The following is a 126,777-nucleotide window of genomic DNA, read 5'->3' on the forward strand; positions in this document are numbered from 1 at the left end:
TGCTCCCTCTGTCCAAAGGGCCTGGGCAGGCCTTGGGATGGCCAGGTAGGGAGCTTACTGGGGGTGGCATTCAGCCCCTCTCCCAGCTGCTGGTCACTGGCCCGTGGTGTCCAGCCTGCCCAGTCCCTCTGGTCCACACTCCACCAGACCTCAAGTCTTCAACCTGCAGGGTCTCAGGTCTCCCAAGCTTTGCTACCACTGTCCCCTCCCAGGCTGCTGGACACAGGTGGGGTTGTCCAAGCTTCCTGATCCCTGGGGGCCTTGGTACATCCTCACTGGGACCTGGGCAAGAGGGCACTCACAGGGCGGTAACCACCTCCCAAGCCGCCCTGCAGGACAGGCCTTCCCTTCTGCCTGCCCCTTGCCTTGGCGCCTGCCTAGTCTGCACTCATTACTCCAGAGCTGATCTGAGCCTCACATCCCTCACCAAGGCTCCCACTCACCTCGGGCGCTGGACACAGGGCATCTCTACCTCCCAGTCCATAGAGTGGTCTGGAAGGCTGCAAGGCCTGGCTAGAGCAGCGCATGCCCGTCCCTGACAGCCCATGAGCCCTGGTGGTCCCCATCCCTGCGTTGCCTGGATGCAGCCCAAGGGCTCCTCCTGCCCTCCAGCCCAGCTGTCTCCCTCTCGGGCACAGTGCTTCTCTTTTAGAGACGTGGTTCTCACCTCGCTGCCCAGGCTGGCCTTGAACTTGTGACCCTGGCCCATCTTGGGCTTCCTACTAACAGGAAGTTACCATGTAAGGCTCCAGAGCACTTCAAGCTGGCCACAACAGTCCCTGTGCCCCTTCTCCCTGACCTGCAGATCCTGCAGGAAGGTTCTCAAGGGTACAGCTGGGTGTAGAGGGAATGTCGGGGGCAAGGCTCCCCCATGTGGCCCCCTCCTGCCCCAGGGCCCTCAGCTGTGGCTGCAGCAGCTCAGAGAGCGGGGGTCCCAGCCAGCGGCAGGAGCCAGGAAGGCTGGGACGGGGTCTAGAAACTCCTGCCCAACCCACAGCTCCCAGCTGGCTGGCTTCAGGGTCAGAGAGCGGGCAGGAATGCAGACCTGCCCAGGTGAGCCATGTTCCCCTGTGAGGTGGGGGTGTCTGCAGCCCCCACTCTGAGGGCTTCTGGAAGGAAGCACACAGGGCCAGCTCATGGGGGTCACACAGTGGGTGGCCAGGGAAGAGCAGACCCTGACCAGCGGTAGAGCCATCAGACAGGGCCAGTCATCCACCTCTGGCAGCCAGCACCTGCCCCAGAGTAGCCAGGGGCTCTCTAGAGGGCCCTACCATCAGCTCGGACTTGACAAAGGCCAGAGCCTTGTCCCTGACCTCTGACCCCGCCTCCAGGCCGAGCCCAGACCTCTGACCTCAGCTCACACAGAGCCTCACATTCCACTGGTCCCTCAAGCTGCCCCCAGGCCATGGGAGGGCTTGTCAGCCCATCCCCGCCAAGGGCCTGGCCCAGGGCCCACCTCCGCTCTCTCCCTTGAGGTGGTCACCAACCTCCACCACCAGTCCCTGGTGACCTTGGGCACCTGTTGGCCCCCTGGCTGTGGGTGCTGGGGTGCAGGCCCTCCCGGCCATCGGGGCCACACCCACGCAGCCTGGGAGCCCTTCCAGAGAGTGTCCACAGCTGCCGTTGCCAAGTACATTAAGGTTAATGTCGCCATCTTGCTAATGGCCCACTGTGTTATAATGTGTACTATAAACTTAAAAATTAATTGTCTCACCTTCCAAAGCATCTTTAACTGCTTCTGGAAGGAATATGGCTAATAACCATAATTTTAACGTCAATTCTTGTTAGGAGGTTGTGTTTGACCAAATTTCTTTTGTTAGTTCATGATTTCACATTTTCTTCTCCTCTGAAAAAAATCTCTTTATGTATGTTTTAGTCATAATTTTAAAAATGCCCACAGGAATGTAAATCAGTCCTTCGCTCACCCTGTGTTACTATGTCTGCACGTGCCAAACGTGGTCGCAGGGGTGACCTTGGACCACCCTGTGTCATGGGGGTTTTCTGGGCCCAGCTGAGTTCCAAGGTGGCCCCACAACCTCAGGACCCTGTGAGTGGCAGGTGGGCAGCACTGTCCCTGGTCCCAGGTGCAGAAGCTGGGTGCCCTCTTCCCAACGTTGGTACTGTCGAACAGACGTGCTCCTACTGTTTGGGTCTCCCTTGGAGCCTTTGGGGATAGCGAGGTATGACCATGGGTGAACTCTGCAGCCATCAGTCCTCTCCCTTGGCCCACGACTGAAGAGGCAGCTGCCTGCCCACTTGCTCACCTGTCCTCTGGTCTGCAGGCCAGGTAGAGCACAGGGCCTTGGCCGCAGACAGGTGGTGTCCCTTGTCCTCTAAGATCTGGAGCCTCAGGGGCTGCTCCCTGTGGACCCGGCTCAGACTGGGCATCCTAAGAGGCCATGCCATGGGATGCTTGCCGGGAGTGGGCAGGGCCACAGGATTGGAGAGGCAGCTCTGGCCTGGAGGCTGGCCTGGAGGCTGGGAATGCCACAGGTCCAGTGGGTAGGCTGGGGACAGGCTGCCCATTCCAGCACCAGCTCCGTGGACCCTTGCTCTTCGGATGTGCAGAAGGCATGGGGTCCTTGAGAAACTGAGGCACGAGAGGGAAGAGTAGGGACCAGGCCCAGAGACCCAGCCCTGGAGAGCAGCAGCTCTGGGTCTTAATGAGCTGTGCCCAGGTGTTCCTCTGTGTGTGTGCGTGTGTGTGTGTGTGTGTGTGTGTGCATGCCTGTAGGGGACAAGGGGGGCACAGCACCCTCAGATCTATCCACATTCTCCCGTGAGCCTCTGGGTCCAAGGCAGCCTGCCATTCTGCTGGACAAGAGCCCTGGGGCCAGGCCTTCTGCAGCTCTCCCCTCCCCTGCTTTTCTGGCAGCCCCCAAATGCAACAAGAAAGTCCTGGGGCCACCTACAAGTCGCCAGGTGTTGGGCAGGGAGCTGGGCGGGGAGCTGACAGTGCTGCAGAGGGGCTGCCCACTTCCCCATGGTCCCAGCCGCCGGCAGCCCCCGCTGTGGGCAGGTTGATTCTGTTGCCCAGAGGACAACAAATCTTTCTGACAGCAACAGGGATGAAGAGACGCTTCATTACGAGGCCACGAGACAGCACGGCCATCAATCTTGAATGCTGCGACCCGACCCGGTCCTGAAGGCTGTGCTGAAGGCTGTGCTGAAGGCTGTGCTTGGCGGCATCCTGGGGCTCGGGCGGGGATGGGGATCTGGCAGGAGAGTGCTGGCCACGCTCAGAGACCGGGCTTGGGGGAGCACTGAGGCCGAGGCTCTGAGGGCTCCAGACACCAGGACTGGGGGTTTCTGGAGGCCCCAGGGGGACCTGCCAGTGGGCGGCAGGGAAGCAGGGGGGGCGGGGCCCTGGTGCCCCCAGAGGCTGTCTGCTACAGGGCTGACCAGAGGTGTGACTAGGCCAGCCCCTCCCGTGCATGAGAGGGGGTCAGTCGGAACCCACTGGAAGGAGTCCCAGCCGTGCCAAGATCTTTCCAGATGGGCCCTCCCAGCCCATCCCCCATGAGAGGCAGCCCTGGGGAGCTCAGCCTGAGAAGGTCCCAGCCTGTGGCCACTCCTCTGCCAAGAACAGGTGTGGTGTCAGTGTCTGCTGGGCAAGGAGGGGACATTCCAGGGGAGTTCCCTGTGGCCCTGGCTGCAGGAGCAGTGGCGGGGACCCCAGGGCAGTCAGGGGATCCACAGGGCAGACTCCAAGCCCTTCAGCTTTTGCCCGGCTGCTCACCAGGTGCTGGGCTCTACTGGTCTGCACTCCAGGGGAGGCCTGTCCTCAGGCTCTGGGGTTCTCATATTCCCTCCAGGGTCCTCAGCTTGTCCAGATTCGCCACCTCCCAGAGGTCCCCAGGGCCTCCCTCCCTAGACCCCCCAGAGGTATCTGTGAGTCCAGGGGCCGGTCTCCTCCTACGTTTTAAGGGGACCCAGGGGCTGCAGAGGTGGCTAGGGGGACACAGCTCTTGACAGAACGGGACATGTGGGGACAGGAGCCCTGGGGAGGTTGCCAGCTCTGAGGGGGCCGGCGGCGGCCGGGTGCCAGGCCAGGCAGCTTGTGTGAACCGCCTGCCAGGCAAGCTGGCGCTGTCGGCGCTTGGCAGGCGGCGGCGGGAGGGTGTTTGCAGACTGCCGCCGACAGCTTCGCAGCCGAAACCGCCCCGGTTAAACACAGCAGTGCGCCGTGCCCACGGCGGCCGCGGAGGGCGGGAGGCAGGGAGCCATGTTAGGGGGTGACTGGGCCCTCCGGGTCTCCCATGTCCAGTGGGCATCCTGCCTCCCGCCTCTGGGCTCTGGGCCTCACCACCCTCAGCTGCGGTGAGACTGGAGAGGGGTTTTGGGGACAGGGCTGGGATCCCTGGACGGGCAGACCCTCTGAGCCTGTCATGCCCTGGGGGCTGCCAGGGCTGGGGGAGGGCCCCGTGGTCTGCTTTGGGTCCTTTAGGGTAGACTCTCGTCCCGCCTGCACATCTCTACCTGGTACCCTCTAAGGAAGCCCCAGCCTTCATCACAAGGTGGGTGGGTGCCACCCTGAGAAGGGGGGCCCTGGGACCTCAACCCCACATGGGGAGCTGATGCGTGCACCCACTTTGCTGCCCCCAGCTGTGGAGCGCTCGGCTGCCCCCGGCTCACAGGGCCAGGGAGCCAGGCCTGGGCAGAGCTCTGCGGAACTGGGGCAGTCACAGGCAGCACCCTGTGGAGGGCCATGTCGAAGGCAGGGTGGGTGGCTCTGCTGTGGGTGGGGCAGAGAGGCCAGGAGGACAGGAAGGGAGGGGTCCTGGGCCCTGTCCTGGCCTTAGGCTCTGCAAGCACCCGCAGGGAGGTCCCTCTCCAGGGACCCTCGGTCCCCACCCCGTGAGCGGCTGCCTGTTGCTCTCAACTCCAAAGGCCCAGTTCCACCTGGGGGCCGAGGCAGGTGGCCTGTGCAGGTGTCTGGCAGCTCTTCGCGGGGCAGGTCCCTCCACCTGGACTCTCCAGGCCCCTTCTCGACCTCCCCTGTGGCTCTGGGCCTGCACTGGCCCCTGAGGAGAGAGGCAAAGGTAGCCTCTGCGGCTGAGCCCAGCGCTGGCCTCGCTGGCTAGCGCTGTCCTCCCCTGACAAACAAAGAAACTTGGGCTCAGAGAGGCTGGCGGTGTCCGATCCTGGTTGTGGTACACAGGGGACCTCAGGAGGAGCTCTGTGCCCAGCCCTGGAGACGACAGGGGTGGGTGAGCTCATGAGCTTGGAACAGGTGCAAAAGACCAAGGAGAAAGTCCAAGTTCCGTCCAGTCTGGATGCCAGTGTGAGGATGTGCCCTGCCTGGCCAGCCAGACAGTCCTCCCCGGGGACAGCTGCGACTTGCCTGCAGGCTGCCTGGGGCAGCCAGAGCAAAAGGAAGGTGTTCCTGGCAGAGGGACCAGCTCAGGCCAAGGTCCTGAGGCAGGGACGGAGAGGAGGCCAGAGGGGAGGGGGGCACCAGAGGAGAAGTTCCACACCCAGTTAAGCTTGAGTTTCAAATAAGCATTTTTTTCCCCCTGGATATGGGGTCTCACTGTGCTTCCCAGGCTGGCCTCAAATTCTGCTCGGAAGAGATCCTTCCCCCAGCCTCCCAAGTAGCTGGACAGTAGGCATGCCCAGCTAGTAAAAAAAAAAAAATTAATCTGAAGTATATCCCCAAATTGCATGGGCCATACTTACACTCTGAAAATCAAATGTGTATTATGTATTGTGATCGGCAGTTCCTTTGCTAGGTCTCGCAGCCTGTGCTGGGGATACATGTTTGAGGACATCCCCCTGGCTGCAGGCTGGACCCTGTCCATACCTACTGCTGCCCTGGTGGTCAGGGCACTCTCACCAAGGTAGTTCTTCTGGCTTTCCAGCCTTTGTCCCGTGTCCTTTATGGGGATGACAAAGAGGAGCGGATAGGAGCTGAGCCAGCCCTGGGCAGAGGCTTTCTGTGGAGCATGGAGCCGAGGCCCCTCCTCCGTCGGCCTGACTCCCACGTACAGGTGGCCTGTCCTGCCGTGTCTCCCAGGTCACCACACACCCAGGCCAGGGCGGGGCTCCCTGCTGCACCTGCTGGCCATGCACAGAGACCATCCAGTCTGGGGCTCCAGGCAGTGCAGATCTGCCCTGCTGCGGCCTGCCTGTGAGGCCACTCAGCTCCCCCAGAAGCAGGTGATAAGTGTCCCCCACACAGATGGACGAAGAAGAACACAACTGCTGGTTACAGGAACCGGAGCGGTTGCTGGCCCTCTGCGGGGGCTGCAGTTTGGTGCAGTCTGCAGACCGGAGGCCCCTCCTTTTTCTGGAGGGACAACATGATCAGATTTACGGCTGGCACAAGAGATCATCAGTGCACTTAGCAGCTCCCGGCCTGGTATGAGGGGAAGTGGGCGGCGGTGGGGGCTGAGGTGGGCTGGCCTGCGGGAGAGCTGCAGGGGCTCCCGGAATCCTTCCCTTCCCCCACAGCGGGCAGCGGGAGGGAAGAGGCCGGGAAGTGCCCTCCCCCTGTCCCTGCTCAGCCGAGCTTCTCTCCTGGGCGGGCACTCACAGGGCCACAGATTGTCTCTGAGGCTCCCCGGTCCGCCCCGGGCCTTGCCACCAGGCTTCCTTCCCAGGCTGGCCGCTCCCTGCTGATGGGCGTCCTCTCTTGCAGTCCAAGTCCCTCCGACTGGGCTCCCCACTGAGCCCCACCACACTCAGGCCAAGGGCCTTCTTATCTCTGAGCCTCAGTTTTCTTTCCTGCAAATTAGGCCAGGAAGGAACTGCGTCTGGGGGACTCCTGCACCCAGCAGGCACCCTGTCCCCGGGGCCCAGCCCAGGGCGGCTGCTCTGGGCCCTTCTCATCCTGCCTGGGCCCTGAGTGCGCCACGGGGTGGAGGAGGGGCGGGGGCACCCTGAGGACAGCTGGAGGCGCACCTCCGCTCCTGCCGACCCCGAACCTGCGCTGCTGATGCGGAGGCACGGGGCTTGGTGCTGCTGGACCTCGGTATTCAGGAATAATCGATGGGCCCTTGGTTTCCATACAGTAACTGTCTTATTAAATCTAAATTTAATGTGCATTTGGAATCCTTAATTTAAAGTGCTCCTGCACCCACCATCTGCTCAGCAGCTCTGCTCTCTAAATACAAAGGCAGCGCGTGAGTGCCACTCGGAGCAGCTCCTCGAGCCAGGGTGCCCAGATCGGCATGCCAAGGTCACTCCTGACCTGGGGCTGCTGGCAGTGCCCCAGATGCCTGGGAGGCGGCAGGAGAGGGGCGCCTGCCGCGCCTGGTGTTCGCGTTTGAGGCAGCAGAGCCGCCCAGCCCTGTCCAGGAACCTCTGGGTGAGGCTACTTGTGCCCCACCTTGGTTCTGCGTCCTCTGCCAGTCCTGCCCGCATCTCCCTCTGCCCCCACAGCCCTCAGGGCCTGTCTGGAAGGCCCAGGGGAAGCTGACCCTGGACATGGCCCTCTGATGTCTCCCTGTTTGGACGCATGTCAGGGTGACCCCAGAAGTCCCTTCCTCATGAGCTCATATTGGGCACCTATGGGTCCAGCTGCCTCAGCTGGCGTCACCTGGCCCTGCCCTGGTCAGGCATTGGCTTCTGAGCACCTGTGTGTCCTGGGCCAGCTCATCTTCCCTCCCTGGGAAGGGGACAAGATACCTCTGGGGCGGGAAGGGCAGGAGGGGTCCACAGAGTGCCCTCATTTCCCAGCTTGGGAGGGGTGCTGAGCCGGGTGGCGGCGGGTACCTGCTGCTCATGCCCCTTCCTCCTGCCCTCCACCTCTGTGGCCTTGCCCCTCCCCTGGATTTCCAGAATGGCCCTGGGAGGCCCCTCATGGCTGAAATGGTGGGAGTGAGTGGGTGGCCCCCTCAGCTCCTCATTGTGAGCCTGGATGCTGTCTGCCGCCCAGGGCCGTCCCTTAAACAGGCCCATTACCACGTGGAGGCCCCGGCAGGGAAGGGCTAATGTGGCCAGCTCAGAGCTGCAGCCCGTCTCTGCGTGGGGAGGCCAGGATCCCAGTGTGCAGCGCAGAGCAGCCAGCCCTGGGGAGGGGCCAGCCTGCAGGTGCCCAGCATTGCCCCCCTGGATCGTGCTGGGTGGGCAGACTCAGTTCTTATCACAGCCCCACCACTCACTAGCCATGAAGTGCCTCGGTTTCTGTTATCTGTGTGAGTGTGTGTGTGTGTGTAATTGTTGCAGTAAAATACTCAAAACATAATATTTACCATTTTAGCCAGTGTCAGGTACACTCAGTGACCTCAAGCACATTCCCAAGGACGGTGAGAAACTCACACCTCTACCTCGTCCCAGAACTTTCTCCCACAGTCACGCAGCAGCCACCCACCCTTCTCTCCTCCAGCCCCGGGCAGCTGCCCCTCCTGGGATTCCCTGTAGATGGACGCGAGCCCCGTGTCTGGCTTCTTCTCTGCCGAGGCCCCCAGGGTGCGTGGTGCTGACTGTGTGGTGCTTCTTCCTGCTCACTGGGGCTCATGTCCACGTGTGGCTGTGGCCAGCACGTCCCCCCTCCACTGATGGACACTAGGCACTCGTGGACAGAGCTGCTGTGAACACTGGTGCACGGGCATCCATCGGCTGTCACTGCTCACCCCGGGTGACTCCACACCTCCAAGATGACCAGGCCGATTTCCAAGCCTAGCCGGATTCCCTTCTGACCGGCCTGGAGATTCTGAGCAAGGCTCATGAAGTTTTGTTTTCCCATCAGCTAAATGGGAATGACTTCCTGTCTGTTACAGAGCCCCCTGGCAGGTGGGAAATGTGAGGGAGGAGCCAGGAGGGGTGGTGCCCACATGCAGAGGGCACCTGCACCTGGCCATGGGACTGCAGAGACCGTGAGACTGGGGTGAGCAGAGGCCAAGCCCATTCCTAGGTCTGAGCATGCCAGGAAGGTGGCTGTGGAACTGGTAGGGAAGGGGGTTCCCGCTGGGCCAGGAGGGCTGGCTGAGGTGCCCTGGAGCCACCAGAGGTGTAGACAGCCCTGGGCAGGACCTCTGAGAGCTGTATGCCAGCCTCAGGCCTGGGCTCTGGCCCTGAGCCTCACCATTCCTGCAGCACCCTCTGGTCTGATGCTCCTGGTGACTCGTTCTTTGGGGCCAAGCTCCTGCCTGGGGCACCACAGCAGGTGGTCAGCAAATGCTAAATGGACATCTGATTTCTAATGTCCGTGACACCTGGCAAGGTAGCATCTGTTTACCTCTCATTCACAAAATCTCAGATAGCTTAGGTGACCCCAAAAGTCCCCCAAGTCAGAAGATGGAGTTGGGACCCCAACACAGGCCATTTGGCTTCCGAGTGCAAGGCTGCAGTGCACGTGTGCAGGATGCTCACTGCTCAAGCCAAGCTTAAGAGCAGAAAAGGAGAAACATCCAGCACCTGTTCTCACTGTGCCCCACCATCCTGTGCCCACCTCTGGCTGTGCCTAGGGGCACCTTGTTGTGACCCCTATAGAGGCCATAAATGGGCTGGTAAGGCCCACACTTTGCCAGGCCCACCCGGGAGCTGTGGGGCTGTCACCAACACGCGCAGCTGTAACGAGGGCACCACTTGTCTTTGTGGCTGACGAGGGTGGAGTCTGGGGAGGGGCCGGCAGCCCTGACCAGGCCGTGGGGACGCACAGTCCACGATGGTGTCAGCCCTGGAGAGTGAGGGCTGACTGTCCAGATGCCCTCCATCCCCACTGTTGGCATAGGAGGGACTGAAGGGAAGCCCCGGGACCAGTCCATGGCGGTGTCCCTCCCCCGGGCACCTGTGTGATTGCTCCACAGAGGAGGAGACTGGGGTCAGGGTGGCCAGGCCCCCATGCACGGCTCTAAGCCCAGGATCCCTCCCCTCCGTCTGCCTTTCAGGCATCTCAGCCATCACTTGCCTCTGGCACGGAATCACCCCGAAGTCCCCGGGGCCCTGGGCACCTGGGTTGGGGTAGCTGAAATTCAGCCTGGGACTTTACTGAGTGCACGTGGTAAACTTCCACTCAGAGCCCAGACCTGTGGGGCAGGCATCACGCGGTCCCATTTGGCAGAGAAGAGCGGCCAAGGCCAAGTAGGGACAGTGGCTGGTCCCCTGCATGCCTCCTGATGAGGCAGGGCCTTGAGTTAGGGCTGGGGACAATCTGGCCACAGGCCTGACGCCCTCACCCAGGCCCCTGTGGGGTCAGCACTTCTTCAGAAAGTCTCACATATTTGGCGGAGTTGGTTTTCTGCCCAGATCACAGCCACGGTCTTGGCGGTAATTGCCTGCTCTCTAATCAAATCGGTCTTCATTCCGACGAGTCCTGCTGTCCGCCTCTGTTCCAGGAAGGGTATTTCGAGAAGTCAGTGCTCAGTACAGACGTATAATCAAACGGCAAAATGCAGAGGGCACCGTGGGCCTCTGCCAATCAAATAAAAGCTAAATGGCCTGAGCTTTTAGGCTGAATACTTTATGTATTCCCCCGGGGAGGGCCATGCACCGGCTCCCTGCCATCTGAGGGGAGGGCCCTGCACCTTCTGCAGAGGGGCAAGGGGATATAACTTCCTGCCCAGCCAGGCTGTCCTCTCCTGGCCCTGTCCTGCAAGGCCATCTGCCTGTTGCTACCTTCCACACCCGTGTCCAGGTGTCCCCTCTTCTGTGGCCTAGCCCATCTGTCCCATGCTCCCCCATGCCGCCAGGCCTGGGACCCTCCTAGAGTCCCTACTCAGGCAAGCCCTAAGCCTGGGCCCTGGCCGGGCTTGTCCTGAGTCTGTCTAATCCACTGGTCCTGAGACTCAAGTGATAGTCCTGGGGCTGATCACCCAGCACCCGAGCCCCTGGAGCATGCAGAGAGCAAGGTCCCCCGACACCTTTGCTCAGGACTAGCACCCCTTTGGCCACTTCACAAGCCCAAGGGCCCTCCTTGGTCTCCCCAGGTTCCTCCAGGAGGGGTCCTGCATTATTCTTTGCTACTGCCCCCTGGTCTAGCTCCCTGGCCTGGGCCCACCAGGGCTGAAGCTGACGGGGGCTTGCCACTCACCACTGCTCTAGGTGGGAAGGGGGGGCCCCGCCAGGCAATCCTGCACTCACCCCAGCCCTGGACCCTGCCTGCAGCACTCCTGGGGCCAGAGCTGGGCTCAGCAGGAGAGCGGGAAGTCCTCAGGATACCGGGCAGAGCTCTGTGGGACTGGACAGGGGTGGTCCTTGGGGCGTCCCTCCAGCTCCAGGAGCCTGTGCCCCCCAGTCAGAGCCAGCAGGTACTCTGATCAGGGACACTGCCATTGGGCCTCTGCCCCACAGGCACAGCCTGGGCTGCCTGGTGGCTGTGGAAACCACTCCAGGGGGTAGGGAGAGCCTTCCCCCAGGAGCTCCTAGGAGCCCAGCAGAAAGAACTAAGCAGAGATGGGTGGTCACACGAGTGGAAGCCCAGGGCTCAGGAGCCAACAGTGTGGACATGATGGCAGGTGGCCAGAAACAGACGGCTCACAGAGGGGCTGGCACCGGTGCCCAGGAACCTGCGAACATGCGCTTTGTGTGGGATGCTATCCACAGCCTACACTTTGCAAGGAAAAAGACAGGCCCAGCCACCAGGGGATGTGGGTCATCCTCTCTGGGACAGAGGGACAGCCCTTACAGTGGTGTGCAAAGTGTGACCCCCCAGGCCAGCTCTGTGTCCTCTGGCACCCACTTCAGAGACAAGTCCTTTGCCACATCTAGAACCAGACCTGCATTTTAGCAAGATGGGCAGGAGCCTGTCAACAGTAGGGGTGCAGATGAAGGGTACTGTCCATAGTAGGGGTGCAGTAGAGGGGTACTGTCCACAGTAGGGGTATAGATAAGGGGTACTATCCACAGTAGGGGTACAGATGAGGGGTACTGTCCACAGTAGGGGTGCAGATGAGGGATACTGTCCACGACTTGGACACAGTAGGGTGGAGATGAGGGGTACTGTCCACAACTTGCTGAACTTGGGGAGAATGGGGCATGGAGATGCACGCTCTGGTGTTGGGTCATGCCCCCACTGCACTGGACTTCTTGGTGAGCAAAGCCTGAGGGAGGGGGCACCTGTGAAACCCCATGGGGGAGGGGCAGGATGCCAAGGGTGTCAGCCAGACAGGACAGCAGGAGACAGGACATGGGCCTGCACTGGGGGGGATGTGGGGCTCACCGCCCAGGGGCATAAGGTCAGTGTGCTCCATGCCCAGGCTGCTTGGGGGTGCCCACAACACACAGGCCTCCGGGCAGGGGCTCCGGAGGCCTGGTCATCTGCCCCTTGCTCCCCAGCAGGGAGCTCCTTCTACTTCCTAACTGGCATTCCGGGCCAATGGACCAGGCCAACTTGGACGGACACTCCCTGCCCTGGTGTGGGGTGGCCTGGGCTGTTGAGTCCTTCTTTGTGCAGACCCTGGGTGAAGCCAGAGGACTGCTGGGAAGCACAGAACATGCTGGGGGAGCCCCTCTCTGAGGCCAGAGGAGCTTGGCTCACTCCCAGGACAGACCTCGAGGCTGGAGGCTGGACGCTGGCCCACGGCACCTGGGGCCTGAGGCCTGGCCCACTCCAGCAGCAGGTCTGCGTTGGTGTCCACCCTCTCCCCGTCTTTACAGGTGTGTCCACGTGGTCATGCTGCAGTCACATCTTAGCCCACATGCCTGTGCCCTGTGGCCCCATGAGATGGCACCACCTGGTGACGGGGAGGTCGCCTGGGCTGAGTGCACTCTGGAGCTCCCACCAGGCAGAACCAGCCAGCGATGCGTTCTCAGAACACACCCCATCTTTCAGCAACTCGTGGCTGCGTGTTTTTGCTCAAATATTCACGGCATAACGTGTTCAGTTTTAACCATCTTCAAGTTCAGCAGCATTAGGTGCTCTCATCCCCACAACTGAAACTCTGTCCCCATAAACTGACTGCCAGCCCCTCCCCAGCCCCGGCACCCTCCATTCCACTTCCTGTCTCTGTGGCCTGGTGGATCTCTCGGTACCTGTCCTCTGTGATGATGTCCTCGAGGCCCAGCCACCCTGCAGCAGGTGCTCGAGGCCAATCCCATGGTGGCTGGGCCACACACTGCTTATCCGCCATCCCTGGTCACAGGGGCTGGGCCACCCTTGGCCGTTGTCATTCTGGCTCTTCTGGGCCACACCTGAGCTGCTTTCAAGGGATCCTGATCCTGCAAAACTCCACCTGCCTGGTCAGAGCCAGTTTGTCTGAAGAGCCCTGGCAAGGACCCTCCCTGCCGGCACCTGGCCACCTCGTGCGGGGGCTGCTCAGGGAGCAGACTTGTGGGGGCTGGTTGTCTGCTCCTGCTCTAGATGCCTGGGACAGCTGCCTTCCGGGTACCCGTCTTCTGGGTGTCCGAGGTTGGACTGACTGATGCACTGGCTCATGTCACCGCCACTGCCCCCATTCTCCAAGAGCCTCTTCTGTGTGCCCTGTTTCCCCAAGGACATTTGTTCTTCCTGTCTTGCGGGAGGACGGGGGAAGTCCCATGTAGTGAGGGTGGGGTGTGGCCTTTCACATGCTGGTTTGGCCAGTAAGAGGAATGGATGTGAAGCCCCTGAAGTGTTGGGTATTGCCAGAGGGACACACCAATCCCAGGCTGGGGTCCCAGTCCCTGAGCCACCCTGGGCCAGGAATCATGTGGAGAGACGCCTGTCCCTCTCACCAGCTCATAGGCACCAAGTCAGACTTGAACTCAAGGGAGGTCCAGCCCCTCAGCCCCGTCAGTGGGAGTCACAGGGGCCTCCAGGGGAGGGCCTGATCTACTGATGAAAAATGAGACCATCAAGGCACAGGGATCCCAGTCTGCGGAGAAAGCTGCATACGCAGCTGAGCCTCTGTCACTCAGGTCTCCAAGGTGGAGGAAGGGAGGGAGGCCTCAGGTCAGAGGCCCAGAGACAGGGCCTCTTGGCCATGCCTTGCAACCTCCCTTCCCAGTTGGGGTCTGTGGCTGCTTCCTAGAGAGGGGCTTACGAGCACTGCTTGCACTGCAGGAGGCAGGCTGAGGGAGGTGGGGGGGATGCGGGCTGGACGAAAGTGTGGTCAGTGTGGGTGCCAGGGCGGAGCAGCCTGGAGCTCCCAGGGCCAGGCCTGCTGCTGAGGGGGACACATTTGGGAACCTTCCGATCACAAGGAAACCACATGGAAACATGGCTGGCTCATCCCCAGGTGGGTTCTGTCCTTACCTGGCAGACAGGATAGAGCCACACACCTGAGTGGCCCTGGGCCACCGGTCAAGCTCTGCCTCCCAGCACAGCATGCATTTGCTCCACCCAGCTGGCAGGCTAGCCACCGCTGCACCTGCCAGGGAAGCAGCTGCCTTTCCTGGAAATCCGAGGAGCTGCACGAGGTGGTCAGCACAGTCCCAGGCACTCTTTGCTCACCCTTGCACAGGGCTCCTCTCCCCCCATGGGCTCCTGACCATTTGTGCTGGAGCACAAAGGGCTGGGGACAAAGCCAGTGTGTCCTGCTGACGTGGCACTCCTCTCCCTGTAGGCAGGACAAAGGGTTCGGGAGGGCAGCTGGGGCTCAACCCCAGGAGCTGCTGCTGTGAAATGGAGCCTCCCAATGCTCAGCCAGTTTCTGTCAGAGGCTCCCAGGGCACAGGCCAGGAGCAGGGTGGAGGCTGGGGGCAGAAGCCTAGCAGCAACTGCCCAGCAGCTGCCCAGCTACCCACTTCTCTTGGTACCAGGGATTGAACCCAAGGGTGCTTAACCACTGAGCCACATCCCCAGCCCTTTTTGCATTTAATTTAGAAACAAGGTCGCATTGAGTTGCTTAGAGCCCCGCTAAGTTGCTGAGGCTGGCTTTGAACTTGGGATCCTTCTGCCTCAGCCTCTGGAGCTGCTGGGATTATAGGTGTGACTACCATGCCAGGTAGCTCCCTCCTTCTTAGAAACCCAGGGAAGACCAGCACCTGGAAGGAGCCAGGCTGGGCTGGGCAGCCATCCCAGAGCCACAGGACGCCTGGTTCTAGCCAAGACCTGCCTCACAATCCTCCCTGGGCCTCAGCTGTACTGGCTGCTGGGGAGCTTGGAAGCCACTGGGGACATGGCCACAGAGCAAATCTACATGCCCTCACTGAGCCCCAGTAGGTAGCTGAGCAAACAAACCCACCTCCCTCCAGCAAAGCAGGTGCTAGGAAGCACCTCTCAGGTGGCAGAGCGGCCCCTGAGAAGACCTTTGAAGGGCTGCAGGACACACAGACTCTGCACAGGTACTGGGGAAGAAGGGTCATCAAGTGCAGGAAGCCGTGTTCCAGGGCCTGAGGTGAGACTCAAGCAGCGGCTCCAGGATCTGCTTCCGAGGGACATTTGAGCAAATTGCCCGGCCTGGCCTGATCCAGCCCAGGAAACCACTTGTGTGGTAGAACGGATCAGCCCAGGCCCAGCGGCTCCCAGGCAGATCTGGGAGGAGGTCTGTCCACTGCAGTGGCCCATCTGTCCACCTGGGGGCAGCCCTGGATGAAGCAGAGGGGCAGGAGGGAACCATACACAGGTTGGGTGGCAGGTGAGCCCCACTTTGCTGACAGCAGAACCAGGACCCAGCAAAGGCCCTCCCTCCTGTCATGGTAGGCTCCGAGTAGGGCCCCACAGAAACCCCCAGGACACCCAACCCCTCCTGCTCCCCTCACTTATAAGACATTGGTAAGGTCAAGCGGCCCTGAACCCCAGCAGGATCCCTGCTCGCCTGGGGATGGCCCTCTCCTGTCCTCTCTAGGGGCTCCAGCAGCCTCGGATCCTGAAACCAGGACCTTCTTGGAGGGTTGGCCGCCTGGTCCCAACAGCCTGCTCCCTCCCTGACTTCTCAAAGTCCCCTCAAACCCCACAAGTTAAGCAAAGCCCAAGATACATGGGTTTGAACTGACTTTATTATTCTGTAAATGTGAATTTTACAAAGCGCTTTACAGTTAACGATGACATCGTTTTGTCGTGGACTTCTGCCGTGTGACACGGCTCTGAGCACGCTCGCTCGAAGCCCTCGGGGTTCCCTGGTCGCTTGCGCACATTGCTGTCGGTTTAGTTATTGATACAATGTTGTCAGCCATGGCTACAAAGTAACAGTCTGGTCGCTAGGGAGAACAGCAGGGAAGGGCTGAGGAAGGCAGGAAGGACACAGCAGGCTCTCCCGGCCAAGACTCTGGCTCTGTGGAGCCCTGGACAGCACAACGAGTGACCTCAGTGTCTTAGTTAACAGTCGTGAGTTACAGTACTACTTTAACCCCCAGACAGATCCTTTCAAACAACGGTCTCCTCTTCAAGTCTTTCCTCCAAACATTCTGTCGAAAGGATGAATGTTCTCTTTGCACCCGGTGCCATCCAAACGTTCAAGTCAAAAATATTTATACATTTTATACTTAGTTCTTTTTTTTTTTTTTGTCTGCTAAAAATAGTATTGCAAGTTTTGGCTTCTTTTGACATAAAAATCACAATCGTGTGCAAAACCCTAACAACGGAGGCAACTGATCAGAACACAAGCAGGTCATCCAATCTGAATGCTTTAGATTCTGCATGATCTTCCTTCTTTTTTAAAACAACAAAACAAACAAACAAAAGCAAAACACCTTTGCCATTTTAGAAACATCTTGTAGCGAGCCCTGCGCGCTCACGCGGTGGCCGCACGGAGCTGGCTGGCTGACAGGAACAGGCAGCATCATTCTCAAACAGTAGTTAAAGCTGAGAGGCTTCTACGTGCCCCCTTCCCAGTAGGACTGGCTGCTGACAGAGGCAAACAGGTTTCTCCCACTCGGGCAAAGACACTTCCATAAGAAGAGCCCCTGGGGGGCCCAAGCAGGACCCAACGGGGAGGCTGGGCCAAAAGACCAGCTGTTGAACAGGACCAGGCTTGCCCCAGTACAGCAGCTGGCCACCAGCCCCTCCTAGGTCCTTCCTTAGCCCTCCTCTGGCTCTGAACAGATACTGGGAAGCCAGGAAGGATGGCTTTCAGTGGGGGGAGAATGAGACCACACAGCCGGTTCCCCTCTACCTGCCCAACAGTCATGCATTGCAGGGTCCCCGGAGGGTCCCTCCCTGCTGGCCTCTCACACAGCTGCGTCCACAATCAGGGCAAAAGTAAGACACCAAATCAGATGCAAACTGAAGCGACCACAGAGAACTCGGTGAGCAGACCTGGTGCAGAAAACAAGACAGAATTCAAGTACCAAGGCGCCGGCCAGGCGGACCGCCCCTCCCAGCTCACAGTATCTGTCCTGTCTCTGGCCCCTTCCTCTGGACCTTTTGCACTTGTCCCAGCTGCCTCCAGGGTTGTCCCCTCTGGAAGGGCAGGGGAGGGCGGAGCGGTGGCTGGACCCCCAGGCTGGCCACCTGCCTCAGCAGCTCCAATGCGGTCCAGTCCCGACTGTCCTCCTGGAAAAGGCGCCAATATAACTTAGCTCTATAATAGACTCTATATAGTATATGCGTATTGCTAGTAGTCAAGCTTGGGAATAAAGGTGCAGACATCTCATAAATACTGAGTGGCTCGTCTCTGGTCTACAGGGTCTGGATGAGTCAGGGTCACGCGCGCAGGACAAGACAGCCCCCGATTCTGGAATTAGTCATCTTGTAAACAAAGGAGGGGGGAGGGTCCGGTTTTCTTAATTGGTTTTCCTTGGGAAAAATGATCAAAAGATGCTAAGGCACTCTGGAAGGCCCCTCCGAGCCCAGGCCCACTGCCCGCCCGCCTGCCCCGCGGTACATTCAGGATGCGGAGGGAGCGCCCCCGGCAGGTACAGTCATCGGCCACGCACGTCTGCAAACGCTCCCGACCATGTCCCCTGTGGACACATTAGTGCAAAACGCTCGGCCTGGCCCGCCTGGGGCACAGGGAGAGCTCAGAACCCATTCACATTTAATTATTATTATTTAAGTTTTACCTATAGCTCTTGCCTTCCTTACCTAGAACAAAACAGACGGCGATTATAAACAATTAAGGGACAGAGGTCACAGGACATTGTGCTAGCCCGAGCAGTGGTCAGGCATTCTGTGCGGCCACCACCTCCTCTAGTGGCCAGTGGCACCCTCCCTGGGCTGGCCCAGGGTGGGGGACCGTGCCCACTTTGGAGTGGAAGGGAGAGAGAGAGAGAGCCCTTCTGTCAACAGCCAGGACAAGTGGGTCCACCTCCCAAAGGTCCCCAGGGATGGTCAAATTAAAGTGCAAATCGGGGGGTGGGGGCGGCAGATGAAGGAAAAACTCAGAGAAACCAGGGCGAAGCTCAACCTCACCCAACATCCCCTCTACTGCCCCCTGGCCTCCTCCCAGTGCCAAGAAGGCTTGGTCCAGGTTCTCAGAGGACACCCTGGGGACTCCAACCCACAAGAGCCCAAGTGGGAGGAGACAGGCAGAGGGAGCCCACCTCTATGCCTGAAGGTTCTAGGTGCTGGTAGGAGTGGTCCTGCAGCCACCCAGCACCCCAGGAATGCAGGGTTTGGGTCTCCCTGGGACTCAGGCCCCAAGGGGCAGGTAGAGGGGCCAAGGCCAGATCCCGTGGTGCCCAACCCTGGTCCTCCTGCTCCCTTTCCAAAGTCACTGGATCTCCATGGAGGGCAGAGGCATGCTGGGCCAGTGTATGAGGGGCCCCCTGTGAGGTCTCCCCAACGCCTCTCCACATGGAAACAAGGGGCCTGGTAGGAGGAGCCCCAGCTCCCCATGTGGGACCCAGTGCCCAGTACTGCAGCTTGGGAGAGCCTGCCCACGAGTGCATACAGGAGGGGGCAGCTGAGTTCAGGATGGACGGAGGGAGCAACAGACCCTTTAAGTCTGGGCTTGGGAGTCCCTGGCCACACTGGGAGTGGCCTGAGTCTGCAGGCAGTTCCTGGACAAGGCAGAGGAAGAGACTCCTGGGCAAATGGCTCTGTGAGCCCCACCACACAGAGAACAGCACTTCAAGGTCAAATCGAGCACTCTAGCCTCCAGCAGGCCAGCTAGCCTCCATGGCCCTCTCCACTGCCCCCATCTGCCCCTGTGGTCTCTTGACCCTCCAGTCCACCTGGAATCCACACCTGCAACCTGCCCTAGCTCAGGCCCGAGCTTGCTGCCCACCCAGGAGCCTTGGACACCCAGAGTCGCCCAGGGCATGAGTGAGGGGCAAAGCAGGGGCCATTCCACCCTGGCCCTGCCCAGGTGGCTGTGCCTGCTCAGCAGAGCCCCCAGGACCCCTGAGTTTGGTCTCACACATTCTGGCTGCACTTACCTGGGGCCCCATCTCCAACAGGAGGTGACAGGACCCTGGCCCGGGCTGGGGGAACATGGCATGGACTCATCCCCAGTGAGCAGTAGGCTGGGGCTAGCGACACCATCCCTCCCCAATTTTTTGCTCTTTTGGGTCTGAAAATTTCCAATATATGAAACAGATCTGAACTAAACAGAAACACTAAACAAGTAAAAATCCCAGAGTGGCTGGGGAGTCAGGGTAGCGAGGGCAAGACCAGCCGCGTGTGTCCCATGGTGGGCACAGGGTGGCAGCCCTACCCCATGGGATGGCAGGTAGCCAGGCTGAAGCCAGTGGTGCCCTGGGGTCAGCAGGCCAGTCCCTGGGGCTTTAGGTGAACCAAGGAGCCACAGGGCCAAGGGTGGGCAGAGGGAGGACATGGTGGTGGTGGTAGTGGTGGGAATTAGGGCTCTTCCCCCACCCCAGGTGACTAAAAGCCACCTCTGCACCACCGCCGCTGGTCCCTGCACACACACACACTCACACACGCACGCACACACATGCACACACCCATACAGGCGGTGTCTTAGGAAGAAGGAAAAAAGGGATTTTGGCCCCTGGGGGCCCAGTGCTGCCCCAGAGCCCTGGTGGGGTCCCCATGATAAGAAACGGAGTGTCGTGTACCCACCTGTCACAGGCACCTACTGCCCAACTTCCCCTTCTGGGGCAGGAGGAGCAGGAAGGTGGGCGAGGCAGGGGCAGGGCTGGGCATGGGGGCCTGGGCCTCTGGCCCCCTCCCCAAGAAGCGGGAGGGGAAAGCTACAATAGGAGACTGACCTGGCGGGTATCAGAGGAGCCCTGGGCCCTTCTCCCAGAGCGTGGCCAGCGGCCTAGCTGTTTACAGTATAACGATGCGTTTGTTTCCTTCATCCATTTTAAATACAGGCAGAATAAAAATCACATTTTTGTCAGGCAGCAGTAGCAGTTCAGTAGGTAAGTGGCTTGATCACATTTGTCTGTATTAGTAACGCATGCAAGCAGCTCTAGTACTCGGTCCCTTGTGAGTGGCCACGCGGGCCCTTACAAAGTCCCTGCATAGGTGCCCTCCGGCCTTCTTGTGGCTGCGGCTGCTGGCGTCTGGGGCCTGCTGGAGCTGGTGCTGCCCTGCTCAAAGGGCTGTGGGGGGCTCTGGCCATCGGGGGGCAGCGGCTCAGGGGCGGCCACCTCCTGGATGACGGAGCCAGCCCCATCAGCCTCCTCGCTGGCTTCGAAGGCAGGGTTGGCGGCGGCGCTCAGATCCACATTCACAGCATCAGTTCTCAGAGCCACGATGGTGGCTGCGTCGCTCCGCCGCTCAGCATAGATGCGCTGTTCGAACACCTGTGCAGCGCCGGGCGGGAACTCGGGGTCCAGGGGCAGGCTGGCAGCCGAGGCGCCCATGACGGTGCGATACATCTCCACGCCCTCCGGCAGCATGGACTTGATCTTGGGCAGCCAGCGCTTGCGGACGCGGCGAGCGTTGGTGCACATGTCCGCCGCGATCACATTCATCTCGCTCTCCTTGAAGCTGGGCGCGAAGTTCTGACAGTACACTGTAGGGGCAGGGGCGGGAGGGGCATAAGACACTCTGCACGGGCCAGCGGCCAATCCCATGGCAGGGACTTGTAGGGACCATCCCCTGACTCAGTCCCTGCTGGCTGGGGACCAAGTGGCCCCAGAGACTCTCTTGATCTCAGCCATGGAAGCAGTGGTCTATTTTCTCCCTGGTCGGTCCAGGAGGCCCATGGGATCCTTGGGGACAGTCTCTGCCTGGTGGGGTGGGACAGCCCCCACTGCCCACCCAGATTGGACTCCTTCAAGCTCTCCAGGTCTCCCCACCTGCAAATTGGGACCTGTTGCAGGGCCCTCCTCACAGGGCTAGCGGAGTGAGAAGTCAGTGCACCGAGAGCCTTCCCTGTCCCCATCCTCAGGAGCCTTGGACAGCGGCTGTCGCCACCAGTTTGGAAAGACTCTCCTTGCTCCACCAGGAGCCTCACACCAAGGCCAGGCTCAGGTCCCCCAAACAGCAGCAAGCTCAGGGCAGGTCCTTCTGACAAGCTCTGCTGGGAGCATCAGACACACCCCGACCCCACAAATTCCTGGGGCCCGGCTGTCACCCTGTGCTTTTTTGGGGGGGGACTATAACCACTGGCTGCCAAGGTTCCTGCTACACAGGGCCTTCTGCTAAACAGAATTAGCCTCAGAAGGATTTTTTTTTGGAGAAAGTGAGATGTTTCCTGGGCCACTGGCTGTGGAAGGCTGTGCCCTGGGCCAGTCTGCCTGCGCTGGTGCAGTGGCTCCTTCCCCATCTGGGGCACGGAGCTGGGTGGTGTCTGCCACAGAGAAGGACCGGGCTCCGCCCCGCCACCCAGGAGCGGGAGGCAGAAGCCGGCCGAACAGATGGCAAAGGCTCAAAATAACCTCAACATGTAAATAAGGGGTTTTGTTCAAAAAGGAAAATTAGATCTATTTCACATATTAAAATAGTTCCGCAGCTGAATTCATCATGCTTGGAAACCTCCCAAGGACGCTCACACCTCGAGCCGGCTCTCGTGCTGCTCTTTTCCTTCTCTCCGAAGTGCGCTCAGGGAGAGCCGGGTGCGGTGGAGGACCCGCTGCCCACCCAGCCTTCTGGGGCTGGGATCTGAACCCAAGGGAGCTTCCAAGCTCCCAAGAGACCCTCCCAGAAACCCCAGGGTCCACTCACACTTCACAGCATTCAGGACCCGGCTGTCCAGTGGCTTGCGGCTCGGGTCACTGGTGGACGAGCGGATACCTGTGCCGCAGCTGTTGGCCAGAGTGTTCCTGCAGAAGGGTGGGGAAGGGACGGGTTACAGCGGGCCAGAGGGGACTTGAGGAGGAGCCCCCTCACCCCTCGCTGTGGCCCCCTGGGACTGGGGTGCCTGTCACAGGAGTCGGGTCCATGTGGAGTGCAGGCCCAGCCTCCCTCTAAGGGAGAGGGAGAGCAAAGACCCCAGGACTCAGTGAGTGACTGATCAACTGGGCCAGGAAGCTGATGCGCTGGCCCTGACCTCGTCTGCAGGGACCCCGGGGTCACCTGAGCAAGCTGCCTAGGCACGGGGGCAGGAGCTCTCCTAGCCCATAGGGTCATGGGTACAGTGCTTCACACTTCATTGGGGAGGCCACAAGTCATTTGGGAAACACTGGCCCCTCCCTAGACCAAGCCCTGGTCCAAAGCGACTGGTCACCCTCCTGGAGCCTCCCCTGTCCTCGCACTAACAGGCTCTGTTGAGAAGTCAGGAATGCACAGAACCTCTACTGCTGAAACCCACGACAACCAGACAGATCACAGCCACAGGAGACTCTAGAACCTTCTGAAGCTCTCCCTGGTGCATCCCACTTACCTGTCAAAGAAGGTTGCCAGGAGTCTCCGTAGCAAGACCTTGTGCTTCACCCCTGCACAGAGGTGGCAGTTCATGAGCTGGCCACGTGTAATATAGACCCCGGAGCCTGTGGTCAGCAGACATCAACATGTTAGACCCATGGCCTTATGATGCAAAACCCAAGGCTCATGACCTTCAAGAGCCAGAAGAGGTGAGCAGGGCCGCAGGGCCCCAGGGCCCCAGGACCCCAGGACTTCTGCTTTGCTAGGAGCCATCTCAGCTCCCACCCACTGGTCCCTAAGATATGCTCCATGGAGGCCACCTGCCACCATGTACAACTGGGACCCAGCAGGTCTTGAGAAAGTCACGGTGTCCACACCACTTGATGACACACCCTAGCTCCCAGCTCTCCCTGGTGGGCTGAGGCCTGAAGGCAGGACGCAGCCACCACAGCCCTGACCACCTCCCTGGGTATGTGCTCTGAGGGGCTGGCTCTGTCCCTGTGTTTGCTTTCTGCCCTGTCCCTTCCCAGGCAGCAAATGGGGAGATAGACAGCACTTCACCTGGGCCAGCTAATGTCCCCCAGGTGCATCAAGGAGAATCCAGCCAGGGCATAAGAGTGACCAGGGAGGCCCATGCTGTAACACCCCAGGATCTCCCCAAGGCCTGGTGAGCAAAGGACCTCCAGAGAACTGAACCTGCCTGGCCAGTGCACACTGGACACTGCCATGTGTGAGGGCAGCTTACCCAAATCACTTGGCCACCCCACTGTGTGCAGGAAAAAGCAGGGTGAAATCACTGAAGGGCACACCAGCCCTTGCCGGTCCCGTGGCTCTGTCAGTGTCCTCTTATTTGGGTCTCCACTATCTGATCTGCAATGGGGCACTGAGGACCAGACTGAGTGCCCCAGGGGAAGGAGCCAAGGCCGTCCAGTTCTGGCCCAGGAGGAACCTGCTTTCACCTGGGGAACCTCGCTTGGTGCCCTCAGCACCAACTCTGGCCCTGGAAAAGGTGCCAGCACAGTTGGGGGAACCCTCCCCAGCTCCCCAGGGATCTGTTCTGGGGACAGCAGTCTCAACAACTGTGAAGGCTCCACTCCCTGAAGTCCACATGCCCAATACCCAGGAGCCCCGAATTCTTCCCCCAATCCCGCCACAGACCCTCCTGTCAGAACCTGGGCTGGCCCAACTCGGAGGTTACTCCATCCTGAGCATCTCTCCGGCCCCAGCACCCCACACCTTAAACAGAGGCTGCCTGGAGGGCGGAGGGCGGAGGGCGGAGGGCGGAGGGTGGAAGGCACCTCTTCCTGGGACCACACCAGGCCAGAAGCCTCCTGGGATCCTGTCCAGTGCTCATGATCCATCCAGCCTGACACCCACTCTCCCTGGAGCAGCTGTGGCTATTAGAGACAGCAGGGCAGGGAGTGGTGTGCCCCAGCCACCAGAGCAGCCCTTGCCCACCACACACTAGCCAGGAAGTAGTGCTCTGGTAAGGCCAGGAGTCCCTGTGAGCTGAAAGGCAAGGCCAGCCCAGCTGTTAGCTGCCCACCTGCAGCCCAGTGGTGAGGTCTGCCTCAGGCAGCAGTTCCCAGACAAGGGACCACTGGGCAGAACCCGGAGCACAGGCAGTGACTGGGTGCCAGACAGAGGCAGACCAGGACACTGGGGGAGGGGGACAGCTTGGTGCTGGGGCTGGGGGAGGGCACCCTCGGGACCCCATCCAGCCTGCATTTGGGACTTCATGGGCAAACCAAGAAAAGAAATGACCAGAAAATGGCTGAAGGGCCCGAGGTACTGACAGTGCCATGACTTTATCCCTTTGCTGAGTAGCCCTAAAATCCTACAAGGGGCTGGGAGGCCAGAGGAATCCCAGCGCTGGAAAGTCCAGGCTCTGGCGAGGCCTGCAGCCCACATGGGCTTTCAACTCCACTGCGTTCCCTGTTCCTGCAGAATTCCAGCCTGGACTGAGAGCTGCCTCCCGGAACCTCTGGTCACCACCCTCTCAGGCTGGCAGTGGGCACTCACATGAGAAGGACAGTGATAACTATGGGACTTGGTTCAATCTGTGACCTACATTAACACCACGAATGCAGCCCTGCCAATCAGCAAGGCGGCCAGCCCAGGGGATTCAATTAAAATGCTAAATTAATTCAATTGAATAACTCCTCTTAATGACACATTCTTCTAAAAGGAAATTAGAGGAAATTTAAGATGTTCTTTTTTTTTCCTTTGACTGATTGGTGATGAGTACATTGTTCATAGTTCTGAAAAAAATAAAGGGAGAGAGGACATTTGCATACAATAGACAGGGTGGAGCATCCTCACCTGCCACCAGCTCCAGCTTCTCCCCAGGGTCGCCCTCCGAGTAGAGCTTGGGGTGGCAGCGGTACCCAATCTGGCTGATGAGGCTGGCGGGCAGCGCCACAAGGTCACGGCGGATGAGGACGCAGGAGCGGCTCTCCAGTGGCACCGGCTCTGGCTTCTCTTGCACTGCAGCACAGAAATCACCTGCTCAGGTGGGTGTCTGCTGGCCAGGCTAGGCTAGGCTGCCCTGCGCCCGCCCACCACGTCCCCTGATGCTGGGATTGGACCTGCTCTGTGCCAGCCGGTGCCAAGCCAGACCCACTCCAGCCGTCCTCCAGGCTGCTGATTGCAGCAGGTTCTGCTGGCTCAGCCCTGCCCTGCAGGAAGCCTGAGCGAATGAGCAGAGTCAGGGAGGGACACCCACCAGGACCAGGACACTGAGGGCTGGAGGCAGCTCCCAAGGGGTGTCCCCCTGCAGGGGCTGCAGGCCAGGGGAAATGAGGGCTTGTGCTAAGCAGGAGGCCAGAGAGGAGCCTGAGCCGGGAGAGGAGGCAGGACAGCTCCTCCAGAGGCACCATGGCTAGAGATGGGGCAGCAGCGGGGCCTACGCCTCTGAGCCAGGGGGAGTGCCCAGCTCTGCCTGAGGAACGCTGGCGGAGGGAGGGGCTGGAGCTGCAACCAGGTGTCAAGCAGCGGCAGACCCCAGGATCTCCCCAGCCAGCTCCCTGGAAGAGGCAGCGGGGCACAAGCAGCCCTGTTTCATGGGTGAGGGGACCAGGGGACTTGGCGAACATGAGGAGGACATGGCTTCTCAAACCATGTCAGCGTAAGGGGCTGGTCAGGCAGATGCGGTGTCACCGCAGGCAACTGCAGTCTCCTGCTGCCTGGGAACGTTCCTAACAGGGCCACTGCCGGAACGGGCAGCCAGGGCCCCGGGGCCACCTAGGGCCTACAGCTCTGCAGTGTGCGCCCACTGCACTGCCCAGAGGAGGACATTTGGGACTTCATGGGCAAACTGAGGAGGTTACTGTATTCTGAACACCTCTCCATCCCCACCTCCTTCAGGGTCTGGAATCACCCAAGGCTGCTCCCAGGTACCCCAGGGTCCCTTGAATGTGCCTACACCATCCCCAGAAAGCAGGATGCCAGCCAAAAGCATCAGCTCTGCCCTGAGCACAGGCGTCCAGGCCCTCCCCAGGCCTCCTGACCAGCTTGGCCTGCCAGGTTCTCCTGCAGGACACCACAACTGGGGCGCAGGGTCCCCTCGAGGGTTCACAGTGGGCTGGACCAAGACCCTGCATCTACCTACCGTTTGCTGGGTACTCCGAGTGCTGTAAGCCAAGGGTGCAGCCTCACCCACCCCAAAATCCTGCCCAGTGCTGCCAACACACCCCTGAATGTCCCTGCTGCCCCTCGTCCCATGGAGCCTTGCCACGGCCCCTGCTCTGACCCCCAGGGTCAGTAGCAGGTCAGCAGGGCTCCAGTAGAGCTAGCCTGTGTTCCCACAGGCCACCATGGCCACCAGGCTTGTGTTCCTGACTCAGAGACCTGGCAGGCCACACACACAGCGACCTGCTCACACAGGACGCCACCTCACTCATCCCAATGTCCCCAGCACACAAGGTGGTCCTGAGAGAGCCACCTGACCCTGGTCAGAGGTCCTGTTCTGGGCAGGCTCCTCACGCCTGGCTGGGCAGCAAGGCCCAGGTGAAGGCCCAGGCCCATCCCTCCCAGACCCATGGAGGTCCGTGGGTAGGCAAAGGCCCTGCCACTGAGACAGTCCTTGCTCAGCGAGGGTGGCAGTTCCCTTGTCACCCTCAGTGGAGCCGGAAGCCCCCGTGGAGGAGGGGCTTGTAGGATCTGGTACTTAGACACCCAGAACCCGCTGGCCCTGAGAGTCCTGGGGGCGAAGGCAGGTGGCTCAGACTTGGACCCGCCCTGAGGCTGCTCCAACAATCAGAGCAGGTCACTCCAGCAGAGCCAGCACGCATCCCCGCATCACAACCGCCTTAAGGGCCCAGGACAACACCTCAGCAGGGCAGCTGTGGAGGGCTCAACGAGGGTGCGTAGCGGGGGACCCCAGTAGGAATTAGCTGTAAGTCATCGTCCCATCAAGCTTCTGAGGGGGAGGAGTCAGGGCTACCCAGTCTCTGAGGGCCAACACCTGGGTAACAGGGTGACACCATCCACCCCAAAACCACAGGGAACAGCTGCAGGAGACTGCAGATTGGGCTCTAGTCCCGAGGGTCTGGCGGGAGTGGGTGGGGTGTCAAGACCACCTGCAGCTTAGCGTCCACCTCCAGGGTCTGGAATCACCCAATGCTACTCCCAGGTCCCCGGGGCCTCCACCTGTTCCTGCATGGCTTCAGACCCCTCTGGAGTGGCTACCACCCAAGCTCAGAATGAGCATGCTGAGACCTTAAGTCTGACTGTGGCTGAATTCCAGGGAGAAGGGGAGATCTCCCAAAGGTGAACGACACCCCAAGTAAGCACAGAAGCCAGGAAGGTGGCCGGCTGCAGGGGTAGACCCAGAGTCCCTCCTGCCGCTGCAGGGTCAGCAGGGTCAGATGGCACTTTCCACCCAGTGGAGCATCGGAAAATCCTTACAGCCTGGAACCCCCTGGGGGCTCAGGGAATACAGAAAACAATCTGGGTGATATTTTAAAACATAATTACCCGCCCCCCGCCCCCCTCAGCCCGCAGTGATTACACATGCAGAGGAGCCGGCCAAGCTGCGCGGTGGCATTTACATAGAGCGCTCCCATCCACAACTCCCCTGCCTCGAGATGTTTTTCTCAACAGCAGAAGTTGTTTGTGCTCAGCTCGCATGCCCCTCCCCAGCCCCAGCCCAGCTCCCCAAGAGCCAGAGCCTGTCAGCACCAGAACACCCGAAAAACCGCTTCTATTTCTGCTTTGCCGAGTGTCGGATGCTGCCGTGGCTAAAAATACCCTGAACTGAGTTGCAGCTCATCTGCAAAGGTGTCTGAACTTCTTCTGCACCCCACCCCTTCCCCAGGCCTCCGATCACCAACCTGAGGGGCTGCAGTCACCACCTGGAGCGTGGAGAGCTGAACTGCTCGCAGGGTGTTAAAGGAGCACTGAAGATGTGTTCAGAGGGGAGCCGGGCAGCTTGTCCCTGCAACCCCACAGGAGGACCTGGGTGGGCCATGAGCAGGGCAGGGACCCTACAGGTCACACCAGGACAGGTCCCATGGCCTCCTGTTGCCCCAGGACTAGTGGGGTCCCCAAGAGGAGCTGCTGCCTTCACCATCAAGGGCCTGTGGACCAAACTGTGGTCTCCAGGACTGCACTGCAAGGAGGGGCCACCAGCTGTGTGTACAGAGAGGCAGGCGATCAAGTGCCCTCCACACAGTGGTCACAAGGGAGAGACCTGGAGCAGCAGCTCATCTGGGCAGACGGGGCGCCAGCCGGGAGGGTGGGCGAACCCTCCCTCTGGGTCTGTGGCTGCACCAACACATGGGGGCTCCTCTGGGCTCCTGACTCGGGATCAAGGGGCCCCATCGAGCCTCCAAGGCCCCACAGCTCCCAGCCTGAGTGACTGGCACCACAGGGACCCAACATATGGAGAAGGAAAGGAACCCTGGGGATCTGGAGCTGAGGGACATCAGCTGACACCAAAGGACAAAGCCTATGGGACTGCACCTGTGTGGGTCCCAGAGTCACCTGACTCCTGGAGACAGGTGGGTGTGGGGGCAGGGTGGGGGTCTGTGCAATGGGGACGGATGTGCTATGGACTGAGGGGCCATGGCTGCACAGCCCTGAGGACGTGCTCGATGCCGCAGTGCACGTAAGACGACTGTCACAGTCCGCCTGACAGTCTGCACATCTTAGCACAACAGAAACACTTTAAAAAGGAGGAAAAGAGGGGCCTGGGTGTTGCTCTGTGGTAGAGCATGTGCTTAGCCCACGTGAGGCTCCAGGTTCAATCTCCAGCACCAGAAAAAAGGACGAATGGAAGAATGAGGGATGCAGGTGGACGGGAGCCCTGGCCCCCCACAGGCCCTCTGCAGCCCAGCGTGCCAGGCCAATGCATGGACCCTGCCCAGCAGGAGGCCCCAGACTGGTCCAGTTCCAGCCTCCCATGCATGAGACATCCTTGGGGACTGACCCAGAGGACCCAACGACAGGCAGCATGGGCAGCCCCACCCCAGGAGCCCCCTGGGGTGCAGAAATCCTAGCCGCTGTCCTGGCTGCCATCGGTGCCGGCCACCCTGGTAAAGGTCCTGAGAACCCCGGGGCAGGGGAGGGAGGAGGAAGGAAGCCTGGCCCCACAGAGTATATACCATCCCTGAAGATGCAGAATAGGAAAATGAAGCCCTAGTTCTTAATTATAGAGAAATAGACAACATAAACCCAAATTGATGGGAAAGCGCTGACTCACACTCTGGTTTTAAGACTCCCTGTGCAGCGATAGTAATCAAGGCCACGCGGTGCTGGTGCAAGGACAGACACGCGGCTCCACGGCACAGAACAGAGGCCCTCAAGTAGACCCCATGGGGTGCTTAGCTGGGTTTCCACCCAGGGGCACAAGTCACTCAGTTGTGGTAGTGACAGACCCCTCAACAATTGGTGCTGAGCAACTGGCCAACCACGTGCAAACCAAACCAAAGCTGCCCTCCATTGGACCTCGCACCAGCACAGAAGGCACAAAAGTGGATCTCACACCCAACACCAAACAAGAACCTTTCAGAAGAATCATTCTTGGGATAACAGAAGTAACTGATACCGTGGACCCCACCAAAGCGGAACACCTCCATTCTAAAAAGAAGGTAAGACAACATAACCACAGGCTGGGGGAGAATGTCAGCAGAGCCCACATCTGACGAGGATGTGCATCCAAAACTGTAAAGAGCCCCCAACACGGAACAGAAGAAAACAGCCCAGATTCATGAGAGGGACAGAGTCACAGACGGAGCTCGGCACTGAACAGATGCTCCGTGTTGTCGGCCAGGCGGGAATACAAGTTGACCCCCGAGAGCAGCCACCCACGGCCGCCAGAATGGCTGGACCAAGTACATCAGCATTGCCAAGGGCCAGGGAGGAAAGGACACAGGCACAGCCCTGCATGGCTGGTAAGAACGTGGGACGGCTGAGCCGCTCTGCAGGAGGCCTGGCCGGTTCTGTAAAGTCACAAACACTCCACATCTGACCCCGCAGCTGACCCACAACTGCGCCTCAGCTTCACCCAGGAGGAGTGAGAGGCGGAAACTGCTGCAGAGAAGGCCGAGTGGGGCGGGAGCCCGCCCTGCAGAAAGGCCTTAGCGAATGGGCACGTCATGGCCACCCCCAAAAGTGGCTGTGGTCAGCAGTGAGGAAGAACAGACTGTGGGTACACAACTCGGATGAGTGCGAGATTCTTCCCGCTGGGCAGAGGGTGCCAGGCTCAAACAGCCACGTGCTCATCACCGTGTGGCGTTCTCCAAGACAGACTCCAGGCTCAGAGTGCAGACCAGCGGCTGCCAGGGCTTGGGGTGGTGTGTGCACGGCCCTCTAGGAGCAGCCTGGAGGGGTCGGGGAATGCCAGGTCACCTGGCCCAGGGTGACCTCCCAGCTCTGGGACACAGTGGCCTCAACTCACACAAACACACACGTGGTGCACAGTCGAGCACCCATAGCCCACCTGGGCAGCTGCCAGCCTGGCCTGAGCCAGACTCTGGTGATCTGCAAAGGCCACACCCCTGACCGGCATCCAGTGGTGCCTGGGTCTTAGGAACAGGGGTTCAGGGACACACAGGGCGGGGTGGGGCAGGAGCCATCCCTGGGGAGAGGCCTCAGAACGCTGGCTATGACCAGAAGGGGGCGTGGGGACTCTCCAGGAGAGCCCCATGCTGAGACAAGGGGAGCCCCTCTGTGCCCCTGTGTGCCACACAGGACTGTGCCCCACCATCTGTGCACAGCCCCTGAGCCTCATGGTCCAGTGGGCACTGCTCTGGGAAGCCTTTCTCCTGGCACAGGGTCCCAGCTGGCCAGGTCAGTCTGTCCCAGGACCTGGCATTTTCTGTTATACAGAGGCATCCAGTAAGCACTTAGTATGTGCAGGCCTTGGTAGTACCCATAGTTTCTAAAGTGGTACTTCCTCATGCACAGGCTCCTAGAGCCCTGCCTTGCTCCAGAAAGGGGCATCAGGCTGCACCCAGTGGAGCAGAGGTGCCACTGCTTATAAGACGCCCCTCTTCTATGTGCCAGGGGACAGAAATGCCACCAGCATAACCACGCCCCCCACAATCACTGGCATCCAGTCCTGGGCCTGGCTGTTGCTGAGAGTCCTGGTGTCATCCTGGGCACCCAGAACCCCCGCTGGTGCCTCCATTCACAGGTGTAGAACACGAAGGCCGAGATGGGCACGTCGGGTGCAGACGAGCACAGGCTGAGCACAACAGCCAGGGGGAGGAAGGACGGGCAGAGACGGAGCTGCCACACATCCTGCTCTGCCTGCCCTGGAGCAGGACAGCAGGCACACAGGCTGCAGCCACCTGCCACACACCGGAGTGAGAACAGCTGCAGCGAAGGCAAGGGCTGCAGGGCCCGTCCTCCACACACCCCACGCCGGCTCGGCCCTCCGGCTCTATTCTTGGCACCTGGGGCTCCCATGACTGACCCAGGCCAGCTGACATGTCCCTGCCGCCTGATGCTCACAGCCCGGCCAACACCCCCCAGGAGCGGGGTCTCTAAGCCCAGCAGCCATGGCTGCTTTAGCCCAGGCACATCTCTGCCGCCTACTCCCAGGTGCCCAATCCAACCTGGAGGCTCCCCATGGTCCCTCGTGGTCTCCGGACCCTCAGGCGGCCATCCTGGAAATCCTTCTCATTGCCCGTCCAGCTGCATGCCTTCTCTTGCTCTCCCCACAAATTTCTATACCTGTCCAATGACATCCTTGAACTACCTTCACAGCCTCCTTGTCCAGCCAGGGGATAGTCTGACCAGGGGCACTGGTCAGTGTGGAGGCACAAGCAGGGTTCTGGGTGCCCGGGATGACACCAGGACTCTCAGCAAATAGCCAGGCACTGGACTGGGCACACACACATGGGGTATGGATAGGACCGGGGCATGGCGTGCTGTGAGTGCCTCCAGGAGACAGGCAGCGCTGTGACCAGGTGCTCCCAGGGAGACCTGTGTACTGTCCTCAGACTCGCTGGCACCAGCTACGCAAGACCAGATACAGCTGCCCGTAAAACACCCCAGAGACTCCTGGTGGGGTGGGCTGGAGTGGCCAGTTTTAGACTAACCCCTTCACTGGACAATGGTGAGAGCCTCTTTTAAAAAGGGCCCCCAGGTGGCCAGGATTGAGGGGCTGAGACCCTCAGGAGAGGGAGCTACGGCTGGAAGCAGGTGCCCAGGGACCTGGACGGGCATTCTGGTGCAAGTCCACGGCTTCCCCCAGGGCAGCTGCAGAAGCTGAGTGGCACACACGTGTGCAGGACAATGCCGAGGAAGTAGCCACCTGGACACCAGGAACCAAGTCCAGGACTTAGTGCCTCCTGTATCGAGGAGGACCTGCCAGGGAGCACCAGGCTCCCAGCTGGAGACCCAGAACAGGTCTGGGACGGGGCTGGGGGGCTGAAGAGACTGCAGGTGGCCTTGACCCGTGGGGGTAGTCCCCCAGGCTGCAGCCCCTCCAGGGGCAGTTCCCAGGCTCCCCCGGAGCATCCTGGTAACCCCTTCTAAACTGTGCCTGGTAATCAGTAAAGCAATGTCAGGAAACAGCACCAAATTAGGGGGGCAGGGGGGGCAATCTACAAAGAGACACTAGATACAGACCAAATGATGCAAAACCAATTTGCAAAAAAGACATTAGATAAGACAATTAACAGACGCCGACTTTAAAACAACTGCTCTGAATATGAGCAGGAAACGTAGGTAACAAGATGGAGACTCTCACAGGAAACCAGAATCAATAAGAAAGACCAGAGCCCAGAATTAAACAAAAACACAGTAACTGAAATTACGAGTTCAGAAGAATGGTGAAGAGAGAAATTAAACAGAGCAGATGGGGAGATTTGTGAACTGGAAAATAATTCAACATAAAATATCCACATAGAAGAAGAAAAACCTAGAGGCCAAGACACAGGAGAGAGATGCCAAGAGAAAAGGGACACGGGCGGCCTCGCGGCGTGCACCTGGGCCCCGAGAACCCGGGGGAAGGAAAGTCTCCAGACAGAAGGGGCGAGGCCGTAGGGGTGAGGGTGCAGGAGAGGCCCGCAGCCCGATGGCCAGGAGGCTCCTGGGATGGAGCACAGAGGCGCGGCCGTGGGCTGGAGGGCGGCGCAGGAGCTGACGTGAGGACGGCGAGGCAGCTGCATGCTGAGGGGGCCACCCCTGAAGGAGCAGATGGAAACTCACGACGTCTCACGAGAAAAAACAGAATTGGACACAACCTGGATCAGGGGACACAACCTGGATCAGGGGACACAACCTGGATCAGGGGACACAACCTGGATCAGGGGACACAACCTGGATCAGGGGACACAACCTGGATCAGGGGACCATGGGAAACAACCAGCACGATGGTGCCTTGAGGCCAGAGCACAGTGAGATAAGAGCACAGCTCCCAAGGTAAGAGCTGCCGGGGGGGCGTGGGGAGTCCCTGGCAGGAGGTCAGAGGCTGGAGCCATGGGCCCCTGGCCAGCCTGGGCAGCGCAGTGAGACCCTGTCAAGAAATAACAGAAAGGATAAAGAAACGTTGAAAGCCAAGAAAGCACGGAAACCATTCAGGTAAACGTCACCCGCGGAGCCGGCAGCCCAGCGCAGCCCCCGGGGTGTGAAGGCAGGAGTACTGCAGGGCAGCAGGGACCCTCCCCGACACATCCATTCAACAGCCAGAAGAAACCAGCTTGCGGTCAACACACGTCCAGCATGGCCAGCAGGAGCTGGGCAGGCCACGCTGTGAGTGGTGCACACCATCTCTGTTCAAGCCAAGAGGACAGGGACCACCTGAGGGTGCTCGGCTCTGCCTCAATCTGTGGTGCAGCATGCTGGGGGCCAGGGGAACAGCACCATTTCTCTGCAGTGCGTCTGGGAGCAAGTCCCCACCAGGGCCAGAGCCAGGAGTGGTCTGACAGGGGATTCAGAAACTGCTTCTGAATCGCTGCAGAACTCCAGGGTCAAGGGGAAGATATTTTCATCTGGATAACAATGAAGAAAATATAACATTTCAAAATCTGTTGAGACTGGGGGGCATAGTGCAGAGGCTGATCATGTGTGCATCATGCATGAGGCCCTGGGTTCCATCCCCAGCACCAAAAACAAGAAAAAGCAAAAAAGAAGTAAGAAAGGCTGAGCAGGAAACATGGGGCTCCAGAGCATGTCTCAGAAGGTGGAGGCGCTGAGGGGCTAACAGGGAACCTAGTGATGGGGAGAGCAACAGGACAGACTACCCAAGCACACCAGCACCAGTGTGCTGCAGGGGGGTCATGGTCCCAGGAAGGGCCTCACAGGACAGGTTCTCTGCTGCTGGGCCACGTGTGTCTCTGGCTTTTGCTTTGGCTTGCCTGGTTTTAGAAAATGATTCTTGCTGGGTGCAGTGGTACACACCTGTAATCCCAGCAGCTCAGGAGGCTGAGGCCCTAAGCAACTCAGTGAGACCCTGTCTCTAAGTAAAATACAAAATAGGACTGGGATGTGGCTCGGTGGTCAAGCACCCCTGAGTTCAATCCCTGGTACCCGTCCCCACCCCACCCCCAAAAGAAAGTGATTCTTTAAAAAATCTGTTCTCCATCCCTAACTCGTGGGCTGTGCAGGCCCCAGGACAGATCAGTGCCCATTCCTGTGAGACAGTGCATCACAGAACAACTGCCTCCTAATGGAGGAAGCATGAGCTGAAGCCCACGAGCGTCTGGAAGACACAACTTGCCAAAACAAACACACAAAGAAATGGAAATTCTGAGCCTGTCCCAGCACAAGTGAAGGAACAAGCTAAATAATCATCTCCCTGCACAAAATCCAGACAGCATTACACAGACTCTTCCAGATCATTAATAAAGGAAAGCAGCCAGGTACAGTGACCACACCTGCAATCCCAGCTACCAGGGAGACCCAGGCATGGAGATCAACTTGTCTTCTGAGGGCAGATAACCATGATATCAAAACAAGACATGTCCCTCAAGGAAATGAGAGGGCAACGGTGGGAAAGCAGGCCTGGCCTGCAGTGGGGGGCTGTCACGTAGAGCCAGGGCCTACCTGACGGGGGGGGGGGGGGGGAGGAGGAACATGCAGAAACCTGGTTTCCCAACACTCAGGCCAGGACCATCCTCAGCAACACCTCTGGGGCTGGGGGCTCAGGTCTGGCCAGGGAGAGGTGACCTCCCTTGAGTTAGCAACCCCTGGATACCTGGCACCCCACTGGTGGCTTCTGCCCAAGGCCCTCTTCTAACAGATTAACACGGGGGCAGGAGTACAGAAGGACACTCTATCAAAACTGGGTTGATATTTACTAAAGGAATACAAAGTTGCTCCAATATTTGAAAAAGCAACCAATGTAACTAAGCACATTAACAGTACAGGAGGAAATCCGCCCACATAAAGATAGCCCCATCCAGGTGGTCCCAAGATGGCACCTTCACTGTGTGCAGACGCACCCTGATGGTCCCACATGTACCCCTATGTGAGCACTGCCTGACTGCGTTTAGGGAAAAAACTTGAGTGGAATTTCAACTTACTTGTCGGGGGAGCCTCCTAACCTAGCAAGAGAATGACGCTCCCTTAATGTGATAGAATGTATCGCCTCAAGGCCCTGAAGGGACATCCCACCCAGATCTAACATCCCGCAGCCAGGACTGTGCTCTGCGCCCAGCACTCCTAGCCCAGGGCCTGAGTCCATCCCTGGGCTGCAAGAAAGAAAGTATCAAAAGCTTTTCCTGAATGTGGAAAGGAGACAAGGGTGTACAAGAAGTTCCCCGAGTCCATGAGGCAAGAAAGCAGAGCAAAGGTTAAGGTTGGGATTAAAGCTGTCCTTGCTAGCCCACAGGTGGTTACATCGACAGAAAATCCAAAGGCATCTGCAGGCGAAAGATTAGAGCAAACAAGTACATTTGGCAAGGTGACCACATGTGTGAAGTGATTCTTTTTCTGTATTTTAGAAACATTATTTAAAAGGGAAACTTAAATATCATGTAATTAGAACCAAAAAATGAATTTCTAAGAATAAATCTTGGAAAGGATGTGCAGAGAACTAGCACATATCCCCCCCAAAACTTGAAAAAGAGTAAACGGAGGGATACACCACATCCAGGGCCTGGAGGACCCAATTCTGTGAAGATGTCAGATTGCCCTGGACTGACCTGCAGAGTGGACACAACCCCCAACTCCAGCTGGCCAGTGTGGCAGGGCAAGACCCCGAGAGCCACAAGACAGGGACGCCTGGGCCTCACAGGGGGCGCCAGGGGCAGGACTGGGGTCAGGGGCAAGCTCCCAGCACAGATATCTGGAACACCACAAAGGGGCGCTGTCCTGCCAGGCAGAAGATGCCCTTCCTGTGACAATTGGCAGGTGACAGATGGTGACAAGGGTGGAAGGGGGCTGGAGCCCTGTGTGGCGCCCCTCCCGTGGGTTCCAGGCAAATGCAGGAGAGCCCAAACCCGACCATCAGAGGACAGCACACACGTGCAGGGAGCTGGCCGGCTTTGGACACCCCAGCTTGAACTCATGCTTCTGAGCGCTGGGTTTTGAGGTGGGGTCTCAGTATGTTGCCCAGGCTGGTCTTGAACTCCTGAGATGGAGCTATTCTCCTGCCACTGCCTCCCAAGGCGCTGGGGCTGCAGGTGAGCACCACCATCCAGATGTGAACTCGTGATCTGTGTGTGTATGTGCTGCGGCGGAACCCACGGCCTCTGACATGCCAGGCAAGTGCTCTACCACTAAGCTGCATCCGGCCCTCACGATTTTTAAATACGTAGACCTCAAGCTCCAGTTGCTAAAAGATCATAAAAACAGACACCTCCACAGCAATGCACGAGCCCAGCACCCAGGGCTGGGTTTGTTCTGTGGTGCTGGGGATTGATCCCAGAACCTCACACGCGCCAGGCGGGTGCTTAGCACTGAGCTGCACCCCAGCCCCAGGTCCTGGGTTTTAAAAGCCACTAGGCTGGGTGTGGCTTGGTGGTAGAGCACTTGCCAGGAGTACAGGAGGCCCCAGCGCTGCAGAAATGAACGAGTAGATGAATAAATACACTTCCCACTGAAAGGGAAGGAACCGATTCCAGGGATGGGAAGGGAAAGTGTAAAAGGAGCCAGGGAGATTTTGCTGAGCAAGGCAGTAAGAAAACGCTTAAAAAAAACTACACTGATGGTAAATAAATCATCACAACAGACGAAGGAATAAAATAAATCAGCAGGCGCTAGCGGTGGGAAGCTCTCTGCTACAAAAGACTGCGACCAACCGGCACAGCCGCATGGGGCTGGAAGTCACCTTCCTCACAGCCTCAGAATGGACTCGGGGAGGACCCCAACGCCAGGACCGAGGAGGTGACTGACGCACAGGGCAGCGACCAGCCCCTGATGCCAAGGGGGAAGCAGAGGCTACCCCACCAAATCCCAAGGTGACACCACCATATTGACCCAAGCTGTATGGCAGTCCCCAGGGACGTGCAAATCTGTGGACCGGCAGCCGTGCAGCACCCAACGCCTTCCTGGGACGAGAGCCCAAAAGAGGTGGTCTTTCTGACAGGGCTCTGGAAGAAAGTGTCAGGAAAGACCCAGCCGAGGGATCAGCCTGGAGAAGGGGCGGCAACGACCACCCCGACCCAACCCAGGCCACGCCGGACCCCGTGTGGAGAGGTGCTGCTGCCCGGGACAGCACTGGGGGCTGCACAGGTGGACCAGAGCTGGCACCTGAGCCAAGGCTGGGCTGTGCCCGCGTAACAGGCCGTCAGGTTAGAAGAGGCTCTGCGTTAGGAGACGGGCAGAGGGCGGTGAGATGGGGGTGCTCACCCTTCGGAGACCCCAGGGCAAGGGTGTCCACAGCACATCTCTAAACTGTTCTTGAAAATTTTTTTCAAGTTTAAAATGAATTTGAACAACTTTTTTCTTACAAATGGAGATTATATATTGATCTCAAGGTGAGAAAAAGTTTCATGAAATAGGATGTAAAAGCTGCTATAGATTCAACAATTTAATAAACTTTACATCAGAGTTCTATTACGAGGGGCCGGGGGCGTAGCTCAGTGGCAGAGCACACGCTTAGCAGGCACAGGGCCCTTCGTTCCATCCCTAGCGCCCAAATAATAATAATAATAACAACAACAACAGCAGCAATAGGGATAAAGTTATAGTGATAACATGAAAAATCGCCGTGGAAACGACGCCCGCAGCAGGTGTGCCCGGCACAGGACACCGAGAACACATGGCACATACATTTTGGAAAAAGGACAGAAAGGTTACTTTGCAAAACTGGGGCAAAGCATTTAAACAGGAGCTTCACAAAGGAGAGCATCCAAATGGCCAGTAAACCCTCGATGGCGCCTGGAACCCCACACACCCGAGCTCCGGTTCAGTGCCACTGTGGGGCTCGAGACAAGAGACCACAGACACTCGGCCACCTCACGTGCTCCAGCTCTAGCATCAAGCTAGACACTAACAGACTGAAGACCACAGAAGTGATCCTGGGGCGGGGACACCACTCGGCACACCACAGGGAGACCAAGTGGTGGCACAGCAGACAGGGCATCACGCTGGCTCTTCCAACAGGACCGAGCAGCAAGGACAGCAGAACAGGAGCTCGAGGGGGCAGAAGGAGAACGTGACACGGGGACAAGGTGTGGCTTCAGAACAGCTTCTCCCGAGAACACAAGAAACACAGGCCAGCACCCGCGTCCCGGCCCAGAGGAGAATGCCCGAGAGCGGACGGACGGCGGAGAGACTGGCACAGGTCTACCTGGAGCCCGGAGGCAGTGCCCCAGGACGACCTCTCAGGTCAGAAACCCGGGACAAGCCAGAGGCGTCTACAGCACACAACAGGGTGACGGCCAACCCACGATCCACGTCCAGCCACAGCATCCTTCAGAAACGGGCGTCCACATGTGGCCTTGACGGCCATCAGGCAGATTTTTAAGAGAGGTGCTGTAAGGGTGGCTGTGGCTGGGTGGCAGAGCGCTTGCCAAGCATGTGGGAGGCACTGGGTTCGATCCTCAGTGCCACATTGACAACTGAAAAAATATTTAAAAAGCTTTGTTTAAAAAAAAAAAAAGTGCTATAAAGACATTTTCAAGCTCTTCAGAACCCATCACTAGTGAGACCCAGGACATGAGAAAGACAGGGCAATTCCAGGGGAAGGGGACCACACAGCAAGACCGCCCACCAGCACGGGCTCCGCGGGGGCAGAGGAGCCGCAGGCACCTGTGTGCGTGTTCGGAGGGGCTTTCCCACGAAGCGACCCTTCTTGACGTGGTCCAAACGGGCCACAGACCTAGACATGAGACCCCGAGTCAAGGTCGGGCAGAGACACACGTGAAAGACACTCAACGTGGTGAGCACTTAGAGAGATGCAGGTTGAACCGCCATGGAGTAGAACAGACCCCCTACAACGGCTTAAAGAAAGGGAACCCCGAGAGCCGAGAAGAAGGTGCAGGGCCTGGACCCCCCCACGGTGGGATCATGAATGTTGGAAAACAGCTGGCGGCTCCTGGATGCTGACGCACACTTGCTACGCAAGCCCCAAGGCCAGCCCACCACCACCCGCTTCACTTACCCTCCAGAAAAGAAAACGAAAGTGCGTTTGGAAACCGGCTCGCGGACGTTCACGGCAGCTCAGGTGACCCCATCAGGAGCCTGCAGCCCTCTAACAGCGGTGGACACATATGCCGAGGCCCCACCCACGGCGCAGGACAAGCCCAGCCATGAAAAGAATGAAACCCTAAAGCACACGCATGAACGGCTCTCGGATGCCAAGACTCAGTTCTAAAGGCACAGGCTGCGTGTGACTCCATCTACGGGACCAAGACAGAGCTGTTGCTGCCAAGAGTAGGGAGAAGACATGGTGACTGTGGGGCGGGGCCCGTGGGAGTGGAGGGACTGTCGTGTCATAGCCGGGGCGGTCACCAGCTCCTTGCACTTGTTTTAACTCAGAGAACTGAGTCTGACGGCATATAAGTTCTTACAACGACAAAAGGTAGAAAAAAAGAGAACTAACAGCTAGAAATGACGACCTTATAAGACTTCCTGAACATGAAGAAGTAAAATGGGACACCAGGGTACAAAGGACCAGAGGAGGCAAAAGAAGACACTGCTTTAGGAGTCAAGTCCAACAAGAGGGTTTAGATAAGACCGAGATGCAAACGTCGACTCTAGAGCAATCCCAAACTGCAGGAATAACTAAGTCAACCGTGGAGTTTAAGAAAATGCCATAAGGTACCCAGTGAAGGGCAGTGGAGGACGGTGCCAGAGACGGGGGAAGACAGCAAGAGCAAGTAAAGTCAGACGGCAGGCTGGACCTGAGGCATGGGAATCACATCTGCACCCGGGCGTATGGACTCCAGATACAAGGTGATGGCCAGCGTCCAGCCCCTGTTTGTCTACAAGAGGTGGACTCAGGATGCAGCCAAGTGAGAAGCAGAAGCCTTGGAAGAGCCAACAACAAGCAGACACTAAACCCAAGAAAGCTGAGGCCGGGGCTCGGCTCTAAGTGCCTGCGAAGTGTGTGCAGCCAGGTTCAACCCCAGAAGGAAGGGGGGCGGGAGGGGGAAAGGAAGACAGTGAGACAGCAAGCTGGACCAGCTGGACAGATACGGAAGTACACTGCCCAGATGAACAGATCCCGTGGGAGACCAGACAACCACAGCTGGAACAAGGCAAAAGAAGGAATCTGAACAGCTCTGTCTAGTGGGACGTGGGGACTAGGTGGACTGCAGTCAGCGGTGACACTGGTGGCTGAAATAAATGGGAAACTTAGAACTTCCCCACAGGTCACAGACTCCAGGCCAAATGCCTTCCCTGTGAACTGCTTCTCCCAAACACCAGGAAGAAGCAACATCACACTTGCACAAATTCCCCCAAAGCAAACACAAGGACTCGAGGGCTGGCATCACCTGGTGCCCAGACCAGACAGACGCCGAGAAGCTGCAGACGAGGAGCCCAGGAACACGCTGGCACACCTCCTGGAGAGAAGATCAGCACCCATGAAAGCAGGCCTGCTGCAGGGACGCAGGGCTGGGGGCTGGGGGACACGCGGATGCTCCTGGGACAACGGCACGCCAGCCACAGCGCAGACCCACAGTCGCCTCGAGGAGGGAGGAGCCCATGGGCTGGTGAACAGCGCCATGCCAGACCCAGCAGCCCCCGCACCAAGGAGGAGCAACAGGCTACCCCGCTCCCGAGACCGAGGCCACAGGGCGGCCCCTGCACTCCCTGCTCCCACCCAACCTGGAGTGGGGGTCCCCATGGAGACGGCCACGCTGCAGACGGAGCAGTAATGGCACAGATGCACAGCTCCAGGGACCCCGCAGGGGGCCCGAGGCCTGCCCGCCACGAGGACCCTGGACAGGGCGCAAAGTCCACGCAGATCCAGGTCATCCCCACGGACACCTAGAAGTGAGACAATTAGCAACCTGATTCACAAAAGCACCAACTTAAGCAGAATCTGAGAAAGAGACCCACGTAGCCCCAGCAATCCCGCTCCTGCTGCACGGCCTGACCCAGGGTCCCAGTCAGTCTGCAGAGACCTGGACGTCTGGCTCGCAGCACACGGACCCCGGCGGTCAGGAAGCAGGAACACGAGTCGCCCATGAGTAAGGAACTGGCGGATGGAAAGCAGCACGTCTATCCAGTGGAACGCCACCCAGCAGGAAAGAGATGCAGAATCACCTGTTCTCCAGCACCTGTGACCTGGAGGTCCAGCACAGAAGCCAGGGGCAGAAGTCCGTACTCCAGGTGACAACCTTGATCCGCCCAGATGGGCCATCGACGGAGACAGTGACTAGTGACTACCTGGCTGAGGGCAGAGAGGGTGAGTGGGGGTGTCCACCACCTGGTACAGGCTTCTTTGGGGGAGACGGAGTGCAGTGATGGCTTCGGGACTCCAAGTGCTCTGGAGGGGACTGGTAGGGACTGGTGGGGACTGTGGGTTCCACCTCCATAAAGCTGCCATTCGAATGACAAGTGGAGAAATGGAAGGAAGCACAGCAGACCGCAGTGACAGGCGCTGTCGTGGCCCCCACGCTCTAGGTTGAACCCACACCAACTGAGCGTCCGCAGACATTCCCAAGAAACCACAGCAGGAGGAGCCACGCAGCGGGCAACGCAGGCAGCTGAATGCCGCCTGGGAAGAACAGAGCCGTCTGCGCATCTGGTGGCTCCTATGGAGACAGACCACGGAGCAGAGCAGAGCACGCATGAGCTCCGCACACCGGGCTGACGAAGGCCTCTTCAACAGGCTGCAAAAAACACTGTCCAGAAAATAAAACAAAGCAACTGGTCTTCATCCAACTTCTTCTGGTCTTCGAAACACACCAATAAGATGATAAAAAGTCAGGTCAGACGAGGAAAAATATTTGCAATATACATTGACAAAGAAACTCTTAAGACACTTAAGAAAAGCAAAAACGTGGAGTCCCGGGCCCCAGTGGACGTCACAGAGTGAACACCTAACAGGAGAAAATTCTCACAGCAGGACCCACTGCAGGGGTGTGAGTGGAGCAACGAGGGGGTCCTGCCGACCACCCCCCTGGGGTGGAAGAAGCTGAGCCAGTTAACAGGTGGCACCCGCGCTGGCCAGAGTACGGCCACCTGAGCTCTCCAGTCTCCTGGGAGGACCACGTGGCAGACAAAAGCCAACACACCCAGCACCTGAGCCAGCTGTTCCACAGAAGCAGACATGGGTCCACACAGACCTGCCCAGGGACATACACTCTGCGCTGGTGGCCCCGCCACACCATGGAAGAACACGCAGCTGCGACAAAGCAGGAAGCAGGTACATCCGCCACATGGGATCCCAAACACGGCAAGGAGAGCAGATGGAGTCTCCGTGCTGGGTGGTCCCACTCAGGCAGATTCTAGGAAGGCAAGTGACAGTGACAGAAAGCAGGTGGCAAACCTGGGACACGGCAGAGTGGGAGGACCACAGGGAAGCACTGGGGGGTCCAACTGCCCTGTGTGGTGACCATGAGGGCGCTCGACCTGAACACTTGACCTTGCACCTGCACGTAATGCCTCAGTAAGGAAAGACCCAAAACGCAAAGGGAGGAGGAAGCAGCCTTGCAGGCCTGGCGCTGGACGCTGGCGAAGGCCCTGCTCCTCGCGCAGGCCCGCCCCGCCCCACCCCAAAGCTCTGACAGCCAGGCTTGCCCAGGCACAGGATGAACACCTGTGGCCACCGGACAGCGGAGGGGAAATGGCTGCGGAGGACGGAGAGCCTCGGGGGACAGGAAGGCTCTCTCGGGTGGTGATGGTGCCCCTGGAGACTCGCGTGGGTGTTCTGCCGCAGGTGAATCATTGCTCACCCAAACTGGCTCAAGTAGAAATCTCTGGGTGTTCAGGGGCTTGGAGAGTAGACAGGAATCTGCGTGGACATGCTCAGCCCTGGACCTCCCCCAGCAGAAGCCAAGGACAGGGTGGACAGGGCAATTCTGGGAGGCCACCAGTGGGGGCTCCCAGTGAAGACCACAGGACAGTGCTTGGGGTGTCCAGGGACCCATAGGACAGCCACTTTATGCTTGGTAGGACAGACACACAGGGACTGGCACCTCCCCTGCCTGGCCAGAGCTGCCCACTCGGTGGTCATTTAAAAGGAAGATGCACTTAAAAGCTGCCCATCTGTGCCAAGGGTTCTTGGCCTCACCCCAGCCATGCAGGATCCAAAGCACCCTGCTCCCTGGGACAGGGAGATGCCAAGGGACTACAGGTCTCACTGAAAAGGGACAGGCAGAGCGGGAATCTGAGCTGCTTCCCTCCAGAGCCAGGGGCCCTGTGATGTCACACTGGGCAGGCAGGTGTACCACCACGTGTGTTCAGAGCCTGGACAGTGGCTCAGGCTTCGTGCAGGGCTGATACAGGCCCTGAGTGGTTCTAATTTGCCCTGGGTTCAGGCAGCCCTCACAGGCTGGCCCATGAGGCTGGACACTGGGCTCAGCCATGGACACCAATTTGCTGTCCCACAGAATGGTATGGAGGGGACCGTGTGGAACCCCGCAAGCAGCAGCCCAGGGTGGGGGACCAACAAGCCGCAGCCCCCTTGGGAAGGGGCTGACACCGACGTGTGTGGCTGGCATAAGTACCGAGGCAGGCCTTTGCCTCTGACATCAGAGAGTGACAGCTGCCAGCCACAATTAAACATCTGCCGCCCGGGAGGGCTGGCCCACGTGTGGGCCTGCTGAAGGGCAGAGACGGGGAGGCTGTGAGGGCCCCGAGGCACCCAGGAGGTGGAGAGAGGCTGGGTGGCCAGCCCCAACTCTAGCTAAGGCCAGGATAAGGAGGGCAGGCTGGTGCGGTCGGGCGCGCCCTCCGTGGGCTCCTCCCCATGCCCGGCCTGCGCCTGCTCCTGGCCTCACGGGCCAGGGTGACAACAGCCCCAGCCACGCTCGGTGGCTGCTCAGGGATCTGCATGCTGTCCGTCTTCTCAATGGCAAGGCAGAGGCAAGGCAGCAGCGTGACCTTCTGGCCACCACACTGGCCTGGGAGACCAGGTGGGCCCAAGGAACCTGGGGACAGTTGGAGTCCTCCATCCCCAGCATCCCAAGCTGACCCAGGAGCACAGCCTGGTGGGGACAGCCAGCGCTCCTGGGTTAGCCATGGGATAGGCGACACCTACCTGGCCAGAAGCCCTGGAGAGTTCAGGTGACCCTGGCCCTGTGCCCCACCCTCTAGGGAAGGGCGGGTGAGGAGTGGGGTGGCTGTGTGGGCCAGGACCAGGCTCTGCCTGGGCGCTGGGGCTCTAGAGAAGTCGGTCCTGACGTGCTTCACGTCGGACGTCGGGATGGGCGCAGGCAGACTGCGTCTCTAGAAGGGGACCCCGTGTGTGTGTGTGTGTGTGTGTGTGTGCACCCAGGTGTGCTGCACTCTGATTGCTCCCAGCAGCCCAGGGAGCTGTGCTGGGCATAGACACTCCAGCCCTGCGACACGTCCCCCTGCCTGGGGGCTCTGGCCCCTCTGCGCCTTGCTCCTGAATGCCCTGGCCACAGGCTGGAGTGGCAGGTAGACCACAGGGCCAGAGGCGAGTTGCCCTGCCCACTTAGTGATGGCAATCTCCCAGGGGGGTGGAGGGGGATGCTGGCGGGGGGCAGTGGAGAGGGGCCTGGCCAGCACCCGCAGGTGGGGACCCAGCCAGCAAGCATCACGCGTATGGGGGCTCCGGTGTACCCCCCAGCTTCCCAGTGGCATCATTAGTGACATAAATTGAAAAAAACTAATGTCCTTTGAGGACACTAGGTAAATCAAGGGTGTGACTCTACCTGGTGGAGGACAGTATGGGACATGAGAGATGAAGAAGGCAGACACGGGTGCGGCCAGATGCACAGCTGGGCTGGGGTCCCAAGGCAACTGGCTGGCTGTCCCCTCATGACTGTTCATTGCACAGGGCTGCCCGTGCTCTCAGTGGCGGGGATGTGGGCCTCCACAGAATTTCAGGCACACAATGGGCACTGGACCAGAGATACCTGAGGTTACCCTGACCAACCTCTCCCTGGACAGTGGGAAACTGAGGACAGGGAGAAGGGAAACCTTACGGGGACACTGGGAGCACTCCACGTTCCACCAGCTCAGTGACGGGAGTGCTGCCCAGCCCTCGGGGGGCCCAGGCAAGGGGCAGCAGACTGCTGGCCCCGCAAGCTGTCCCCAGAGGAGGCTGGGCCCAGTGCTGGAAGCCCAGGGCACGGGGCCCGGCTCCCCTGGGGCAGCCCTCCTCTCCTGCCTCCCTATGGCCTCCCTCCCCCAGCACACCCTGATGCCAGCAACGTCACTGCCAATAACCTAGATTTTAACCAAGAAATCTCACACCCCCTTCCTCTGCCCCACTTATGGACCTGCTGAAGAGAAAGCCACAAGAAAACCCAGACTGTGGCTCAGTGAGCCACGCGGGACAGGGCCCACAGCCCCAAGCACACGGCCCCACTGCCAACACCGCCCAGGTCGGGCAGGGCCAGCCAGGCTCCCTCCCCCACCTGTCACCAGCCCCTGCAGGGGTCCCCTGGCCCCAGGGCTCTATGTTCTAACGGAGCACTGGGGGAGCTGGAGAGAGGCCTGGCCTGGGCAGCGGGCCGCTCAGAGCAGCGTGACATCCTGACCCCCACGCTGCACATGCCAGCTCTGGAAGCCTCTTCATGGCCACGTCCCCCGGCTCCTCAGAAAACCCCTGGAGGCAGGGGGGTTGTCCCTGTCCCTGTCCAGTGAGGGTTCTGGCGACCAGGCATAAGGGACAGGGGACTGCACAGGCTGTAGGACCACACCGTGCTCCCAGTCATCCTCACACATACCCATTTCCCACCATCCCAACAAGCCATAGCTAAGGTCACTGCAGGAGGCAAGACTGTGAGGGGACAGGAGAAGACCAGAGACGTGTCCCCAGCTCTGTGGTTCACCACCGGAGAACACCAGTGAGGCCCCCTGCCACCAGGCCCCGGCACCAATGCTCCCCTAACCCATCCACAGGGCTGTGTCCAGCCACCAGCGTGGTGAGTTCTCAGGACCATAGGACACGCCGGTTGGCCGGGATCTACTCTGGGAGTGGATCAGAGTGACAGCCCCATCCTGTGAAAACCCCCAGCCTTGCGGGCCCGGGAGGGGGATCTGGGCCCTTCTGTTCCTTGCGCGGGGGCAGTCAGCGGGCAAAAGAGCACACTGCACACGGGGCAGATTCCCTGAAGTCAGAGGCTGAGCGGGTGCCTGAGTGTGAGGCCCGCACATCCAGGCCAACTCGGGCACTGCTGCGCTTCTTGATTTCAGGAAAAAAAAATCCACCTTGACCCTGCCACAAGAAGAAAACGCATCCGGCCCCGGCCTCAGCAGCCTGAAAGCCACTGTTCTGAAGGACGTGCGCAGGACGACACTTTCACACAGAGACGATGCCACAGGGTCTGGGGCCAGGGCAATGGCTTCCCCTGCAGGCTCCGAGAAGGAGTGGGGTGGCCCCAGCAGAAGCTGAGACCTTGCCACCCAGTCTGCAGCCACAGCTGCTCCAGAGGCAGCTGGCCGTCCCAAGAGCCCGGGCTGGGCACTGCTCCTGACTGCCCCAGCACTGATGGACCCCTCAGGCATGAGACAAGTGGCAAACAGGGTGGAGAGAGTCCCCGTGCTGCCCCCTGGCCCATCCTCCCACTGCAGCACCATGTGCTTGGGTCCAGGCCACCACACCTGGCCCTGCATGCAAATCAGCAAAAGCAGAGACCCAGGCACACTACAGGTTTTCAGGGGACGACCCAGCCTGGGCCCCCATGGCTGGTCCCTCTGCCTAGCGAGCCCTGTGGTCTCCAGGATGTTCTCCACAAGGCCTGCATCTCAAATTAGGGCATCCTGGGCTTACTGGTCCCAAAAGAGGGAGCATCCCCCCTTAGCAGAAAGAATGAGAAGGCACTCACGCAGCTCTCAGAACTTTCTGGTCTGTCCGCTGGGGCGGGGCCCAGGGAGGTGGGCAATAGATAGGAACCTCGGGATCAGAGGAAGTAAAACCTCACAGAGGACAAAGACACTGAGGTGGAAGGGGAGGGAGGCAGGACTTGTGGGGTACCACACTGGTGCCGGGCACTTCACAGACAGGGACACCAAGGCCTTGAGCTGGCAGCAACTGTTGTGTGAGCCCTCAGGAGGTCACTGGGCCATTGAGACCCTTGGTTTCCTCATCTGTCCAGTGTCAGGACCCTTCCTGCATGTGCCACTGCAGCTCTGGCAGAGGCTTGTGACCTGCCATCTCATCAGCATCGAGCCTGAGCTCCTTGGTGGCAGGGACCCTGTCCACCCACCACTCGGGCCAGCTGCCCTCATCTCCTCCAACCTCTCTCCCCGTGCCTGCAGGCCTGCCGTTACCTGCGTAGCTGCCCGTGGCCTTGATGTACATCTGGCCATACTGCTCCTCCACCATGGTGTCGTAGGCCTCGTCGTCCTCCTCCTCCTCCTCGTTGTGGTAGGAGGTGGGGCTGTCGGTGGTGGGTAGGCTGCTGGCCCCCGGACTGGTCCGCTCCCCCTGGGGGTAGGGCACCTGCTGGATGCTGGGGATGAGGGTGGCCAGGCTGGGCACCCCATAGTAGGAGACTCGGGGCAGCTTGAGAGGGGCCGCGCCAGCCGCCACCGCCACACCGTCCCGGGGCCCCGTCTCCAGCGGGCGCTTGGGAGCTAGGCCTGGGCCTGCAGCTGGCGGCAGCTCCATGGCTTCATGCTTTACACGGGTCAGCAGCGGGATGGGCACAGAGGGGGACACGACGTAGGGGGTGGCGGAGGTGGCAGCAGCCGGCTGCAGCTGGTTGCAGGGACTCTGGGGTTCGGAGCTGGCGTCCTCAATCATGGTGGTCTGCGAGTCGCAGTGGGGCGAGCTCACCTTGAACATGAGGTCTGTGCCGCGCTCCACGATGTGCTGGATCTGCAGGAAGCCGGCTGTGTACATGACCACTAGCTGCTCGCTGGCCGCCATGGTAAGCTTGCCTGTGTAGCAGAAGGATAGGATCTGCTGGAAGCAGGCAGGTGGCACCGTGCCTGGCAGCTCGAACGCACTCTTGCTGTTGCCACTAAACAGGTCGCGGAAGTAGAGGCTGCTGGCGGCCAGCACGGCCCGGTGGGCCTTGAAGGCCTGGCCCTTGACCACGATGGACACATCGCAGTAGAGGCCCAGCAGACGTTGCTCGTTGAGGCAGCCAAGCACAGTGTTCCCGAAGTTGGGGATCTCGATGTGTAGCATCTGAGACATGGTGGACGGTGTGTGGATGGGCCTCAGATTCAGCGCGGGGTGGCCCGAGTGGGGCACATCTGTGGGGGGACAGCATGGTCAGTTCCCTGTCCTCACAAGTGCTCCCTGTCCTGCCTGCCAAGCACCCACCTGTGTCCCTGACCCCTACAAAGGGCAAAGTACAAATGTGCCCTCCTGGCTGGAGGAACCCCAGAGAAAGGCTCTGGGGGTCTTATGGTCAGGACCCTGGCTGAGGGACAGGGCAATATGATCCACCAGAGCATGGTACACAGGGGCAGCTGCTTACCCACGGGCAATGCTGCCCATGGCACCCCCGGACTGCTCCATGAGACCCCCCAGGGCAGAGCTTCAGATGCCAGTCTTTGCAGAAAACACAGGGCAGAGGCTGAACCCAGGGAGAGCACAGGACAGGACTGGGCTGGTTGGGACAGGCCAGTCACCCTTGGAGGGCTGGGGGAGGGGAGAGGGCCAGTCTGTGAGAGTTGCAGCAACTAGCAACTAGCGGTTTCAGGGAAAAAGTTCCCTGCTGACAAGGAGCCCCTCCCTGCGACCTGGGGAGGGGCCCATCTCAGAGCCCAGGTCTTTCCAGGCGTCAGTTTCCTGTGGGCCTTTCCCTTTCCCCTCAGAGTAGCCCTGCGCGAACCTTGGGGGAACTGGGTTGGGCAGCTGTCCCCTCTCGGGTTCCTGCCCAGCCCCAAGCCTCCCTGGGATGGTGGGGAGGCGCAGGGGGCGCCCCGGGAAGTGAGCTGAGTTCAGCCAGCTGCACCCCCACTCCTCCCCCACGGAGGGGCCTCTGTCCGAGCAGAAGGACTCTGGTGTGCCCGTCCTCCCGGGCAGCCCCCAGCAGGCGCGGACCCTGACCCAGGTCCCCAAGCGCAGCGGCGGGCGGTCTGGAACGCGCAGCCGGGAGCTGGAGTTGGAGCTGCCGCAGCCCGCTCACCGGCGCCCTCCCTCCCGGCCCGCTTCCAGCGCTGGCCAATCCCTGCTGGCTGGTCCCAGCCCAGGTAACCGGAGGGGTCTCGAGGGTGAGGGGGCTGGGCAGGCGGGGGCCACAGCCACTGTTTACCGGGCGCCTCCGCGAGGGGGGCGGGGGTGGCCGGAGAAGGCGCCGGCCCAACTCCAGGGCCACACAAAGGGCCGCTGTGTCCCGCGGAGGAAAGTGCAGCGGCCGCAGAGGCGCCGGGCGCCGGGAGGAGGGCGGAGCCACCCGCGCCAGGAGTTGGGCAGGTGGGCGCCGCCGGAGGCCCGCAGTGCCCCCGCTGCGGAGAAGTTGCCGGCGCGGCCCGGGGCACCCGCGGCGGGGACCTACCTTCAGCCGCTGCGGCCGCGGCCGACGCTGCCCGCTCAGCCCCGCAGGGCAGGCTCCCCGCTCGCCCGCCCGCCCGCCCGCTGCTCCGAGAATGCAGCAAACGGAGCCGGAGCCCCGGGTGGGGAGGGCGGGAGCCGGGAGGGGGGGCCGGCCGGGCGCGGGGCTCGGCGGCCGCAGCTCAGCTGCACCCAGGCCGGCCCTCCCGGGCAGCGCGCAGCATCTCAATGAAGCGGCCGGATGCAGACGAACATTCAGGCAGCTCTCAGGAATGAATAGCCGCCTTTGATTTGGGAGCTGAAGTAAATGCCAGCTCCCAGCCCCGGCTTTAAAAACAGTGGCGCGTTGGTGCCAGAGGAATGCACGGCTCCGGGTGTTGGTGCAAGACAGACTTTTGATGACTCACTGCAATGCAAACAAAGATGGCAGAAATACTGTACTGTACGTGGAGAAATGCTTGGTGGTGCCACGGCAACTGAGACAGCCTGGAAATTTATAGTGCAGTTTTGCATATGAATTACCCAGTAAACTGCCTCCCTGCCATCCAGTACAGCCCCAGTGTCAAAGCATTTAAACTATTCCAAACAGTCTGCAGGGCTGGCACAGCCGCAGCTTAACTCTTCCAGGGCAGGCTGGTGGCTGGGTGGGGGGCTGGGCAGGGGCTGGGGGCTGGATGGGCTAGGGGACAGCTGGGTGAGGAAGGGGAGCAAGCTTGGAGGGAGGAGGGAGGAGGGGAAAAAAGCAGTGGCCCGGGAGAGACACAGACCAGGGCCCTTGGCTCCACCTCCTCCCCCTCTCCTTGGGGCCTCATAACCATGTCCCCTGTGTGGCCAATGGGTCCCAAAGCAGCAGACCCAGCCAGTCCTGTCCCAGAACCCTCTCACCCCACTCTTCTCATCCCTTCCCGGACCTTTAAGAACAACTTTGTGGCCAGGCGGCTCTGCTCCTGCCCACAGTGGCAGTGGGCACCTGCTCCTCTGTACACCCGGTGGTGGCTACAGGGTCTCCCTGCACACCCAGTAGTGAAGTCTAACTGTGCAGTGCCGGGGGGTCCTCAGCTGTGCATCCCTGGGGGGACTTTCTGGGGATGGGCAGCTGTGCAGTGCTAGTGCAAAAGGAGGCACCTCCTTCCTGGCTCACAACACCTGCTAAACCTTGAGGACCCTGGGGCACACCATTCGAGAGCCACCTAGGTTACCCGCCTGTCACCAACAGTGTTCCCCAGCAAGAACATATTCTACCAGCAAGAAGACAGACTGGAGTGGGAGGTGGTGAGGTCTGTGGCACTCCAGCCGAGATTCTGCCACCTGCCACTGGCACCCTTGAAACCACAGCAAGAAGTAGGCCTGGTGGAGGCGGCCACACCACCCAGCCCCTCAGCCCAGCATACCCTCCAAGCCATCCCAAGATGAAAGGAGGAGACACCTGCATCTCCCTGTCTACACACTGTGGGCTCCACTTCCAAACACCAGACGAAAAGCCGGCACAGGGGAAGAGGAAATGCAGTGGGGAAGTCACCCGCGGGCCATGCAGAGGGCCTCTGGGGTGGATTTGTGCCTGGTCTTCTTTGCCTTCTACAGAGATTAGAGATTAATGACAACTCTTAGGGTGACTGTGAGAGGCACTGGGATGGTTGCAGGATGGCTCAGCTGCACGAAGAGCTGGGCTCCTGAGGCAAGGAGGCCTAGGGCTCAGTCCTGTCTCCCAAGAGGCCACACCTCTGCCCTCGGGTTGCAGCTGTCGCTGCTTCCTCCAGGAAATCCATCAGGTACCTGCCTCAGAAGGCCCACAAGGGCAGGGCCAGGTGTGCCCAGGGCCTGGTGGGTAGTGAACTGGTTGCTTACTGCTGGATGGAGACTCTGCTGCCCAGCAACCCACAGCATGAAGGGAAGGGCCCCACAGGCTCCCTTCACAGAGGCCTGGGCACCCCTCACCAGGGCCTCCCGGTCAGCCTCTGCTTCTGTGCAGACAACCTCAGCCAAGGGCAGTGAGGCAGGGCCACCTGAGCCAGCAGGGCTCTCCTGCCAGGAGAGGTGGCCTAGCCTGGCCACAGGTAGGCAGAGGCCAGCACCTTGTACACTGGCTCCAGAGGGTCCTGATGCAGCCAGGTGCAACACAGCAGGGAGCAGAGCGTGCTCCTGGGCCTGTCCCTTCCAACAGATCAGGCCCTGGCCTTTCAGCCAGGTTGAAAGCCCAGGTCCTGCTGGCACCAGGCCCAGTGTCCTTCCCATGACACTGCAGTCTCAGGTGCCAATTGTGAACCCAGGGTCAGGGTGGACCCTGGGACAGCCACTGAGGACAGAAAGAGGCCACCTTCGTAAAGCCTTCAGCTTGAGCACAAGGCATGCTGGCAATACCCATGACTCGCCGTGACCTGGGCAGGTGGGCACCTGCATCCACGCCTCAGGGCCTAAGCCAGAGAAGGGGCCATTACACCCCCAGAAAATGATCCCTGGGGACTGAGGACAACTGGCGCTTGTGCTTCCCTGTCCTCAGGCCACCTGTCCTGGCAAGGCTTCTGCCCACACCTGGCCCGCGAGAACCGGATAGAAGCTGGTTTTAGGTTGCTTTCTTAGAAGCCTTGCCTGGGGCAAGAACAAAGCTGAACTTTAGGAGGAAAGAATAAAATAAAGGCTTGGTGGACACTCTCGGGGACTGAAAGCAGGACAAGCCAAGGGCTGCCCCTCAAGCTGTAGCTGGAGAGGAAAGGGCCTCTGTCTAAACAGGCCATGGGCTGCAGCACAGCTGCCCAGGGGAGGGACCGGGCCTGGGTCTCGGAACACAAGGGCCACCTCACCACTCCCCACACAGCAGTGGTCAGTATGCTCTGTGACCTCTCCCTCTGTGACTCAGTTTCCCCATCCCTTTGCTGCCCAGGCAAGGCTACCGAGCCTGTTTCCCCTGCGTGCCCTTTGCTCACAGAAACTTCTCAAGAGTTGAGCAGAAAGTGCACCAGCCACCTCCCCAGCAGGGTGCCTTTCAGAATGGAAACCGCTTGGGAAACCCATGAAAATAACCTAAAGCCCAGGTCCAGGCCCCACTACGGAGCCTGCCTGTGCCCTCACCCCACATGGACACATACAGAAGGCTCCTCTGGGCCCACAGACCCCTCCCAGAGGGAGAGAAGATGGTTGGGACGAGGGGAGGGGGGTCTTCCCTGCAGGCACTTCTCCAGATGAGGTGGGATCAGGCAGCCCCCAAAGGCAGTGTGACCACAGAAGGACCACAGAAGAAGGGTGGGTACAGGAGCAAGAGGTGGACACACACAGGAGCTGGCCGGTGTCTGACAGAAAGGACACCCCTGCCAGAGTCTGGTCCCAGGAGGGATTCAAATAAGGACACCAAGTCCCAGGAGGGGGCCAAGCCAAGGCTGGCCACATGGGACTCCAGGTGCGACTGGGGACAGGTGCTCCAGCAGACACAAGACCACCCAAGAGCATCTCCCAGGCCAGGGTGTAGGGACAGGGACAGAACGGCCGACCTGGAGGGCCACCTTCTTGGAGGGACGTGCACTTGGCTTCTGCAGGATCACTACCAGCAGGGAAAGCAAGGCGAGATGATCAATTAAATTACATTACTTTGCAGGATTTAATTTTACCAACTAGTAAGAGGTCCTGGCCTCAGCAGACACGCAGCCCTCTGCAGTCGAGGAAGGAGGGGCGGGAGGCACTGTGAGTGCCTGTGGAGAAGAGGGAGCCCTGCCCCATCTATTCCAGTTAGAAACCCCTCCCCAGGAAACCCTGTCCACCCTGTCAGAGGCCCCTCCCCAGGGGCTGTCCCTGCTGCTGTGTGGCCCCAAGCCCCACCACCACGGAGAAGACAGCCCAGCAGTAAATAGCAATAGCTCCTGAAAGGCCAGTCCAGGCGCTCCAGGTGTGAGGCAGCCATCCCAGGGCAGCCACTGTGGTGATGCCCCAGCCAGCAGGAACACAAGACGCAGGGGACAGCCTGTCGGGGCTCCCCAGGGACGGTGCCTGCACAGGCTCTGGGGATGGGTCTCTTCTGTCCCATCCCCACTTCACTAGGGGACAACAGGGACAAGCATGGCCCCAGGTCCATCCTTCCTGCTGGCTGGGGTGTGCCCAGGTCCCACAGGCACCTGGGCGGGGGCACCAGATTTGGCCCGAGGTTTGCATTAAACTTTTAAGATACCGCGAGATACAGCCGGGCCGCCCAGGTCTCGCTGCTAATGGAACTGCCAGCCGCCAACGACTCAGGCAAGCAGAAGCAAGGGATGTGGGGCGGGCACAGCTTCCCCAACCCCCTCCCCACCGTGCCCAGACAGCCCACCAACTGCACATGCTATTTATCTGTCCCACCATGTGGTAGAAAACAAGGAAATCAAGGCCCAGAAAGGACAGGCCCCTGCCAGGAGCCACTGGGGTAGGGTAAGTCCTGGTCCCCATCACCACCCTCCTGGCCTCCTGTTTCTACACACAGTGTCCCGGGGTCTTCAGTCACCAAATGACAAGAGCAAGAGGGCATGCCTGCCCTGCTCAGCACACCTTCCTGCACAAGTGAGACCACGGTCGCCTGAGGTCCCCAGGACTCCACTGCAGAGAGTCCACCTCGGACTCTGCACTGGGAAAAGAAAAGCAGGTACCGAGGTCTCCCCAGCTACAGGTCCTGGGAGACAGGGGGCCGGCCTCCAAGCCCTGGACGGGGCTGTCCAGCCTGGGAGGGGCTGCGCTGCCGGTAAGGAGCCAGGAGGCAGGGCAGCAGCATCTCCCTCGGCGGGCGGCCCCTGGGCAGCCTCCACCCGACCACAGGCCTGGACCAGCTCGACCGTAAAAGCCGGTTCTAACTGCACCAACAAATGTCTGCCTGGAAAGCTTTTTTTTTTTCTTTTCTTTTTTCTTTTTTCCAGAAGGAGAAGGGCAGCCTGCCAGAAGCTGCAAATTCAAAAATGTGCCTATCAATCTTCCCCCTGGGTCTGCACTGGTCTTCAGAGAGAAGGGACACAACTGGCCAGGAGGGGACATGGGCATGTGGGTGTTTTAGCTGCCCCAGCACAGGGCCTCTGGACAGTACCATCACCGGCCCCTGCTGGGTGTCCAGAGCACAGGTCCCAACAGCCCCAGGACAACAGGGCTGGGAGCAGGCTGGGCCGAGACCCATGGATGGCAGCATCTTAAATTCAACAGCACTTGATCTCAGGGGTCAGACCTGTTGAGAGTCCAGTCTGGCGTGTGTGTGGCCCAGACAAACCCCATGCCCATGGAGAACAAGGCAAGCAGGTGGCACCTCTAGGCAGCCACGCCTCGCCCAAGGCACACCCCCTGCCAGGACACCTGCCTGCACCCCTCACAGGACTCTGGCTTTCACACGGGTGGGTGGGTGGGAAATAAGGCCCAGTGGGACCCACAGCAGGAGGGCAGTGGGCTGGGGGCGGCCACAGGAGCCCCTGGCCCCCCTGCCACGACCCCCAGCCCTGCTGGCCCAGCCCTGTGGACCTCAGAGTCCGCATGCCATCAGGAATCCCCCGAGCCACAGAACCGCTCAGAAGGTTTCCAAAGAATTAAGCAGTGTTTTGAGAAGAGCCGACATCTCCCTCACCCGTATTTGTAATTTAAATAACATAAGCTTGAAGAGTGTCTCCCTTGGGCACAGTTTAATAACTTAAAAAGCCAGCACCAGCCCCACGTGCACACAGCCCTGCCGCCCTCACCTGCTGAAGCAGGTCTCCAGCTCCAGCGGGCACTGGGCAGAAGGGCAGGGGTGGTCCAGGCCGAGGAGGCCCAGGAGCTCGCCCTGCTCTCCCCATCTCTCGTGGGTTGCAGGAGTCCCAGAGCAGCTTGTGACCTTGACCCTCCCCGTGTGGGGCCAGGAGCCAGGTCCCAGGTGCTGCAGGAGGTGGGCACAGGGAGGTGTCCGGCCAGTGTTGGCCCTGGGTCACCACTCGTTCCCCGCGGCTTCCCAGCACACCCCTGTTTAATATTCATGGCTCTCCCCATCTGCATATCGTGCCATAAATAGTCAGAGGCGAGGTAAGACACAAAGATCCCTGCATTTCTAATTATGCTTAAAAATCTAATGTAAATCAGACCAACACAGGAGCACTAAATCAGCCACTGGTGGCGGTGGAGGGGGATTATGCGGAGACAAGGCGACCACTCAGGAGCCGTCCCCACCCCTGAGCCCCTAGCAAGGTGGCTGCTGCTGACAGTGGCCCAGATGAACCAGGCCCCAACCCCTGGGTACACCAACCTCACCCTTGTTTCGCTCCTGAAGCAGGAGCCTGCTGGAGAGCAGAGCAACGTGAATGTACCTGAAGGCCACCCGCCCTCACCACCCCTCCTGCCCTCACCACCCCTCCTGCCCTCACCACCCCTCCTGCCCTCACCCCGGGGCTCCTGGCATCAGGCCTGTGAGGAGCACCTCCCCCATGTAGGTGCCAGGTGCTGGCTCAGGTGGGAGCGGCAGGCAGCTGCCCCAGGACGTGTCCACCAGGACCCAGGCTCCTCCCCTCCAGGACTTGACGCACAGGCAGCAGAGACTTGGAATGCCACTTCTAGGCATTTCCCGGCTCCGGGTGAGGAGCCAGGCAGCACTTCTGGGCATAGCACCAAGCCACCGAAGGCAACAGGGGATGTGGCAGGTCAGTCACCTACCCTGCCCCACCCCAAAGAGGGCACTGCCCTGCAGGGTGGGAGCCCTGCTTGGGCAGGAGGCCTGGTGCCCTGGCTCTGGCCCTTCCCTCCTGCCTTCAAGGAGACATGATGAGCACCTTCAGGATGGAAGGCTCCAGGACAGGGACGGGCCAGTCGGCATGCCCCCAACATGTGCACGGCATGTGGCACCAACCGTGGGTGGCACTGGGTGTCCTGGGACCATGGACACATCTGAACTCTCAGGCCAGAGTAGCCCAGGGGGCCGGCAGAGCCGAGGCCAGGAACCTGACGAGCTCAGTGTCCACACACCCACCCAGGCCCAGTGCAGGCAGGGCCCCGAGGGGCCAGGCCAGCAGCTCACAAGAGCAGGGAATTCGGGGCTGTGCACGAGAGGCCACGCCCACTCCGGAAGCTGGGAAGAGTTGGGGGGCCCAGGGAGGACAGCCTGCAGGTGTGGGGGGACCTTTCATTGGGGGAGTGGCTCAGAGACCTTAGGGGAGGGGCTTGTTGGAGTCTGTGCACATTAAAAACCGGCCATGTCTCTTCTCCAGCAAAGGCCCAGGGGTCTGTGCCCCAGGAACACACTTGTCACACCATGGCCAGGGTCTTCAGCTGGCCACAGGGACAGCTCCAGAAAGAGGTCTAGCTCCTCTCCACGTGTGTCCAGGCCTCCCCAGCCCTCTGCTCAGCCCCATCCTGTCATAGTCCCATGGGGACTGGGCCCCACCCTTACCCTCTCCCACAGACCCTGACCCGCCCAGCCCTGCTGCCCACCTTCAGGGCACTCCACACACTCCTCATGTCCCACACTGTCCCAGTCCCTGGGCTGCAGCCAAGACCCAACCTGACTTCCTGTCCAGGAGTGGGGAGTTGCACCTGCCCCCTGGGGTGTACGGGCGGGCCACCTCCGGGGACTTGCAGGAGGCATGAGTGACACGGGGGTTACCCCACTCGCCACTGGAGAGGGAAGCGCAGAGATGCCTGCTGCCCGCATCTGCCCTGGCAACATGCCCAGAACTATTTTTAAGCCCATTTACTAGAAATCCCACAAATTAAAGGAAATACGGATAATGCAGCAAGAATCCTAGGGGCCAAATAAAAGCTGCACATAATCGTTCTCGTGCTCGGGCGTGGGAGTCTCAACCACAAACCCCAAGTCTCCCCAAGTGCTCTCACAACAACCAGGACTGCAGGGGAAAGGGCCAGGGTCCGCACTTGGCTCTGGGATCCCGGGGAGCACCTGGGGCGCCCCGGCTACTTTAAACAGGGGACGTAAAGGCTAGTTACTGACATGAAAAATAAAGTCCATAAATACAGGTGCGCGGCTTTCACGGCCTGGTAGTCCTAGCAGCGGACAGTTCACTCATGGTCCTCTCCCACGGGGTCAGGCCCAGGGCTCAGAAGACCCTCCCTGGCCTAAGCCTGGCCCAGCCCTGCTGCAGAAGGACCATCGCATCCCCACTGCCTCAGCCTCGGGAAGGGGGAGGGCTGAGCCCCAGCCCCCACTCCATGTGGTGCTCACAGGCGGGCAGCAGGGCCGTCACACCCAGGTCCCCAGAAAAGGTGCAAGAAATGACTCTTGGCAGGGATAAGCAGGCCACCAGGATGGGCAGAGCAGCCACAGTGGATGGGAGGCCTTGTGTGTGGCCCCCGAGGATCAGGTCCAGGCCTGCTGGCCTCCAAGGCCAGCGACCTCGTCACCAGGGCCAGGACCTGAGAGACCCTGCCCTGCCACCAGGCACTCACAGTCCCATCAGGTTTCAACGGTGCGAGAGGGGGCAGGACAATATGGCAACTAGTCACTCCTGAGTGAAAGGAATCAAAGACACAGGAGGGGCTCCAAGTCCCTGCAGTCCCTGGGGGACTCCTCTGCAGGACATCTCCGTCTGCATCTGGAAGCCTCTACAACTCAGCCAGCCTCTGAAACCTGGGCCCAGGACTGGTGGAGGGCAAGGGGGGAGCAAGGGTCTGCCCAGGAGGCATACAGAGGTCGGAAGAGGGCTGTGTCCCCTGGCCTGAGGCCACACACCATGGGTGGGGACAGGGCCCTGGTACCATCACATTCTAGGATGGGACAGACCTTCCCCTCAGGGGCCGCAGGTGTGGGGGGATATCCCCTGGACAGTGTCCCCTCCCCTGCACACCAGAAGCTCAGCCCACCAGGTCCCTTTGGGATCAGCCCTTCTCCCCACAGAGGCCAGGAAGGACCAGCCTAGAAGTCTGCTGGGCCACAGTCTCCTGGAGGAGAGGCATTGGGCTGGAGGAAACAGAGGGGCCTGTGCAGCACCTGGATCTAACCCTGTGCAGGCCCCAACTCTCCAGCTCAGAAAGACAGAACAGAGAGCTCTACTAGGCATGACTTGCCCCAAAACATTTCTCATGTCGACCCAAATCCCTCCAATCTGAAAACACAAAGCACCCAACACATGAAGATGCTCACGCAAGCTAGACATGATGCACACACCAGCATCCGGCTCCTTAGGAAGCTGAGGAAGGAGGATCGCTGGAGCTCAGGACTTTGAGGCCAGCATGGGCAACACAGACCGTGCTGAGACCCCCATCTCTAAAACAAAACCCCCAAAACACTGCATGTGAACGCCCTCAGCAACTGCACGAGGCCTTCCCGATCTTATGGGACTGGACCTCAAGCTCCAGCAAGAACAGATGTCTGCCCCCCACCTCGCCACACCGCCCCAACCCACTTCACTGGAGGGTAAAGGTGGATGGGAGGGCCGAGTACCTTTGAGTAGGAGCACTCCCCAACTATCTGCAGACCTGGTGCCATCCCCATCGAAATGCCAGCCAATTTCTCTGCACATAGAGACCGCTGAAGCTCAGTACATATGGATATTCTGGGATCAGGAATGGCCCAAGACTCCTGGGAGGACAAAGCCTTCACGCTTCCCCATGAGCCACAGTGACCAAGATGGCACAGGCTCATATAAAAGCAGACACAGCTCAATGGGCTGGAGCTGCTCTATGAATTGGTGCACATGTCCCCAGTCAACTGACTGAACAAGGAAGCCAAGTCCACCCAACAGGGAGAGTCTTCAGGACATGGTCGCGATGGGACCAGAGGACCCCCACCCCATACCAGACACCAAGATCAACTCAGGACAAACCACAGCTCCAAATGGAAGAGCTGAAACCACAGAGCTCTTATAGGAAAACAGGGTGAGTCTTGACCCTGGATTCTGAGACTCACCACCAAAAGCACAAGCCACAATGGGGAGGAATAGATAGATCAGATTCCATCAAAATTAAATAAGGTTCCTTGATGATGTCAAAGGATACCATCAAGAAAGTGAAGAGAGAGGCTGGGGCTGGGGCCTTGCACGTGTGAGGCACTGGGTTTGGTCCTCAGCACCACATAAAATAAATAAATAAAGATATTGTGTCCATCTACAACCAAAAAAAATATATTTAACAAAGTGAAGAGACATTTAAAAATGGGAGGGAACATCTGCCAATTATGTTTCTACATCCAGGCTGACGGCTGACGTCCAGGACGTATAGGGAACTCTGGACAGCAATGAAAAGACAGATGACCCTACTTGACACTAAGCAAAGCACCGGAAGAGATATCCCCAAAGAACACAAGGATTTCCAAACGCACAAGGGAAATGCTCGACATCACTAGCCATCAGGAAGACTAAGTCAGAACCTGAGGGGCTCTGGCGGGGTACTTGGCCACAGTATTCAAGAGGCCCTGGCTGTATCCCCAACACCCCGCAAAAGAGACAAATTGGTAGAGTAGATTTAAAACTATGAGCTGGGAGGCTGGGGTGGGGATCACTTGAGCTCACGAGTTTGAGAGCAGCCTGGCCAACAGAGCGAGATTCCCCATCTTCAAAACAAAGAAAATGAAAACTTCATCAGAAAAATCCCATACCAGTGCTTTCCCCTTCAGACGGGAGTGTGGCCAGGATATGCCACCCACTCTACCAGGAGGGGGCTGCACCTTGTAGCTGGGGGCCAGGCAATGCGAGGGAGCAGACAGTTGCAGCTGTCCCCAACTGCAGGCAACACACAGGCCTGCGCAGGAAACCCCAAGGAACCTGTGAACACTCCTACAACTGACTGCAGGTTCGTCTCTCAAGGTCATAGGATACAGGACGAACTGCGGTGTTCCTCGGGTTAGCAAGAACCAAGATTAACAATACAGAGTTCTACAATCACTCCGAAAAACAAAGAGCAAATACCTCACGTAAAGCAAAGCGAACAGGCTTGTATGTAGGAAACTGCACAGTGCTGAAGAAAGAAATTGATATGTAAATCATTGGAAATGCACGATATTCATGGATAGAAGACCTGACAGAAGACGCCAGTTCTTTCCTAATTGATATACAGGTTTAACACAACTCCTGTCGGATTCCAGCAAGACAGCCAGCTGTGGTGGCTGGTACCTGCAGTTCCACTACTCAGGAGGCTGAGGCAGGAGGGCTGCTCCAGCCCTGAAGTTGGAGGCCAGCCTGGGCAGCACAGTGAAAACCTGTCTCAGGAAAAAAAAAAAAAAAAAATATCCAGCAAGGCTTTTTATAGATATAGACAAGATAACTCTAAAATTTAGCTGGGGGTGCAGCTCAGTGGTAGAGTACCTAGCATACATGAGGCCCGGCACTGCAAAATAAATAAATAAATAAAATAAACCATATGATTCATGTCCCTGTCCAGGCATCAAAAAATGAAAGAAGTAAGTAAATAAAGTTCTTTGAAAACGCAAAGTGATCACAATGACCAAGACAACTGGGAAAAGACTGAGATGGGAGAAACAATGCTTCTGATTTCAAGACGGATTTTGGCTGCAGTAATCATACAGTGAGCTCTGGACAGAAGGGCAGACACATCTGGGGATCAGGACAGAAAACCCCAGAACAAACCCTCACAAACATGCCATGTAGGGACAGAACCCAGCACCCGGGCACGCCAGGCAAGCACTGCCCTGAGCCATGCCCCAGCCCCCAGCTGAGTCCTCTGCAGGGGGGCAACAGCGGGTCAGGAGGAGAGGGCTGGCTCGGCAGCATCCAGAGGCAGACAGCAACACATCCTGGCCCCGGACTGCGCACTGCCAGCACTCATGAAAACGGACTCACAACGCGAAATGTGAAATGTAAACAAACCCAAACGCGAAGCTTTTGCTCAGTTAAGAGGATGAAAAGATAAGACACAGCCTGAGAGAGCTAAGCCACATGTCCTGAAAAGGGCTAGTGTCCAGGTGACATGGGGAACCTCAAGCCTGACCATGGACATACAGTCCAGTCAGCAGACGGCAGACAACGTGAGGGATTTCACAAGAAAGGACCTACAAATCTGGGCATGGTGGGCACGCCTGTCATCTCAGCAGCTTGAGAGGCTGAGACAGGAGGAGTGCAAGTTTGAGGCCAGCCTCAGCAACTCAGCGAGACTCTGTCTCAAAATAAGATAAAAAGGGCTGGGGGTGTGGCTCAGCAGTAGAGTACCCCTGGGTTCAATCCCCAGAACCAAAAGGAGAAAAAGGAGAAAGAAATAAAAAGAAAGGACCTGCAGGCAGGAATGCAGATTCGAGCCACAGTGAGACGCCACTGTACACCTAGAAATTAAACTGGAGAAAACACCGCTGTGGGAGAGGATGCCCTCTTCCCTCTCTTCCCCTCCCGTGCCTTCCTCTTTCCTTTCTTTAAAACAGCTTCAGTGAGATAAAACCCACACACCATGAAACTCACACCAAGGGCTGGGGAGTAGCTCAGGGCAGGCACAAGCCCTGGGTCCCCTCAGCACACTAGGTCACAAAGAGCAATTACCACTTCCAGTGCCCACTCCCGGTGGTCAGGGAAGACTCCACTGCATGGACACACCACTGTGTTCAATCTTTCCTTTTGTTGTTGTTGTTGTTTTAAAGAAATAACTGTCTACTCTGTGGTGGGTCAACTTAAAATAAAATCTTCAAGATCCTTACTTAGTTTAATAAGCTGCTCTTTCCCTCCCGCCCTGAAAGCTGGGCCTAGCACCCCAGCTGTATTGGACTAGATCAATAATGATCAATGTCTACATACCTGGGTGATTTGGAAATGCGGGAGCACACTGGTCAGCAAGTCAAATTTTAAAACCAGCTTTTACTTATTTAGTTATTTTAAATCACAGATGAGACCAACATGTTTCTGGTCACTCTTACAAGATTTAAAGGTCGCCTGTGTGGCCTGTGAGTGCAGGCACACATGTGTTGTACATGTGCGTCCTTGCGTCCCTTGCATGTGTGCACATGTGGGCGTGTGTATGTGACATGTGTGACTTGCGTGTGCATACACAGTGTCCCGTGTGCACATGTGGCAGACACGTGGTGTGTCTGCACTGCGTGGTGCGTGCATGTGCGTGGCATGTGCGTACACACAGCTGGGGTGCATGTGTGGCATGCATGTGTGCTATGTGCACACGTGAGTTCTGTGTTTTTGCACGAGGGTACCGTGTGCAGTGTGCTCCAGACGTGCCCACGAGCCCAGGCCCCGCTGCGAGACAAGCAGGCCCCACCACCTTCCTCATGCCACCTCACCCCTCTTTCCAGAGAGGTCAGCTGGGAAGTTAAGAAGTTAAAAGGAATGAAACGGGGCGCTGGCGGGAGCTGCAGGGGGCCGCGGGGGCGGCCGTGCGCCAGAGCAGCTCCAGAGCAGTCCAGAGAGTCGCTCTGCTCATCAAGGGGAAGAGGCGCTTTGTCCTCAAGTGAAGCCAACGGTCGTTCCAAACGTGAAAGAGCCTGCGACGAGATGAGAGGCTCGGCGGTGAATGGGAAGCCGCAGGCCTGCCGAGCGCACGGCCGGGTTCACGGCACGAGGGACAAGGGACGGGTCTGAGGAGGACGTGGAGGGTTGGGATCGGGCACCTCTGATGCTCCCAGGGCTTGCGAATGCCGCGACGGGCGGGCGGGTGGGCCACGCGCAGGCGGACGTGGTCTCCGCTCCGAAAGACGGACACGGGGTCTCTGCTCCAAACCACGGCTGGCCTCGGGGTTCGTGGCCGGCAGCGACGGGGCAGCAGGTGCGCTTTCCCTCCCGCCTGAAAGCTGGGCCTGACACCCCAGAGCGGCTTCTGCACCAACCACATGACAAGCTCAAAGTCCCCGGCCAGACACGGGCCACAGCGGGATGCCTGGGCAACTGGGTGAGGGCAGCGGGTGGACCTTAGTGGTAGGGCACCCCGGGTTCAGAAGTCAAGGTTAAGCTCAGGTTCGGAGTCCTCGGGCATTCTGTTCCGCAAGACTCCTCAATACTTACCGTCCCTGCCTGAGCACGCAGGCCACCTAAAGCCACTTGCTGGTCTTGGCGGATGGGACTACCTCCACCAACCTCAGGTCTCTCCGATATCCATGCGCCTTCCCCACACAGACGCTAGACACTGAGTGGACAGGGCTGGACTGTGCCGGACGGTGCCTCTCACCATCCTCTGTGCTCCCAGAGGCCGTGCCCACTCCTAAACACTCAGGAACAGGAGCACCAGCTAGGTCCCGGTCAGCCTCGTGAGACCCACGCAGAGCAGGAGCCCCGAGGGCCGCAGAGCCTCCTAGGCGCAGGTACCCTCAGGGCCACTTGTGGGACAGACACTGGGTGCCCCCAAGCTCACTCTGGAGTGGGGGGTCAGCTAAGGCAGGCCCTCGCTGCAGACCTGACTGCCTCCACCCTATCCCTGGGAGATGAGCTGAGTCCCTCCTTCTGTCCACAGGCCAGAAAGTGAGGGAGGGCCCTGGGCCTCAGTGGGCGGGCCACATCAGGTGTGCTGACCTGCAACCTCCACACTGCGTGGACACTAGACAACTGTCACACAGCACCAGGGAAGGGCACAAGGTCTCCAGGACACCTCCTGGTCCAGGCCACAGCAATTCCAGGGGCTGCTGACCACAGCCAAGCACTGACCAGGCTAGCTGTCCTATGGATGTCTGTTTTTGGAATAATGGGGAAGAAAAGCCAGACCTTTCCCTCTAGACCATCCCTGGCCTCCACGAAGCAACTTCACTTCCAAGACTAAATGAAAAGTTCTTTGCCCAGCGTCCTGTCCTCCTGAGCCCCAGAATTCAGAAATGAACCTTCCTGGAAGCTTTTGGCTCTGGCAGCAACATGGCTCTTGGTGGAGGTGCAGAGTGCCTCCCCTCTTCATATCACAAGCAGCTGGACAAACTGCTGGCACAGTCAGGACCACACCAGGGCACCACGATGATATGGTGGAGCCCTCTCCCCTGGCCCCAGTCCAGGGTGTCCACATTCACTGGAGCCCAGGTCACATGCCCTCCAGGGAAGCTGGGGCTCCGCGTTGCTGGATCCCAGCACCCGCCTTCCAGCAGGCAGGAAGAGCCACCTGGGAGGCGCACAGGCTGTGGGGGAACAGCTCAACCACACCTGCAGCCCGTTGGTGAACCCCACAGACGGGTCTCCTGCCTGGGCTCCCACACTCAGGATGGAAGACCCAGTAAGAGCAAGAGCACTGTACCTGGAGCAAAGGGCCACTGCTGGAGCTGCCCCAGCCACCTTGTGTCACAGACCAGACAGATACACGTCCCAAAACTGTACCTGGAGATCACTTATGACCATGAAGAGTCACTGATGTGAAAATGAGGCCCAGGGCGTGGGCGCTGTCCACTGTCGCTGCTGGATAACTCCACTCCCCGGGGACTGGCCTCCTCAGATTTTGCTCCACACTCTTAGATTTGTGCCCAAAAGATGCAAATGATTTCTGTTTAGTCGCAAGAGAGCCCAGAGGACCTGATCTTCCCACTCTAAGGGACACTAAGCAATTTAGTAACTAACTGAACACCCACCTTCACCCAACATTCTTTCTTCAACCACCATAACCATTGGCTCCTCAGAGGCGCTCAGAGTCAGTTTTCCTGCCCACACCATGGAACACTGTTAAGTAAGAAACCAACCAAGTTCTGGGCTGGGGCTGGGGCTGGGGCTCAGAGGTAGCGTGCTCGCCTAGCACGCATGAGGCATTGGGCTCAATCCTCAGCACCATGTGAAAATAAAATAAAGATATTGTGTCCACCTAAAACTAAAAAATAAATATTAAAAAAAAAGAAAACAACCAAGTTCTGATGTACCCTACCACCCAGGGGAACACCAAACACCATGCTACGTGAAAGCAGCTGGACCCAGAGGGGCTGGAGGTGGCGGTCAGTGTTCAGCAGGGATGGAGCTCTACTCTGCAAGATGAGAGCTCTGGGGGGCAGTGCAGGCGCCGTGCAGCAATGGAGATGTGCTGGGCATGCTGAGTTGCACACCTGGGGACCGGGAGGACCATGTGTCATGTGCCACGTTTATCCCACAAAATGAAAATCTGACTCAGACCCGCGTGCGAAAGGTCAAAGATCAAAGCTGCGAGAACACAAGACAGGAAGTGGGCAGCACAGAGGGGCAGTGAGTGCCCCAGCACCATGCGCCAGGCCCTGGGGCCAGGCCAGCACCCACAGGACCTGCACTGCCCTAAAGGACCTAACCTGCTTCCCGAATGGCGCAGCTGGAACACCACCATCAAGCCAGTGAAAAGGCCACCCGGGAGGGGACAGGACCTGTGGATTCAGTGACTGGTGAGCAGCTGGAGTCTGAAGAACTCCAGGAACCCTACCAGGACGGACAGCAGAGGCCCCGGGGCCAGGGGCACAGGGCATGCCCACAGCTGGTGGGGGGCCCTCACTCGGACCTCATCCCTGACGTCCCTGGCAGTGCCCTGCACCAGACCTAAGTGGGGACAAGCCAGGTGGGGCAGAGGAGGCAGTGGGCGGCCCCAGCGGAGAGGCCCAACCTCCTGCACCTCCACAAGGCCCAACAGAAGCAGCCCCTCCTGCGAACGGAGCCGGTTTCCGTGGAATTCACCAACAGCACGCTGGACAGCAGGCCAGGCTGGGCCCGCCACGCTCTCCACATCCTGACACCAGCATGCCAGTTTCCCTAAAGACAGACCCAGGCGTCGCGTGGCACTCCTGCACTGCTCTGTGTTTCCTCTCCAGCTTGGGCATGCTCGCCACGCCCACTTACGTGTCATCAAAGGTAAGGGGGGGGGGGTTGAGGTTGTGGCTCAGAGGTACAACGCTCACCTAGCACATGCGAGGCCCTGGGTTCAATCCTCAGCACCACATAAAATAGATAAATAAAAGTATTAAGTCCAACTATAACTAAAAAAATAAATATTAAAAAGGGGGGCTGGGGATGTGGCTCAAGTGATAGCGTGCTCGCCTAGCATGCGTGAGGCCCTGGATTCGATTCTCAGCACCATATAAATGTAAAATAAAGATATTGTGTCTACCTAAAAAAATAAAAATAAAAAATAAATATTAAAAAAAAAAAGGTAAGGTTCCGGATCTGGAGAGCCGAGTCACCAATCACCGAGGAACGCAGCTTTGCAACTCGTTGCACAAAGTGAGCTCCAAAGGTGCAGACGGTGGCCTGAGCACAAGTGTTTGAAACAGTGGCAGGGCCGGGTGTGGCTCTGCGGGAGAGCACTCACCTGGCCTAAAGCCCTGGTTCATGACCTGCCCGGAAAGAAAAGGTTAAAAAAAAAAAAGACAGTGGCAGATCAGGTGGGCACAGGCCTCGTCCCCAGGACCTAGGTGCCCCGTCTGCCAGGGATCCCAGCACCCTTGCCTGGCCCTGCCTGCTGCAAGCCATTCCCAGACTCTAAATGCCTCTGAGCCAGAAGCCAGCTTCAGCGAGGGGGACAGGTACGTGTGAGGCAGTCCCTGGATAATCTACTGTCCCATTTCAATGATGCTGAGGCTGAAGCTCCCGGCCACATGCCTCTGTGTGAGCCTTTGATGCCATGCCCCACCTTACAGGGGAGGATACGGGCACGTCCCACCCACGGCCCTGGAACTGCGCCGGCGGAACTCTGGGGAAAGCTCTCCTGGCCCAGCAGACACACCACTGCCAGAGCACAGGACAGCAAGGCGCAAGGAACCTGGAGGACAGGTGGGGCCCGCGGGGTCAGCCACACAGGGAGGCACTGCCACGGCCCAGGGGTGGCCATCGCCATGTGCCGGCCTCAGCCCTGTGGCCCACTGTATGCACCCCTCCTGGACCCGGAGCTCAGCTCACAGGGTGTGGCCTCTCCTCTCCCAGCAGTACCACAAGCAGCATGGAGCCCTGGGTGGCTCAGGCAGGAGCACCTGTCCCCATGGGAGCTGACGTCCCCGTCACTGTCGCCGGTGCCACAGACGCCGCACCTCTCCGATTCCCTAACAGTTCCCGTGGGAGCACTAAAGGTAAATATGTTAATTTGACTTCAATCATGGCTTTAAAAAAAAGCAGACGCTATATTAGTTTAGGGTACAGAAAGCCACTCAGGTGCACGTCCTGCCTGGGACAAGTGAGATCCCAGGTCCCGCTTCTCTGGAGGTCTGAGCAGCCATCAGAGCCCTGGAATGGGGCGGTACCGCACAGATGGGGGTCTCGAGCCCCCCTTTTCTGTAGCTAGGAAGAGGGAAGTTACAGAAATCTTGCAGCTAGTAAGACACAAGGCCACTGGGGGATGGCAGGAAGCCAAGAAGGTCTACATGGGCATGGGGGCCACACCTGCAATCCCAGCACGCGCCAGGCTGAGCAGGAGGATCCAAAGTTGGAGGCCAGCATCAGCAATTTAGCAAGGCTGGGGATGTGGCTCAGTGGTACAGCACTCGAATTCAATCCCCAGTAATGGAAGGAAGGAAGGAAGGAAGGAAGGAAGGAAGGAGGAAGTCTAAAATCCAGGCTCCCAACAGAGCCCGGGCTGGGCCAGAGCCAGGCTATGGTGGGGTCGCCGGCTCCGGGTGTTCCCATTTCCCTGGCACCCACTTGGAGCCGTTCCTTTCGGTAGGCAACAGAAATGGGGGCTCTACTGGAGAACTGCATATGGGCACCCCAGCTGTGGGGGCCTCCCAAAGCTGGGGTGCTAGGAAGGACTGCTGCCTGGGGCTGCAGGGACAGCACTTCATAGGTGCCGGGCTGTTTGTGCATCACACCACCTGCAGGACACCCCGCCAAGCCCTGCGAAAGCCAACAACTGGACCATGCGGACCTGGGGTGCAGCCAAGCCACAACAGGGGGTGGTGCCTGAGCAGAGTTGGACCCTCTCCGGAAGCCTCCCCAACACCACATCCATGTCCACTCCTCTCTGAGCCTGGGCCACCTTACTGCAGGACATCCAGAACCCAGTCCAGGTTCCAGGGCGTGGAAGAGGCAGCCACTGCAGTAGGTCAGCAAGGCCAGCTGTCTGCCAGCACACCAGCTCCACCACCCTGCCCACGGCATGGACGTGACACTCAGCAGACAATTTGTGTGGTGCGCTTACCTGATTTGGGGGAATTGGGGGGGATCAGATAGGTGTCCCAGGAAAGGGGACCTGAGAGTCAACCTCAGATCCCAGTGGAGGCACAAGGAGTGCAGGAAAGAAACCAGAAATCACCACAGACCCTTCCATGTGCCCAGGCCAGGAGGACATGGGCCTGGGACAGGCCCTGACTGTGTCCTCTGCCACAAGGGCATGGAGACACTTTAAAACACCTCAGGCCTGGGGTCAAGGAGGCAAAGAAACAGTTCATATATCCCAGAACCAAAGAGGGGCCCAGGGAAGAGTCCCCAGAGGAAGGAGGCCTGGGCAAATGGGGACCTTGATGGCCATGCCTGACCAGCACCTGGCTCTGCAGCAGGGCAGGCGTCCTGTGCTTGGCTGGAGGAGTCAATGGAATGACCAGCCCACACCACTCCCCAGGGGAAGCCAGCCAGGCCAGGGACAGGTGCCTGACTCGTGCAGCTCTTCTGCTCCGCAACAGTGAGAGAGCTGGACGCTCGGCTGCCTCCCCCTGCCTGGGCTGCCTGGGAAGCTGGCACGAGAGTCCACTTCACCTCGAGCTCTACCGGACTTCCCTCGTGATGCTTCCTGGAAACCAGTGGCTGTCATCAGAGCTGCTGTGTCTCTGAAAGAGCTCAGCCTCTCCACTCTGTCATGGTTACTGTGAAAAGCAGACTTCAGGTGAGGAGGAGCCTAAGCCTGGGGCAAGCCCCAGGACTGCAGGAGCTGCAGGCCCCCGTTAGCCTGTCCCCTAACCCTGCCACCTGCCCCCCAGGCTGAGCACACATGGCCCCTGCTTTTCTGTCCTGAGACAGCTACAGAAGGCCTATGGCCCTGGCCCAGGTAACCAGGCAATACCAGGGCATGAGGAGGGCTGGGAGGGTGGCCAGCAACCAGGCCACAGCCTGTTGGACTCCTGCTGCCTTTACAGGACCTGGCTCATCAAACCACGGCAGGGCCTGGACTCCAAGGCACCTTCAGAGCCCCAAAACACCAGGGGTAGAGCCATCTCTGGAGCTGCTCTGCTGCCCAACTGTGGAGCCTTTGCTTCCCTTCCACAAGATGCCCGAAGCAGGTAGCAGACATTCCTCCAAAGACCGGTGGCCTGGTGTGGCCTGCAGAGACTCTGAGCCAGCTCACCACTAAGCCCGTGAGTGCTCAGGACCCTGGCCATGTGGGGGACGGGGCTTGAGGAGGTCCTCTCTGCCTGCCTCCCTAGGCCTTTCTCCTCTGGGGCATCAGGGGTGGCCAGGCCCTGTGGCCACATCCCGAGTTCAAGTGCCTGCTTTGCCCCTCTGCTCTGTGGCCTTGAGCCAGGGGCTTGGCCTCTGAAGCTTCCTCCTGCCATGAGGAGTGGGGGCAGCATGCATAGGGTGAGACTGATGCTGAGCGTCACCGTCACCCAGGAGTGTCTTCCTTCGCCGAGCCTGGGCCCAGCCTCAAGGTCCCGCCAAACATCAGGCGCTCAGGCACTTTGGTGAGTGCTGCCGAGCTGCCGGAGACCCCAGCACCCCAGGCCCCACTGCTACTGACCAACCAGGTTGGTCTGCCCACAGTGCCCCTCCTGCAGCCGCGGTGGGAAGGCCTAGACCTGCCCTGACTCCCAATCGGGCACCTGTTAGTGGCCCAGCGGTCAGCACAACACTGGCTTGCACCCCTCCCTCTCCCCAAAGGAGAAACACACACCACTTCCTGAGCAGCTGAGTGGAGTTTCACTCATTTCCCCTCCACGCACAGCCCCCTTCGTGAGGAGGGTCATAGGGGGCTCAGTCCTGTCCAACGCCAGCACCCTCCCCCGTGAGGAGGGAGACACCCTCCTCACGGCTGAGCAACAGTGTCCCCGTCATACATGCAGGCTGGTGTGATGTCAGTGGGCTGATCCTCTCCTGGTAGGTGGACATCATGGGCAAAGAGCCTTCAGACCCTGCCATGGACTCTCAGGACCCCTGTCCTCCATCCCTGGGTCCCATTCACCCCTCAAAGAAGCCAGTGGCCAGCATGTGGGGCTGGAGGGATCAGAGGCCATTGGGAGCTGTTCGCCCAGGCTCAGGGGTGGTTACCTTTGTTTGGTTTTATTTCGTTGAGACAGGATCTCCCTGTGCTGCCCAGCCTGGCCCTGAGCTCCTGGATTCAAGTGATCCTCCTACCTCAGCCTCCCTAGTAGCTGGGACTCCAGGCACAAGCTACTGAGCCCAGCTGCGACCTTATTTAAAATCAGGGTAACCAAGTGCTGGGGACATAGCTCAGTTGGTAGAGTGCTTGCCTTGCATGCACAAGGCCCTGGGTTCAATCCCCAGCACCACAAAAATAAATAAATGAATGAATAAATAAATAAATACATATAAACCCTGGATAACCCCCCAAGTTAAGCTGAGCTCTTAGCAGATAGAGGGTGGGCCCTGACTCCAGTGGACAGCATCTTGCAAGGGGTCCAGATGAAGGAGACCAAGTCCCCTGTCCAACCCCAGGAAAAGGGGTGCCTGTTCCAGGGCATCCCAGCCTAACATTCTAAGACCCTCAGAAGTGATTCTTGGAAGCTGCCAGGACCCTGGGGTCTCCTGAGCAGCAAGGGCAGCTGCCAGCCTCCCACACTCCCAGGAGGGGCCCTGTGCCAGGCAGCAAGGCTGGGATAGAGGGGCATCTCTGACCACCCCAAGGCTTCCCAGGAGGACCTGTGGGGGGCTTCCCACTTTCCCGAGTCTTGAAGGATCTGATGAGTGCCCAGAACTAAACCCCGGGGCATCCTCCCAGGACCTCAGGGTCCCCCAGCTTCAGTCTTTCACCCAGCTGGTCAGCCGCATGGGTGTGGAAGAGCTGGGGACCAGGGCCTGCCATGGCTCCTCAGGTGTGTGGGAGGAAGGGCCTACCCCTCGTCAACACCACATGCTCAGGCAGGTGAGGCTGCCTGCTGGCCCGGACGACACCCAGCCTGGCTCTGGGGTGCCAGGACCAGACTGGGCTTCCCCGCAGCCTAGACTGGTTGGGCCCAAGGATATCACATCCTCTGGCCCTCCCTACAGCCACCTGCCTGGAAGTTGTGGCCACATCCATTCTACACGGCCCAGCCCTGAGCTGCCACGGTGCCCAGGGCTCTACTGTGACCCACACACTACTGGCTTCCAGGCCACTTCAAATGACACAGACTCACATAAACTGGGTCATGACGATCAACACCACCCCTGCCTCTCCCATCTCAAAACTTACAAGATTGGGCCCCGTCTCCAGCCCACAACCCCTGGGTCTCCCCAGCCGGGTTCCTAAAAGTTCCCACCCGACTACCCACCCTGCACTGCCCACAGTGGCCTGGCAGGGCTTGGTAGAGCGGCCCCATCACCCATGTCTGGCTGCAACACCGTGACGGGCACCAGCAGCCGTCCAGGCACTTAAGTTTTCTGTCTCCCTCCGTGCTGGGTTGAAAAGTGTCCCTAGAACTTCACATCCACCCAGACCCTCCAAATAGGACCTTACTCAGAAACAGGGTCTTTGCAGGTATCATCACTTGAGTATCTTGAGACAAGATCCTCCTGTATCAAGTGTGGCCCCAAATCCGACAACGGGGGTCCTCATGAGCGGGATCTGGCCGGTGTGGAGCTCAGTGGTCGATCTGAGCAGGTGCTGGGTCCAGTCCTGGCACTGAGGGCAAAACGGAAGAGGGATGTGGAAACAGCGCAGGGAGAGGCCTGGGACAGCGCAGCGAGGCTGCCTCGGCCTGGGAGCCCAGGGTGGCAGGGGCCTGGGAAGCTGGAGGGGTCCCTCCAGAGGGCTCCGCCCTGCGGACACCTAGCTGGCCTTCTGGCCTCCAGGACTCGCAGCTCTCCACACCCCAGGCGTTCACAATGCCAGGGCCCTATCACAGGTCATGTGCACACACGCAAACCCCATGGACCTACAGAATGGGCAGACCCCACAGTGTGGGAACACAAGCCACAGCAGGAGAGGAACAAGCTTGCAGGACTGTGACGTCCAGTCAAGCTGCAGCAGGGAAAAGCAGGTTGGGACACCCTCATGAGAGGACACAAGGTGCTGTCCCCACAGCCAACTGTGAGTCAGCCCCAGCCAGTGACTCTGCTGACCAGAAAGTGGTCCGAGCTCATGGTCTGCTTGCCCCCACTGCACAGGTGGAAGGACTGAGGCTCAGGGGCCACAGCAGTAGGCCTTGAAGAGGACCCTGGCTCTGAAGGCACAGCCGCCCAGCGTAGGGCAGCCCTGGACAGGAGATCAGGATCCATGCCAAGGCTCTGGTCAGCCCCAGCTGCCCCAAGAGCCCTGTGTTCCCCATCTGAGGTATCCCAGGGAGAGAGGGCCTTTCCCTTCCCCCCTGCCAGGGGCTGCAACATCCCAGGCAGGTCCCTGTTGTCCAGGCCCTGGCCACAGCCAGACAAGTGTACCTGGGGACTATTTGGCTTTTATGGTCACCAGGTGGACACTATTCCTGAGAATCCACAGACAGGTCCTCCTGCTACACAGAGTCGGGGCCTTTGGGCCCTGAACTTGTTCTGTGGGACTCGGCTGGCATAGGACAGAGCTCTGGGAAGCAACCTGCTAGTGGGCAGAGTGCACGACCCACCAGGACCAGCTGGAAGGGCTGATGTGGGGGACAAGCCCACCAAGAGAGCAGTCCAAGCTCCCACACCAGACCCAAGCCACAGACTGCTCTTTCCTAGTGGGGGCCTCTGAGGCCCCTGGAAGCAGCCAAGCCCAGATGGTCAATCGGCCAGTGGGATGCACACTGCACCCAGGCCAGGCCAGGTCCCTTCTCCAGGGACTGCCAAGCACTTGGGGCTCGAGGGCCCAGGTCCAGTTACAGTCACGGCCACCATAATCACAGGGCATGACTGTGGTCCCACCGGGTCACTAGGACAGTGGGCAACGGCCTTGGATGGTCTTCAGCACACAAGGTTCCTGACCAGGCCTGGAGGACACAGGCTCCCTTGCTCCCCTGGCCTCTTCGGGCCCATCTTGCCTGCTACCCCGGGTTCTGGGATCCGTGCCACTGACGAGGGCCCAGGCCTGGGTGCAGAGGGCGGGTGGGGAGGAAGGAGGACCCTGGAGGTCTCGAGCCCCTGGGAGCCAGCCTGGGCCCACATCCGGAGAGGATTCCCAAGCCGGCGGGCAATTTGCATAATATTCTTTGCAAGTTAATATCAGACTCTGATAATGATCTCGGCATCTAGGAGCTGAGGCGCTGTTACAACACTAAGTAATCATATTTTAAATTATGTTTCCCTTTATAGAAAGGTGTTGCAAAAACACGCAGACGTGAAATCTGTCTGTTGCAGCCCACTGCCAGCCACCTGACCAGCTCCGGCGCCACCCCCTCCCTGTCTGTAGCAGCACAGACCGGGGAGGCAGCCACAGCCCCCCTCCTCGCCCCCCGCCCAAGTCTGAGGGGCCCCTTGCTCTGCAGGGCCAGTGGCCTCAGAATCCTGAAGTGCAAGGGCCAGGGAAGGAGATAGGGGACACCCTGACGTCGTCCCCGCCCCCTCCTCCCCCTCCTCGTGCTGGAGACCCCAGTGCCCACCCAGGGCTGACGGCCAGGGTTCCTGTGAGACACGAGGGTCCTGGGAACTCCCAACCCTTCAGGCTCAGCTCCCCTCAGCCAGCACCACAGCGCCCCCTGCGGCACGTGCCTCCACCCCGGGCCTCCTGCCCCCCCCCTCCCGTCCTGCACAAGCACACCCCAAATACACGTCCCACAGCCCATGGCCCCGGGGCCTGCCCCTGCCAGCAGGCAGCTCTGGTCTCTTCTTCCTAGAGGGGCCGTCCCACCACTCAACCTCTATTTTCTTGAAAGCTTTTTTTCCTTTTTTATTAAAAAAAAAAAAATCCAATTATAGCACCAATCTCTCAGCAGGGGTCAGTGTGGAATAAGAATAGCCACAGTTAAATGGACAGGACACAGGCAAGATTAATGCCTGGAGGGCTTCAAAAGTTGTATGATGCGGATTTCATTAACATTTTAATTGTAATGTATCTTTTTAATCTTCTCTCACCCTAATGGCTTTATATCCAAAAAAAAAAAAAAAAAGGGAAGAAAAAACTGCTGACAACAACAAAAAGTATCAATATACAAAATTTAACAAAGGCGCTCGGCAGAGCGGTGGAAACGAGATTAGAGGAGCAAGACTGTGTTAACACTGTGATTCCTAAGAGCAGGAGTCGGAACGCGCAGAGAGGGCGAGTCTTCCCTTCTTGGCACAGAGCAGCGGGAAGGGAAGGCCAAGGTCGAACCCGGGCAGAGCCCAGCCGGCAGTGAGACTGTGGCCAGAGGGGATCCCAGCAGCACCACGTGAGACAAGAGGGGCCCACCTCCTCCTAAGACCACCAGAAGTCCCGGAGCCTGCCTGGTCTGCAACTCCAGGCAGTGGCCAGGAATGGAGGAGGAAGGCACTTCCAGGAACAGACACCAGGACAGAAGTCCTCCCTCCCCCAAGGTGCGAGGGAGAAGGGGACACCCAAGAGTCACCATAATGAGAGGGACACTAGCGCTGTGTGGGACCAGAGCTGAGTTGCTGACGAGCCTCCCTAGGAGGCCTTTAAGTTTCTAATGGCTCTGGTCAATGGCCATATTCCTGCCTTCAACTGTCAAAAATAGGGGCTTTCACAGTGTGCTTGGCCCTGACTACAGAGGGCCCAGATTTTTATTTTCAGTCAACAAACACTCCTTGAGGCCTGACTAATGAAGCAAATGCTTTGCCCCAGACCCAGCTGCCTTCAGACGGCCACCCCTCCCGAAGTCTACCCAGGAAGCCACCCCCACCCCAGGGCCAGGCTGCCAGGCCTGGAGAACGCCCGGCAGGAGCGCTCGCCGCTCACCCCAGTGACTATATATGGGCACTTTCAGGCCCCTTTGTTCCCCGCCCAGGCCCTGCCTGCTTCCCAGGCACAGAGGCAGGCACTGGGCGGGTCTGGAGCTGGCAGCCCATCCATGGCCATGTGCCCTCCTGGATGCCAGGGCCCAGCGCAGAGGGGGAGGGTAAAGATTCCTTTAGAGAGACCCGAGCCAGCCTGTTCCCCTGGGATCTGAAAACCAGGCCTGGAGAAAGTGTCTGGGATCCTCCCAGGGGACTGGCCCAGCCTCCCCTTAAAGGGCCAGGAGCGGCTCAGTGGGTAGGACTATGCTCTGCCAGCAGCCGCAAGGCAGGGGGCCTACATGGGCAAGGAGGCAAGGGCCTACAATCCACTGTGGACGCTCCTTAGTATCAGGGTGGGGCCCAGGGAGGGTAGATCATTCACCAAGGTCACACAGCCTGGGTGACCTGACCCCCCCGGGGCCCGGGCTTGGCACACAGACTTCTGGGTGGGCAGAGCCTGAGGTTAGGGTCCCATTCCCTCCCCTGCTCACACCAGGGCCCTAACGCCATGCTCACACCAGGGCCCTAACGCCATGCTCACAGATGGCAGACACCTGTGTCCACTCACTGGCCTGTGGGAGCCCTGCCCAGGGTGCTGCATCCAGACCTCCACTCTAACTACAAAGGCAGAAAGGCCGCAGCTGGGCTGCTGCTCTGGCCCCAGCAAATGAGCGACTTGCAGGTGACACTGGGAGCCCCGGCCAGCTGGGAGGCACATTTTGCAAATGACCTCATCTAGAGCCAGGCCTGGTGAGAGTGAGAATTTGCTAAAAAAAAAAAAAAAAAAAAGAGGTCCACAGGATCCCTCCTGGGTAGGGCAGGGGACCATAGCCCGGGCAAGTTCATCTCATGCCCCAGCCAGGAGGACATGATCGTCCAGTCACTCAAAACCAGGGCTGGCTGCAGGCACTCACCAGGGACAGCTCAGAGCCCACTGGACAGAGACTCGAGGTCTGAGGGACAGCGGGGGACACGTCTCTGAGTTGGGGTGGGGTAGAGACATGTGGGCCCAGCTCCCCTTCCACCTGGAGGTCCCTGATGGTCACACTGCTCACACCCCAGGGAGGAACAGGTGCGGGGTCCGGCTTCTCCAGAAAAACTGGGCAAAAGAGGAATGAAGTGTGGCGACAGGGACCCCGGGGAGAACACAGCACCCGGCCAGGGGAGGTCTCAGGCAGGGAGACGCCCCAGCGCCAGCCCCACGGAGGCTACCCCTTCCTCGGCCATCACGCCCCGGCCCCACCAGACTCACAAACTCAAACCCGGGGCTGGCTGCAGGCACTCACCAGGGATAGCCCAGAGCCCACCATGCAGACAGGGGCTGGTAGCAACGTCCCCTGCCCTGGAGAGACTGCCCACCCCAATGGCATCACCAACAGAGCAGGCCTGGAAGTCCACCCCAGGTTCCCTCAGCCCAGGCCACACCTTGGGGAGAAGGGGCACGAGAGTTAGTGTCCAACAGAAGGTGGTCCATCTCAACCAGACAGCCCCGCCAGGCGAGGCCAGCTGGGCCACAGACACTGGCACCAAGGTGAGGGTGGGCAGAGAGGGTGGCACACCGAGGGAGCTCCACGGTCAAGTTCCAAGAGTGTTCTTTACACTGGGGTCCGCAAAAGATGAGGGCTGCAGTCTGCACCTGGCTCAGGGTCCAAGGACCCAGCAGACATTCAGCACCCTACTTGGGGCAGCTTTGGCCATTCATTCTGCCCCACAGACCTCACAGCCACTACATGGAGAACGGCCAGGAAAGTACCAGATTTGGAAAGCAGAGCCCAGGAGAGAGGGGCTGAGATGCAGGGGGCAGGCTGGGGCTGGTGGGGACTCCGTGCCCTGTGCATTCTGGGAAGAATGAGGTGGAGGCACAGACCTAAAGAAGAGCCTAGTGAATCCCCAAGTTACACCCTGTCAAGGACAACACTGCAGTTCTTAAGTTGTCTCCCATGAGCACTGAACCCCTTGGCCAGGACCACAGCAGGCCCCGGAGAGCACACCTTCTCTGCTTATGATCCTGACCAGGCACGCAGGACCCCAGAGGCCAGGCCCAGCTCAGCGCTTGAAATCACTGTTACAGGAATCATGTGGGCTCGTGGGCTGGTTGGAAAATACATTTGGCAACTTTGTCAAAAGTCAGCCACTAGTCCCCTTCCCAGGATAGCCACTCTGAGTATCCTGCACGTCCCTCCAGCAGTCCATCATACAGAATTGGGTGTCCCTGCAGCCAAGGTATAGCCCGATGGTCCCACTGTGATGGCACAAACATTTTCTCTTTGAATGCTCTTCCCAATGCTCTAAGTGGCTGTGAGTTCACAGAACCAGTGTGGCGCCCACACGTGCCACAGTCTTTGCAGGGCCCATGTCCAGCACGAGCCTGCCCTGGGTGTGACCACTGAGAAAAGATCCCTGACCACCAAGAGGTGACAAGTGATATCTTGTTCCACTTTCTGTGCTAATTCCAACCAGCTGGTTGAAAGGCCAGGGGGGCCAGCTGCTTTGGGCCTCACCACTTCTATTTCCCTTCACTTGGGCTCCAGCCGAGGTGCCACCCAACAGTGGAATGACCTGCAGAGATGCCAGAGGGCCTCCTGGAAGGAATGGGCAGTGAAGGGAATCCAGGCAGACAAGAGGGGTGGCTCTGTAGCCTCAGGAAGATGACTGCTAGAAGGTGAGCGCTGGCCGCCTGGCCCAAGCCGCCCAGGCCTTGTGTCCTTATCTGTACAGTGTGCATTGCAACCCCCCACCCTGGGATGTCCAGGGGCTTACAGAACATGCAGAGAGTACAGCACCCAGCAGGAGGGCCTACTGTCATCACCTGGCCAAAGGAGAACAGGAGGGAACAGGGTGGGAGGGCCATGTGAGGAAGGGAGGAGGGGGCAGAAAGGGGGACCAGAGAGATACTGGCAGACAGGCCAGGAGGCAGGGGACTCAGGGCTGCACAAGGGCTCCTGGGACACGGATGTGCACACAGGGGATCAGAAAGCCTTCCCTGGACAGCAAGCCCAGGGAAGGCAGGAGACAGGTGGCCTCAGGCCTACCCCAGCCCAGGGCCACCTGAACAGGCTTATCCAAAACGCTCTTAGGGCTGTAATGCCACTAGAAAGAGGGCCAGCCACCACGTGCAAAACATCTCTAATCCCGGGGCAGGAGGAGGACAGGACAGTGCCATGGCCTGTGAGGCCAGCTCCCGGGAACAGGACCTCAGAGCCCAAGGACCTGCAGGTCTAAGTGGCACCAGAACCCGAGTTTGAGCTACCAACAGCCCAAGACCAACGGCTCATAGCCTGGAGGGGGGCTGGGAGGTGACCTCTGGCCTGCCGACCCCCAGGCCTTCGGGGCAGGAGAAACAGGACACCAAGCAGGCACCCTTAGGAGTGGTGCCACCTGAGTTCCTGGAGAAGGGCGTGAGTCCCAGACCTCAACTCTGCAGACACAGAAACGGTGACGGCGGGAGTCCCCTCCCACTGCAGCCCCAGGTGGAGTCCGCACCCCAGGGAAACAGCGAAGAGGGGTGCACCTGGGCCGGGAGTGGGGCGCGCACCCGGCCCCAGCGCCGACTCGCGGCCCGGGTGCCTCGCGGGGCTGGGGAGGGGTGTGTCCCCTCCGCCCTGGCCCCGGGCCAATCACGCCCCGGGCTTCCCCGCGGCCGAGGGCCGGGCTCGAGCAGTTCGGTCCGGGACAGGCCGAGGGTCTCCGGCGGCCAGAGGAACCCTGCGGGAGGGGAAGACGCCCGGGCGCCCGGGGCTGGGGTCTCCCGGGAACGCGCGGCCCGGAGTTCCGGCCGCGGCCCAGCGCGGGGTCCGGCTTCTCCGTTAGGGGCCCGCACCCGGCTCCTGCGCGGACGCCGCGGGCCGCGCCGAACTCGGCCGCACCCCGCGGCGACGGCGGGCGGGCACTGCGGCAGGGCGGCCGTGCGCGCCAAGTTGGGCGCCCGCGCCCCGGAGTTTGCGGGAAGTGCGGGCGGGGCGGCGGGACGACCCCGCCCGCGGCGCGCGCCAAGTTGGCCGTACCTGCGGGCGCCCGGCCCGGTCCGGCCTGGGCAGCTGCGGCGCGCCGCCCGCGGCAGGAAGTGCTCCGGCGTCCCCGCGCTCCGGCGCCCGTGGACTTTCTCCGACCTCGCCCAGCACCGGCGGCCGCACCGCGGCGGGGGCGGGGCAGCGCGGGGGAGGCGCCCGCGGGCCGTTTAAAGGGACAGCGCGCCGGCCGGCCGCGCGCGCGCACTCGCCGCCAGGTGGGCGCCCGGGGGAGCCGGGGGTCCCCGCAGGCGCGGGGGGATCCCAAGCGGGAGAGTCCGGCGCCGGCCTTCCGGAGTGCCAGGCGTCCGACCCTGCGCCGGGCGCCGGGCGGGGGGGCGGACGCGGTAGCGTCCAGCCAGGGCGCGGAGGGCCGGGCTCGGTGGCCGGTTAGGACGGGAACCTGGGGCACCCCTCCCCGGCCCACCCGTCCTGGAGCGCCCCCACCCCGCGGCGGCTGCGTTTGCTCTGGCCTCGGGTTGCGGGCGAGAAGATCCCCGGGCCAGCTGTGGAAGGCGTGGTGCGCGAGCAACCTTGGGCGACCGCCACGGGGCGCCCGCTGGCGCCTCCTTGCCAGTGGCCGCGGAACTGCTGGCTGCGTGGACGCGGCTCAGGCTGCATTCAGGCCCAGTGTGATCCAGGCGTGTTAACAGACACGGTCCCATTTCCTTCGTTGGCCAGGGCCATGCTCTTGTGGACAGAGATCCAGTTTTAAAAGTGCACGGAAACAAAACTGGGCGCACACCCCTGAAAGGACCCGGAAAGCCTTCGCAGTTGCTCCTCCCAACATGGGGCCTGAGGTCAGGGCAGGCTGCAGTGGTCCTCAGAGGCCAGAGCCATCCTGATCCAGCACCCACACAGGGGTACTTAGAGGAGAAAAGGGGTGGCACCATGACAAAGGTCGTGAGAAAGGTCACTGGGAAGGGGGGCCAGGTGAAGAACAAGCTACTCCACCAACCTCCCGGAGCAGGTTATGGGCAGAGACCTGGGGCTAGAACCTTCCTGGCACAGCTGGCCAAGGTCATTCCTAGGACAAAGGAGCAGAAGCTTGGCCTGTATCCCTGACCCCAGCCTCAGGTTGCACCTCCAGAACACAGTGTTCCCCCAGAACCTCAGAACTCGGGTGTGAAGTGGGCCCCAGGTCCAACCCCAGCCCAGCCACTGCCAACCACTTCCAAACCTGCAGGCAGCCCATGTGGTCAGGGAAGGGGCAGCCTACACGAGGGAGATGCTTGGTGCATGGTTATAGGTCCCAAGGTCCTCAAGTGGCCAGGGCTGGGTCACTGTGTAGACAGGCAGGATGCATGGAGGGTCCCGATAGTGGCACTGCACACACTCCTGGTGGGGAGCTGGCTCACTTACCTATCTGCCCATTTGTCTTCATAACTTTTATTTTCAAAACACTAAAGACATTTTTTTTTCTTTTTTATACTGTTGGGGATCAAACTCACACATGCTAAGCAAGTGCTTCACCACTGAAGTACACTCCAGCCCAAAAAAGCTATTTTGTAATGAAGGACATTTGGAAAACAAGAAAAAGTTTTTAAAAAGCCATCAGCTGTCTAGAAAGCTATTTCCCCGGGATGTCTGAGCTCTGTGCCATTTCTGGGTGCATGTGTGTATGTGCCAGTCTATACTTGCACATTTTAAATGCAGACGGGAGAACTCACTGAGTATCAGGCCTGCGCTACGTGTTCTGAGCATGTGCGTGTTGCCTAATGTAATCTCCACAATGATCCTGAGGCTGGCTCTCTTTATTCCTGTTTTACATATGAGAAGGATTTGGTTTAGGGTGAAATTTCAGCTTGGGTTGGGGCTCTGCAGAATGAGACCTACCCGATGTGGAGGTTTCACTTTCCCACGTGGCCCTACGGCACCTTCTCTCCTTCTCTGCATTTGCTCCTTACAGGTCATGACCTCTTTAAAGGGCAGGGGTGCAGCTCAGTGGTAGAGTTTGCCTGGCATACACTGGGCCTGGTTTCCCTCCCCAGCACTGCAGAAAGAATCATGCACACAAAACATGCCCACTGTGAAGGGCAGGTCCGCTGCTGGCTGACCCCTGGGCCCAGCAGCTACAGTCCTGCCTCCAGGAATGTGACCGCACCACTGCCTCTCTGAGACGGGTGCCAGCCTAGGATCTGGCCCTCAGTTTCCAAGGCCTGCAGCCTGATTTTCCCCTTTCTATCCAGAGAGCGCCAGGCTGGGAGGAAGGGGAAGCCACAGGAGAGTCTGAACAAACCAGTGAAGCAGAGGTGGGCCCAGGGGCCCCCAGACAGCCACATGCCTAAGCACTGCCTCCTGTTTTCCTGAGCTCCAAATAACTGGGGGCTCACACCCTGAGCACTGTGGTCCTGGGGAACCTACGTGCAGGCTTGGGGGCGGGCGGTGCATGCTCCACAGGAACCGGGATGCAGACGTCGGGGCCTGTGCTCGGTGCCCAGGTGAGGCCTGCTTTCCTCCATCCAAGCTCACACAGGGTGACCGTGAATTGCCCAGTGGAGACCGGGATCTTCCCAGAGCTGCTCTTCTCCCCTCCACTCAGCCAACAGCAGCTCCACCCTCTGGCGGTTCTGGCTTCTCACCGCCTTCCTCACACCCAGATCCCTCTGCCCCAATCCTGATACCTCTCACCATCCCACCAACATCCTCCTGGTCCAACACCTCATTCCCCAGGAGGGTGCAGTAGCCGCCTACCTGGGCTCCCAGCTCCCTCAAGGCCCTGCTCCAGTCTGTCACTATGGGCCAGTGCAGAGACTAAGGCCACAGCTCCCCACCTCCTAGGACTCAGGATACAAGCCTTTGAATGACCAGGCCTGGCTCCCCACCTCACAGTGCACCCCTACTCCATCCCTGCTTTGTGCCAGCTCCCTCCAAAGCTCTAGAAGCATTGACTTCTGCAGGGACCCTCCAAGTGCTGACGTCCTTCTGCCCTAGGGCCCTTGCACCTACTGTGCCCATGGCCTATACCTTCTTCCCCAGTGTCTTTGAGACTGACCTGTCACTTTCTTTGGGTCTCTGCCCAAAGGCCCCTGGCTCATAAGCCTTCCAAACTCTCCTATTTGAAAGGACCAGAAGGGCCGGGGCGCCCCCTTACCCTGAGCCCCTGCAGGGTCAGGCTCCCCATTTGTCCCCTGTCTTCTCTCTGGGGCTCATTGGAGGGCCTGGCCATGCCCAGGGTGGGAGCCTGACTCTGTCCATTTCCACCCTGCTGTCAGAGGCAGCTGAGGATGCTGGTCCCTGGCTGGTCAGAAGCTCACTGCCTCCTCCCACCTGCCTGAGTCCTGGCACCAGTCCTCAGGGTGCTGGTCGACAAGCCAAGCCCTTCCCCAGGTTATGACCCCTCTGGCCTGGGGAGGACTGGGCTTCCCCATGGGCCCAGCACAGGTTGCCCAAGGCCAGCTCCCCCCTGCAGGGGGACAGCCAGAGGTCTCCTGTCCCCTCTCCTGTTGTGATCCCCCTCAACACAGAAGGGAGAGGCAGGGACCTTTGGTGAAATGGGTAGCGTTTGTACCCTCTTGGCAGGAAGCCTCGTGTCCTCCTCTGAAGAGCAGGGACAAAAGAAACCACCTGACTTGGGGGCCCATGCCTACTGTGCTTCCATGGCCCCCACCTTCAAGGAGGCGCTCATGGCGGCTGGTGGACAAAGTACTCCCAACAAAGGCTTCCACCCAAGCAGGTGTGTATGTCTGGAAACTAGTGTCCTGCCTCGGGTTTCTGTACAGGGGACCGGCCCAGGGTGGTGAGACAAGGGCTCTCCCCTCAGGCCCCATTCTGCAGCCCACCCTGGTAGGGATGCCCCCTCTCTCAGAAGGTTGCCTAGTACCCCAGGGTGGTGCACAGAACCCCAGAGAGGAGCATGGGCCTGGGGCCCACAGAGCAGGGGGCAAGGGCTGCACATCAAGAATGGCCAGGGGACCCAAGCCACCCTCAGCCAAAGCCCAGCTCTGGAGCCAAGCTTGCTTTTGTTCTGGGCCCAGTCCTGGATGCCCAGCTTTCAAGACCAAAGCAGCCTGGTCAGCTCAGAGTGTTGTGGACACGTCCAGCCACCTGCAGGACAATAGGGGGTGGCTGTGACTCTGAGGCCCCACCACTCCTGCAGAGGCTCCGGAAAGACTCCACACCCTAGCTGTCCCCTGCCCCCCATCTCTAGCCCCCAGGGCAGGCTATCCCTGTGGGTGGGATCCCTGGTGGGGCACAGCCACCCCTCCAGCCCTCCAAGTGTCTTCCATCCTATGTGGGGTCACTTTGGGCCAAAGGGCATGTCCTTGGGCTGGAATATTGAGGTCTTCGGTGACTTTTTTGGGGGGGTCACTGCTGTGATTACTGCTAGCTTGGTGCAGCCCTTGCCCTCCCTGCCTGACACCTGTCACCCCTGCAAGACCTGGGTCCATGCCAGGCAGTACCCTTGCTGGGAAGGGGGTGGACTGGCTGGGACAGCCGGACAGCTGGGAGGGACAGGCTGAGACAGCGGGAGGGACAGAGCGCCCCCTGCAGTGAAGCTGCCACAGACTCCTGGGGCTCAAGCCCGCCCCCTCCCCAGGCAGTCCAGGCCCCCACATGAGAGGGGCTCTTAGACTTCCAGGCCTCTAAGGCAAGAGTCTGGTTGTCCTGCAGACACAGGTGACAGGGACAGAGGTGGTGTTTGATTGGCCAAGGTTCAGGGTAGGCAGCGGGGACAGTGGGAAACTCACCCACTCCCCAGCCTGCCCCACCCCCACGGCACACAGGCGCCTCGCTGTGACCAGCACAGAGGCTTTTGCTCCTGTGACCCCCACATTTGAGAGGACCTTCTGGGGACCAAGAAGGACTGCTCTGTTGAGGAGAAAGGAAAGTCCTGAAGCCCCCCCCAGGCCTCTCCAGGGGCCAGCAAGGGTTGGGGGTGTCTGGAGGAACCCAAAGGTGGAGTCAGGGAGGCTGAGAGAGAAGGAGCTGGGAGCTCAGGCCACCGTCTGGGCCACGGGGCTGTGGTGCCAAACCAGGGCCTCTGACAGGCAGTTCAGGCAGGGCCACCTCAGCTCTCCGGGGACAGAGGACTCAATTATGCTGCTTGAGTTTCCAGTGTCCAGGGCATCCAGACAGGTGGGCTGGGGGTCAACTACATAGGGCAGGGTTGGACAAAGTCACCGGAAGCCCCCACGTCACCTCTGGCCACCACTGCACCAAATCCAGCTGTGGTTGGTTCCTGGGCTTGTCTTGACCTCTTGCCATCTGGCCATTCAGCCGACACCTCTCCTCCTCAAACACCTCTCCTGGTGCCTTCTGGGTTTCTCCTCCCTGCCCTTCCCTTGTCCCCCCAGTCCTCGGGCTCCTGGTGCACAGAGCAGGCGCCCACTGGAATCATAGGTCTCCTGGCTCTCCAGGCCCACTGGATCAGGACCTGCATTTAACAGGACCTCCAGGTGACATGAGCCCAGCCATGCTGGCGTCTGTGGGAGGGATTCCCGGCCCAGGCTGGCCTCCCCCACAAGCTGCAGGACAGGGGCTCCATGCTGGCCAGTGACCATGGGCCCTGGAATCCAGGGTTGGAAGGGAGAGTGCCTGAATGATGTCAGACTGCCCAAGGGGGTTCTGGGTAGCGGGTCTGCGCAAGGCAGACACTCACTGGGGCTTCTGCCCGGTACGAGAGCGGGTCCCTGGGAGCCCTATGGATCCAGCTCAGGGTGCATCCCAAGGAAACGAGGCTCTTGGTTGGAAGTCACTATAGGGCTGAAACCCACTCATAGGCTGTACTGAGGGTAGGCAAGGGATGACCGCAGACAAGCGTGCACAGGCTGCAGGAGCACCTGCAGGACAGGAGGGACCAGGGTGCGTGGGCACAGCCAGCTACAGGTGAGGCTGGCGCTGTGCAGCCCTCTGCAGAGCCCTTGCCTCCAGGTGTCCTCCAGTTGGGCCATGCTGGCCTGTTCACCCTGGCATACCCCAGCATGCCAGCGCTGCCCTCCACACCCACAGGACTCAGTGGTGGCCAGGAGGGGTGCACTTTGCAACCATCAACTGGCCTCATGACCCGGTCTGTGGGCTCCGGAAATGAGGCAGGAAGAGCTGAAGAGGAACCAGAGAATGCGGCAGGGGAGGCCAGGCCTCCAGCGCAGGTGCCTCCCAGAGCGACCGGAGCCCCTGCGAAGGAGCCGCTGCTCTCTGCGAAAGCTGGGTTGGGGAACAGGGGGCATCATAAGGGACACTGGCTTGGATACCACAGGCAGCGCAGGGTCAGCAGCCACCACTGCCGAGCCTGCCTGGGTGCCGGCGGGGGCCACCGTCCTGGAGCTCCAGCAGCTGCGGTGGACACCGTATTTGCGTGACCTGCATCCGCAGGGCTAGGAACATGGTCTCGGAGAAGCAGGGGCTGGCACTTCAGGCTCCAGGGCTGGCCAGTTGCAAGGTCCATCCCACCCACAGCTCAGGATAAGGCAGAAGGGAGGCCCTCCCAGATGGAGGACCAGACGGCCTCCGCCACCCGCCAGGAAGCTGCAGCCCCGCTGCTTAGACACATCCAGGGGCATCTAGGCGCTGGGAGGCCTTGGAGGGGCCAGAGCTGGGTCGGCTCCTCCCCCCACTTGCTGGCCTCTGCCCTGAGCCTCCTACACAGATGCCCACAGTGCCCTGCAGTGCTGGACTCGTGGTGCCTGGGGCGCATGTGGGTTCCCGTGGTCCCCAGGAGGAGGCTGGCTCTGCAGACCCCTGTGGCTCACCAGGCGAGTCTGGATCCCTTTCCCAGAAGGAAGCTGGGTGAGTATTTTGGTTTCTTGTTGGCGGCTGCAGAGCCCACGGCTCCCTCCGCTCAGGAATTAGGGCAGGACCATTTTGGTTTCTGTATGCCTCCCCCCGGTTTAAATTGGATGCTCGAATCTTCCTCTTTTGTCCTAAATTTCCCTCTACCATTTAGTGCAGCTGTTAAGCAGCTGCTGCCTCAGTGCGAAGGTTGAGGGTCGAGCAGGCTGCAGTGACTCACCTCCTCCCAGGAGGGATGGCAGAGTCTTGGCCAAGTCCTTTCTGGGTAGGTGTAGCAGCTCAAGGGACAGCCAATGTCCTTTGCAGGACACAGGAGAGAGCTGGACACACTTCCCAGAAAGGTGTCCAGGCTGGGGCAACAGCTAGAAATTCCTGGGTAAGACAAGTGGAAGGACTTCCAGGGCCAATAGTGGGGCTACCTTTCCAGGATGGGCAGCTACAACACTGAAAAAGGCGAGCACCATTCCTCCCTCTGAAGCATGGCATCCTGCCTGAGAAACCAGCTTATGGAGTGTGGGAGACCAACCTTGCACGTGACTGGGTCACACTCCCAGGCTGGGTGCTGAGGCGCTCAGTCACAGAAATGTGGCAGAGCTTTTCCCACCCTTCTTGGGTTCGAGGGTCTGTGTCTCGTACCCAGGCGTGTCTTGCTACAGCCCCATGGGTGAAGCTATGCTCACCTGTTCCTTTGTAATATAACCCCTTGCCCTGTTTAGGATAGAATCTTCCATGGAAGTGCCTTGTGTGTGTCCCCTTCTCTTACTGTGCCCTTGGGTGTGGCCTACCCAGGTGTCAGTCAACCTGCTGACAGTGGACATCATGAGGATAGACTCAGCCCCCTGAACCTGACCCCTTGCCTCATTTGAATAGCTTCTCCTCAATAAAAGGGGTCAGCGCATGCTCTCCCTCTTTCTCTCTCCTGTGGACCCTTAAGGTCAGAGGAGCCATCACAGCGACCCCAAACCAAAAGGTCTTTGTGTCTCTTGTGTGGTCATCTCATGCAGCCCAGTCAGCCCAGTTTACCTGGAGTGACCCCTGAGCCTTTTAGTCACGAGAACAGAAACCCGGCACTGGAGGTCTTGGTGACCCTCCACATGGTCATTCAGAAAGTGGGCGTTGAAGGGGGAGGGGAGGGGAGGGGAGGGGAGGGGAGGGGGGATAGTAGAGGATAGGAAAGACAGCAGAATACAACAGACACTAGTATGGCAATATGTAAATCAATGGATGTGTAACTGATGTGATTCTGCAATCTGTATATGGGGTAAAAATGGGAGCTCATAACCCACTTGAATCAAATTGTGAAATATGATATATCAAGAACTATGTAATGTTTTGAACAGCCAACAATAAAAAAAAAAAATAAAAAATAAAAAATAAAAAGATCTTATTTTATAGTTCAAAAAAAAAAGAAAAAAAAAAAAAAAAGAAAGTGGGCGTTGAAGGCCCATGTACCAGGCTTCAAGGACACAAGGGACAATTGTGTGTCTTCATTCATTCATTCACCAACAGTCTTTCAGAGGGTTGGTGTGTCAAAAGACTGGTATCTTCTTGTACGCCGACCCTCAGGACACTAACCCAGGGACACGTCTCTGAGGACAAGACCCAGGAGTGGGTGTGCGCTACTGAGGGTCATCAGCCCCAGGAAGGCCTGCAGCCCCGGCCTCCACCTTCCCTGGGGAAGTGTTAGCGGAAGGAGGGGAAGGGACAGCCCACAGTGCAGCTCTGACCCTGCCCAGCCCCTGGCAGGATGGCGCCCTACCCTGGTCAGCCTGGCCTGGGCCCTGCCCACAGCTCCTCCTGCAGCTCTGCCAGCCTCCCAGTCCCTGCCCTGGCCTCCTGGGGTTAGCTGGTCCTGGAGGCTGCACCTCCTGCTAATCGGCTCCAAGACAGCGGCCAAGTGCGGGAACAGCCCCTGGGGCACTTGCCTGAGCTCTGTAGGGCAGACCTGTGTCGTGCAGGAGCTCAGGAATAAGGCTGCTAGTGTCACCTAGGGCTTCTCAAGCCCCTGGTGCTTTTGGAGAGCACCCAGAGGGAGCACAGGACAGAGGGAGGCACGGTGGGTAATATGGTATTACACACGTGGGCATGACGGGCACACCTGGCTACGGCAGGAGGGGTGAGGGTCACACGAGGCTGCAGCCCCCCTAAATGGCCCCGCGGGCAGTGGCAAAGGCAGGAACTGCCTCCAGGCTGCGTCCAGAGGGATAATGGTGTTCATTAGGACGCCTGTGCATTACGGGAGCTGGGCAAACAGACGGGGTTATCGCATCACGATTTGAAAAACACACAAATAATTCATGTACCTATGATGTCATGGTGCTGCTGTAAATAATGAGTCCACACTAATACCTGGGTTTCATTATCAAAGGGCTCCGCACCCTGGCAGGCAGGCGGGGGGCAGAGTCCCCCTCGATCCTGAAAGGCACAGCCAAGCCCACAGCCCGCCGCCCCGCTGAAGCTGAACGTGCCGCCCCTCATCCACAGCAGGGAGCCAGGGCAGCAGCCCAGCGGGCAGCAGCGCCCACGCCTGCACTTGAGGCAGGACAGGCACCGGCCGTGCCCACAGGAAAGAGCCAGAAACCCACGTGCTCTGTCGTGTGAATCTGCTCAGGAGAGCACTTAGCTGCCAGAGTAGCTGGCGGGGGGGTGAGCAGGGGAAGTGCAGGGACCCCAGACCAACCCAAGGCTACCTGGGGGCTCCCAGGAAGACCAGAGTCCTCCTGGCGCAACAGGCCATCTGCCCAGGGCCAACTCCCACCTCTTCACCTGGGCTTCATGAGCTGGTCCTTGGCTCCGGACCCCAGAGACGACCGGAAGGCCTCACTCACTGGCCTGGCTTCTGGGGAGGCAGCACCCACTGCAAAACCTGAGTCTTCCAGGGGTCCCCAGCTCCTGGCTCCCAGGCTCAGGGTGGCCGTAGAGCAGGGATGTCCATCCAGACTGTCCAGAGAGAGGAGGGACCCCTGACAGAGTGGCAGGGACCCCCAGCCACACCCACCGTAGAGTGCGGGTCGGGCCACCTGGCTGAGCCAGCCATTTCCAGGTGCCATCGGCCAGCCTGGACTTGATTGATCTCTGGATGAATATTCATGTGGCATTCAGCAGGATGTCATTAATATTCTGAGAAAGCAGAAAGCCTATCCGTGAATGGCGGTCGATATGCAGCTGATGGCCAAGGTGGCAACTCAGCGGCCGCCTCAGAGCTTGGAGGGTGGAGCAGGACTGCCCTTCCCACCCACTGCCCCCCGCCCCGCTTTGCTCCTGTGACCTGACCCCACCTAACCACTTCCCCCTGAGCCGCTGCTGGCTCCTCCAGCCTCCCACACCCCCCCAGCTCTGGCCCCTCACTGGACCCTCTCCCAACTCTGTCTAGGTGTTTGTCCCCTTCCCACAGCTGCACTATGACAGGGGCATTGGGGCCTCACATGGATGCTTCAAGCCGGTGACAGGTTCCACTTCCCAACCAGAATTGGCCTCTTCCTTCCCCAAGCCCTGGCTTGGGTCAGTGGCCCGTACCAGCCCCCCTGGCCTGACCCTGTGCCCACAGTTAGAAGCAAATCCAATCTGCACCAGGCGAAGCAGCGTGCAGGGCCCTTGGGGGTCCTGGCTCGTTCCTGCTGCGCTCCCACGCCCTGGGAGACCCCTGGACCCCAGCTGCTGCCCTGGCTAGCTCAGGATGAGACTCAGCACAGGGCACTCCGGCCTCTTCAGCCCCCAGCTCTGGTCAGGAGGGCAGGTGGCCACGGCTGTCCTAGCCAGAGATGGACAGAGGACCTCTGCCCAACTTGACCTGGGCTCTGGAGACTGGCCCTGGTGGGGGCTGGTAGCTGCTGAGAGCTGGATCAGGACTGCAGCCAGAGGCCCCCAGACAAGCTCCTGCCTCGGTGCCCACCCACACCCTGCAGGAGGCTCTGGGATGACAGTGTAAGGGCCATGGGGGCAGGGAGCGGGCCACAGGGAGCGCACCTGCAAGCTCCGCAGCTTCAGGTGGCCACCCCACCCCCAGGCGCAGCGTGGGCCACACGCCTAGAGCCACACCACCCAGCCCGAGGTCCCGAGGTCCCGTGTGACACAGCTGCCAGCAGCCCAGGCACACTGCCCAGCTGGGTGGGGGAGGGGCACAGGGCCCTGGAGCTGAATCAGCGGCTCCCGGACAGTCCCAGCCGGGGCAAGGATGCTGGGGGGCAGCTCCCTCTTTGGGGAACTGTCGGGAGGCAGCCAGACTGCTGGGGATTCCTGGACAGTTGCCCCTGCCGCGCACCCGCCTGGGAATGCTGCTTCCCAGGAGCCAGTGCCCAGCTCCAAGCCGCTGCGGGAGGAGGAAAGGGCCTTCCTGGGAGGAGCTGGTGCAGAGAGGGACCCTTCTTCCAAACAAGGCCAAAAAGGGAGAAGAGAAAAGCAGGTTGGCCACTGTGGACCGCTCAGTTCCCCTCCCCGGGAAACGCTGAATCAGCACTGGAAGGCGCGCCGCCACCGCTCCCGCCCTCCCCCCTCGTACACTGGCAGGGACAGGGCCTTCCCAAGGTCAGCTCCTTGACGCTGGCTCCTCAGTGCCTGCAGCAGCACTGGGGATGTTCCTGGGGGGCTGTCAGACCAGGCACCCTGCTCACACCCCCACCCCGCTGAGACTTTGCCCCTCTACCAGGGAAGGTCACCTCTTGCCCCTGTGTTTGTTTTGGGTCTCTGCCAAGGGCTGCAGACAGGGCACAGAGACGACTTCACCATCCACCCTGTGCCTGGGGACTGGGCAGCCCCTGGCCTGTCGGCCTGTCTCCAGTGAGCATCTCATTTCTAGAAATCCCCAAGCTCCAGCCTTCTTGCCACCCCTGCCCTCTGCTGGCTCCTTGGGTCTGGATTTTCCTCATCTCCACAGACCCCACGTCCTCCACTCCAGGAGGTGGGTGGGTGAGGCTGTCCTGTGTGGTGGACAGTGGGAGAAAGCTGGGCTTGAACCCCTGCCCATGGACCGGCTGGAAAGCAGACCCAGCACAGTCAATGGCAGGTGGCTGTGGCCCTGGCCCCTCCTCGTCCCCCCCTCCACCCCTCATTGCTGTCCTCTGCTCCTCCTCCTCCTCTGCTGGGAACCTGTTCCTCCCACCTCCTGCCCAGGAGCACCCTCCCCAGAGCCCCAACTCCACCGCCAGCCCCGCAGCTACCCGTGGACATGGGACCTCTGCCTTGGGTATGTTCTTGGTGGTCCGGCCCCGGGCTGCTTCCTCCCCCCTGCTCCACACGCCAGGAAGATGGCTCAGGCCTCAGCGCCTCTCCCACACTGCTCCCCCTGCTGCCCACCCACCACCACTGCCTGGCTGTAGTCACCGGCATCCTCTCAGCCAGCACCTGGGTTGGGCAGGTCTCCCTGTGGGGTGGCCTCATGGTCTTCATGTCCCTGCTCTCTCCCACCACCTACCTGAGAGCAGGTGGCCTCCTGCCCACTCCCTCCCCAGCCTCGGAGATGTCCCTCTGCCTCTCCTGACCATTTCTACCTCACAGGCAGTCTGGGCCACTTGAGGGGGTGGGGAGGCAGCTGGATGGACAGTTTGCTCAAGTGAGGTCAAGCCTGTCCCCTAAGCCACCTCCTGCAGAGCTGGCACCACCACCCTCCCAGGCCGGGTCTGTCTCAGCACCTCCCCTGCCCTCTACTCCTCCCCACCCACTGCTGTGCCCTCCAAGGACGCTGGCCATCCCCATTTTCTCCACAGGGACTTGGGAGTCCTTAATGAGCAAATAGATTTGCTCTAAATAAGGCATTTCAGAGGAATTCCCAGGCCCAGGACATAGCTCTCAATTGTGTCCCCACCGATGGAAGCACAGCCGTTGTTGGGGGTCCCTGGCCTGCCCCCCAGGTGTGCTTATCCAGTCCTACAGCTCTGCCAGGTCTGTGTGCCACCACTGTGGTCAGTGCCCAAATAGCCTGGGCTGCCTCAGAGCTGTGGTTCCTGCAGCCCCAGGAGGCTCCTTGAAAGGGACCTCAGTCACCTTGGGCCCACATGCTCAGTGGCCTCGTGGGGCTGGTGGCTCCTGCACTGCAGTGTGGATGGAGCAGCCCCTGTGCAGTCTGGACAGAGGCGGCCTGGTTAACAGTGGGCACGAGGACAGGACTCAGTGCTTCAGCACCTGCCCGTCCTGTGTGCAAGACCCTGGGCTTGACCCCAGCACTGTGGAAACAGCAAGATTCCCCAGACCCGCGGAAGACAAGGCCGGCCAGCAGCTGCTAGGAAGGTGGTGTCTCCCTGGGCATGTTGAGCGGCCCAGCAGGGTCCATCGTGGGCACAGCCACCCTCACGCCTGGCTGACCCGGGCCCAGCTTCGACACCCCCAGGACCCCACTGCATCTGGAGCCTGGGACACGCAGGATGGTCAGAAGCCCCGATACTCAAACCTGGCCCCTCTGTTCCCATGCTGCCCTGGGACAAAGTTGTCTCATCCAGAAACAATGGGAGGGTCTCTCTGTCACTAACCTGTTCCCTTCTGTAACTTTCTGGCCATAATGGCTGAAATCAGGTGTGGTGGCAGCCTCAGGGCTGTAAGAAGTCTTTGTGGGTGGAAGGACCAGAGTGTGGACTTCCACTCCACAGAGGCCACGTTCCTCACGAAGAGAGACTCCTGTAGTCTGTGGTCTTTTTGGTCGGTGATTATATCCTTAAAAAGCAAATAAATATTCTGAGCTTTAAGCAATCACTCCATCAATGTGTTAAAAAAATAGGTTTAATGCAGGTGGCTCATCTCATTAAGAATCGACAGGCACTCGGGACACTGGGCAGCGGGGTGCAGCACGCAGCGGTCCTGCCTGGCATGGTGTTTACATTCAAGGCAGCACAGCCAGCCCCTCCTGGGCTCTGGAGCACCCACCTGCTCCTCCTATGCCCTGGAGGGGCTCTGCCGGTTCTGTGACAGGAGTCAGTGAGCGTAAACAAAGCTTGGCTTGAGGAAAGCGCATGACCTAGTGCAATAGATTCTCTGCAGCAGGAGAAAAGCGGGGCCGGGAAGCTCTGAGCCCGCCCTCCGGCTCACAGGGGCCCTCTGGAGCCTCCCTCGGGAAGAGCAGCGGACGGAGGCTGGCTACAAACTACAGCGCCATCTGTGGCCAGGAGCCTGCTTCCCTAAGTTGCTCTTCAGTGGCACACAACTGTCCTCACAGATCCCCTGGCCACTGGTCTGTCCGGCAGGGCAAGTTTAAAGGGGCCACCATCCAACCCAGGAAGTGGGGACAACTTGGGGTGAAGCAAGTATTGACCAAGTAGCCATCCTCAGAGTCAGGCTAGTGTCCTACACCTCGCATAATGACCAGAGCCCCTTCAACACAGGAGGCTAGATCGGGGCCCAGGTGCTCCCTGCTCCGAGGACACCCTGCCTGTCCCTCAGTCACGCTCTCTCACACCTGGATGCTTCAACAGCCACAGCAGGGTGGGGACAGCGCTGGGGGAGGCTCTCTGTGGTGGGCCTGGCCCACCCCCGGCACCTGCTCCAGAAAGGCAGGTCTCAGTGCTGGGTGCTGTCTCACAGGAAGACAGGCCAAAAGCCTGCTCCCCAGACACCCCACACTTGCAGCAGCATGCAGTACAGGGGACATTCTCAGCAGGCCTGGCCGGGTGGAGGTAGAGGGAGCTCTACCTGGCTCCCACACACTCTGGGATGCCCCTGCGCCGGGGACCAGCCAAGGCTGTCTGCACTCCAGCCGGACTGCATCTGAGCAATCCAAGGGGACCCACACGGCCCCTCAGGGTGACAGGCAGGCGGGAGGGAGTGGGCAGCTGTGAGACAGTGCAGTGTCTGCCAGTGGAGTCCAACACTGACCAAGGCCAAGATGGGCTGAAGGTGTGCAGGAAGGGGGCGGAGCAGCCAGGGGGCACCCTGTCCAGATCTGCTCCTGGGCAGTACACCCGTGTCCAGGGTCTCCCAAACCACTGGTAGGGCCTAACTGTGGGGTGTGTGTCACAGAGAATCTCAAAGTGTAGAACAGACAGAAGCCACCCCACAGGTCGACCTGGAAGGAGGTGAGCAGACCACCGCAGAGCCGGAAGCCCAGACGGCAGCGGGCACAGAGGCCAGCCAGAGGGGCAGTGGTTCCTATCACAGAATAGTCTCAGCCCTTTTCTCCCCCAAAGGGGAGCATGTTCTGCAGTGGTCGCCTATAGGACGCGGGTGCACAATGCCCTGACCAGCCCACCCCACCAAGAACAGAACCCGCAGCGGGCACAATCAAGAAAGTCAGGCGGAGGCCACGCCCTCACATGTCCACAAAGACCATAAAGCACCAGCCCAGGCCCCCGACCAGCAGCATGGTCACGTGGATGCCGTAGATGAGCAGCTCGTTCATGAGGCGGAAGTCCACCCGCCGGCGGCCCAGGAGCAGCAGCAGCACCGACAGCTTGCGCTGGAAGCGCAGCAGCACGCGCACACCCAGGTACTGCAGGCAGAAGAGCGCGGCCAGCGCGCCCCAGAGCGCGGCAGTGAAGAGGCTGCAGCTGAAGTAGAGCAGGAAGCGGATGAAGCCGTAAAGCCAGCGCGTCTTGACGTACACGTCAAAGTTGTTGTACTTGGTGCGCGCCAGGTGCGAGGCCCTCACTGGCCCGCAGGCTGCGTGCAGGCAGGTGGTGTGCGGGCCGTGGAAGGAGCGCACCCGTCGTGGGATGGGCATGACAGGCATTGGCCCCGGCGGCAGCGGCGGCGGCGCTAGCTCGTAGTGGCGGTGCAGCCTCCAGGAGGCAGTCAGCATGGGTGTCATGGGCGCCTAGGCCTTGGAGACCTCAGAAGAGGCGTGGTCCTGGGGGGAGAGACAAGGAGGGCATCAAGTCAGTCTGAGGACACGGTGAGGGTGTCTCTCCCTGAGAAATCAGCCCGCCAAGCAGGCTCAGATGCCAGGCCCGGGGCTCAGAACTGGGACTCAGTCCCCACCTCTCCTTTTTACAGACCCTCCGGAGGGTTCTTCCAAGGGACCCACAATGTAAAATCCAAAAGTGGCACTTTACCCACAATGCTGAGCAAGGCCAGGAAAGTGACCATGGCCCCCTCACCCAAGAGGGCCTCCCTGAGAGCAGTCAGTGACAAAACGGTTGGGGTCCAGACAAGCAGAGTCTGGCTAAGCTCACGCCTTTCCAAAGGGTTCTCACAGTCACCATTTTCTAGATTTGTCTTGCTTTAATTTTGTATGTCTACTATTGCTCAAGACTTCTGCGGATTTCAGGGACAACAGTCCTTGAAGGCCATTCCACAAGGAATAATAAGATTAGGATGAGGGACAGGATGCAGATAGATGGGGACTCTGGAGTCACCTGGTGGGGCCTGAGCCCTGGTGGTGTTATTTCTTAGGAATATTCTGGGGCAGGTTACTTGAGCACAGGCTCCTGCTCTGTAAGCAGGGGAGAGGAAGGAGGGGGGGCAACAGCTCTATCCTCCCAGGGTTGCCTGAACCAGGGAGGATACCTGGGGGTGTCATGGCAAAGCAGGACCACAGTGTTGGGTCCATGCTGTTTGCCACGGGATGCAGCAGCCCTTCAGACTGGGCTCCAAAAGAAAGGAGAAAATGGCACATGGCTCTCTAGTTGCACCTAGTAAATGCCATTTACAACTTGCTTCGATAATCTGTGGAAGGAAACAGCAAATTGAGAGTTCAGGATGTAGAAAATCCAATAACGAAAGTTAGTAACAAGGCAGCCAAAAGCTTCCACGTCCTCAGATGGACTTCAGTCTAGCTCCCCCTCCCGGACACAGGTCCAGAGCAAATGGCTGCGCAGCCAAAGGCACTCAGGGGGCGGATACCCAGATCCGTCCCGTGCCCAGTCCGGGCGCTTCTGCAAAGCTTTACCCAGTCTCCAGTCGCTGCGGGGACAGAACAACGCCCTCGTTTGGGCGTGTCACTGTACCCCGCGCAGCTGGGGTAGTGCGCCTGCTGGCAGAGGGCTCCATTCTGCTCCTGCCACCCGGTGCCTCGGCAGGTGCACTGGTGGCTGCGAGACAGCACAGCGGAGCCGGCAGGTGCACGAGGCTGCGCGCCAGGTGCCGGGTGCTCCACACCAGGAGCCTCCCTGCAGACCACCACACGGCCACCCTCCCGGTGCCCATGAATGCCACAGGGCGCAGGGGGCCACGCGCAGGCGCGTCACACCCGGAAGCCCCGCGGGCCGCCCGCGACCCCGGCCCGCCGCCCAGGGCATCTGCGGGCGCCACTTCCGGGCGTCGGCGCCGCGCGTTGCCCTGGAGACGTCCCGCGGCCAGGTCCCGCCCTCCCCGCCGGCCGCTCACCCGGTGCCTTCTCCGCGGCGGCGCCGGCGTCCTGGACCAGGCGGCAGGCCGGCGGTGTTGGGGACTGGGCCTGCGGGCGCCCCTGTCGCCCGAAGCTCCGAGAGCAGGGCGACTGCATTCTGCCGAGAGTTCCGAGCGCTGGCGCGGCCCCTCACGCGCCCCCGGCTGGGGCAAGCCCGGAGGGGAGGGTGTGCCCTGGCCCGGCCGCCCGAGGCGTTTGGCCCAGCGTGGGAGCCGTAGCGCCGTCCCTCCGCGGCCACCGTAGAGCGGGCTTCACGCCCCCTCCGCCCCCTCCGCTCGCGCCACGGCGAAGCCTCGCTGTGCTCGTTTTGGCCTCGCGCTAAGCGTCCCAGAACTCGATTCTGTCACGGCGCGCGAGTACGAGCCGCGAGCGGTTGTGACGTCACCGCCCAGGCGCAGACAAGGAACTGCGCAGGCGCAGACAAGGAACTGCGTGGGCCTCGAGGGCTCGGCAGTGCGCAGGCGCGCTCATGCGTTGGGCCGCACCCCCCCCCCCCCAGAGTTCTGCGCGCGCGTCCTCGACGCTGCGGGGGAGCTGGGCTGACCCGGTATGAGCTGCTCCCCAGAGACGGGAGACTGCCGGAGGCCGGGCGGCGGTGGGCAGTGCAGCAGCCGAGCGGGTTTACCAGGGCTGTCGGCGGCGAGCTGGGTGTGACACCGCGCGGGGTTCCCTAGAGCCCCAGAGGGAAGTTGGGTCGGGCGTGGTGACCCTAATTGTAATCCCAGCGGTTCGGGATGCTGAGGCAGGGGGATGACAAGTTCGAGGCCAGCTTGAGCAACTTAGGAAGACCCTGTCTCAAAATGAAAAGGGCTGGGGATGGAGCTCAGTGGTAGAGCGTCCCTGGGTTCACTCCCCGTAACACAAAAAATATAAAAGGAAGGAATGAGGGTGGGTCCTGCAGGCCAGCAGTAATGACCTTGCCAAGGCCCTGCAGGTGACAGAGGTCGTGGACAGGGGGTATGCTGGAAATGTCCACAGGGTCAGACCACCCATGGGGAGTCTGGAAAGCTGTGGCCCTTCAGGGTTCCCCCATTGACCCTCCGGCCCACTGCGGTCCAGTCACAGGGTGCAAGCTGTTCAGGTGGCAGAGTTGGGCGACAGGCTATTGGGCGGAGGCCCTTGAAATAAGGGCTCCCAGCAGCTGGAAGAGCCACCTGGGGCTGGGGGCTGGCTCAGTCTGCACTGTGCAGGAGAGGGCGAGGCCCCTCTGAGGACCAGAGAGCCTTTACCCAGCCTGAGCTGGAGTCTGAAAACTGACTGGACCATGAGGGCCCCTGGGAGAGCACCAGGAGCCGGCTCTTCAGTGACCAGCGGAGCTCTCCCCAGAGAAGCCTGGGCGAATGCTTCCCCACACTGTACACATGTGAACACGGAAACAGTGAAACAGGGCCCTGATGGCTGGATTTAATTGTCTGTTTTAAGGGCCTGTTAAGATCAGACCAACCAGTGCTTGCCTCTCGTGCAGCATTGGGCTGTGTCCCTGGCCTGGACGAGGTATGGGCCAGCAGGAGGCTGCCTGTCTGCCACTCTGGGCTTCCCGCACACTGGAGGCGGTCACCCTATGGAGCGGCAGTCACCCTGTGGAGCAGCTCTTCCCCTGGCCTGTGCCTTCATTTGGGGCTCCCTGGCTCTCCCTTAGTGACCCCACAGCCGTTGGCTCCAGCCCTTTCAGCCCCCCACATCCTGTTGTGCATAATTGGGGAAGAGTACAGGGCTGACTCCAGAGCAGGACATCCACCCACACTGCCCCTCGGTGGGAAACATGAATAGAACAGCCTGCTGGAGGTGTCCACCATCTTGCAGTGAGGAGGGATGAGGGTAGATGGCAGGTGGGTGGCAGGTGTGCAGACTCACCATAGGCCAAGGCCCAGGACGGGGTGGCACAGACTGCCCTCCTTTCAGACGAGCAGTACTACCTTCCGGGTGTTGTGAGGGTCTGTTGAGGGCTGTGGGTGGCATCAGTCCCAAGAGACTGATTGATCTAAGGATGGGTGAAGTCACTGCCATCTGCGCCCACTCTTGAGAGACCTGGGTGGACCGCACAAGCCAGGTGAAGCAGGCCTGTGAGGATGGCCCACCAGGGCTGTGGGTGCGTTCTTCGGGTGAGGTCCTGAGGCAGGGGGATGTCTGCAGAGCGTTTTCATTTACTTTAGTTTCAGAGGTCATTTTCACTTTTTTTTTTTTTTTTTACACATTTCTGTGCCTATTCTTTTCACTGTTATAAAAAAGCTTTTGGGGGAGAAATTAAGGAGGCATGTATCACTTGGAGCGGCCACAACACCCCTGCATTAGAATCTCTTCATGGAGACCAGGACCCTCCCCAAGGCCTCCAGATGGGGACTTCAGGTCCCCTGGTGAGCTTTTCAGGGACGTGGCCAGTTTGGTCTTGCTCTGAGGTCTGTCCCATTACCCTGTCACCTTGTCTGTAGCTAATGGCCCTGACTCTCCTGTCAGGCACCTATCCAGTTGGCCCCGGCCCCAGGTCGTTGCCAACACCACCAGCGTGTGTGGTCAACCCCTGCCCATCCTTCACTCAGAGGTCCAGGTGTCAGGGCTGGAGGGTGGTGAGAGCCCCAGGAGAAAGAAACTGGTGTGACCTGGGCAGGGGTGTTGGGTGGGGAGCTGCAGAAGTGCAAGTTCCTCCACCTGGGACTAATTTCAGGCCTGCTGGTCCCCGTGGAGCCAGTGCGGGCCTTCTCTTATTGTCCTCAGGACTGACTCTGGCTGTGGCCGCTCCTTTGGCACTCTTCTGGCTGCCCTGCAGAGCCCCAGCCTCCCTGTAGCTCCCTCCCTGTCCCGTGCTCACACTGGCTCCTGTCTTGTGGAAGGGTCTGAGGAGCTTGGTGGTATGTGGCCCTGGTCCTCCTGCCACCGTGGTGGAGCTGAGCATAGCCAGGGAGCGTTGGAAACTTCCCAGCAGCAGGTGAAGGGCGACGGGTTTTTAAAAAGCCTCTTAAAATGCACCTCTTCCCTGGGCTGTGTGTCCGCGGCCCTCGGGTTGATGGTTTTTTGGGCATTTCTGTCTCCCCTCCAGCTGCCGCATATCCTGGGGTGGCTTGTCCCTGACTTGCCCCTTCATGCCTTCCTTGTATGAGTCTCTGTTCCTCCTCCACCTTGCCAACCTCTGCTCACCCTTCAAGACCCCTCTGGAAGATCCCTGCCTCTGCGAGGTCGCCTGCGGCCCTGTGTCACCACCTCCCTGGCCCCCAGGCTCCCTCGGTTCCTCTTCTACCCCAGGAGGTGAGCCAGGGAAGCTCCAGGAAATGCCCCCTGCCCTTACCTTGCGCCCTGCTGTTGTGACTTCACTCCTTGGAAGTTCTGGAAGCCACCTACTGAACTGAGTCCATGACCTCCAGCCCAGGACCTGACCACAGCTGGGCCCTCCCAGTGTGCCCTGTGCAGCTCAGTGGCCTGCTCTAAAGGCCCTCCAGCAGCTTATCTTGCTGTGGAAAGGTAGCTAGGGTCCCCACCTCGGTCCTCACTCCTCCCAGTGTAGCTCTGGGCGCAGGCCTGGCGCCACCTGCTGGGATGGCCTGAGAAGCGGGGATGGGGCTGGGGAGGGGCGCCAGTGCAAGGGAGGCCTTCAGCCTGGGCTGGGAACTCCGGCGGGATGGATGCAGGCGGGACTGACGCTCGTGTGCAGGGCCTGTGGCTGCTTAGCGCCTTCGCAGCAGAGTGGCAGAGGTGAGCAGCTGCCTCAGGGACTCACTGGCCCACTGTGCCTAGAATACCTCTGGCCTGGCCTGGCCTGGCCAGGGACAGCTACCAGTCCGCAATTTGAGCAGGCAGTCCCTCGCTCCATTGGTACACAGGTGCTGGGCAGGCTTGCCCATGCCTGGGGGAGCTGAGGGGAGGGGTCCTGCCTGCCGGCCTGGGAGAGCTTTGCACCTGCCCCCATACCATCTGCCAGCTGGGGGTGGGTGCAGGGATAAGGACACCTGGCGCTTTGCCTAGCCAGGTGACTTCTGGGCCTGACATGACCAGGTCTTGCTGCCAGATCGGTTGTGGCCCACTGAAGGGCTTGTGAGGGGGAGGGAAAGGGAGACAAGTGACATCTCCTGGGCCTTTTTTTTTTTTTTTTAATTGGTGGTGCTGGGGATAGAACCCAGGGCCTTGCACAGGCAGGGCAAGCCTCTGCTGCTGAGCCCCATCCAGAATCTCCCAAAGTGTTTTTTGTGTGTGTGTGTGCTGGAGAGTGAACCCAGAGGCACTGTACCACTGAGCCACACCCCTGCCCTTTTTAGTTTTCATTTTGAAACACAGTCTCACTAAGTTGCTCAAACCTGCCAAGGCTGACCTTGAACTTGTGATCCTTCTTCCTCAGGCTCCCAGATCCTCCTGCCTCAGGCTCCCAAGTCATGAGTTCTCCAGGGTCATTTTCAAACTGACCCCCCTGGGGGAGGCCCAGTGTGGCTTCAAGCCCAATGATAATCCCCCTCCACCCCACCCCGCTTCCAAGAAGTGCTGAGGGGCCCAAGACAGGACAATGTGAGGGACACGCTGTCTTCCTGGACAGCCACCGGTGCCTCTTCTGCAGCCCCTCCCGCTTGCCATCAAGGTAGGAGTCTACTCCCCACCCATGGTGGTCCACCTTAGCGACTGGCCTGGAGTCGGAGGAGGCCCAGAGGACTGTGGCTGTGTGGTTCTGGGCTCTCAGAGAAGCCGGCTGTTCTTATGCTGGGAAGTCTCATGGGGAGGCCATGAGAGGGGCGCCAGTGGGTGGCCAGCCGGCCATCTGAACTGTAAGTGCAGGAGTAAGGCACTGTGGGTCCAACCCCAGTACCAAAGAAAAGTGTGGCGGATGGGGTGTGGTGACCTCTTCTGAGGCTGGGCCACAGAATGCCTGGGTTTCCGCCTCCCTCTCGGGGATCTCAGAAGACAAGCAGTCTCCCCTCAGCTGCCATGCTGGGTGGGTCTTCTAGCAGTCCTGCTCCCAGCCTGCTAAGGAGGAACTGAGGCCTCCACAACAGCCAGCCATCTGGGAACAGACCCTGAGCCCCTGTGAGGCTGCATAGGGCTAGCCCTCGGGCATCCTCTCTGGAGCTTCCTGAGAGACCTGAGCCTGACCCACCTTGGCATGGGTCAGTCTGACGACAGAACTGGAGACATTCGAGGTGCTGCTATGGAGTGAGTTGTGTCTCTCGTTCATGTGCTAAAGCCTGACCCTCAACACGTGCAAAGCTCCCTAGGATGGGCCCTGCTATGGTTGATCTGTGGTATCCCCCAGAAGCTCATGAGAGACAGCCAGGACGCTCCAAGGTCAGATGATAGCCTGTGAGAGCCGCGGCTGCCTCAGTGGGTCATCCCCTGGACTAGACTAGCTGGTGGGGACTGCAGCTAGTATGTAGGGTGCGGCTGGAGAGGCTGGGTCCCGGGGATGTGCCTTTGGGGTTATATTGTGTCCCTGGCCTGTAGCTTGCGCTCTCTCTGCTTCCTGGCCACCATGAATGACCAGCTGTCTGCCATGCCCTTCCTCCATGATGCTCTGCGCTACCTCAGGCCCAGAACAACGGATCCGGCCAGCCATGGACTGAGCCTCTGAAACCACGAGCAAAAATGAACTTTTCCTCCTCTAAGTTGTTCTACGTCTTTTGGTCTCAACAATGAAAGCTGACTAAGACCGTGACCCACTAGTGTGACGAGCGGTTGTTAGTGTCTCAGTCTGAGGCACAGCTGGGTTCAGTCAGGTCTATTTTATTGATGCTCATCACACTTCAGACACACATCCTGATTCTGAGTCCTAACTGAGGCTACCCAAGAGTCCCAGATGCTCACCTGACATGGGTCCTCAGTCAGGGTCGCTGGAACTAGATTCAAGCTGGAGGAGTCTGGTGGGGAGACCAGACCGAGACCTCCCTCTCTGTCCAGGGCCTGTTGGTCCCATCGCCCCCCAGAGTCTGGGATTTAAGTCCTAGTTCAGTTGTGCTTGCAGCAGTGCAGACGCTGACATCACTATCTAGGTCTGCCTGGGCCGCAGTTGGCCTCAGTTCTGCCACTCACATCTCATCAGGGGCACGTTGCTTATGGTCTTTCCTCCACACACACTCGGATTAATACAACCAACAGTAACCCTGTGTATTCCTGGCACTCAGGTCACCTAGGACCAGTGGTCAGGACAGAGGCACACCAGAGGGTGACCACGTGAGGGCAGAGGGAGGAGTTGGCTGTGCAGGGCCTGAGGGCAACAAACCTCTCGCTTAGACCCCTCCCCTGCGAGGGGGGCTTCGTCACTGCTCCTGGCTGCCTTGTCCTGGGGCGGGTGGCCAGCCTGAGAAGGGAGCACACTGGCTGTGCGTGTACCAGGCACTTGTTGGTCTCTGTGTCACTGAACCCAAGGGCACTGGGTACCACAGCCGATAGCTGCTCCTGTCCCCTTTTACAGGAGACCAAGGGACTAGTAACTTGCTCAAGGTCACAGGGTCTTGAGGGGCAGGACCTATGCCAACGCTCTGTGCCTTGCTGGCCACAGCACAGGCCAGAGCTCTGCTCAGAGAGCCCTCTTGGTGACCGGGAGCTACACCCACAACAGCCCCCTGCTTCCTCAGGTGGAGGCCCAGGGCCATGGACCCCCTCCTCTGCGCCCCACCTTTCCCTCCACGTGATGGCTCACCTGTGCCCGTCTTTCCAGTGGCCTGAGCTCCTCCCTGGGACAGAGACCTCCTGCCGCAGAGCAGCCCCACGTGTGCTTGGCTGTTGCTTAGAGTGCAGCCTGGTGCTGGGCATTCAGAACGGAGGCTCCAGGGCCCTGGGGGGCAGCAGGCCTGGCCAGATCACAGACCAGCCCTGGTCCAGGGAACATCCCTGGGATCTAACCTAGGGCAACTCCTTCATCTTCCCTGGGGCTGGGGTAAGGCTGGGGGTGGAGAATTTGCCCAACATGAGTGAGGCCCGGGATCCTCCTCAGCACCAAAAGGGAAAACAGGGAATCTATGGCAGGAAGCCCTCTGCCAAGGCCGGGCCAGGACAGACTCAGCGCTGCCCCTGGGAGGCCGAGAAACAGCAGGCCTCAGTGAGAGGCCCTGGAGGGCAGGGCTGCTCTTGTCTCCTTGTGGACCCCCCTTGGTGTTAGGTGGGCACGTCCTCCCAACACCCAGACCCAGCTGTGAAGGGGTCCCAGGAGGCTGGTGCTCCCTCTCCCAGGGCTGCCCGCGTCCCAGACCCAGGCCTGGGCTCTGAGGCCTCTGTGCTAATTTCACAAAAGACTCGACTTGAACTCCTGACTGAGCAGCTTCACTTTGACAGGACTGAAGATTTGTGACAGGGCTGATCATCACCCCAGAGCGTGGGTGCTGTGCAGGCTCCGGGGAACCGGCTAGCAGGTATATTTTATGGCTTGCTTGGAAGACAAACGCAGGCATTTATGTGTCACTTGTTGCAGTATAAATGCTAACTTGTACTTCTTTCAAAACTTTTAATGAATTGTATGCATTCTGGAGGATTTATAGGATGAGGGGGATGGCCCAAAATGTTACTTTAAACATATTTGTCACTTTGGAAACAGCACCAAAAAAATCTGGAAGATATTGCACTCAGAAATAAATCATAAACGGATGCATCTGAAAAGAGGTTTATTTTGGTCGTTAATGGTTGATGGGCCCCCCAGTGCAGGATTTAAAGTTAAATTATGCAAAATCAAAAACAAACCCTATAATACTTAATCAAACATGCATAAAACTGTCAGGCCCAAATAAATTCTCTCAATTAACTCGCTTCAGATTGTGATTGCATTCACTAATTTAATCAGCCTCAGAGTGAGGTGGAGGCCGGGAGAAGATGGACTCGGTGAGCATGCCCCTCAAGGGGCCAGGGCAGCAGGCTGGTCCTGGCCACAGAGAATGCCGTTCTTTTACTTTTTTCCCACTGAGGCTCGAAGCCAGGCCAGTGCTCTGCCCGTAGGCTGCACCCCAGCCCGGGCTTTCCCCACGAAGGAGGCTGTTTCCTCTTCTCCTCCCCAGGAGGCAGACTCCCCCATCAGGCACAAGGCTTCCCTCCACCCCCACCTCCGTCCAGGAGCAGGCGTCCTCCACGTGGGTCACCTTTGCTGGCTCCTCTGGCCTCAGAACAGGAGTGCGCCTGCCTGCGCGGCTCTGTTCCCACCCTCTCCCCCTGCTGCCCCAGTTCATCGCGGGTTGATAGAAGTGGTGGCAGATGGGTGGGCACTCCAGGGAGGAGTGCTGTAGAGCCTGCTCCTGGGCCTGGGGGGACGTGGCCGTCTCAAGGCCAGGGCCCAGTGGTGGCTCCTGTGCCACCTGTGCTGTGGGCACTCGTGCAGCACCCCATGACCATCTGGCTCCCTTCAGATGCTGCAAAGCTGGCCATGTCCCAGGAAGCGCAAGTCCCAACAGCCACGGCACCTTGAGGCCTGCAGAGTGTGGGGTGCATGCTTTACAGATGGGGTTGGGGTCGCGTGGCCGTTCTGTCTCTCTGGGGCCTTAGGGGTTAGCTCCAGCAGAGGCAAGTCCACCCGCCCGCCCCCCATGCTGCAGTCGGGGAGGGAGGAGAGTCCATGGGCTGGCAGACAGCAAGCCTGAGAGGCTAGACTTGGTCTTTCCTCCCAGCTGCTGCCTGTGTCTCAGGACCCCCATCTCTGAACCCCCTGGGGACCCCCCCTCCTCATTGCTCTGGCCCCTGGCCCTTCCCGCGTTTTGGTGGAGGGTTTCTGTGGAACCATCAGCAACCTCCGGCGACCCATGCTGGACGGACCCTGGGGACATTCTGCTGAGGGAAGAGCCCAGACACAGAAGGACAGAGCCTGTGTGATACCTCAGTCTTGAGCGGAGGTGGTGTGGTGAGTGAGCGGACCTGTTTGTGGGGACAGTGTTCGTGGGGACCGAGTTTCAGTTTAGGAAGATGAAAAAGTTCTGGAGCTGGTCGGAGGTGGCAGCTGCACTGTGGTGGATGCACTCAATGCCACTGAGCTGTGCTCTTAAAAAAAGGACCAAAATGGTGGATTTGGGGATGTGGCTCAGTGGCAGAGTGCTTGCCCTAGGTTAGATCCCAGGATGGAAACAAAACTAAAAAAGGTAAGTTTTTCATATATATCACAATTGAAAAAAAAGGAAAGAATGTCAAAGGCAGCTGGGCATGGTGTGCACACCTGTAATCCCAGCAGCTTGGGAGGCTGAGGCAGGAGGATCATGAGTTTGAGGACATCTTCAGAAATTTAGTGAGACCCAACTTAAAATAAAAAGGGCTGGGGATGTGGCTCAGGGGTAGAGTCTTCGTGGGTTCAATTCCCAGTGAAAGACTGAAAGAGGGCAAAGGGGGACTCTCAAGAGGACCCACAGGGTTCCAAGACAGCAAACGAGGAGGTGGAGATGGATACTCGGGAAGGGCTGGGAGCAGGTTACTGGACACTGGGTCCCTGATCTCCTGTGTCCCACATCTCTGGTCAGTATGAAGGAAATTGGAATAAAAGCTCTGCTGGGGGCCAAGTCTAAGAGGGTTTTCCAATGCCTGGGACAAATGGTGGCCCAGGAGTGGCATCCTAAAGGGTGGCCCAGTGGCCTGCCTCTGGGTTGGCCGGGGTGTCTGGGTCCCCTGCTGAGGTGGGCAGAGTGGATGGAGCTTGGCCACTACAGATGGGCTGCTGAGTGTTAGTGGGGCCCCTGACCATTCCCAGATGGGGCTGGGGTCGCGTGGCCGTTCTGTCTGTCTAGGGCCTTAGGGGCTAGCTCCAGCAGAGGCAAGTCCACCCGCCACCCGCCTTCCGGACAAGGTGTTGTGTCCTCTGTCTGTGGTCTGGCCATGTCTTGTCCATTAACCCGTGCACCTGTGTCCATCTGTGGCCTCTGTGGGCAGCTCCTGTTTGTCTACCTGCCCCAAGAACAGAGATGGGCACAAGGACTTTCCCCCTCATCACAGTCTTACTTCCTTACCGTTTGTTAAGTTGATCTTAGTAGGTGGGCTATTCCCGATTGAAAACCAGCTGCGGTGAACAGGGAGAAGCCTCCTACCTGGCCGTGGTCAGGATTTTACCTCCCTCGCCTGTACTGTGGCCCAAACCCACGTGGCGTGAGGTCAGCTGTCCCACCTCTGTGAACGGCCTGGTCGGTCGGCACAGGACGGACTCTTGCCTCTCCAGCTGTGCCCTGAGCCTCCTGTTGTCACACAGGACGCCTGAGCTGGCCTCCCAGGTCTTCGTGTGGGTCCTCCTGCAGCGGCTCTGATCCGGACTCCAGTTCCTTCCTCAGTCATGGAGACTCCAGCATGGCCAGGTCACCTCTCAGGACACCGGGAAACCCAGCCACCTGTGGAGGCTGTCTGTCTGTCCCCGCCTGCTGGGACTGAGATCCTTGGGGGCAGGCCTGGGTTCAGTGGAGCCGTTTGTCCCTGTGTTGGGCCCAGGGCCTGCTGGCTGAACCGGGCCAGAACCGCTGGCTCTCCAGGAGCTCCAAGTGGACCTCCTGACAAGTGTGCTTGGCCCAACTGCCCTGGGGCCGGGTCTCTGTTCACTGACCTAGTCCTCAGGCCAGGCTGGGCTCTAGGGCAGGCGGCAGCCTCCGGCAGAGCTCAGGGACAGAAGGCAGGTGGGAATCGACCCAGCAGCCAGCCCAGGGCAGGAGGGCTGCGAGGGAGCCGCCCACGCCCAGGGCCAGGGGCAGGGGGCCCCAGGAGGGTCAACTTTGTGCAGGGCTGGAGCCTCCAGGGCAGGTTTGGCACTGGCCACCTTTGGTGTCAGGGAAGAGAGCACAGGGGCCAGGGGCCAGGTCAGGTGGAGGTGTCATTCAGCCACCACAAACATCTTCTGTGCCTCAGAAAGGGACACTCCTGACCCTGCTGAGAAGGGATCTGCAGCCCTGCCCTGGGCTCATCTGTGGGAACCCAGGTCCCCTCCATGCAGTGGGGTGAGACAGGCAAAGAGGGACAAAGGTGTGCACAGGCTCCCAGGCACCTTGTCATACAGGAGACTCCACGTCAGCACATGCTGCTGTCCAAAATGCAGCCCTCGAGACCACCTGCACTGCTGCCCTGGGCAGAGCAGCGTCCGCAGCCGGTCCTCAATAGGGCCTGCAGCTCGTTCCTCTGGGGATAAGAGGGACAGAGCTGGGGTGGAGCTCAGCTGGGCTTTATACCTGTGGTGAGAAATGCAGCCCTGCCCCGTGCACTGGACAGGTGCGCGGCTCCCCTTCACATGGTAAGGAAGGCAGGGTGTGCACCCTCACGCCCCCACAGGAGCCCGTGCCCAGGGCACCCCCATCCCACAGACCTGCCCAGGACACCTGCCCAGGACTCCGCTGGAGGCTCAGGCTCAGCTTGGTGGGTGCACTGGGAGGCCAGCAGGGGGCGCTCTCTGCCTGGGGTGAGTGTCAGCACTCCGGACCTGACCTGCTTCTTCCCCGCCAGCCCTGGTCACCGCTGGGGCAGGGGCAGGGGCAGGTCTGAGCTCTGCCGGTTGTCTTGCTGAGATTGGACAAGGGCAGCTGTGCACCCAGCCACCCCAGCCCACCCAGCTCACCCCAGCTCACCCAGCTCACCCCAGCTCACCCCAACTGTCTGGTGTTTCAGGTCACTCCTGGGGTCAGCCAAGCTTGAAATAGTCCCATGGGAAGTGCCATTGGACTGGACCGTGGCTCGGGATCCTAGGAAGGATGGGGGCAGCTGCTGTGGGATCTGGGCTTCCTTAGGGGCACTCATGTACCCACTTTCAGGGGTGACAGAGCACTGAGCCCAGAAAGACTTGTACCCTGGTCATGGGGTCCCTGCGGAGGAATGGGAGGGGACGTGAGTGTGAGGGTCAGGGACAGCACCAAGTGAAACTACAGAATGAACTTGGGGTTGCTGCAGCACCAGAGTGCTCAGACCCGGTGTGGTGTGCTGGGTCCCCACTCCCCCTGTCTGGCCCGCCTGCTCCCTGGAGGGCCAGTCCTCTCCCCAGGGCTCAGACCTGGTGGGGGTGCAGGGCTGGGGAGTGAGGGGAGGCTGCAGTGTTTGCCATTGGCACCAGGGGGCGGCCTTGCTCTTCCTTGAGCTCCTGCAGGTGCATCAGGGCTGCAATGGTGGGGTGAGGCGGGCGCTGGAGGAGTGCAGGACTCCCCTCTGCAGCCGGGTCCTGAGGGTGGCCCCGTTGCTTTCCTCAGCACTGCCTCCTAGGGTTCATCCTTCAGTCAGTAGCTGAGAGACCACCCACTTCCAGGTGGGAAGACGGCAGGCCACTGTGGACGGGGCTTGCCTGGGCCAGGCTGCCACCTGGCATCTGTGGTGGGGACAAGTCGGGTGCTGGGCACCCCCAGGATGCTCGCCAAGGCTCCTCCCTCCTAGTGGGGTGCACACCTAGGACAGGGGCATTAAAAGGCCTGTTCAGTGAGGTGGGTGTGGCTAGCCACACAGGCTGCTGGGCACAGGTGGACCAGGGGACAGACATTGAGCTTTAGTGCCACTGATGAAGCCATTGGTGTGACACAGTGCTGCCTTTGAGAGCCCAGCAGGTACGCAGAGGCCTCCTGGCCACCGGCCACTGCTGGTGCTGTCGTGTGTCAGGGCAGCTGGGGGCAGGTGGTCCTCTTCTGGGGTCTTGGGCCCTGCCTGGCCCTTTCTCCCCTCAGGCTGTCCTCCCAGACCCCCTGCATCCCCAGCTGTCCCTCTCAGAGACCTGTGTCTAAGGCAGATGCCTGTTGGGCCAGTGGGTCTTCCAGGGACAAAGGGGGTCTGGGGGACTATGAGGGCCCCCGATGCTGAGGGCTCTGGCACGGTAGTGTCATTAGTCCTGGGAGTTGAGGACACTCCTTTGGGGAGGTGAGGGTCTGATAAAGCATTCAATAATGGCAAAAGGCTTTCACTCTCAAAAACAGAGAAAGGGACCTTATTAATTTTATTTATTTACTTATTTGGTACTGGGGATTGAACCCAGAGGTGCTTACCCACTGACCCACATCCCCAGCCAGACCTTTTCATTTTTATTCTGAGACGGGGTTTTGCCAAGTTGCTTAGGGCCTCACTAAGTTGCTGAGGCGGAACTTGAACTTGTGGTCCTCCTGCCTCAGCCTCCTGAGCCACTGGATCACAGGTGTGGCCACTGCATCCAGCAGGCACTTTAGTTCTTACAGCAGTTTCAGGTTCACTCTTGCAAGATTATCAATGTCTGCAGCTTTCCGAGGGCTCCCTCTTGGTGTGCACATTCCGTGGGCTTTGGCAAATGGATGACAACATGTCTACCATGTGGCTCCCACGATCAGTTCTGCTGCCCTGACGTCCCTGGTGCTCATCTGTTTCCTCTTGCTCTGGGCTTTCTCTCCTGGGACCCCGGTGAGGCAATGGGATCATGTTGTCCAGACAGGGAGACCCGGGCTGGGGAGCAAAGGAACTCACACCCTTAGGGGCAGCCCACCAGGCTGAGGACAGACCACCCAGTGGCTTGGCCATGTCTCGAGGGTGGCCCCGTGGGCAGCTGCAGTGGCCCCTCAGCTTATGCCCCCTGGCAGAACCACAGCCACACGGAGCCACTGTGCTGATCGTCCTGAAAGCCTCAAAGAGCCAGGAGACAGACTCAGAAAGCCACAGGGTGGCATGGCGCCTGACCAGCTCTCTATCAAGGGCTTCAGGAATGTCCTCTGGGGAAATCTCAGTGCTGGGCCATCACACCCATGGGCAAGCGAGACAGGTACTTGCTTATGTAAGTAATGGCTGCTCCTTAGGCGTCCCTGCCTGGCCCGTACTGCATGGCCAGTAGGCATTCACCAAATGGATGAATGGCCACCACATGGTGGATGCCCAGGAAGGAAGGAAAGGGGGCCCCACGGCCTGGCCACCAGAGCTGCAGGCGGGTGGAGGGCTCCCCTGTGTGTCCCCTCCTGCCTGCCAGTGGTCATTCATCTTCAGATCTGGTGCCCCGGGGTCAGCAGCTCAGCCAAGTCTCCAACATGGCAGCTTCAGAAGACTCCTCCATCAGGTGCCAGCTCCGGGCACCGAGAGCCCTGCTGTGCCGGGGGCCAGGGCAGCCCTCGCCCCGATGCGGGTGGGCGGGGGCACGGTGGTGGGTGTCAGCACTTGGGTGTTATTTATGAATTCATCTATTTGCCGGGACAAGGCGCTCTGCATTCGGTTGCCATGGTAGCCTCAAACCCAGTATCTTATTAATTCTGCATGTTATGAAATAAATACAGATCAGACAATCGCAGCGAAGGTTCTATTTTTTTATGATGCATTTGGTTCTCGCTCCTGGGGCGGGATGCTTCCAGCTCCCGGCTTCCCTCGACACACATCCATCAGACAGTGGGTGCCTGGGCGGCCGCAGCTCAGGGAAGCCCTACACCACCAGCCTGAGAGTAGGTGGGGGAGGGGTGGGAGGCGACATAAGGCAAGGGTGAGGCTGGCAGTGCCCAGGGGCATCAGGAGTCCCCACGCCACTAGGAGAGGTCGGTTCCCCCAGGGAGTCAGCTGGGAGCTGAAGGGCAAAGTGGGTGAAAAGGTGGGACCAGGTCTCAGGCTGGGGACAGCTTTGCTGTCCCTGGGGCTCCAGGAGGGTTGGGAGGCAGGGCAGGAGGACCCAAGATGGAGGGACCTGCTGGGCTTTCCTTGGCCTGGCCCTCGAGGCCCTCTTTAGCACTTTACAGGATGCACTGGGTCCGGCAGGCAGGACTGGTGCGGACTCAAGTCCCAGGCATACAGCTTCCTGGTGACAAGGACTCCAACCCACGTCTGCTCACTGCCCATGCATGGCCCTGTGGACGCCTCCCCAGACCCTAAGAGAAGCCCCAATGTACCCCTGAGCTCTTCACTCCCCAAAGCATCCCCGGACAACTTAGGCTTGCCTGCTGCAGACCAGGAGGGGCTGTCTGCCAGCCTGGCCCCTGCCACCTCCCCAGTGGTCAGCACCAAGATCAAGCAGGCGCAGGGTGGGCAGAGTGGAAGCTGGGCCCCTGCCCCAGCCCAGGCTCATGGTCCTGGCACAGAGGCTTCTGTAAGAGGCCAACAGCCAAGGCCAGGTCAGGCCTTTGCCTCCTCTGACCAGAATGACCCTGGGCTCAGGGCCAAGGAAGCTTGAGAAGTGCAGATGGGGGTGAGCCCAGGGGGAGGGCCCAGGAGGTGAGCTGGGGCCGGGCAGCCAGTCCAGGGGCCTAGGGAGCTGCCAGGCAGACAGTCCAGCCAGAAGCAGGGTCCCCAGGTAGACTCAGGGACTCGGCCACCTGCAAGGGGAAGAAGCTGCGTGGGGGGGTGCAGGTCTGGCCTGCTGTGACCCCACATGCCGCTGTTCTGTCAGGGCAGGGCTCCAGGCTGTCCTGGCAGCCCCTAATTCTGAGTCTGGGGCTTGGGAATGAGTTGGGACGCCTGGCCACCCCCAGCCCACCTTGCTCTGCCTGTCCTGCAGCCAGCCCCTGCGGGCAAGTGGCCCATCGATCCCTCCCGGTCAGCAGCCAGCATGGGCCATTCAGATGCTCCCAGCCTCCAGGGCCCGATCAGAGCATCGACAGAGCAGAGCATTCGCCATTTAATTAAGCTTAGTTTAATTAAAAACCTGGAGTTCTTTATTAGACTGCGTAATTGATTTAATTTTCCGTGGGATTCAGGAGCCAAGCACCTCTTTGGTGTGAACTCCTAAATCCTGGTGGGGTGGAGGCTGACGGTCAGGAAGGAGAAGGCCTCCCCCGTGGACAGGGCCAGCTCTGCAGCGCCCCATGGAGCCTGCCTGCCTCCTGCCACAGCCCAGTGGGGAAGGGGCCTCCACCTGGGCTCCTACGCAGCTGTATCTGTGGCTGCCGGGTTGGGGGATGGAAGAGGTCTCCTCAAGTGGTCCCCACTGGATGGTGAGGGGTGGGGTGTGGGGAGTCCATTTTGTGAGTTATTTTCTGGAATCATGACCTTGCGCAGCTGCCTTGGGAATGACGGGGCTGGGGCCCCTCCAAGGTCCCCAGAACAGAGAGCCAAGCAGCAGCCGTGCTGGGGCCTGATGGCCCCGGGCTGCATCAGGACATAAAAACAGTCAGGCGTCTGCAAGTCAGAACCCCCCTGCCCATCCATCTTGGAGACGGCCGGCCCCCAAGCAGGAGCACCTCCCCGAGGTCACTGTGAGATGAAAAGCGCAGCGCACCAGGACGGCAGGCGGGCAGCAATCCTTCATTCTTGCAGGCTCAGAAGGCCTGGGCATCCTCCTTCCACGCAGAGAGGCTCCCGTCCACCCTCGGCTGCTCCCTGGGCCCAAGACCTCCATGGAGGAAAGTCCCCTTCCGTGGTTGAGGTAGGTCAGGAGGTAGGTCATGCCTTTGACGGTTCCCAAACACTAACATAGTGACCGTGTGTGCAGACCCCAGAGAAACTCACGTCCACACAAGAACTCCTGGGGGCCCAGGGCGGATGCCCCCCAGGTTCCGTCCGGTGGCAAGTCTATGAACTGTAAGGCCACCAGGGAAGGAGCGCACAGGTAAGGCAGAGACCCAAGCCCAGCCGAGTGGAAGCAGCCGCACTGGACACAGTGCTCGGCTCCCTTGACGGGGACGTCCTCTCTGCAAAGGCACAGGACGGGAAGGGGAGGGCAAAGCCTCTCCCTCCTCCTTCCTCCCGCCCTTTCTTTCTTTCAATCGTAGTAAAAAAAAGAAAGAAAGGAAGAAAACACATTCCCATCTGAATTAGCCAGAGTCCTCCAGAGAAGCAGGACCAATGGGATCACATCTATCACGATGAATCTCTTACATATAAAAATCAAAATAAATCTCTTTATATAGTAATAGATGTGGATGTAAATGCAGATATATCCAGAAGAAATTTATCACAAGCACGTGGCTCACTTGACTCTGGGGGCCGAGAAGTCCACCTCCTGCCGTCTGCCTGCACCCTGGGGTCCCAGGAGAGCCAGCAGTGTTCAGCCAAGTTCAGAAAAGAGCCGGGAGCACCTGTGGTGTGAAATATTATTTGGCCATAAAAAGGAACAAAGTTAATCAATTTAGTGAGACCCTGTCTGAAAATAAAAACTAAAAATTGCTGGGGGTGTGGCTCAATGGTTAAGCAATTCCTGGTACCCAACACGTATGTCCCTGAGGGCATCGTGCTCAGTGAGGTAAGCCAGATGCAAAACAGCACAGACTTATGCTTCCATTTTTACGAAATGTCCACAGGGCGAGAGTTAGAAACAGCTGAGCGGTCAGCGGGGAGAACTTGGCCTGCCTCCCCGTTTAACCAACCTGGATGCTTGAGTGGACGGTACACCCACGCTGGGAAGCCCTGCTCCACTTGCTCAAGGCCAAGGCCAGCCTCTTCCAGAACACCCTCCCGAGCACAGCCAGCGAGCACCTGGGCTTCTCAGGGCCACCTCAAGTGGCAGCTTAGAGTCCAGTGGCACATTCTAGTGTCCATTTACAGCCATGGGCATCAGACACATCCTCATCCTGCAGCCACAGCCACCATCCATCTCCAGAACTGTCCCTCTTCCTAGATGACAGCTCTGTCCCCATCAAACACGGACTCCGCAGCCCCAGCCCCTGCACCCCCTGCTACCTTCTGTCTCTAGGGACTGAGTCTCTGGGGACCTCAAGCGAGCCGGCTTCCCTGGCTCTTGTCCTTCATGCCGAGGCGTGCTGTTCCTAGGCTCATCCACGTTAGAGCAGGCGTCGGGGTCTCCGGGTTCCTGGGGCCATGGTTCACCATGGGTGAGTACCTAACAGCCTCCACTTCAGCCGGGCGCCCGCGGGCTGCGTGCTTTAGACCTTATCTTCTGTGGTGCTGGGGTTGGCCGCGGGCCTCAGCACGTGGGCAAGTGCTCTACCCGTGGGCCACAACGCAGTCTTAATGTCTCAATAAAGTTGTTGCCCAAATCAGAGCTTGGCTCAGGCCTGCTGCCCGCCTTGCCCTCCCACCTGGCCAGGGGTCGAGTGGTGGAAAACAGAGCTGGCTGCACGTCCAGCCAGGCCCACCGGCCAGTGCACACGGGGCTGCGCAGGGCTGGGCAGGTCCTGGTACAGAACGGAGCCAGGCATCTTCCTTGCTGGGACCCACCCTGTGCCATCAGGGCCCTGGGCTGCCTGAGGCCGTCCCCGCCCCCATCACAGGGCTGCCACTCCCTCAGCTCTGCCACTGCTGGCACAGGAGCTTTCCAACACAGGCTCGAGGTCCCCTGAGCTGAGTTCTGCTGGACCCTGGATCCAGCCTGACCCGTCCTCCAGCAAAACAGCATTCACACATGCCTGGGGAGGGGACTGTGTGGGCGGTGCCGTGAGGACATCTAGGGAGGGGACTTGTGGGCGGTGCCCATGGGACACCTGGGTAAGGGACTTGTGGGCGGTGCTGTGGGGACACCTGGGTAAGGGACTTGTGGGCAGTGCCCATGGGGACACCTAGGGAGGGGTCTGTGTGGGCAGTGCCCATGGGGACACCTGGGGAGGGGACTGTGTGGGTGGTGCCCATGGGGACACCTGGGGAGGGGACTGTGTGGGCAGTGCCCGTGGGGACACCTGGGGAGGGGACTTGTGGGCGGTGCCCATGGGGACACCTAGGGAGAGGACTGTGTGGGCGGTGCCCTTGGGGACATCTGGGGAGGGGACTTGTGGGAGGTGCCCATGGGGACACCTGGGGAGGGGGCTTGTGGGCGGTGCCCGTGGGGACACCTGGGGAGGGGACTTGTGGGCAGTGCCCATGGGGACACCTAGGGAGAGGACTGTGTGGGCGGTGCCCTTGGGGACATCTGGGGAGGGGACTTGTGGGTGGTGCCCATGGGGACACCTGGGGAGGGGACTGTGTGGGTGGTGCCCTTGGGGACACCTGGGGAGGGGACTTGTGGGAGGTGCCCATGGGGACACCTAGGGAGGGGACTTGTGGGTGGTGCCCTTGGGGACACCTGGGGAGGGGACTGTGTGGGTGGTGCCCAGGGGGACACCTGGGGGGGGACTGGTGGGCGGTGCCCATGGGGACACCTGGGGAGGGGACTTGTGGGCGGTGCCCAGGGGGACACCTAGGGAGGGGACTGGTGGGCGGTGCCCATGGGGACACCTGGGGAGGGGACTTGTGGGTGGTGCCCATGGGGACACTTAGGGAGGGGACTGTGTGGGTGGTGCCCTTGGGGACACCTGGGGAGGGGACTGTGTGGGTGGTGCCCAGGGGGACACCTGGGGGGGGACTGTGTGGGCGGTGCCCGTGGGGACACCTGGGGAGGGGACTGGTGGGCGGTGTCCGTGGGGACACCTGGGGAGGGGACTGGTGGGTGGTGCCCTTGGGGACACCTGGGGAGGGGACTGTGTGGGCGGTGCCCGTGGGGACACCTGGGGAGGGGACTGGTGGGCGTCCTGTGGGAGGCGTGTCAGACCTAGTCTGGGCAGGGTTTCCACCCTGCCATTGCCACGCTGGGCCTCTCACCCCCACCCCGCCAGAGGCCCACATGAGTCCCCTGTTGGCACTGTCCGCAGAGCTGGCCACCCCCCTGAGGGGCCGGCAACCCCACAGGCATCCTGGGTTCAGATTAAAGTCTCCAAATGTGCGGAGGGCGAGAGGGGAGGGGCGTGGCTGAGACCCTCTAGGCTCGGGCGGCTGCTGCTGCGGCATCCCTCTGCCCCCCACCCCAGCTCCATGCTCCCCTTGGAGACCAGGCCGGACCTCCAGGCAGCCTGTCCACCGGGTGCTAGCCGGGGCCCTTCCCCAGGGCAAGCCCTGGGCTGTGATGGGGCAGACGGCTGTGCTGTGTCCTGGGTATATTGATTTTGCTGTTTTACTGGTTTCAACTTAATGACTAGAAACCCCAAACAAATAAAATTTCCTTTAAAAACGAAGGGAGATCAATGAGCATGGGCCAGAATCACTATTCTATGAGCCGAAGGGACAGTCCCCTGGGCTTCCGGATGTCAGGGCTCATGGCCAGAGGTCCCCCAGGGGCTCAGGAAGGGCCCGTGGGTGGGGTGGGGGACAGCCTGCCGCGTGCTTGGGCCCACCCACTGCCCTCATAAAGCCAGACCCCATCTCGCTGGCTGTCGAGGTCATTTACAAGCCTGTCTCCAGGTTGTAAAACCAGAAAAATTTAAAACATGTGACTCATTTGTTTCCACACGTCCCAGGCGGCCTCTGGGTGGACAGGGTCTCTGAGGCATGGAGCTGTCCAGGCCTGGCTGCAGCCCCAGGCAGGGTCGCCCGTTTAAGTGGTGCCTCCTGGGCCCCTCAGGCAGCTCAGGTGGAGTTGTGGAGGAAGAGAGCCCTTAGGGATGGTCAGAGAGCCAGGGGTCGGACCCCACTGGACAGGTGCTGGGGCAGGAATCCCCAACCCAGCCTCTCTGGCCCTGTGTGTGGGTGCAGATGCCACAGACCTGGACACAGCAAGTACCAGGTCCCCCTCCCTAATGCTCTGGGTGCCTGGGGAGTTTCTGTGGCCCCACCTGGCCTGTGGGACTTTCTGTGTTGCCTGGAGGCTGCCCAGAGCCCTGCCACCGCCTCATCCCCAGGGTTTCCCAGAGGCCCTGGTGCAGCTGGGGCACACTGCACTTCCTGGGCAGGAATCCTGGCTCTTGTCTCCCCCTTCAGAGCTCAGGCTGTGGCTGGGAGGTCACAAACACCCAGGCCACAGGAGCAGGAGGAGGGGAGGCCAGGCCAGGCAGGAGGAGGACAGCTTGGCCTTCCTGCTGCCCCCTGCTCGGAGGTCCCCAAGCCCTAGGCCCAGGAAGGGGCCCTTTTGTAGCCTCTCCCCAGAGCCCCTGCCTGAGCTCCAAATCCAAACCACATTAGCCAAAGCGCCAAGGGAGGGCGCTCACCGAGGGCGGACACTCACCTGGGGCTTGTTGGAGTCACTGGGGAAGGGTTCAAAAACACCCCAGCCAGGACCAGTGCAGGGAACCCCGAACCTGGCTGGGCGAGGCTGGCAGCTACCTCTGAATACCTCCTTGGGCTGGGCTGGAATCTGCCTGGGGTGGCTGAGCGTGGCAGGGAAGGGGCCTCTCTGCCTGCCCACCCACCCCTGCCCGTCCTTGGTGTGGCCCAGGGATCAGAGGTCAGCACAGGACATCAGTTTCTGTTTGGGAGCTGAACAAGTTCTCCCTCAGGCCTCTGTGGGGTGCCCTGGGCCCCCCGCTGACAGGACCTCATGCCCCAGAGGTCTGTCCATTTCTACACCATGGACAAACAGGTCGGCCAGGGCCTTTCAGGTCCCAGACCTTGGTTTCCCCGTCTGCCCCAGAGTCCAGGGTGAGGTGAGGACTCACCAAGGGACACCCTCTGAGTCCCGGTCCAGGCGCCCGGTGCTCAGGAGATGCCACTGTGTGTCAGGCTTGCTCTTCACAAGACAGGCCACCGACAGACAGGAGCGCCAAGGCCCAAGCGGCTTCACAGCCAGGAGGGCCACCCTGGGGAAGGATGTGGCGCCAACCTGCTCCCACACACAGGGTCATAGCTCTGCCTTGGGTCCAGTCCCCAGAGGTATCAGACAGGGTCATTGTCCTCTCAGACCCCGTGACCTGGGCATGGTGGAGGGAGGCTGTGGTGGCATTGCTGCGACGCAGGTTGGGGGCAAGGGAAGGGTGCCAGTGTCACCTGGACAGGTCCGATGGGACAGTGACCAGGGAGCCTCGAGTGAGGAGCTGCATGGGGGCTGGGGTCCTGGCAGTGGGGAGGGAGGGCCTGACCAGGGCTGTAGGCACACTGCCCGGGAGCACTGTGGGGTCCATCCCAGAGCCCCGCCCGCCCGCCCTCGCCCTCGCACGCCCGGGCAGCGGCTCCCCTCTGATGCTGCTGACTGTGAGGAGCTGCCAGCTGCCAGCTGTCCTCCAGGGCCAACCGCTGACCAGGCTCATGGATTATTCAAGGGCAGAGATCCCTCCTTTCTTAAAAGAGCAGCAGAGCAGGCGTGGCTCAGGTTACCTGGGCAGGTGACGAGGCTGGTCTAGAGAAGCACTGGGATCGCAGCACTGGGGTCAGTGGCCCTCCAGCAGTGGCCCTGTCCAGTGAGCCCAGGAAGCCTCTCAGCTGGAAGCCCTTCCCATGCCCTCACAGGGGCCCTCGACCCTGAGGACCACAGAGCCTTGCCATGCCCCTTGGCCCCGTGGGCACCTCTCCAGGGGACAGTTTAAGGGGCTTGCTGTGTGGCCAGGCCCGGGAGCTGTTGGGACTGACTGGCAGCAGGGCCCCTAGGGCCAGCGCCACCCTGCTGCCTCCCTGGAGAGAGGTGACTGAGCCACCTGGGTACCATGCAGCCCTAGGCGGGGCCAGGAGGGAGGCCCCAACTTCCCAGGCTCTGGTTAGCAGCCGGGGGCGCCAGTCCACTTTATGGAAAGGTAAAGTGAGGCAGGGCCCTGGTCAGGGAGTCCTGGCTCTGCTCTTCCCATGAAACCTGGAACAAATCCCCCTTCAAAGCCTCCTGCCCCCAGAATGTGGGCATGGTGGCCATGGCACAGGCCCATGGCCCATGTGAGGCTGTGGGTCCCTGTTGGTTGGTGCCAGCCAGGGCCCAAGACCTCATATATAGAGAGAGTATAGAGTCCAGCAGGAGAGGCCACATTCGCCTCTGGTGTCGCAGTACAGAGGGCGTGGCCTGCAGAGGGCATCCTGGGGTCAGAGCAGACTGGCCACGCCCAGGTGAGCTCCAGGACTCCAGCCCCAGCTGACCACTGCCATGCTGGGCCTCCACAGGCTACTTGGTGGTCAGTCCCACTCCAACTCCAAGTGGCAGGTGCTGCCCTGGGTCCTCTCACAGATAAGGAAACTGAGGCCTGGGGGCTGGGGGTGTGGCAGGGGCAGATCTGGGACCCAAGCCCTCCAAGGTCCACCGGGCCATGAGGGGCTATGGCAGACTCAGGCCAGGACCACCCACACAGTTCCCTGCTCGGCCTGACTCACAGCAGAGAGGGGCAGAGGGACACGTGTCCTGTGCACCAGTGTCTGGTGTCACGACATCTGACCAGGCCATTCCGCCCTCGATGCCATTCACTGGGGCCTCTCTAGGTGCCTGAATTATGCACGAGGCTGGGCCACCCGGGTGGCAGATGGCGGAGCAGGCAGTAACCAGAGCCTGGGTAGGCGGGTACCTCCCCTCCTCCTGTCCCTCTCCCAGGAGGCCAAGGACACACACAGGGATCCCCTCCTGTCCCAGGGATTCCACTGCAAGGGACAAAGAGCCTGCATAATCGGGGTCCCAGGACCATCCCCCTGAATTGCACGTGTCCTCTTTGACCTCCAGATGGCTGTGCACCTCGATGTCTGCTCTTGGGTTCATCCGTCCTGTCCTGGGAGCCGCCCGGCCCTGTGGGGCTCAGACTCCGGGGAAGGAGGTGCCTGAAAGTGCAGGGCCCAGCCCAGCGGGAGGCTGCAGGAGGGCACTCCCAGCAGGGCCACCGCCCTCCCAGCACTGGGAGGCTAGCAGAGCCCACGGGCTTTCAGGGCCCACGGGGATGCCATCCCCCGTCCCCAGTCCTGACCCACTGGCAAGGCCCGTCTCTCTGCCAGCGGCAGCATGCGTGGCACGCCTTGGGGGCTACGGTGAGCTGTCCCAGGGAGAGGGCCTGGGCCTCCTTGAACAGCCCTCAGGAGGGCAGCGCTGTGGACCTCCCGGCCCAGGGAGAGCACAGTGGTGGACACCCCAGACGGGGGCCTGGGGCAGGGCTGAGATGGGTCTCCTGGGTCCCCCGGCATGGCACCCAGAATGGCCTCTCTGGTCCCCGCGTTTGTTGAGATCGCAGCCACACAGACCCCACGCACCCCTGGCTCAGGCCCCCAGCAGCCCGCAGGGCAGACTCAGCTCCGGCTCCCTCTGGCCTCTCTCCGCCCCCCACCCCAGCCTGGCCACTCATGCTGCATCCTGGAAGCACCAGGCTAGAGAGAGGGTCCTTCCAGCCCCAGGCTGGAGATGCCAGAGCCCACCCACAGTGCCGCTGGTCCCCTGGGCAGGGCGGGTCCAGCGAGTGTCAATCCGAACAATGATTTATTTCAGAATTAAGTGTATTACACCGAGATCTTGCCAGTTCCGTCCTGCCAACGTGCAGAGGAGATCTGGCTAATTAAATATATTATGCAGTGTAGCCTTGATTGTTGGGAATGAATCAGTTTAATTACGGTGAGAATCATGCATTGTAATTAACATTACAGTTTTAAATCAGATGGGGGAGGAGCTTCCTACCTGGCACCAGAGACTCCAGACTCAGGCCCCACCAGAGAGGCCATGTGTCCATCCATGAGGTGGCAGGCCGGGCCCCAGACCCTCCTACACCTCTGTGGGGCCTTGGGCATGCCACACCCCACAGACTGGAAACCTCGTGGATGCGCCCCAGGGGCTGTGGGAGCCTGCCGAGGATTCGCAGGTGGAATTCCTGGGCAGACGCTGGCTCAGATGGCACCCAGCTGTTATTGGGCGCTAAGCTCTGCTCTGGGCCCAGCCTGGCCCCCTGAAGCCTGGCCTCCTGTGCCTTGGGAGACAGGCCAAGAGCCCAAGGAGGAGGATGAGGAAGGAGGAGTGCAGAGGGAGGCTCCGTGGCAGGGCGACAGGCCCAGGTGCTGACCCGGTGGCCATCAGGATGAAGAGGCCTTTGGGAGGTCTGCTGGGGGCAGGAAGGAGCTGCTCGGATGGGGGTCAGGAGCCAAGGCCCTGGGCGGCAGGAGTGTGCTGGAGTCTAAGCTGTCCGCAGGCCATAAGACCCCCCACCCAGCTGAAATCCCACCATCCTAGGGCCATCCCCTGGGGTCCTGAAGACCCCTCTCTGCCCCAAAGGCCCTTCTGCCTGCCGGGTCTGCCAATGGGGTCCTGAGTCCCGGTGGCCCAGGTGTCAGCAGCTGTGCTGGGAGCGGTGGGAAAAGCCCCTCTTTGGTCTTGGTTGCTGAAGACAGCCCAGAGAGGGAAGAGGGTGACCTGGGGTCGTTTGGTGGACCTAGGCCCCCAAGGCCTTGAAGACTTACTGGGGTCCCGGCCCCCCCAGCCCCAGCCATACCTGCACCCTCCAGAAGTTCTCAAGGTCGGGCTGTCCCAGCGGGAGGGGGCTCAGGGGCCAGAGAGCCGCCCTATCTGTCCCCAGAATACCCAAGCAGCTGAAGGGCACTGGCCCTGGGGAGCGCTGGGGCAGCCCAATAACCCCATTCCGTTTTAATTTTATTTCCCGATGAAAACGGCAGGATCAATCCTGCTGACCGTTTAGCGAGTGTCGCCATTTGCATACTTAAGAGATGCCGAGGGGGAGGGGAACCAGTTCCAGCTGATTGAACGGTGGCGGCTGGAGGGCTGGAGGGAATTTAATTTCCAGGGGCAAACAGCAGATTGCGGTGCCTGTGCCTACGCCAGCCAGGATGCCCGCCCGGAGATGCTGGAGGGCCCCGGGGGGCTTGCCTGGGCTCCACCACCTCCTGGGGGGGGCAGGTGCCCCAGGCGGGTTTGGAGTGATTGCTGATTTCTAAACACGGGGAGGGTGTCTGCAGAAAGGGGGATCAGGTTCCTGGGGAGCCAGGAGTGGTGGGCCCTCTGACACACTGGGGTGCCCCCCACAGGAGCCGGGAGCTTTCAGCAGGCCGCAGTGCCAGGCCATGTGCTGCTGCCCAGGGCTCAGCCACTTGGGGTGAGGGGGTCTACACTGCTGCCCTCTGGCCCTGGGCCCACCCCCAACCCTCAGAATGGGGGTCCCTGGTATAGGAAGCCTTTAGGGGAGGGTTGGAGGGCTAGGGTCCTCCCTGAGGTCACCACAAGCAACACAGGGTCCTACAGAGAGAGGCCTGCTGCCCTGCAGTAGTGAGGTGACCTGGGAGCCCTGGCCTAGGCTGCAGCCTTCCCTCTACCCTTCTTTTTCAGGGCCAAGGCTCCACCTGGGGCTGGGGGCTGGGTCAGTCTGTCAGGACCAGGCAGGGGATGGATGAGCAGAGGCAAGGTGGTGGGAGGTGGGAGCTGGGAAGGTAGGAAGTGGGCTGAGGAGGTGGGAAAGCCCGCACTGTGCCCCCCTCAGTGGAGCACCCTCACTGAGGGGCAGATAGCACCCTCCTTCTAAGGCTGGTGTCCTGAGCCCTGTGACCCTCTGGGGTGAGGCAAGAGGTGCCCCCACCTACCCTTCAGGGTCTGGCAGCCCAGCGGCTCCAGACATGTCCTGGACTGGGTCGCTGTCCCCTCGTTGACAGAGTCCACCCTTCAAACTGTGAGGGCCCACACGGCAGAGACCCCCAAGCTGGCCCCAAACCTCAGTTTTCCGAAGGGGAAAGAGGCCTGAGCCAGTGACCAGCAGGTGGGGGCGAGCAGGCCGGGGCCACGTCCGGCTCCTCTGGCTGCCCCCTCCTGGAGGAGCCACAGGCAGGTGGTGCAGGGTAGAGGCTGGGTGGACGCAGCTGGGCGGCCTCTGGGCCCCGGGTGGCTTTGCCTGGCTCCTCTACCCTTCTTGGCACCACTGATTGGGACAAGCGTGGGTCTGACTGATGACCAGGGAGCTCATGGAACCCGGAACGTGGGGCAGCTTCTCCCACTGCCCACAGCCCAGAGACGCCACGCGGGATGCACCACCCACAAGAGCATGTCCGCCAGGAACGGGCAGTGTCCACAGCAGCACTGTCCCCAGCCCAGGGGAACAGCCCACGTCCACCCCTGCTGGGCAGTACTAACGGTCCTTCGTGGCGCTGGAGCTTAGGGAGAACTGAGGCGAGACAGGAAGGAGCAGGTCTATGGGCCCAGGGGAGGTCAGGCTGCAGGGACGGGGGTGAGGACATGATTGACAATGTCCTGAAATCGACCCTGGAGACTGATGGCGGCACAGCCCTGGACCTGCTGGAGACCGGCTACAGCGCTTTCTGCCCTGGGCACTTGATGCTCGTGGCGCTGGAGGGGACCCAGTGTGTCCACTCACTGTACCGCCGAGCCAAACCCCACCCTGAACGGCACGTGTTAAGTGGGTGGCCTGGGCAGCATGTGAGGGACATCTCAATCAAGCTGTCATTTCAAAGCTTAGCCCAGCTGAGCAGAGGGCAGCGGGACGGCACAGGAACCAACCCTCTCCTCGTCCAGGGGCAGAGCCCCAGGGGACAGATGGCACGCCCCCTGGGATGTGGCTCTCTGGTCCTTGTGTCTGCTCCATGGGGCCCCAGGGAGCTGGTGGGGCGTCACCCTCACTGGTGACGGGGAGAAGCCAGATGAAAAGTGCTGAAGGGACCTCCGTGGGTCGAGGTCAATAAATCTCAGGGCCGCGCGGCTCCCCCTCTCTGCTCAGCAATCTGTCCGGCTGCCTCCGCCCAGCCCAGTTGCTGCCCATTACCTCGGGGGGAGAGCTACAAATCACTGTGACAGACCAATCAACAGGCCAGGGACTTTACACACGCTGCCTGGTGAAGGATGATTCACCCTCCGCCACACATCAGAATAAATCTCTTCAAAAACTTTCCCCAGCGCCCACCTCCCCGAGCCCCAGCCGGTCCCCGCCACTCCCCTTCCTGCCACCTCTGTCCCTGCCAGACACCCACCCTGGTCCTTCACGGTGCTGGCCACAGGCCGATGGCCCCTGGGGTTCCCCCTGGCTGAGAAGCCCTGCCAGCCCCTCCTATTGCCCGGCGGCCCTCGGCCACAACCCGTGGCGTGAGGCCCTGCTGCGGGGCTGGACCACCTCATCCCAGCAGGAAGAAAGAGCTTTGTAAAATAATTCATAGGAAACTTAAAACACTCAGACACCAAGAAATTGCAAATGGGGAAATATGATGGATTGTGAGTTGAAAGAAGGCGACTTCTACAGGGAAAATTGATCCCGTGGAAAATGTTTTTGTCTGCTGTGAAAAATGGGTAATATCTCGCTGGGGCTCAAGAGCTATGATCCCGAAAATAATTTGCTTTTGATTTCCTCTTAGCTCTTCTCGCTCTCTCCCTGTGCGGGAGCCTGGGCCGGGGGGTGCGGGGAGGGGAGCGGCCCCCAGCCGCCCCTGCTGGGCCTGGGGGGCCTCCCAGGGGTCCCCTGCTCGGCAAGAGGGGGTCTGCTCTGCTCAGAGCTGCCTGCCGTGGAGGGTGGGCTCCTGCGCAGCCGCCTCCCGGCCCTCCAGCCCCACTTGTCTGCTTTCCCTGCCTGGGACCTCCAGTAAACAGAGCCAAGGAGGACGGACTCCCCAGATGTCCCCTGGGGCCTGTGGAGGCCGCCTCCCACTGGGCACCCTGGAGAAGGTTGTCAGGGGCTGTCTCAGTCAGGTGGCCCCAGAGAGGCCCCTGAGGGGGAAGCTGAGGCCAGACTCAGGGGCAGGTCCTGGCTGTGGCTGGAGGTGTGGCTGCAAGCTCAGGTCTCAGGCCAGCATGGGGACAAGAGGGACAGAGCTGGAGGCCTCCAGCCAGCAGGGCCCCTGCTCCTCCCCAGGGCCCTGCGTCGGAGGCAGGAGGTCGCCTGCACAACAGCTTCCCTTCAGCCAGTGAGCTGCCCTCAGGCGGGACCCACACTGTCCCTGTGACCACCCAGGGACACCTCAAGACCCCAGCTGCCAGATGTTTCTGACCTTTTCTAGCCTCTGCAAATGGCAAGCTCTGAGCAGACTTCAGTGGCCCTGCTGAGAGGACCCCAGGCCATGGGGCCAGGGCTGTGGACACAGCCTCAAGGACCAGGGCTCCGGAGCAGCGTCCCCAAGGTTTAGTTCTGCAGCAGCTGCCAGGGGTCTGGCTCGGGGGTGGCTCATGGAAAGAGCCCCAGTGAGGGATGGTGGGGCCCAGGCTCCCGGAGGATGGGCCTGGAGGCCGCTAGTCAGTCACCTAGTGGTTCCCCTCTCAGGTGTCTCCTGAGGGCATGCATCTGTCCACTATTGTTTACTGTGGCCCTAGGGGACAGCAGCCTGACCAGTCCTGGGAAGACCAGAGGCTGGACACTGCCTGGTGCCATGGTGGAGGCCAGCCTCTTGCTCAACGGCTGCCTACTCGGCTCACACACCCCTGCGGATGCGTGGAAAACCCGCTGGTCAGCTGGTCCTGGGAAGCGCTCACATCTGCGGGGTGCATGTAGCTGAGGGGAAAACCCCGGAGAGCTGTGAGGCCCTGCCGACTGCCTCCTCAGGCTGCCGGTTGGCACCCTCAGCACCCTGCGCGAGCTGAATGTGCAGAGCCTCGTGTCTTCTGGAAGGAGGACTCCAACCTTCCCAAGTCGAGGCCACAAGGCAAGCGCAGTGGGTTTGGACCCTCAGGCTGGTGCAAAACTCGACACTGGACTTGTTGACTGACTGATGGACTGACCTGACCTTTTCTCTGACCCTTTCTCCTCCTGCCATCACCACAGAGACCCCACCCCACCCGTGACCTTGGCAGCACGTTCTGACCCAGCCAGGCCACCGCAGATCCAGCAGGGGCAGGCCCTGTGTGGTGGCTCACGCCCTCCCTCGTGTTTTCCTGGACGTCAGCACACCCAGCGCCTCTCAGGGGCTGCAGGTGGCCCCAGGGCTGGGGACCCAAGACCGCTGAAGGAGATTTACCTCCCTGCACGCTTTTCGCACTCAGTGGAGGTGGACGGGACAGGCACTGTGTGGAGACCTGTTCCTTTCCCTGTGGACATGGACAGGCAGCGTGGTGGACCTGGCCGCCCGGGAGCGCCCTGCCCATTTGTCAGACAACTGATGAATTCCCAGGGATTCTGCGGCTGTGTGGGTCACCCCTGCTGCTGCACTGGCTGACTGCTTCCCCCATGTTCAGCATCGCCGGAAGCCCAGAGGGGAAGGATGGCCTGCTCCCAGGGCCATCGGTCAGTTATTTTTAGACAACTCGGAAGGCATAAAGATAGCAGCATGTTTGCTGGGGATGTTGGGGATTGAGGGTCACCCCGAGTGACAGTGACCCCTGTCTCCCAGGACCCCTGAGGGTACCTGCAGCAGGGTCCACCTCTGTTCTGATCGGTGGCGGGGCCAAGCCAGACACTCTGGGGTTGCCACACCACACGGGGCCCACCCTCCGGTCTCTGGGGCCTGGAACCAGATGGCCTGCCAGAGTGATGACCAGGTGCATCCCATCCTGCTGCTCTGAAAACAGGCCTCAGGGCGCTGATCCTGGGGGACCTGAAGTGGGAGTCAGGGCCTGGTGACCAGTGAGGTCAGTCGCCGGGACACCAAGCCTCCACGCAGTATACTGGTGATCCTACCCTGGTCTCAGAAGAACTGACCCTGGTCACTTACATTCCAGCGAAGACCCTCCAAGAGCCCAAGGCAGGGTGCAAGGTCACGTGGAGCTTGAGCAGGGGTGGCCTTGCTGGACTCACGGGTCAGGGGCAGCATGGCTGCCAGCCATGGCCTCGCCCCAGTGGAGCCTAGAGCCCTGTGGGCCT

At 60.0% G+C, this 126,777-nt stretch overlaps 2 protein-coding genes and 1 long non-coding RNA gene across 11 annotated transcripts; 1 reads left to right on the forward strand and 2 right to left on the reverse strand.

Moving 5' to 3' along the window:
• Positions 1-15,783: 15,783 nt before the first annotated feature.
• Nacc2 (NACC family member 2) lies at positions 15,784-92,998 on the reverse strand. 5 transcript variants are annotated; one of them, XR_011704190.1, is made up of 8 exons: positions 79,657-79,793; positions 72,267-72,431; positions 47,726-48,658; positions 24,788-24,952; positions 22,485-22,590; positions 21,827-21,924; positions 19,918-20,672; positions 15,784-17,059 (listed from the first exon to the last, which is right to left on the reverse strand). XR_011704190.1 is itself a non-coding variant. In XM_071601149.1 (7 exons), the coding sequence occupies exons 2-7, from the start codon at positions 72,292-72,294 to the stop codon at positions 20,161-20,163; spliced, it is 1,842 nt and encodes a 613-aa protein (XP_071457250.1). In that variant the 5' UTR covers positions 72,295-72,431; positions 79,657-79,793; the 3' UTR covers positions 15,784-20,160. The 5 variants fall into 5 exon arrangements, 4 of the variants coding, with proteins under 4 accessions (XP_071457250.1, XP_071457251.1, XP_071457253.1 ...); XM_071601149.1 differs by having other exon boundaries at positions 15,784-20,672; XM_071601150.1 differs by lacking the exons at positions 72,267-72,431; positions 79,657-79,793 and adding an exon at positions 92,853-92,998 and having other exon boundaries at positions 15,784-20,672.
• An 83-nt stretch (positions 92,999-93,081) lies between these two features.
• Positions 93,082-97,060, reverse strand: Tmem250 (transmembrane protein 250). 4 transcript variants are annotated; one of them, XM_027942025.2, is made up of 2 exons: positions 96,637-97,060; positions 93,082-95,158 (listed from the first exon to the last, which is right to left on the reverse strand). In XM_027942025.2, the coding sequence occupies exon 2, from the start codon at positions 95,117-95,119 to the stop codon at positions 94,622-94,624; it is 498 nt and encodes a 165-aa protein (XP_027797826.1). In that variant the 5' UTR covers positions 95,120-95,158; positions 96,637-97,060; the 3' UTR covers positions 93,082-94,621. The 4 variants fall into 4 exon arrangements, with proteins under 4 accessions (XP_027797826.1, XP_071457254.1, XP_071457255.1 ...); XM_071601153.1 differs by having other exon boundaries at positions 93,082-95,976; XM_071601154.1 differs by lacking the exon at positions 96,637-97,060 and adding an exon at positions 96,200-96,470 and having other exon boundaries at positions 93,082-95,976.
• Positions 97,061-97,212: 152 nt separating this feature from the next.
• LOC114100757 (uncharacterized) lies at positions 97,213-102,284 on the forward strand. Of its 2 annotated transcripts, none has more exons than XR_003584136.2 (3): positions 97,213-99,581; positions 99,693-100,111; positions 100,983-102,284. It is a non-coding gene; the product is annotated as an uncharacterized lncRNA (long non-coding RNA). The 2 variants fall into 2 exon arrangements; XR_011704191.1 differs by having other exon boundaries at positions 99,693-99,898.
• The last annotated feature ends 24,493 nt before the right edge of the window (positions 102,285-126,777 follow it).

Source organism: Marmota flaviventris, chromosome 13, assembly GCF_047511675.1.
Source record: "Marmota flaviventris isolate mMarFla1 chromosome 13, mMarFla1.hap1, whole genome shotgun sequence".
In the NCBI taxonomy this organism is placed as follows: Eukaryota; Metazoa; Chordata; class Mammalia; order Rodentia; family Sciuridae; genus Marmota; species Marmota flaviventris.

Coding starts and splice junctions, on each gene's coding strand:
- Tmem250 (XM_027942025.2), bottom strand. CDS start 95,119: ATGACACCCATGCTGACTGCCTCCTGGAGGCTGCACCGCCACTACGAG.
- Nacc2 (XM_071601150.1), bottom strand. CDS start 92,880: ATGGCCAGAAAGTTACAGAAGGGAACAG. Junction 24,953..47,725: donor GGCCACGGGCAGCTACGCAG/GTAACGGCAGGC, acceptor TCTGTGCTGCAG/TGCAAGAGAAGCCAGAGCCG. Junction 21,925..22,484: donor CTGGCAACCTTCTTTGACAG/GTAAGTGGGATG, acceptor ACCCTTCTGCAG/GAACACTCTGGCCAACAGCT.